The 115,119-nt window shown below is 38.0% G+C and overlaps 3 protein-coding genes across 3 annotated transcripts; all 3 read left to right on the top strand.

Annotated features, from left to right (window-relative positions):
- The first annotated feature begins 5,226 nt into the window (after nt 1-5,226).
- On the top strand, nt 5,227-35,783 carry LOC124262302. Its single transcript, XM_046696788.1, has 19 exons — nt 5,227-5,374; nt 12,428-12,447; nt 13,385-13,466; nt 14,175-14,266; nt 15,366-15,456; nt 17,583-17,719; nt 18,599-18,684; nt 20,727-20,809; nt 22,985-23,086; nt 24,033-24,158; nt 24,915-25,046; nt 27,577-27,674; nt 28,155-28,245; nt 28,636-28,772; nt 29,798-29,883; nt 31,437-31,510; nt 32,601-32,699; nt 33,168-33,287; nt 35,491-35,783. The coding sequence occupies exons 1-19, from the start codon at nt 5,314-5,316 to the stop codon at nt 35,658-35,660; spliced, it is 1,887 nt and encodes a 628-aa protein (XP_046552744.1). The 5' UTR covers nt 5,227-5,313; the 3' UTR covers nt 35,661-35,783.
- Nucleotides 35,784-39,706: 3,923 nt separating this feature from the next.
- Nucleotides 39,707-74,941, top strand: LOC124262307. The gene is made up of 6 exons (XM_046696795.1): nt 39,707-40,057; nt 61,813-61,962; nt 64,396-64,670; nt 68,898-69,068; nt 72,227-72,371; nt 73,562-74,941. The coding sequence occupies exons 1-6, from the start codon at nt 39,709-39,711 to the stop codon at nt 73,624-73,626; spliced, it is 1,155 nt and encodes a 384-aa protein (XP_046552751.1). The 5' UTR covers nt 39,707-39,708; the 3' UTR covers nt 73,627-74,941.
- Nucleotides 74,942-77,435: 2,494 nt separating this feature from the next.
- On the top strand, nt 77,436-103,300 carry LOC124262268. The gene is made up of 6 exons (XM_046696753.1): nt 77,436-77,816; nt 82,612-82,785; nt 88,092-88,357; nt 89,707-89,877; nt 101,390-101,534; nt 102,920-103,300. Exons 1-6 carry the CDS (start codon nt 77,510-77,512, stop codon nt 102,958-102,960), a joined length of 1,104 nt encoding a protein of 367 aa, XP_046552709.1. The 5' UTR covers nt 77,436-77,509; the 3' UTR covers nt 102,961-103,300.
- Nucleotides 103,301-115,119: the final 11,819 nt, after the last annotated feature.

Genomic DNA, 115,119 nt, shown 5'->3' with positions numbered 1-115,119 from the left:
CCCATAAGCTTGCTCTGGCTGGTTGATAGTTCTAAAGTATATTTTCCCTTTCGCTCAGCCCAGCATTGGTCTTCAGCTATCCATGCTTGTCGTTGAGACATGTCATCGTATCCCAGTTGCGTTGAACGATGCTCATGCTGTTGATCACTGGATTATGTTTGGTCAAGACTCGGTTATTTACGGCCGCCGTCATATAGCAGGAATGTTGCTGAGTGCGGCGTTTCACAACACACATACAAACAAACAAATAAACAAACAAAACAAGGGTGGTGGGGTAGTCTAGTGGTTAAAGCGTTGGCTCGTCACGCCGAAGACCCGGGTTCCAATCCCCACATGGGTACAATGAGTGAAGCCCATTTCTGGTGTCCCCCGCCGTGATATTGCTGGAATATTGCTAAAAGCGGCGTAAAACCAAACTCACTCAGTCAGTCAGTCAGACAAACAAAACAAACGGTATCGCATGGTTACAATCACTGTGTTGTCTGGCCCAGACTCGGCTGTTTACAAACAACATCGTACAGCTGTAATACTGCTGAAACAAATATATAATCATGACATAATCAGAATTGTACAATCGACTCTGCTTTTAGCAGAGATTTCTTATGGATGCGGAAAGGTTTAAGTTTTCTATTTACTGTTATCCAAAAGAAGAAAGTCTTGATTTTCCTCAGATTATGAATCACCCACGTCACTGTGGCACCTTTTGAATTTAAATTAATTTCCGCGTTTCTATCATTATTATGTATTTTCAGGGACAAAGCGTTGCTCTAACTTGCCTGGTGTTCGACTTACGGTTAAGTTGTATATTGCAGGCTAGGTGGGATGAGTTACCTCCCTTGATAGGAGGTACAATTACGTTTGCTTCAAACAATTGTGTTCCTTTATAGCGCCTCTCCTGGAATTTAGAAGTTGGACGAACATAAATATATGACACATTTTTAGGGATAACAGCTTCTCATTAGTATTCATACGACCTTTTAGGTGAAAGAAGGAAGAATTAGCTTTGAAGCGTCGTATAAAGAATAAAAACAAGTTGTTATCATAGCGTTTTCAGTCCTCTGTGAAACCGAACATATGTGTGTGAGAGTGTAACTTCGCCCGTGCATGTTGCAAAACACAATATTATTCTGTCTTTCAGTGGCATTTAGAAGTTGTACATTGATGTCCAGATATTTTATGGATTAAAGATAAAATTTAAATTTAAATTTAAATAAAAGTCGGTGAGAGAAATTAAAAAAAACAAGTTTAATCCATAAAAATATCTTGACAACAATATTATTCCTTTGAAATGTGTTACAGTTAATTTGATTATATTTTATGCAAAACACAAACGTCTATAACAAATCATTTCGACACACAAGACAAAAGGGCTCAATGAGTTATTTCGTTGTATTTAAGGTCAGCAAATCAGATCATAGACATCTGATATGATAATCATTTGTCAATATTACAAACTAATAAAATTCTCTTATGAGTGAGTGAGTGGGTTAAGTTTTACGCCGCACTCAGCAATATTCCAGCTATATGGCGGCGAGCGGTAAATAACAGACATGCAAGAATTATCAGCCAGAGTGTTGTTGACAGGGAACGCCTTACCGTCCATACACTTGACTCGGCTTAACCAACGTAAATCCACGCTTCGCCGAGAACCGGTTGCACAATACTTTTTCTGGCCTGGAAGAGTTAGCTCCCTTCAATAATTGTTCCTCTCAGTGTATTGTGGCATAGCTGGTTTACAAAACTCTGACCCTGGGAGTGATGACTGGGTTAGCAGGATAGTTAATGGGGAATCACTGGACCAGCAGTAACATGCTTTTGTATAAATGCAGCCGGAAAGTCAAATAGAAATCAAAGTTGTTAAAGTAGGCCCAGTGATATATTGTTGTTGCTACCGGCGAGCGTCCTCGCGGTGATTTCACATCAAGTACGTGAGATTAACGCCACCTTGAACCACTGGTATGTCTGTTAACACCCATAAGCTTGCTCTGGCTGGTTGATAGTTCTAAAGTATATTTTCCCTTTCGCTCAGCCCAGCATTGGTCTTCAGCTATCCATGCTTGTCGTTGAGACATGTCATCGTATCCCAGTTGCGTTGAACGATGCTCATACTGTTGATCACTGGATTATGTTTGGTCAAGACTCGATTATTTACGGCCGCCGTCATATAGCTGGAATGTTGCTGAGTGCGGCGTTTCACAACACACACACAAACAAACAAACAAACAAACAAATAAACAAACAAAACAAGGGTGGTGGGGTAGCCTAGTGGTTAAAGCGTTGGCTCGTCACGCCGAAGACCCGGGTTCCAATCCCCACATGGGTACAATGAGTGAAGCCCATTTCTGGTGTCCCCCGCCGTGATATTGCTGGAATATTGCTAAAAGCGGCGTAAAACCAAACTCACTCAGTCAGTCAGACAAACAAAACAAACAGTATCGCATGGTTACAATCACTGGGTTGTCTGGCCCAGACTCGGCTGTTTACAAACAACATCGTACAGCTGTAATACTGCTGAAACAAATATATAATCATGACATAATCATAATTGTACAATCGACTCTGCTTTTAGCAGAGATTTCTTATGGATGCGGAAAGGTTTAAGTTTTCTATTTACTGTTATCCAAAAGAAGAAAGTCTTGATTTTCCTCAGATTATGAATCACCCACGTCACTGTGGCACCTTTTGAATTTAAATTAATTTCCGCGTTTCTATCATTATTATGTATTTTCAGGGACTAAGCGTTGCTTTAACTTGCCTGGTGTTCGAGTTACGGTTAAGTTGTATATTGCAGGCTAGGCGGGATGAGTTACCTCCCTTGATAGGAGGTACAATTACGTTTGCTTCAAACAATTGTGTTCCTTTATAGCGCCTCTCCTGGAATTTAGAAGTTGGACGAACATAAATATATGACACATTTTTAGGGATAACAGCTTCTCATTAGTATTCATACGACGTTTTAGGTGAAAGAAGGAAGAATTAGCTTTGAAGCGTCGTATAAAGAATAAAAACAAGTTGTTATCATAGCGTTTTCAATCTGCTGTGAAACCGAACATATGTGTGACTTCTTGAGAGTGTACTCCGCCCGTGCATGTTGCAAACACAATATTATTCTGTCTCTTCAGTGGCATTTAGAAGTTGTACATTGATGTCCAAGATATTTTTATGGATTAAACATAAAATTTAAATTTAAATTTAAATAAAAGTCGGTGAGAGAAATTAAAAAGAAATTTAATCCATAAAAATATCTTGGACAACAATATTATTCCTTTGAAATGTGTTACAGTTAATTTGATTATATTTTATGCAAAACACAAACGTCTATAACAAATCATTTCGACACACAAGACAAAAGGGCTCAATGAGTTATTTCGTTGTATTTAAGGTCAGCAAATCAGATCATAGACATCTGATATGATAATCATTTGTCAATATTACAAACTAATAAAATTCTCTTATGAGTTAAGAGTGAGTGGGTAAAAGCGGTGTAAAACTAAACTCAGTCAGTTTTACGCCGCACTCAGCAATATTCCAGCTATATGGCCGCGGTCTGTAAATAATCGAGTCTGGACCAGACAATCCAGTGATCAATTCTCTTATGTATGTCAGTAGTAATAGTGTATTTTGCAGACGCTTCACGCTTCACAGTGGCATATTCGATTGTATTATTGTCAGATGCTAATGTTGATATGCATGTGTCTGTCTGTCTGTGCGTGCGTGAGTGTGTATATGTGTATGCAAGTATGTATGTCTGTACACGTGCGTGTGCGTGCGCATGTATGTGTAAGTGCATGTGCATGTGTGTGTTGTGATAAATATACATAGCATCCATTGCATTTGACAGTGTCCTTGAATAGTTTTAATAACCTGTTAAATACGGAATGATATATTTTACTAAAGAAAGATAAATTCAAGACACTCGCTTTGAACAGATCATTTATCCGGATGCAACACCGATAAGAATGAAGAACAGAGGGTGTAGCTATAGCAGCTTCCAGCAGGTGGTCTCACAGCGACCTTTGGCCATCCAGTCTATATGAATTACGCATGGTTTCTTGGTTAATCAGATATAAGCTTCTGAAGCGATTCGGCTTCGCTTCATTTCCTCCTCGATTTGAGACTCTCTGCGTTTGCAGATATATCCACTGCATGAATATACCATTGGTTGTCAAGCCATTAAGGAACTACACGTTGTGAGAATGTCACTATCCATGAATATATCATAATAGCACAGTTTTGGTGTTATCGATTCTGAATCAGTTATACTTTTACGAATAACTCGCTCACTTGCATTAGTCGGCCTCGAAGCACACACAGCGCTCACTCAGTGGTTTGAAGGAGTAAGCGAGTAAGGTGTATAGTAATATTCCAGTAACATCGCTGCAGGAATCGGCTTCACCCATTGCATCTATGTAGGGACTTAAACCCGGGTCTTCGCCTTTACCACCAGGCTACCCTGTCGCTCTGTCGGTTAAAGGAAACCTATACTAGAATATGTAGTATATAAACTCAAATGACTTAAAACACGTAATTCACTAGATACAATTCCCGGGCCGAAAATATCTATGTTTTAAAACTAGCAATTATCCACAGAGGAACACCCAGTTCCGGTTTTGTGTTATTTGTGCTATTCTGCTCCTTTGTTAATTTGCTGCAGGATATCTTCCCCACAACCCAAATATGCAATCTCCCAAACCTCAAATACACTGGAACGCATAAGCCTTTCATGAGAAAATGACTCACGCTGATTGCAACGGAAATATTTTTAGTCTTCTTAATTTTCGCTCAACCAGCCACCCAGTGTATTGTAATTATTTTTTAAAAATACAACCTTCAAAGAAAAGATATTTTTTTCGTGTAAGATACGCATTATTTAACGTGAGTACACGATTAATTGATAATTGTTAAGATCACCACGAAGGATTGCATTGTGTGTTTATTGTTTTAAATACAGAAAACACTGCCTATCCCTTTGATGTGTATGGCAGTTAACAATTACCTTGTTATATTTCATGTTTACATTTAACTGTTTCAAGCCATTTGAGGTAAGAGGTTAGATCGATTGACGTTTAATGTAGCTGCTAGTCAGTATATTTAAACTTGCCTTCCGCTGTTTGTTTTCACCGCGACTGATAAGAAAGGACGTGTGTGTACGTATGAGTAGCGAGATAGGGGGTCTGACTGTGAAGGCGGTGAGGTCTGTTATCTGAAATTTGTCAACTCCATAAACACTGCGCATGCCCGTATCAGTCCACGTTGCAAAAAACGCAGAGGAAGTACAAATGAGTTTGATTTGATTGCTGACATCCGTTCAAAATGATGCTTAGGCTCGTGTTGTTGTGGTTGTTAGTTGCCGGGCAGGGATGTAAAGCAAGTGGTAAGTATTTACTAAATCATTGTTTTATTTACTGTTATCAATTATTATCATTGTTGTTATGTATAGACAAATCTGTGTTATCTTGTCTTTGGAGAGCGACGTAAGCTTTGTAGCATTGATATTTTGTGTGTTTGTATGCACTTCTGGGTAAATATTTGAAACATCCTATTTCACAACACAGCTTTATAAACATAATGACTTCAAAAACATAAATAAATAATTTGTGCCTATTTTTATATAATGTTGGGAAAATTCTGATGTTTTTATGTAAAACCAGGGATAATCTACAACATTATATAGTCTCCCTGGTAAAACGCATGTAACTTCTTATTATATTTATGAATGTATTTTGGGCCAGTGGCCTACTGAATAAAATGTCTGTCTGTCTGTCTGTCAATATAATGTATTATGCATAATGGTCTTCAAGAACAATAGTGGAAGCCTCATATCGGTCTGATGAACTTTAATTGCCACTATCTCGGACCGTGCTGGTGATGGTTAAGACCACAATGATATAACATATATGGTGTGTATATGTTTGTCTGCCTAGACTCAGGGGCGGTGGGGTAGCCTTGTGGTTAAAGCGTTGACTCGTCACGCCCAAGACCTGGGTTCGAATCCCCACATGGGTACAATGTATGAAGCCCATTTTGGTGTCCCCTGCCGTGATGTTGCTGGAATATTGCAAAAAGCGGCGTAAAAAACCAACTCAGTCAGTCAGTCAGTGCTTTAGAGTCATGTAACATAAATACACAACGGCAGTTAGAAAGTAATGAAATGTAACACGTTAGATTTGGTATTGTGGAAGGCGCGGTTGCCGAGTTGGTTAGATAGATGGCCTTATGTGCTGGGGATTATGTGCCTGACTGACAGTGTCGGTTCATGGCATCTAACACAAATTTTTTGTCATATCCAGAAAGTGTTAAATATTTTACGTTCCTGGCTATCAAATTTCAGAAAATTAACATTTTTCTCAACATCTTTGACCACAAAGCATTCCTAACTTTAGCTTGCGGCTCCGAAATATGAGAATGTCATCCCTCACTGGATGCAGACAGAGTGTACAATAATTTCTTAAAGCAAATTCTTTTTCTTGGTAGAAATGCACCGAACTTCATGGATGTTTATCTTTCAAAACTAGACAATATATAACAATTGTAAAATATTGGACACGGTTATTATACCAAAATGATAATGGAATATTATACCACACATACCGGTCTCAATATAAATTAGCAGAAGTTGGTAGACAATGTTGAGCCCATAATGTAAAACAATTGTAAAATAAAATGGTTTTAGTTATGTGTGGCACAATCTGAATGTAAGTTGTATAAATAAGTTCTTATTTGATTTTAAACAAAGGTATATATCAACAGATCAACAGACATAGTTTGAGTTAATATGTTCGTTTCCAAAACGTATTGTATATCAGTCTCTAAAGAAGGAATAATGTTGTGAAGAATATTTGTCAGTTGTGAAATGTTACTTCATAAAGAATAGCCCTTATAAGAGTTAGGTGTTCAAATCACAGATTAATGATGGAAGAATATAGAAAACTTCATGTTGCTAAAGATCAACGATTTTGTCATCTATGCATTGTTCCCTGTATTGAAACAGAGTACCATGTCAGCTTAATATGTCCTTTTTGTCAGATTTGAGAAAATTGTTACCTGAATATTATAATCCAACATATCCAACATTTTATCAGCTACTATCATCCAAAAACCCAGATGTTATTAACTGTCTAGCAAAGCATGTATTTCTTGCCATGAAAAAAGAAATAATCAGTTGCAATTGTAAAGAAGAATATGCATGGCACCCTTGACACAAATATACCTTTAGAAGCGTCTCACTCTCTCTCTCTCCCCCTCTCTCTCTTTCTCTCTCGCTCTCTCTCTATCTCTCATTCTTTCTCTCTTGATATCGATTGATCTAGAAAGGTTTCATTGTTTAATATTTTATCAATAGATTAATAGGTGTTATCTAAGATATTTAGAGTGAGTTTATCATTAAAAAAAGTGTTTACCTTCCTCTCAGTCGCTGCCACTAGTTTGAAGTCCAGAGAACGCGAGAAGTTGCAATAAGTAGTACAACAAATGAGAATCAAGAGCACTATTCAGAAAATTTAGTCTTTATTAAGTTTTTTAGTTTTTAGTTTTTTTCCCCCGACCGACCGACCCATGTTAAGAATTTGGTGGCTACGTGAAACACATAAAAAAATTAAAATATGACGCCCTTACAGTAACTGTTGCTATTTAAATGCAATTGTTCTTGTACTTCATAACCATGATACTACTTTATGTGTATATAATTATGTAAAATGCTATAATCAAGTCAGATATGCACGTGTAAAACTTGTATATCGCATTTGCAGTGGCGTTATGACAATTATAAAATGTCCATGTTTGTAGATACACACAGTTTTGTGTGTCTAATGTGTATACATGTTTCGGCACTGTATAGAATGTGAGATACAATGTACTAGCAACAGCGTAACTTGAGATAAAACGCTCGGGTCCAAATTTGAAACAAAAAAAGCGAAATTTTACAATTTGACCCGCTATTTCATTTGAAGCTGACATTATGCGTCTGCCTTTACGTCAAAGAGGCGACACCATAAGAGGACAGGATATCACAGAAGTGGATATACGCCTTTCCGAAACGAAAGAAATCACCACACGCACGATCAATAGGCAGTGTTTTCTTCAACATGTCAATCCCATTTCTTATCTCTGATTCAATAATGGGCGAGGCCCATGTGGATTAAGATAGCGATTCATACGTGAACTGGCCGTTTTATATTAAATCCTCAAGGAAAACCCTTCAGTCTACACACTAACTGATAAGCTCGATATTACTTGGCTTTTCAGTGCATGTCAGATTTCTGATTTGAACGGGATATTAATCTGCATTTGATGAATTTATAATGACCAATGTTTAAAGTTCTTGAAAGGCATTTAGAAATTGGACGAACATGACTACATGACACGTTTTATGGATAATAGTAAAAAAACAAAAATGTTGTTGTCTAGAAAACGTGTCATGTATTCATGTCCAATATATATTTCATTTATATTCTTAAATTTGGCAATCAATCATAATCCTGATATGAATGATAATAATGATTTATTATTTTTGAATATACATCGTTGCTCAATGTTTAAATGCACTGAGTGAGTGATTGAATAAATATGGTTTTACGTCGCTTTTAGCAATATTCCAGCAACATCACGGCGGGGCACACAAGAAATGGGTCTCACACATTGTACCCATGTGGGGAATCGAACCCGGGTCTTCGGCGTGCCTAGCGAACGCTTTCACCATTATCCTACCCAACCACCCCTTAAATGCACCCAAAAGACGTTAAAATATGGTACTTGTTGGTCCGTGCCTGGCGCTCGGCATTAATGGGTACAACAAGGACTGGTCGGCTCGGAGTCGGTATAATGTGTCTGAGTGGGGTATTCATGCTTCACTGCGGCATGGTATCTCAGTGGGCTGGCACTATAAAACCAGCTTAAGTCTGGGCTAGTACAAGCAACCGCACATACACATACACACGCATGCACGTCGTCATATGAGCGAAATATTCTCAAGCACGACGTTAAACCCAATTTCACCTCACCTCACCTTAAATGCACAGAAAAAGACCGGGGCATGTAATGGCATTAACATAAACGTCAACGTCAGGGTATAACCAGTTTCGATTATATATTTTCCCCCGAATATCGTTTACGTAAAAGGCAAAATAGAGATGACAATCTTTGAACTGAAAACTAAAAATAGAGATGACCATGTTTTTGAGAAAAAGGTTAGCATTTCAGCTCTACCAGTAGATGTCAGCACTCTTATACTGTGCCAGAGAGGGTAATGTTTTAGCAAACCGTTTACAGAGACATTAAACAGAAATGTAAACGACAGTAAGTAATTAATGACCGTACCAATTCACGATGCTATATGGAAATAAATTAATGTACACAAGAAACGATACCAAGCGTTTAAAGACAAACAAAACGATACAGAAATGGTAGATTGGTAGATTTCATTTGAAAGTTGTTCAGTAACGCGCTTTATTCTGCTGGAAAATGATTCCGCGATGCTGTTGTTGGATGAATGGCCCCACATCTGGTTGTAAAATTTCGTTTCGATAACGCTCATGCGTATTCAGGTTTCCTTGAATAACGACGAGCCTCGTTTTGGGGTCACCGCAGATTTCACCCCAAACCATTAAACCTCCGCCCCCGAATGGCCGGACTTGATGAATGCAATTCTGTGTCAAACGTTCACCAACTCTTCGGTACACACACTGCAGACCATCGTTCCTGAATATGTGAAAATCTTCTCTCGTCGGAAAACATGACCCGTGTCTAGTCTCGCCGTTGCCAATGTCGACGTCGCCTGGCCCACTACAGTATGTTGGCTCGCTGTTGAGGTGTCAGGAACGCTCCGCGGTAGGGGCGACGTGCTCGAATAGCATGTGTATGCAAACTCGACTGATCACGTGTCCCAGTGTCGTCCTTGTCGTTAACGTCGCTGTGATGAAGCAGTTCCGGAGATGAAGTACCTGGATATGACGGTCTTCAGTAGGCGTGGTCACCCGTGGTCTCCTGCTTCTCGGCCTGTCTCTTGTCCAACCTATTTGACGCAACCGCTCCATTAACCTGATGACGGTTATGCGACGTCGGTTTGATATACTCCCTGTTGGACCATTCCATCGGCTCTCTCTCTCTCAATCGCTGTCAGGCGTGGCATTTCTTTTGTGTGCTTTTTGTTGCTGTGATCCCAACGTGTCGTGTCTGTTTTATACAGTTGAACTGCACGTGCAATCCGTGCTACGGGACGTAACATCATTTTGGCAAAGTGCGCGTTTTTTTCTCAATTGATCAAATGTTTCGGATACGATTCGAATACGTTTGGTTTGGAACATGGGAAACGCCCGAGTACGCTTTCCTACAGAAAGGAATACTTAGTTAACAAATATATTGAAAAAAAATATTTGGTATCGTTTCTTTTGGACATTAGTATATATAAAACAATGTAGAATGTAGTTTTGTTAGCATCTCCTTCAGAGATTAATCCAACTGACAATGTGTTTATAAAATAACCCAACATATCTAAGCGTTCGACCAAACACCCATGGTGGTGAAGCTGTGAGCGTATCAGAGATTTAGATCATAAAATCAAAAGAAAAACAGATTTGATTTGTCACGTTTGCCTCTAATTTATTTGAAATGTGTGCAGAGAAACATGAAAATACTTGATATAAATAATTTATTAAGTTAGTGTAGTTAAACGGCCCTGTATGATCTGTATACACAAGGTAGAGAGTGAGTGAGTTTAATTTTACGCCGATTTTCGCAATATTCCAGCAATATCACGGCGGTGGACACCAGAAATGGACTTCACACATTGTACCCATGTGGGTAATCAAAACCAGATCTACGACGTGACGAGCGAACGCTCTAATCACTAGGCTACCCCACCACCACCAAGGTAGAGAACGAGTGGGAAGCTTCTCCTTGACATTGTAGACAGTAGCTCTCGTACATCCGTTAACCCTAAACCAATCGACTGACCTGTTTCAGCGATACGTGTGAAGCTATCTTGACGTTATCGCCAGATATTGGAATGCAATTACGTCAGTTTACATAAGTATCATGAACGAAAATAAATTTAGGCGTGGTCTGTTTAGTCGGACACGAAATGTCGCATGAGTTATTATCTAGGCGCACGGTAGGCACGGTGATATCATCTCACACACGGATGTTTGGTATCGATGGTGGCTGATAGTTGATTTTTTATCTGTTCTATCAGTTAAGTGGTTTTCACTGTTTATGTCAGATGACATCATAGTTTTAGGTTATCAAGTTCGTCTGACAGCGTTTGGCTTCATTTTATCTTGCATGCTGCGCCACTAGAGTGAGAGTTGGGAGGGGATCCGGGCTGATGTGTTTGTTGTTTAACGCTGCACCAAAGTTAAATTGTATCTGTATTGTTGTTCCTACTTCTAAAAGGCCACTCAAAGAAATTTACCGCCGCACTCTGCAATACTCTAACTATATGCCGGTGTTCTGTAAATAATCGAGTCTGATCCAGACAATCCAGTGATCAGTGTCATGAACAACGTTCTACGCAAATTGGGTTACGTTGACATGTGTCAGCGAGCCTGTTCACCCAATCCAGTTAGTCGTCTTTTACAACAAGCATGGGTTGCTGATGATTAGGTCTAACCAGGATCTTCACGGGTGAAGCCGAGCTGAACGTCGCTTTCAAGGTTATGGAACATCTGTATTGACAGATGTCCTATGTTCTATGTCCATTAGTCCTATGTGGTACTGATGCTTGTTGTTTTGTATCAACAAACTGAGATACCATTTTAACATCTAGTCCGGACATCGCCAAAATACCCAACGCCGTATGGTTACTTTGATTTTAGGGAAACGGTAAAATGTATAGGATGTTATTTGTTACAAGAAATGTATCATACAACGCTTTCATCCACTTGTGACCCGTGCGCAGATGCATTGTCGAGAAGCAGCAGCACACATGAACGAAGCCTTGATAAATTCTTACAGGTGACAGACAAGTACCAACATGACCAAAGTGCTTACAACATCGTTTTCTTACAGTAGGCTATACAAACGAACAATACATCAATGCAACAAACGTTTACTGCAGTACTGATCATTGATTGCTGAATCCGTTAATCCTCACCTTGATCCTTTGGTTTAAGAGCATGATTTTGATTTGTTTTCTTTTACAGGGTACATTTGTATTTATGAGGGCTTTTGTAGACCCTAAAATGAGTTCGACACAACCGGGAGCTCGACATATCTAGTTCGAGACATCAGGATAGAATTATGATAAATAAATATAAGGAAATCGACAGGAACCGAGGGATGAGTTCGACACAACCGAGAATTCGTCTCAACCGAGTTCGAGACAATGGGGTTCGACTGTATATGTGCTGTTCACTTTTACCCATTGATGGTTTGACCTTATGAAATGGAACACACACAGACTAATGTTCTAATGTACTTCCTTCTTTTGCAGATCCTGACAGTACACCAGCTGTAAGTATTCTTGACAGATATGTTGTATTGGAATCGGGCGGTGGGGTAGCCTAGTGGTTAAAGCGTTGGCTCGTCACGCCGAAGACCCGGGTTCGATTCCTCACATGGGTACAATGTGTTAAGCCCATTTCTGGTGTCCCCCCGCCGTGATATTGCTTGAATATTGCTAAAGGCGGCGAAAAACTCAACTCAGTCAGTCAGTCAGTGCATTGGAATCAGTTTTTCAGAGACATTAAGTTTTATCAAGTTGAGTGCGACTCGCTGCTCACAGTAATTTTTGTATCAAAGGGAATAACTCTAATTGGGAATGTCATGAGCGGAAGTTGACGTTTGAAAGAAAGCCGCGCCGTCTGTGTCATGAAGTGATAATTCTGAAGGTTTGTTTTGCAGAAAAAGGCAGGTTAAAGTCTGTATTCGCCAGGAAGGTTTTACCTGAAGTTTCAAAACACTTTAATGTAGGACTCGCGAATGTTATGCTTGAGTTTCAACGCAGTTACATCTATTTCTCATGAATGTTTCATCAAGTCGCAACTGACTTTCATCTATGTGCTTGAACCGTGTTGCAACAGTGGAGTTCTGGATTAAACAATTGAGACTTCGAGTTGATCTTCCATGAATACGAAGAGGCTTAGCCATACACCCACATCGCTAAACAATACATATGTAGTTGTATGAATTTAGTTAGTTGGGATGAAACTCAAAGTGACAAAGGTCAATGATGTTTTGGACACTCCTGCAACCCAAAACATGATTTTTGTACTGGGAGACCAACGGTCCAATTCGAGGTGAATAGCTGACTCGAACTCGGTTAAAGGGCCTTAGAACAGGTAAAGTACCCAACTCTACAAAACAACCACCTACGCCAAAAGACCATTGACTGTTAGACAAAACTTGATAAGTCGGTCTTGTATTAAATTCACTTTGCTAATCGTTTCAGCTAACAGCATGTACTGAAAGACTGCAACATGTGCCCAATCACACGGCCTGTCTCAAGCCATCGCCTCTTGTCAAACAGTCGGGTATGTCGACGTTGCTGGCTGTTGTCTTATACGAGTATTCAGACACATTGTATTAATTATTATATGTTAATGGTCGCTTTGTTTGTTCTTATAAGCTGTTCATATAAGCTGGCTTATAACCATAACCTTCCCCTATGGTTCCTTTTGGTACGGCAGTACAATCTGACCTGCATGTTTGAACGCTGTTGTTATGGACGTTCCTTTGGACAAATTGCAGTTGTTGTATAAAATTGCCGTTTTTGTATATTGTATAAAAATATGTACACAGTGAACTGCAAGACTCACTCAACACAACAAATGTACGTAGATCTAGCTGTTCCAAATCCAACTGAAAAAACCCACATTTTCATTATTATCATATATCTAATGACGAAACCATGAAGTTCCTTGTTAGAATTGGTCTCCAGCAACCCTTGTTTGGCCTAAGAGGCGACTAACGGGATCGGCCGGTCAGGCTCGCTGACTTGGTTGACACAAGTCCTCGTATCCCTGTTGTGTTGATTGATGCTCATGCCGTTGGTCACTGGACAGTGTGGTCCAGACTCGATTATTTACAGACCGCCGCCATATAGCTGGGATACTGCTGGACGCGGCGTTAAACAACACACCAACCTAATGACGAGTATTATTTGCTCGTGTTAAATGAATAACATTGAAGCAAGCAATACGGGTTTATTTTATTTCTTGTTATCACTGAATTGATTTCAGGTGTGGGAGAAGATGAAAAGAAAGTTATTATCGACGAACACAACCGATACAGAAGCAAAGTGCAACCGCCAGCTACCAATATGCTCAAAGTGGTCTGTAAACCTCAATATACACAAATATACCTAAAAAACGTGTTTGAAGTAACTATTAAGCAGCCATACGTAGTGCATGTAATTGGAAAGTTGTTTAGGTCGTCTTAAATACCAGATTCAAAAGACCGCCTTCGTGGTGTAGTGGTTAGAGCGTCCGCCCGGAGAGCGGAAGGTCGCGGGTTCGATCCCCGACCGCGTCATACCAGATGACGTTACAATATGGTACTTGTTGGTCCCTGCCTGGCGCTCTGCATTAATGGGTACAACAAGGACTGGTCGGCTCGGAGTCGGTATAATGTGTCTGAGTGGGGTATTCATGCTTCACTGCGGCATGGTATCTCAGTGAGCTAGCACTATAAAACCAACTTCAGTCTGGGCTAGTACAAGCAGGCGCACATCCACATACACACGCATGCACGTCGTCATATGAGCGAAATATTCTCAAGCACGACGTTAAACCCAATTTCAGCTCACCTCACCAGATTCACAAATGAGCATCATCACTGTCGCAGTATAACCATGAAGGCGTATAGAAATACTAGATCAAAAACTTTTTCCTCATTCATAAGAAAAATCTGTTAAAAGCAACGTCGAAAGAACAATTCAGATTTTATTATAAGCATTTGTTTATGAATTCCTATCATTATACTCAACGGGACTTGTAGAGTAGGAACATGAAAATATCTAATCTTTTGGTCTGTGTATGTTATTAACAGCTGAAATTCACATTGTTCCATGAAATGGATACTGTTATGAAACTGGAACACACGGAACTACGAAAAGTGCAAGAATATAGGTAATGGGGAAAACTAACCTAACCTCACGCCCGAACGTAACAGTAACAGTAAATCTGTGGGCCTAAAATGGTCCATTCCTGGTGCAAACGAATTGTACACTTGGGTACGGTATGTTTTAATTTAGGATGACTACATGGAGCGTATGCAGTATATACTGAGTAACGAAAATAAGGGAACATATTTCATTTCTCATAGGCAACACATTTAGGGACATGCAAGAAACAGCGACACCTTTATTTTGATGGCCCAAATGGTAGTTTCTGCATTGTTCTTGCAAATGGAATCGTGGTGCTATGTTTCAGTACTGGAACGAGGAGCTGGCGCTTATTGCTCAGGCTTGGGCCAGCAACTGCAAGGTGGAGCACGACGCCATGAACCACAGAAACATCCCCGGTACGTCAAAACACTTTACAGGGAAATATAACGTAACATTTAATGCTGAAATACATAAGTCGAATAAAATAAATATATTAACATTTCAACATGTCAGTGTACAGAATAATGTGATGGAAAGTAACCGGCTTGTTTGTATTTTAAAAAATAAATATGTCTGTTTGAAGGGATATGAGCGTGTGAATGAATTAATATCACTTCTAAAACACATCAAATCATGTATGCCATTGTGTTCATACCGTGCTCTAGTAATGAAGAATTGAGCCCCCCTCCCCCCAAAAAAAACCAACCCCCAAACAAACCAAAAACCAAAAAAACAAAACAACATATCTATAAAACGTTTTGGAAAAAAAATCTAAATCTACCGTAAGGCAATTTTTGTCAATGTAATGTGACCAACAGGAGTGTACCAACGTACCTTCGCAGTGCAAGAGTCTCTGTTTCGTGGTTACGTTTTCTGTCTTCTTTGATTCGAATCCTGGTACGCCATGATGTTTTTTGGTTTGCCAGCACTACATTCATGCTCGTTAGTTTCACCAAAGTGATCAAAGTCTGAAGCCTGCGTCACTGTGGTCATTCCTGCCACATTCAGCTGACATGCCACCCGTGAAGATCCGGGTTAGAACTGATATTCAGCAACCCATGCTTGTCGTAAGAGGCGACTAACGGGATCGGGTGGTCAGGCTCGCTGACTGGGTTGATGCATGTCATTGTATCCCATAGTATAAACCGATGCTCATGATGTCAATCGCTGGATTGACTGGCGCAGATTCCATTATTTACAGACCGCCGTCACGCAGATGAAATATTGCTGAGTGCGGCGTTAAACAATAGACACACTCCAGACTGACATGTTGTGATGAGATCGTGATGTGTTGTTAAAAGTTGTGTTATACCCAGCTCACTCACTTAAGCTTACTCTTGTTTCTGCGGCACCATTCTTGTGCTCGATTGTTCCTGAAAGTTGATTACGTTATTTGACCATATTTCTCCACTGGCATATTGTTCACTGCGGCCCTCAACTGAAAATCACTCTCCAAAGTATTCAGTAAAACTGTCTGCATTCTTTGAGAATATATAATATAATCTGATGTTGTCTTCTTGCTGATCCCCAACTATGATCTGTGATCTATCAGCACAATACTTTCACCAAAAATAGTAACTCATGGCAACACATCACATGAGTTTTCCTTCACGCTGTAGTAAGCTAAACGTCATATTCTAGTAACTGGCGTTTTGGCGTTAGTAAACCCTACCACAGTTACTTCCTAGTAGCTCTGGCGCTCCACTCGCTTGGTCCGTTGTAGGATGCTAAGTCCAGGAGTGAGGGGTCGGACGACCTGACTCCTAACTAACCAGATTGCATTCATGTACTGGCACACATACATTCATAGATAAACGCAACAACAAGTTATACTCACATAGTTTTTACTCTGTCTCCGTCCATCTGTAATTACAACTTCATCAACAAGCACGGTAGGCTCGTACCACACGGGGCAACTGAGTGACCAGGACTGGCTTCCTAAATGTTGAGCTCGAACAACCCGCACACTGAGCTCATAGTGCCAAACATGTCTTTTTAAATGATTCGAACCTAGCCTGATTTTTGGTCACATGCTTCAACTCATCGTTTTAATTCGGTAATCCTGTATCCGACCTTGCACTCATGTATGTCGTGAATGGATGAATATTGTGTGTTGTCATTGGGTGAATATCGTGTGTCGTGATTGGATGAATATCGTGCAGCACCGTTCGGTGACTCACCTCTTTTAATTGATTTATTATTGCTTCCATGTAAGATATATATGTTATGTATTTCACGACGAATGTGTTCTGTCTCTCTTTCCATAGTCTACGGCTAAACGCCATTCTATGGTTTTAGGAATGCACTTTAACCGTATAACAATATACGGGCGGTGGGGTAGCCTAATGGTTAAAGCGTTGGCTCGTCACGCTGAAGACCCGGGTTTGAATCCCCACATGGACACAATGTGTGAAGCCCATTTCTGGTGTCCCCCGCCGTGATGTTTCTCTGTCAAGTCAGTATAACGATATACCGTTCGAAGCGGCGTTAAAATACTTGATTACTTATTAACGCACAACATGCATGTATCTGACGATTACAGGAGTGTACCAGATTGGCCAGAATTGGGCACTGGACTACCATAACTGGACGCAGTCTATAGCAGGATGGCACTCGGAGGTCCAGGCCTTTACGTACAACGGAGCTAACGTGCCGGACAAAGTGGGGCACTACACACAGGTAGGACAACGTCATGTACATAATAACACACAGCAATGTGGGTGAGGGTGAGTTGGGGTTTACGCCGCTTTTAGCAATACTATAGCAATATCACGGCGGGGGATACCGGAAATTAGCTTAATACATTGTACCCACGTTGGAAATCGCACCCGGGCCTTCATCTCGACAAGGGAAAGCTTTAACAACTAGTCTACCCCACCGCCCCACACAGCAAGGTAAAAGGAAAAACATTATATCTGCATGTATTTGCCACAGAAAGCGACGTGCGTGAAAGGGCTCAAGTGTGTGAGAGCATGTGTGTGGGCGTGAGTGCATGTGGGATATTCTTGTGCGTTTGCGAGTGTATGTTAGTGTTTGTATGTGAGTTTGTGTGTTAGTGAAAGAATGACACAGTAATATTTCCCTATCTGGGATAAGTGGTAATAAATCTAGCTTTCCATCCATTCTTTCGCTATTTGATTTTCGTTCGTCATTGACAAATTTTCATTACACGCCAAAGTACAGACGGGATAATCGATGTATTCCTTTTTTAACGATGGATTCGGTATATAGCCTCTTCCAATTCAACATAGTGTTTCTGCTGCATAACAAGTCGGATTCGGACTTTCTGGAGCAGCTATGTATACGTACGAAGAATCGGAGGACGCATAACAGGCAAACGTATTCGGAAACGGATGAAGTCTGCTAAAATACAGCAGTAAAATATCCACATAATCTTTCCGCTACACAGCCATACATCGTTGTGTCTACGTACTTCGAGTTATCCGTGTGGTGACATAACCCGAAACTGACGATCTAAGAAGGAATCCACTTCGAGTAAACCGTTAGTTCGGCACATCAATGTTCGATACAACCGTTTCTGACTATGTCTATTTACAGCTCGTATGGGCCGACACCACCAGAGTAGGATGTGGATTCGCCAAGTGCAACACTAGTCTGTTTTATGTCTGCAACTATGCCCCTGCGTAAGTATGTCATAACGGAACATTAGTCGTTAAGACTACACTGGCTCAAAAAAGAAACGCATAGGTGAAAATTCAGTGTTATCAGTGATGCTTTAATAACTTAAATTACACAAAAAGTAATGATAATAGAGCAATAAAAATTCACACAGGTATTTGGACATGTGTATCCAAAAGCATACAGTCATTCACAGTGGTATTGAGAGTCTCTACTTTTGATGGCACGGTCACAAAGTCAGTATCTGGTGTGACCACCACGAGCCTCAATCACTGCTCTGCATCGCCTGGGCATAGATTGTATAAGACGTGGGATCCGCCGTTGTGGGATTCTTCTCCACTCATCCTGCAACGCATCGACAAGCTGTTGACGTGTATGTGGTTGCGGCTGTCGGCGTCGTACACGTTGATCCAATTGGTCCAACAAATGTTCAATTGGATTAAGATCCGGAGATATTGAAGGCCATGGAAGTACTGTAATGTTGTTGATGGCAAGGAAATCTGTTGTAATGCGTGCTGTATGCGGTCTTGCGTTGTCATGCTGGAAAATGTCTCTTCTAGTGTCAATTACGGGAATAACATGACGTACCAGGATTTCATCACGATAGCGCGATGAACCAGATCCTCCTCCAGTTCAAGAGGGTCCATGGCCGAACGTTCCTGCTCCATTGAAGACGTGCACGACGATGGTGGTGTCGCAGAACAGGTCCTGTATGTGGTCGCATCGGTCGGATTCCATGCTCTCTTAGGCGATTCCTGATGGTTTGTGCAGAGACTCGACGCAGCCCAGGAACATTGTCGGCGGTGTACGCTGCAGTGACGGTCCGATTTCGCAGATGAAACACCCGGATGAAGCGGTCTTGCGCTGGAGTTGTCACCCTTGGTCTCCCACTCCTAGGACGATCTCTGGTCGAGTTGTGCTGCGTGTAGCGCTGCCAGAGACGGGGAATCGTACTCTGCCTCACGTTTAGATGTCTGGCAACTGATGACTGGCTTTCTCAAGCTTCCAAGTGTCCAATGGCTCTGTTTCTGCTTTCTTCGTTTAGTCTTGGCATCTTGAGGGTCGCGTATACAGAATTTCGGAGAATGAATAGCAACAGGACTGCTGGCTTTTTATACCCATCAGTATCAAGATTCAGATCCCGCATTTGCACGTGCATCATGCTTTCAGCTTTTTCTACATGCAGATTATACGGGGATTTTTTTCAAGGTGCTGTGTTTTTGCGAATAATCACCAAAGGTTGTTTTTGCGTGTGTTGGATAATTGTATGGGCTATATTCATACTTAAAATTAAAATTGACAGTCATTCCATACCATATTTTTCAAAACAATCTACTTTGAAGATCAGAATTCAGCTATGCGTTTCTTTTTTGGGCCAGTGTATGTTGCCAGTGCATTGCACTAGGGGTCCTAAAGATCATGTCACGGAGAGACAATACCTGTTCCATGTTGTCAGAATGCTTCTGATCTCTGAGGCCTCATAAACCACATTCTAGTAGGCTTTTGTAAACTATTTAAACATGTATTTTCATCGATCTAATCGGAGCAGTCAATAAATTTCATACTTACATTCTCACATTTCGCCGAATCATATATATTCGAATAACCTAAGTTACTTCACTTGATACAATGCAAAGTGTCCACAGGACTGTTACACTGACGATGAACGCCATCATTATGAGTGAGTGAGTTAAAATTTAACGTCACATCGGGAATATTTCAGCCATATCGTGACGAGAACATTTAATATTGAAAGGAAATATATGTATATTATAAAAAACCTGCCGACGAAGGACAGTAAAACAACTAGAATATCACAATTAGAATTAAAACTAGCGTGGAAATTTTAAAACTAATAGCACTACTGGGACAAACAATATAAAAAAACAGGCTAGAGATCGCCAACAACAGAAAGCCATCATTATGCAAAGAAGCTAAAAAGACATTCTACCTCCAACAAATGTCCGATAGTAAAGTAATTTTCATGTGAAAGTACACATGTATATGAAAGATAAACCACACAGTGTTTTATTCTAATTCGTTTCAGGGGGAACAGAGGTGGATACAAGACACCATACAAGAAAGGAACACCTGCAGCGGAATGCAAGCAAAAAGAGAACAACCTCTGTGGTAGGCATTGCTTTGGACAAGGAATCTCAAAAAAGTTATCTTTAGTGGTCCACTCCCACTTTTGACTTGTGATCATTGACTGATTGATTGATTGGTTGATTGGTTGATGCTTAACACTTCACAAGATTCCAGCTATATGGTCTCGGTCTGTAAATAATCAAGTCTGGACCAGACAATCCAGTGATCAACAGCATGAGCATCGATCTAAGCAATTGGGATACGATGACGTATCAACCAAGTCAGCGAACCTGACTGCCCGATCACGATAGTTGCCTCTTACGACAAGCATGGGTTATTGAAGATGAATTCAAACCCGGATCTTCACGGGAGATTTGTGTTCAGGATTGGTCTTTTCGTGCATTGGCATTGCATATTTAGTTTTCTGGAACTTTTATTTTTTAACTTTGCACATTAACAAGGTTGTATCATTAGTGTGAGGTTCAACTGAGTTTGGTAACAGTTTCTTAATAACGTCTTATTCTGTGACGGGAAAAATCGAAAACCGTTGTCATGGACCTGTTTCTGTTGCGAACATTATGTCCTCCGCATGATAGTTGTAGACAGCCGTTATGTTCATTATAACTCGCTCCAGCGTCTCTCATTAACGTACCGCCTCCGCGGTGTAGTGGTTAGAGCGTCCGCTCGGAGAGTCGAAGGTTGCGGGCTCGATCCCCGACCGCGTCATACCAAAAGACGTTAAAATATGGTACTTGTAAGTCCCTGCCTGGCGCTCGGCATTAATGGGTACAAGAAGGACTGGTCTGCTCGGGGTCAGTATAATGTGTCTGAGTGGGGTATTCATGCTTCACTGCGGCCTGGTATCTCAGTGGGCTAGCACTATAAAACCAGCTTAAGTCTGGGCTAATACAAGCAGCCGCACATACACCTACACACGCATGCACGTCGTCATATGAGCGAAATATTCTCAAGCACGACGTTAAACCCAATTTCACCTCACCTCACCTCATTAACGTTTTGTGTTAATTCCACATTGAAGCACTGAGGTAACCAACATATTTATACGCAAAGTAATGCTGTGAAAAACCGAAAAGAAGACACACAAAGAAATGTTATATAATTAACAAATGTATTTCAAAATCGGTCTGCAAATCGTTATGTCAACACCGACGTAACTACAATGACATTATGCAATAGCGTGGCAGTTGAAAACATCAGCTGCTTGGCGGAATATAACAGAGGTAATAACAATAGAGACAGTGATAATAACATCCACCTACATGAAAACCGACAACTGGGCAAGTGTATTAACAGATATACTCTTTGAGTTTGGCTTTAAACATGTCTGAGTTTTCACTGTTTGTGGCTAATGGTATTGGTTTTGTGAGAGAAGTTATACAAAGGGTTACTTACCCATAGAAATATCTCATTGTACATAATGGGTCAATGGCATATGTGGAAACATCATCTTCCTACCGTGAGACATGACTATATCTTTATACAAAGGAAACGCGAGAAATAATCAGCAAATAGATGTCACGAAATGTAATTTAGGCTTATTTCTGCCTCAGTTCACATATGTTTATGGTTGTAAGAGGAAGATTGTGTGTACCCAAAGAACCATTTAACAATACGTTTTGTTCCCTGAATCCATACTGACTGACTGACTGAGTTTAGTTTTACGCCGCTTTTAGCAATATTCCAGCAATATCACGGCGGGGGACACCAGAAAATGGGCTTAACACATTGTGCCCATGTGGGGAATCGAACCCGGGTCTTCGGCGTGACGAGCCAACGCTTTAACCACTAGGCTACCCCACCGCCCCCCAAGCCATACTGAAGACTAGTGTCATGTATTCTTCCTTTGCCCGCAGTGCCAAATCGTAAACGCTATATATCAATTCCTCAACACCAATATCATTATTAATATGTGAAAATGTGTAATTGTGGTGGATTATTCAATATCGCTAAGAGTATTTATTACACCATGAAAAACATTTGAAGATTTGATAGGATCTGATATCATATCATACCATATTTTATGGTATCATATGATATTATATTGTACAACTTCATTTCACGATATTCATTCAACCATGATGCACTGTTTGTTTGGAATTTTTTGGTTCAGGGTTTTGAATGTCCAGGATATTCATTGTACAACAATTGCATGCTAGCATAATTGAAATGATGATAATTACAATATTCTACTTTCAGATTGTGGAGGGAAAGCTTGTGAAAATGGCGGCACAATCAATAGAACATCTTGCGCCTGTAAATGTATCATAGAAAACTTCTATGTTGGTGACGTATGCAAACGTAAGTGTCTTGCAGTAGTTCCTTCATATCTAACACGATGCGTTGTTTGGTTGGTTGTTGTTAAACGCCGCACTCAGCATTGTTCCAGCTATACGGAGGCCATCTGTAAATAATCTGGATCGGTTTGGACCAGAAAGTCCAGTGGTCGACATATCATTGCAATTAGGAAGCAATGATATGCCCGACCACTCATTAGTTTTGTTAGTCGCTTCTTACATATACGACAACCCGGATCTACAGTTGAACCTTTCCCTTGGACCCGACGAGTTCGACACAACGGGGTATGACAGCCATATGCTAACTGTACAGTACAAAAACTGCTTAATGATGATGACACCAATCGGAGATAGGTTGGAGTATTGCGATGTAAATGACAACGTTCGAGACAAAAATCCAGCATATACAGATATGTGTTGAGAGAGCAATAAAGGACATAAACCTAATTTCAGCATATCCTAGCAAAACCAAGGGCCGCAACTGATTACAAACTGCGATTGTTCTGCCAGACAACAAGGCCCTGAAGGAACTCTTGCATAATTGTACAAATTATATAGACAACTTTCTGTAAAGTTTTGTTTTATAAAGTTAAAATTATGAATCATGTTCAGCATGTGTCGGTTGAAAATGTTGAATGTTTGGCTTCGTCCGAATTAGTTTGCCAAATCCAACACCATTGCTACCTGCAACTGTGTAGCTATTCCTGAAAAATTGCACTTGATATCGGCACTGCAAATAAAGATTCACTTTGCCTCACTGAACCGATGCATTATCACAAATTGTAAGAAAATATGTATCAATAAACAAAATGGAAAAAAAGCTAATCCTGGCTAACAAAATGTGATCTACTGTTATGTGACAAAGAAAGTGAAAAACAATCACAATTATGGTGAAAATTGAAATGATAACAAAGCCAGCACTAAATCATGTTGACCTCTCTATGTTTCAGTTGACTGCGAAAATCCTACTGTTAAAGAACCCTCCTATTGTAACCACACAGCTTACATAGAGAAAAACTGTCTCACAATTGCTGATGTACCTGACCGTTGTCCCAAGATGTGCCACAAGTGTCCATGTAAGTCAACCCTAACACATAAGATATCATTACAGTACCATGAACAGGGATACAGGCACTTGCGTATTGAATGAGTGAGTTGGATATCGGACACCTCTTTGAAAAGTGTTTCTCTTAAGGGAGGTTGGAGGTGAATACGTGTTCTCAATGGTGTTTGGGATGTTGCTGATGACGATTAAGAGATGATCTGGTTTATCAAAGAAACGAAACAATATCTGACGGCGGCTTGGTAATATTTGCCAAGTACTTCTACCGACGAATGACTCCTGATCCATATACATCAACTGAGATCGTACTACCGATATCATAAACCACCTGGTCTGTCTGTGTCATATTGTATCATGTCATATCTTTTAAAAATTGAGTAGTATTCGGCATACGCAAGCGCACAACTAATGCTTCCTTTAGCTTAAGCTTTAGTGAGTGAGTTTAGTTTTACGCCGCACTCAGCAATATTCTAGCTATATGGCGGCGGTCTGTAAATAATCGAGTCTGGACCAGACAGTCCAGTGATCAACAGCATGAACATCGATCTGCGTAATTGGGAACCGATGACATGTGTCAACCAAGTCAGTGAGCCTGACCACCTGAACCCGTTAGTCGCTTCTTACAACAAGCATGGGTTACTGGGGATCAATGCACGGGTCAGCTTTAGCTATAACAACAGGCTATTGGACCTTCTGAAAACAGGTATGCAATATGACATGATACGTAAGTAAATATTTGAACATATTTGTCTCCATTCCCAAAATTTAGATGGCGACTACAGATACGATTATATAGATACGAAGCCAGCAACTACCACACGAGTGTGTAAAGACAAGTTCAGGGTCCGACGTGGTCACACCGCCTGCCTCCAGCCTTCCAAACAACTTAACCAAACAGCAGGTAACTCCACATGTAGTACACGTCAGTGATAGAATCGAACTTGCAACGGTAACATTATGTGAACGTAAGGCTAAAAGTGAGTGAGTGAGTTTGGTTTACGCCGCTGTTAGCAATATTCCAGCAATATCACAGCGGGGAACACCAAAAATGGGTTTCACACATTGTACCCATGTGGGGAAACGAACCTAGGTCTTCAGCGTGAGGATCGGACCAAACCCATAGGCTACCCCACCGCCCCTAAGGCTAAATGAAATGTTGCTAAATCATGGGATTCATTAACTCAAATGATATCGATGACCTTTGTCCATATACGTACATGCCAAGATTTGAGCCAGTCCACCACTTGATTACACAAGCCATGTATGTACAAATCAATCACAACAAAGTGTAAACCTGAAGCACAACGGTAGACGGTTTGGATTACTGTTGGGAAACGGTCGTGAAACAATTACAGCGTCTGTACCGATACCACAACATAGGTGCTTTGAAGCATAGCTGTACAAATTCAGAACTAAAGTAAGGCAAACAGATGTGTCACTAATGGTTCCCTCGTTCACACAGTACAGTAGGGTTAATATTATTTTGTGTTATGTTACATCAATAATTAGTGGATCTGCGAGTGCTGTCAAATAACCACAAGTCCCCAAGACAATTTACCTCGGGTCCACAAGGGACGTGTTTGGACCTAATCTGTAGAACATGATAGGTCAATAAGTGACAAAATATTAAGTGAGTCCAAGGTACAATATATGCTAAAAAGGGTTATGAGCGGTTATGAGCGCATATGTTATCATTCAGCAATAACTAACATACAGACACAGCATTCGGAACGAAATGATGATAATTCTGTTAGGGTTTATTGTTAAATGTGTTTTTGTTTTATGTTTAATGAATGGCATCATGGGCGCAGTTTCAATCATTAGTTGCCAGGAATTTGGTTCGGTTCCAATTGTGTCGTAAACGGACTATAGTGAGAGAGTTTAGTTTTACCCAACTTTTAGCAATATCCCAGCAACATCACGGCGGAGGACACAGAAATGGGCTTCACACATTTTACCTATGTGGGAAATAGCGGATCTTCAGCGTGACAAGTGAACGTTTTAACCAAGTAAACCCCGCCGCCCCTCATTCACTAGTCACACATGATATGGTTTGTGTTGTAAGGTTTTAAGACTTTGTGCACTCCTTATGTTCTTCAACTGGCGTTATTGATTGTTGCTTATAGATGTAATTTGTGAAATGGCATTGAGGGAATAAGGGACTTTCAAGGCTATTCCATAAAGTATGTAGCTTGTATTGTTAAGATCCCTTGAGTTCCACAGTGAGGTCAATCGGGACGATCCAACGACATGGCCATTGTTTTCTTGGGACTGGTATGGCGTGGTAATAAAATGGCTCGTCTTTCACAAACACTTCACAGATTCTCATTGAAACTTAACATAAATGCTTTAGAGTATATTAGCCATTAGACATGCCGTGTCTTGTGAATACATCCTCCATATAGTGTACAGCAGACACTTCAAGTAACATTCGGCCTTGTCTTTATACCTCACACATCAATGTCGTTTTCTGATTGGATGAGCCAGTCAATGTACCCCACTTACAAGCGAGTAACATTTTCTATGTTACCCGCTGGGAGTTCCCATCTTTGGGAATTTGGTACTTCGTGTTCGTAGTGTTTTGGTTGTCGGTATTGGCTTATTGCCTAACTCTGGTACTCCTAATTGTGATCGGATACCCGTGCTTCAAACAGTTCAAAATTAACATTGAGGTGTTCGGTAATATATATACTTTGTTCACTGGTCCCTCGGGGCCCATGGGTTGATGTACCCTCGATGTTTGTTTATGTTCCCCTCGGCTTTCAAACAAACCTAGAGGATACATCAACCCATATCCCCCTCGTGACCAGTGAACCACTTATAATATACCGCCCATTTACTTGACAGCTATGGTTGTCCATATTATGACATCTTACTATACTCATGCCAATAATGGTTGTCACCCCCTTCAATATTTTTAATTGGAGAGGGTGTGTGGGGTGTGTGCGGGGTTGGGGTGGGGAGGGGGTGACAACCATTATTGGCATGAGTATATTTCACAGTCATTTTATTGATTCCATTATAATGGTTAGTATTTGTGGAAATGATGGAATATTTACATGCGAACGTAGAAAATGCCATTTTATTTGGTGATTCCTTAACGACACGAGTATTATTCTAAAGTATTTACTGTTTATGTGCGTCATGTAAGTGTTTCCTATAAAATGGTAATTAACACGCATCTGCAATATTAGAACTGTCGATAATCAGTACGATTGTTCAAATACGATGTAAATGTAACACAGAAACGCGCCTGCATTAATGGAAACGTATTTGTATCACAATGATCAGATGTGTGTTTGTCAAATATGAGTCGTTCTATAATTCCATGCCTTCGTGGCATCCACTTTACATTTATAACGTTCAATGAATACCATTGTTTGCGCATTTACGAGGAACTTTTAAGTAAATATGCAAATTGTCTCTTTCAGATTTTAATATTTCTACATCCGATATAGATTCGATACTTAAACAGCACAACCTGTACAGACAGAACGTGACACCGGCAGCTGACAACATGATGAAATTGGTAAATTTATAGGTCAAATCAAAATATATAATTAGTTTGCCCTGTGTCACATCGATGATGTTCATCAGATATTCATAAGGCTGTTTTATATTAGGACAGTCATTACAGACTTTGGTTGTTTGTACTGTACACACGTCCCAACTGTGCTGCGAATAATCTTTGGCGATCGTAAATGCAAGTGCAAAGGCCAAGGTAATTATAAGGCATGAATTAAACAACTGCAAATACGGTATATTGACGTTATTTTAACGAAGAATACAGAATTTAATGAGTGTGTGAATCGCTCTCTCTCTCTCTCTCTCTCTCTCTCTCTCTCTCTCTCTCTCTCTCTCTCTCTCTCTCTCTCTCTCTCTCTCTCTCTCTCTCTCTCTCTCTCTCTCTCTCTCTCTCAGCAATTGAATCCTTTAAGAATCAGAGAAAATGCAGTTATATGTGAAATGTATTTCGAAGAAATAGCATTTGGATTTTTGTTATTTTAAGTCTTGGGATGCTGAGGTTGCCATGGTTGCACAGGTGTGGGCGGAGGCCTGCGTGGACGGCTCGGATGAACCATCGCATAGAACAATTCCCGGTAGCTTTGAACTCATTCATTCAGAAACTTGTATGCAACCTTACCAAATGCAAGGATAATGAAACAGAAAATTAGATCATGAAAGTGTATGTGGATAATAAGGTTGTTATGGTCTGGCAATACCTCCTCTGGTGAAGAACGGAACTAACACAGGTGTATAGATTCAGTCGGATTAAATTGATAAAAAATGAAATTGGGTTTATTAAGTCAAAGATATCCATGTCAGGTTATACTTTTTACACATGGTTATTCATTATACAGGTTATATTTACGCCATTTCACATTACGACAATCGAAAAGTTATCTAAGCCTTTCTAGCTTAGGGATGCCTCCGAAATTTAAAGTTATTTTTGTTTTGCTTAAAAAACATTGCCATCATTTACATTTCAGGTCGGTTCCGTTTAGGTCAAAACATTGTGGTTGGTGTTGACAGTTGGGCAGACGCAATCAGCACTTGGAAGGACGCGGGAAAGGACTTCGTATATGGCAGCAATGCCAACGCTGATAAAACAGCGCCCTATACACAGGTTACCAAGATATACTCAACAGAAAAAATAATTATTTCTAACAACAAAATCACTACTTCAATCCCCAAATGCCCATGATATTCTCATGTTTAGTTGATATGTTTGTATCTATAAAGCAGTAACAAGATAATTGAACGTTGACTGAACCACGTTAAAGCAGTTCGAATTGTTTAATTGTTAAATGTGTATAAGTTTCAATATCATATGAGCGTATTAACCCAACCACCTGACCACCAGGATCTCTTGTATTCAATCAATGATATTTGTCATTTATCTTGTCTTGGGTTAAAACTTAGAGTAAGGGATGTTCCCTGATAATGGTGGTGAGCGATCTGGTGTATCGAGCTCAGGTTACAAATCAGTTGAAGTTTAGCAACTTTGGGCGCGGAGAGCTCTTTGATGGGTGATCGTGTTTGGATCCAGAGAGTTTCCAGGACTTCAATCCTGGGCCCCGTTCCTCAAAGCGATCGTAGCGCTAAGGTGATCGTAACTCCCATACTTTAACATAGACTTACGACTGTCGTAGCGCTACGATCGCTTTGAGGAACGGGGCCCTGCCCCACAACAAAAGACATGCGATATATGTGGTCTCACCTTAGGCAAGGGAGTTTGGTGAAACCTGCCTCCGTTCACCCAGCAGAAAATGGGTACCCGGTGGTATACAGTCATGTCACTATAACCTTTTAGCGCCTGACAGGTAATAATGTGTCAGTGCTTTGAGCCTGCACACGTGTGTGGAAACAGGTGCTTTATAAATGGCCATTATTATTATCATTATAACGACTCTTGGTCTCTCACCACCATGTTTTTCTTCGATCTTCACCGACATACCATAGATAACGTCAGCGCCATGAATAACATAACGTCAGCGCCATGAATAACCCTCTGGCGTTTTTCACACATTAGTCTGCCGAACTGTTATGATGTTCATAGTTACGTGAACGCAAGTCTTTCACTTCGACACCTTTCCCATGGGATTTAGTCAATCACTGACGTAATGAGTCCATTGTTTTCATTTTGTGCAGCTCGTGTGGGCGGCGACGACACGGATTGGATGTGGTTTCGCGCTCTGTGGCGGGAAATCGGTTTATGTTTGCAATTATGGACCAGGGTGAGAAATCAAATTTGTATGTTTTCCTTATCCAAATGTCATTTCCTAACATATACTATTGAAAGTTCCTGATGAGCGTATTCGAGTTTTCAAAATGAACATCGAAATGCACGAATAATGAAAGATTCAAACTTTCCCAGACTCTCAAAATAGATACATTTCCATGAAGTGTTTGAGGGGCATTCTGGAAATTTTGAGTAATAGGAATGACAAGTTATATATGGATGAAAGCATGAAAATGGTATATAGTCCAATCAATCGACGATTAGAAGGTGTAGCTGCACGACTGACTGTGACAAGAAACGTTGCAGCTGTCGAAAACAGGGCTTGCAGCGTTCTCCTGTGTGTGAGAACTTTCGGGATATCAGCTGCTCCAACTCACCAGCAGCTTCTCAAGGTGACCTTGACGAGGACCTCTAGATAAGAATTTTTAAAAGTATGAATGTAAATATGAAGCAGAAGAACTTTTAATTCGTCAAGTTAAATGTTTTCATTCAACAGGAAGTTTTAGATAAGTTATGTGTCTGTTTTGAGTCATATATACCTTAGCTCAGTAAATAGCCTGAAAACGTTAAGGATGACATTTTGAGAAAGCGTGGGTCATAAAAAGCTAAATTTTGGAAATGTTCCCCACCTATGTGAAAGTTAGACTTTTGAAATTGATCGAGGATACATGTCTCTAATTAAAACACTTGAAACCATTTCTTTTGCAATTTGTTTGAGGTTGGCATATTTTCAGCCTTTGATTGACCAGACTAATTAGTATCTATACCGAAAAGTCGCAATTGTACAATAAACAGTTAGTCATCCATATATAGCTTGTCATTCCTATACATTGCTATATTGAACATACCAGTATTCAAAATTTCAACTGTCTGATACACGTGTTTCTATTACAGTTTGAGTTAGAATCACTGACAATTATTCATTTTTACTATGACACTTAAAGAGTTATCAGACGTTTCTTAAGGAAACTGATAGATACAACTTCGACAACTGCTGTCACTGATTCATATGCACGAGTTCGTGTTTAGTGGTGTAGCAGGAACGAATCTGCTTTTAGTGAGTGAGTGAGTTGGTTTAGTTTTACGTCGCACTCAGCAATATTCCAGTTTTATGGCGTCAGTCTGTAAATAATCGAGTCTGGACCAGACACTCCAGTGATCAACAGCATGAGCATCGAACTGCGCAATTGGGCTACGATGACATGTGTCAACCAAGTCAGCAAGCTTGACCACCCGATCCCGTTAGTCGCCTCTTACGACAAGCATGGGCTACTAAAGATCAATTCTAACCTGGATCTTCACCGGTTGCTTGGTACTTGCAGGGAATGAAGAATACATGACACTCGTCCTCAATATGGGTTGATTCAGGGGACATAATTTATTGTCAAATGGTTCTTTGGGTACACACTATCTTCCTCTTTCAACCATAAACAACGGATAAGCCCAAATTACATTTCTTGACATCTATTTGCTAATTATTTCTCGGGTTTCCTTTGTATGAAGTAAAGTACTAATTGTTACAGAATATGTGTTGGTGTGTTTGTGCAGGGGCAACTCGCGCTTGGATAACAGTAAACCATACGCTAATGGTACAACTAGCAAATGTATCGGTGGACTCTGCGGTAAGTCGAAGATATTTTTTGTTCAACAAGCTCTGTGTTAAGTGAGTGAGTGAGTTAATATTTAACGTCACATCGGCTATAATTTAGCCACACCATGACGAGAACAATCTATGCATTATACCTCAACAAATCTACACCATAAAAACATGTCGTCAAAGGAGAGTAAAAGCACCAGAGTATCACAGATTTGGTTTAACACCTGCATGTTATACTACTTTAAAAATGTATCACTACAGAAAACAATACAATATAAAGGAGGGTTCCAGATCGCCAACAGCTGAAGGCAGATCACCATACTAGGGACCATGGAGCCCTACAGTCATTTTGCTGGCTGAATGGACACCAGCTGGATTTACACCATCTCTTTGGGTGTTGGGGATTATGGAGAACTGTAGCCGTACATTAAAAGAGCAAATATCATATCATTAAAACTGTGGTAGATATAAAACTACTTCAAATGAAATGGGGCTTCCGTGCCCTCCCAGGGGCTATGGGTTAAGAATTTTAACACTATGCTCTCTAATGTTTAATTGCAAACATTGTAACGCGACTATGTTAGCATTCCCGAATCGCTATCAGAAATGTAGAAACGAGAAGCCTTGATGAATGTTTTAATCAGTCCTGTGCCCACACATTATACACCAGAACTGAATGCATACTTGGAGCAGTGCAGAGTATGGCGTTAGTTGTACCTGTATATGGAGTAGAGAAACACCGTTTACTGAAGTCCCATCACCACGATAGCCCGTGAATGAGTGGGGGCGGAATAGTTAGTAATATTTAATTATAATCACGGCGTGGGACACCAGAAATTGGTTTCACACTTTGTACCTACATGGGGAATCGAACCCAGGTCTTCGGCTTGACGATTGAACGCTTTAACCACTAGGCTACCCCAACGCCCTCGATTCCATCAGAACATAAGCCACAATGGTAAATGAAGCTGAAGCTATTATTCAATATGGTATGAACTTCTTAATATATGTTAATACAACTGCTGATAAATAAATTCAAGCATTCGCCCTGTTTTCTATTTTTGCATCCCATGTTAACAATTTCTTAAAAACAACAACAATTATCTGCATTCCAGATTGTGGCGACAAGTATTGTCGAAATGATGGGATTTTGAATCCATCTGCATGCACATGTTCCTGTAAGACGGACTTCTATCAACAACCAGGCTGCTCTTGTAGGTATTATAACGGTTACCGCTGATATTACGTCTAAAAAGAATAAAATTGATTGAATACAAATATCATGCATAAATAACCTAACAATATGAAATATCTTAAGTGAATTCTACATTAAAGACTCTTTATCCCCCATTAAACAGTGTGTTATATCTTATTGTGTGTGTTCAGCATAATGATTACGACATCTCGAGATCCAATTGTTTAAAGTATATGGCAATAATGAACATAATGTCCCCATTAGTAACCATTAATATCAATCTAATTTGACGCGAGGAGATGTACTAAGTATCATCTATTAGAGTTAATATCCTGCAAGAAGCAGATAAGACCTATCTAAAGTGCACGATGAACTATCAGAGCTTCGTTAATATTTTATAAAGATACTTTACATGTTCAGCGTTACGGATACCTTAGGAATCTACCTACATTACAGTTGATGCACACATTGTTTGATTTATTCCCAGTGTCCTGTGATGACGTCAAAGAGCCAGTTTTCTGTAACAAAGAGATCTTTCCGGAAGCTGCATGCGATAGTAATCCCCTGGCCCAAGTCTTCTGTCCCAACCTATGTAAAGTATGCCCATGTAAGTGTTTAGTACTCACGTTCGTTAGTGAAACGAATGCATACATTCTTAATATTTGCTGGGACATACCACACTTGTATCCGCATATTTAAAGCTGTTTCAGAAAAATATTGTTCAAATTTCGTTGTTTCCTAATATACGAATCTGTGTGTCTAAAAAATGCAATTGTGTCAGAAAAATAAGGTATTTACATTCCATTGTTTTCGAAATACTTGTATCTGCATGCCTATAGATACAGCTTTTTCTGAAAAATAAGGTATTCAGATGTCATTGTTTTCGTAATTCACCAATCTACATTTCTATAAATACAACTTTTTCTGAAACATAAGGTATTCAAATATCATTGATTTTATAAAACACATTTCTGCAATCTAGAAATACAACTGTTTCAGGAAAACAAAGTATACAAATTTGATCATTTTCGTTGTACACTTTTTTCTAAAAAAAATAAGCCATTCAAATTTCATTGTTTTCGTAATGCACCAATCAGTATGTCTATAAATACATTTTTCTGAAAAAAAGCTATTCAAATTTCAATGTTTTTGTCAAACACGTATCTGCCTTTCTATAAACACAACTTTTTCTGAAAAATAAGGTATCCAAATGTCATTGTTTTCGTAATACATATGTCTGAATTCTACAGACTGTTTAAAAAAAACCCTAAGGTATTCAAATTTCATTGATTTTGTAATACACATATCTGTATTCTAGAAATACAACTGTTTATCATTTTCGTTATACATATTTTTCTAAAAATCATAAGCTATTAAAATTACATTGTTTTTGTAATACACGTTTCTGCATTTGTATAAATACAACTTTTTCTGTAAAACAATGTATTCAGATTTCATCAGTTTCGTAATGCACGTATCTGCATTTCTATAAATGCAGCTGTTTCATAACAAAACAAACACATTCACATTTCATTGTTTTCGTGCTGCTGTATACGTAATCGCCGCATTGCCTATTTCGAATTTGAGTGAGTGAGTTAAGATTTACAGTCACATCGGCAATATTTCAGCCATATCGTGACTAAAGCAAGTTTTAAATTCACCATAAATACATGTAAATATGAAAATGGCTGTCAACGAATGACAGTAAAAACAACCAGAATACCACAGTTATGAATATAAAACGAGTATGTAAATCTAAAACATTTTAACTACAGTAGACATATATAAAACCTTGATATAGATTGCCAACAGCTGAAGGTAGATCACCATACTTGATACCATGGGGACTTACAGTACATTTGCTTTCTGCATTGACCCCGGCTTGATTTACACCATCCCTTCAGCTGTTAGCAAGTTTTAGACAATCTAACCATAAATAAAAATAACACAAATTCTACGATTACATTGACTGCTATGGTCTTAAGTACCTTCTCCGGAAGACCAATTGTGTCAGAAAAATAAATTCCATTGCTTTCGTAATACACCAATCTGCATTTCTATAGACACAACTTTTTGTGAAAAATACGCTTTTCAAATTTCATCATTTTCGTAAAGCATGTATCTGCATGTCTATAAATACAACTGTTTCATACAAAAAACATTCAAATTTCATTGTTTTTGTAGTGCTATATACATATTCACCGCATTGCCTTTTTCGAATTTGATATGTTTATCCTTGAGCACAATACACATACATGACAGGTCGAAAAAGATTAATGTGGACATATTGCATGTGATACATGCCAATTCCTTGTGTGGACTTGTGTGTGTTCAGGGTTAATTAAATCGACCAGAATAGGACACCGTCTCAGTACATTGCATTTGTCACTGCATATACAAATCACTTGAGAACAGTGTTTATACATTGTATTTGTTGCTCAGATACAAAACATCACAGCAGTCCCAATGCATTAGGTTTGTTATTTCAATTACGAAACAGCGTTCACAGTGCCAATTCCTTGTATAAGTTTTTTGAGATACAAAGCAGTGTGAACAGTCTAAATATTTGTTATTTCATATACGGAACAGTGAGAACGGTGTCAAGATATTGTATTTGTTGTTCAGACACAGGGCATGACAGCAGTCCCAATACATTATATTTGTTATTTGAGATGCAAAAAAAAAAATAGAATACATTGTATTTGTCATTTGAGATACAAAACAGTGAAAAGAGTGTTTATACATTATATTTGTTATTTCAGATACAAACTAGTGAAAACAGTCTGAATACATCGTGTTGGTTATTTCAGATGCAGACCCAAATTACTCTGATGTTGGTGTGACCCCACCCCCTCCGACACATCCCCAAGTCGAGCCCTCTTTCCCGTGCGGGCCGATCCAAGGAGCTACACATCTGGATGTCCAGATAAAAATTGTAATTGTCAGTTTTGTAATTGCGATCACAACGTCATTGTTTTGAGAACATAAACAATATGGGGCGCCACTGGTATCTGTATTCGTTACAGAAATGAATCACCGTGAACTGACCAAACACTTATGTTACATGATTATATAATTATTCAATAAAATTTGTAAAATGGAAGGATGATGAATGGTTTTGTTTCCACCGAGGGTTTCAAGCTTTCCTTATTTGTAAAATTATTCTGTATCCAAAAGTGATATGTCAGTGAGTCGATACATTTGATTGGCCGGCATGTGGAGGTCATGCAGGGGTTTTAATAGGGTGGTTATAATATAATATAAGGAGAGACTGGAGTCAGTGGGATTTCAATGGTCTGTGATACGGTGGTGGAGGAACTGGGGAGGTTTGTCGATATGAACATTCGTGAGTAAGTCAGTTCAAATCCAACGACACAATCCCTCCATGAACTGAAATGAAGGACACCTCATCCCATCGGCCTACCCTGGACTCACAGGCACTCCAGCTCACTAATTAATCTTAACTGCATTTCACCTTGTACTCCATCATGTAGAAATAGCGTTCTTCAGTTGTTACTGCATTGATTTGTGAATCCTTATTAGACGGACGTCTGAACTGAAGCACACAGTCGCATTCGCTGTGCATGGAATAATATTTCATTCGAAAGGCTAATTACCCTGTAACTCTGTCATATACACGTGTAGTTAAAAGTTCCAGAAAAATGCTGATTACTATCATAAACCTTGCATGTCGACCATTCGATAATTCGATAACCAGCGCACTGATGCATATGTATGTAACAATGACTATGAATAACCGATTATAAGAACAACAGCTATAAAACCCACGTAGGAGCACAAACACAAACACAACAAAAAGTAGCTGCTCAGACCTCTTCAGTCTTCTCTTTGATGGTATTCATCCTTACTTGAAAGTTGTTTCTTGGATGGGTGACCGTGTTTGGCAGCTTGACTCCTGAGGGTTTCTAGGACCACAACGAACCACACATGACAAATGTTGTCTCACCTTACTCAAGAGAGTTTTAAGCGTACCTACCCTCTGCACTATTGCATTGATTTAATCTAAATAAAACCCTGTATAGTTGAGTTACATATCATTGATTACAGAGGTTTTCATACTCTTTATGAAAGAAAATGTGAATGTTGATTGTTTTTTATCATGAAACATTCAGTGCAAACACAATAGTTTTGATTGAACGATGTTAGTCGCATGTTCGTTAACTAGTGCATTTCATAAACCCTTTTAATTTAAATTTACATTGAAACGAATAGGAAAAAAAGGTATTTGCAGAACATGCAGTTCCAACTGTTAGGTTGACAGACTATAACTTGATGAATAGACAAGTCTGCGTTCTCTCCAAGTATTAATCGAGTTGAAAGAGATATGCACATTTAATTGAACACATTTAACAGCATTTCTTTTAAAACGTTAACCAATCAGCCTTGATTTTGAGGGAGTGTATATCAGACTTAATACGTGCCACTTTATCTTGGGTATGTACATTATATTTCTGAGCCCAAATATATTTTAAAGACTGATTAATGCTAGTGGTACGCTAGGGGCATTCTTTACATGTTTCTGTCATGATTTAGTACGAAATACATAACATCAATTGTGTTTAAACAAAAGTGTTGTTAGGCAGAATAAACGTTTTGTTTGCTGGCCTGTTGCCTTGATTGTAACTCATTTCATCTTTATTAATGATGCAGATACTCACTGTCAACACAATAGAAAAGATCCCTTCAGCTGTTAGCAAGCTTAGACAATCTAACCATAAATTAAGATAACACAAATTCTACGATGAAAACTCTGGCAATGATATATCTACATTGACTGCTATGGTCTTAAGTACCCTCTCCGGAAAACCAATTGTGTCAGAAAAATAAATTCCTTTGTTTCGAAATACACCAATCTGCATTTCTATAAACACAACTTTTTAATGAAAAAGTGGTACGCTAGGGGCATTCTTTACATGTTTCTGTCATGATTTAGTACGAAATACATAACATCAATTGTGTTTAAACAAAAGTGTTGTTAGGCAGAATAAACGTTTTGTTTGCTGGCCTGTTGCCTTGATTGTAACTCATTTCATCTTTATTAATGATGCAGATACTCACTGACAACACAATAGAAAAGAAACCCATCCAGATAATCACATGTACTGATGTGCATGACTGAGAGCCTATAACCAAAACCTGGTTTTCATGTTAGAGCTGTTTCAACCTATTGTTGAGTGTGTTCGCTACTGGTGTTTGTGGCAAGGGATCTGGAATCAATATGCAACTTCGGAATACTTGTTTATTCATAAACAGGGACAAACAAGTCATGATGAAGAATCTCACTTTTGTTTGAGAAATGAAAGCGTGGTAACAAAGGAGAACCAGATTCCCCTTTGAGGTATCGAACTCACCATACCGACTAGATACATGTACTATTGTCTGTTTGATTGACATGTTAGACGTTGGCAGTAACTGTAGCGGCAAGATAGTTTTATAGATATCTCTATTCTATTATGACGATACATTTTGGTAAAGAGTGAGTGAGTTGTAGTTTACGCGGCGGGGGACACCAGAAATGAGCTTCACAGATTGTACCCATGTGGGGAATCGAACCTGGACCTTAGTCTTGGCGAGCCAACGCTTTAACCACTAGGCTACCCAACCGCCCCTTTCGGTAAAGATCCTTATGTTGACAGTCTTGTTTGACGACGTTATAAGGATCTGTTTTGTTGTGTGTTTGGTGTTTGACGTCACACTTAGCAATATTCCAGCTATGTGGCAGCGGTCTGTAACATCATCTGGACCAGAACATCAACAGGATGAGCATCGATCTACCTCACTGAGATACGATGTCATGTGGCAACCAAGTAATGGAGCCTGGCCACCCGATCTTACCTTACGCCAGCCTCTTACGACAACCATGTGTTGCTGAAGACCAATTCTGACCCGGATCTTCATAGGTTACAAGAATCTGTACCGAAACGTCGCACCATAATACAATGTTCATGAAAAGATATCTTGCCTTTACTGCTTTAGATACCACTATCGTTGTCAACCATGTCAAAATGTGTGCATAGCCCTTTGGGTAAACATATGAAGACGGACATGTATCCAAATACAGTCGATAGTAGTGGTGCATACAAAGCGAAGAATTTGCTATTTACCTATCGTATTTATTGTACTGAGACGTAAAACGTGTCAAAGTACGCATGTCTAGAGGTATTTCAGTATCGTTTCTTTTCATCGATACATTACTTGCTCATTTCTTTAACATTTCCTGTGGGTATTTAACTCCAACTCAAGTCACTTCTTCATAGCTACATAGGACCATTGATATCGATATTCTTAAACAATAATTCCTTGTTATAATTAATCGCTGTCAAAACGCAATATAAAGACATATGAATCCCTTTGTTTTGATACACATCGTATCAAGTCGTTCTGGTCTGAATAAGTTCCGCAATTTAATTTCTTTTTTTCGTTTTTAGGCAATAAAACTACTAAAATTTAGTCCAATTATGGTCAGTCAGTTTAAAGAAGTCTGTGGTTATAACGGATGGAGAGATGTGGATGGTACCGGATAACGCCGATACTATTGATTGCCGTGAGCCGGACAAAAAGCAAACATGGACTATCATAAGTGCCTGGTTTCTGTATTTATATAGTTATTACATGCCTTCGTTAGAATTAGAATTTTGCTGGTCTGGAAATGGATGGTATGTGATTGAATACAAATTTTACATTTTTCGTTTTCATGCATATTGTTTGAGTTGGCGTAATGCTAATGTGAACGGAAGTGCTTCGATGATAATGATAGGCGGTACACTTTTGCAAACTTGAAAGGAAACACCAAATGACTCGAGCTTTTATGCATAGTCCTGACTTGCAACATATCTGTAGGGAACACAAGAGATCAATACACGCTCGGCAGTGCCTTTGTGTCTTATTGTAGAGTAAGGGACCATCAGATATTAATGCAAAGGGTATTCAAAAGCTAGAATCGATTGTGACACTGTTGTTGCGGAAGAAAATTGGTCCTTGAAGTCACATCATCAATCGCTCTTGGAATGACAAGTGCTAATCGTTTACGGAATACCAGTGTTTGGTCAACAATGATCTGGTATATTCACCGTTTGATCGTAGTAATCACATTCGCCAGTGTCCGCTGCGAAGGTAACGTTAGTACGTTATCCTTTACTGAACTTGTAGAAGTCAGAGAGAAAATACAAACGGCCCCTGCATCTCAGACGGTGGGACAAGTTTCGAGAACACGGTGTTCATCATTGTGCATTACTAGCAACACGTGCGCGTCGTTTTTCTACGTTGGCGAAACCAAAACATGTTATTTGCATGATGTTGTATTTGCAACGGCCGCGGTATCTACCTCAAGTCCGTCGACAAGATATTACATACCAAGTAAGTATATTTGTCACAAACTCTAAAAAGGTATGAATATCAGATATCTGTTTTCATTAATATTTCTAAATTGTCTCATGATCATGAACATGATGTCTGATCACCTGGATCTCGGTTGAGCATTGCACAACGTGCTATATCTCCTGAAATTCCTCTAGATCATATAACCTTATTTAAATTTGTAAGTGAACAGAACAGAATATACCTAAGGTCATATATAAGCAAATATACACATAACAGACTGCATGTTCTGATGTTCTGATGTTGTGGTATTCATAAGCACATAAATCACACATCAGAAAACCATAATCACATATCAGAAGTATGTAAATCACACATCAGAAAAACATAATCACATATCAGAAGTATGTAAATCACACATCAGAAAAACATACATGTCACATCAGAAAAACATAAATCACACATCAGAAAAACATAATCACAGATAACAAAAAACATAAATCACACATCAGAAAAACATCAATCACACATCAGAAAAACATAAATCACACATCAGAAGTATATAAATCACACATCAGAAAAACATAAATCACATATCAGAAGTATATAAATCATAGATCAAAAGTACATAAATCACACATCAGAAGTATATAAATCACACATTAGAAGCATATAAATCACACATCAGAAAAACATACATCTCACATCAGAAAAACATAAATCACACATCAGAAAAACATAAATCACACATCAGAAGTATATAAATCACACATCAGAAAAACATACATCTCATATCAGAAGTATATAAATCACTCATCAGAAAAACATACATCTCATATCAGAAGTATATAAATCACACATCAACATAGAAAAACATAAATCACATATCAGAAGTATATAAATCACACATCAGAAAAACATACATCTCACATCAGAAAAACATCAATCTCACATCAGAAAACATAAATCACACATCAGAAAAACATAAATCACACATCAGAAAAACATAAATCACACATCAGAAGTATATAAATAACACATTAGAAGTACATAAATCACACATCAGAAAAACATACATCTCACATCAGAAAAACATAAATCACACGTCAGAAAAACATAAATCACACATCAGGAAAACATAAATCACACATCAAAAAAACATAAATCACACATCAGAAAACATAAATCACACATCAGAAAAACATAAATCACACATCAGAAAACATAAATCACACATCAGGAAAACATAAATCACACATCAAAAAAACATAAATCACACATCAGAAAACATAAATCACACATCAGAAAAACATAAATCACACATCAGAAGTATATAAATCACACATCAGAAAAACGTACATCTCACATCAGAAAAACATAAATCACACATCAGAAAAACATAAATCACACATCAGAAGTATATAAATCACACATCAGAAGTATATAAATCACACATCAGAAAACATAAATCACACATCAGAAGTATATAAATCACACATCAGAAAAACATAAATCACACATGAGAAAACATAAATCACACATCAGAAGTATATAAATCACACATCAGAAAAACATAAATCACACATCAGAAAACATAAATCACACATCAGAAAAACATAAATCACACATCAGAAGTATATAAATCACACATCAGAAAAACATAAATCACACATCAGAAAAACATAAATCACACATCAGAAGTATATAAATCACACATCAGAAAACATAAATCACACATCAGAAAAACATAAATCACACATCAGAAGTATATAAATCTAACATCAGAAAAACGTACATCTCACATCGGAAAAACATAAATCACACATCAGAAGTATATAAATCACACATCAGGAAACATAAATCACACATCAGAAGTATATAAATCACACATCAGAAAAACATAAATCACACATCAGAAAAACATAAATCACACATCAGAAAAACATAAATCACAAATAAAAAAAACATAAATCACACATCAGAAAACATAAATCACTCATCAGAAAAACACAAATCACACATCAGAAAAACATTAATCACACATCAGAAAACATAAATCACACATCAGAAAACATAAATCACACATCAGAAGTATATAAATCACACATCAGAAAAACATAAATCACACATCAGAAAACATAAATCACACATCAGAAGTATATAAATCACACATCAGAAAAACATAAATCACACATCAGAAAAACATAAATCACACATCAGAAAAACATACATCACACATCAGAAAAACATCAATCACACATCAGAAAACATAAATCACACATCAGAAAAACATCAATCACACATCAGAAAAACATAAATCACACATCAGAAAAACATAAATTACACATCAGAAGTATATAAATCACACATCAGAAGTATATAAATCACACATCAGAAAAACATAAATCACACATCAGAAAACATACATCACACATCAGAAAAACATAAATCACACATAAAAAAAACATAAATCACACATCAGAAAACATAAATCACACATCAGAAAAACATAAATCACACATCAGAAGTATATAAATCACACATCAGAAAAACATAAATCACACATCACAAAAACATAAATCACACATCAGAAGTATATAAATCACACATCAGAAAACATAAATCACACATCAGAAAAACATAAATCACACATCAGAAGTATATAAATCACACATCAGAAAAACGTACATCTCACATCGGAAAAACATAAATCACACATCAGAAGTATATAAATCACACATCAGGAAACATAAATCACACATCAGAAGTATATAAATCACACATCAGAAAAACATAAATCACACAACAGAAAAACATAAATCACACATCAGAAAAACATAAATCACAAATAAAAAAAACAGAAATCACACATCAGAAAACATAAATCACTCATCAGAAAAACACAAATCACACATCAGAAAAACATTAATCACACATCAGAAAACATAAATCACACATCAGAAAAACATAAATGACACATCAAAAAACATAAATCACACATCAGAAGTATATAAATCACACATCAGAAAAACATAAATCACACATCAGAAAAACGTACATCTCACATCAGAAAAACATAAATCACACATCAGAAGTATATAAATCACACATCAGAGAAAACATAAATCACACATCAGAAGTATATAAATCACACATCAGAAGTATATAAAAACATCAGAAAACATAAATCACACATCAGAAAACATAAATACAAATATAAATCACACATCAGAAAAACATAAATCACACATCAGAAAACATAAATCACACATCAGAAAAATATAAATCACATCATCAGAAAAACATAAATCACACATCAGAAAACATAAATCACACATCAGAAAAACATAAATCACACATCAGAAAACATAAATCACACATCATAAAAACATAAATAAATCACACATCAGAAAAACATAAATCACACATCAGAAAGTATATAAATCACACATCAAAAAACATAAATCACACATCAGAAAAACATAAATCACACATCAGAAAAACATAAATCACACATCAGAAACATAAATCACACATCAGAGAAAACATAAATCACACATCAGATAAAACACATCAGAAAACATAAATCACACATCAGAAGTATATAAATCACACATCAGAAAACATAAATCACACATCAGAAAAACATAAATCACACATCAGAAAAACATAAATCACACATCAGAAGAACATCAAATCAGAAAAACATAAATCACATCAAAAACATAAATCATCAGAAGAAGAACATCAGAAAACATAAATCACACATCAGAAAAACATAAATCACACATCAGAAAAACATAAATCACACATCAGAAAAACATAAATCACACATCCAAAAAACACAAATCACACATAAAAAAACATTAATCACACATCAGAAGTATATAAATCATAGATCAGAAGTACATAAATCACACATCAGAAAAACATAAATCACACATAAAAAAAACATTAATCACACATGAGAAGTATATCAATCATAGATCAGAAGTACATAAATCACACATCAGAAAAACATAAATCATACATCAGAAAAACATAAATCACACATCAGGAAAACATAAATCACATATCAGAAAAACGTAAATCACACATCAAAAAAACATTAATCACACATCAGAGGTATATAAATCACACATCAGAAAACCATAAATCACACATCAGAAAAACATAAATCACACATCAGAAGTATATAATTCACACATCAGAAGTATATAAATCACACATCAGAAAAACATAAATCACACATCAGAAAAACATAAATCACACATCAGAAAAACATAAATCACACATCAGAAAAACATCAATCACATATCAGAAGTATATAAATCACACATTATCGGGATATAAATCACACATCAGAAAACATCAATCACACATCAGAAAACATAAATCACACATCAGAAAAACATAAATCACACATCAAAAAAACATAAATCACACATCAGAAAAACATGAATCACACATCAGAAAAACATAAATCACACATCAGAAGTATATAAATCACACATCAGAAAAAGATAAATCACACATCAGAAAAACATCAATCACACATCAGAAAACATAAATCACACATCAGAAAAACATCAATCACACATCAGAAGTATATAAATCACACATCAGAAAAACATAAATCACACATCAGAAGTATATAAATCACACATCAGAAAAACATAAATCACACATCAGAAAAACAAAAATCACACATCAGAAGAACATAAATCACACATCCAAAAAACATAAATCACACATCAGAAAACATAAATCACACATCAGAAAAACATAAATCACACATCAGAAAAACATAAATCACACATCCAAAAAACATAAATCACACATAGAAAAACATTAATCACACATCAGAAGTATATAAATCATAGATCAGAAGTACATAAATCACACATCAGAAAAACATAAATCATACATCAGAAAAACATAAATCACACATCAGAAAACATAAATCACATATCAGAAAAACATAAATCACACATCAAAAAACCATAAATCACACATCAGAGGTATATAAATCACACATCAGAAAAACATAAATCACACATCAGAAAAACATAAATCACACATCAGAAGTATATAAATCACACATCAGAAAAACATAAATCACACATCACAAAAACATAAATCACACATCAGAAGTATATAAATCACACATCAGAAAACATAAATCACACATCAGAAAAACATAAATCACACATCAGAAGTATATAAATCACACATCAGAAAAACGTACATCTCACATCGGAAAAACATAAATCACACATCAGAAGTATATAAATCACACATCAGGAAACATAAATCACACATCAGAAGTATATAAATCACACATCAGAAAAACATAAATCACACAACAGAAAAACATAAATCACACATCAGAAAAACATAAATCACAAATAAAAAAAACATAAATCACACATCAGAAAACATAAATCACTCATCAGAAAAACACAAATCACACATCAGAAAAACATTAATCACACATCAGAAAACATAAATCACACATCAGAAAAACATAAATCACACATCAAAAAACATAAATCACACATGAGAAGTATATAAATCACACATCAGAAAAACATAAATCACACATCAGAAAAACGTACATCTCACATCAGAAAAACATAAATCACACATCAGAAGTATATAAATCACACATCAGAAAAACATAAATCACACATCAGAAGTATATAAATCACACATCAGAAGTATATAAATCACACATCAGAAAACATAAATCACACATCAGAAGTATATAAATCACACATCAGAAAAACATAAATCACACATCAGAAAACATAAATCACACATCAGAAGTATATAAATCACACATCAGAAAAACATAAATCACACATCAGAAAACATAAATCACACATCAGAAAAACATAAATCACACATCAGAAGTATATAAATCACACATCAGAAAAACATAAATCACACATCAGAAGTAAATAAATCACACATCAGAAAACATAAATCACACATCAGAAAAACATCAATCACACATCAGAAGTATATAAATCTAACATCAGAAAAACGTACATCTCACATCAGAAAAACATAAATCACACATCAGAAAAACATAAATCACACATCAGAAAAACATAAATCACACATCAGAAAACATAAATCACACATCAGAAGTATATAAATCACACATCAGAAAAACATAAATCACACATCAGAAAAACATAAATCACACATCAGAAAAACATAAATCACACATCAGAAGTATATAAATCACACATCAGAAAAACATAAATCACACATCAGAAAAACATAAATCACACATCAGAAGAACATAAATCACACATCCAAAAAACATAAATCACACATCAGAAAACATAAATCACACATCAGAAAAACATAAATCGTACATCAGAAAAACATAAATCACACATCCAAAAAACATAAATCACACATAAAAAAACATTAATCACACATCAGAAGTATATAAATCTTAGATCAGAAGTACATAAATCACACATCAGAAAAACATAAATCACACATAAAAAAAACATTAATCACACATGAGAAGTATATCAATCATAGATCAGAAGTACATAAATCACACATCAGAAAAACATAAATCATACATCAGAAAAACATAAATCACACATCAGGAAAACATAAATCACATATCAGAAAAACATAAATCACACATCATCAGAAAACAACATAAATCACACATCAGAGGTATATAATCACACATCTCATCATAAAAACATAAATCACACATCACAGAAAAGATAAAACATAAATCACACATCAGAAAAACATAAATTCACATCAGAATAAATATAAATCACACATCAGAAAAAACATAAATCACACATCAGAAAACATAAATCACACATCAGAAAAACATAAATCGTACATCAGAAAAACATAAATCACACATCCAAAAAACATAAATCACACATAAAAAAACATTAATCACACATCAGAAGTATATAAATCTTAGATCAGAAGTACATAAATCACACATCAGAAAAACATAAATCACACATACAAAAAACATTAATCACACATGAGAAGTATATCAATCATAGATCAGAAGTACATAAATCACACATCAGAAAAACATAAATCATACATCAGAAAAACATAAATCACACATCAGGAAAACATAAATCACATATCAGAAAAACATAAATCACACATCAAAAAAACATTAATCACACATCAGAGGTATATAAATCACACATCAGAAAACCATAAATCACACATCAGAAAAACATAAATCACATCAGAAGTAAATCACATAAATCACACATCAGAAGTATATAAATCACACATCAGGAAAAACATAAATCACACATCAGAAAAACATAAATCACACATCAGAAAAACATAAATCACACATCAGAAAACATAAAAACATCAGAAAAAATCACACATCAGAAGTACATAAATCACACATCATAAAAACATAAATCACACATCAGAAGTATATAAATCACACATCAGAAAACATAAATCACACATCAGAAGTATATAAATCACACATCAGAAAAACATAAATCACACAAAACATAGAAAACATAAATCATAAATCACATCAGAAAGTATATAAATCACACATCAGAAAAACATAAATCACACATCAGAAAACATAAATCACACATCAGAAAACATAAATCACACATCAGAAAAATATAAATCACACATCAGAAAAACATAAATCACACATCAGAAAAACATAAATCACACATCAGAAAACATAAATCACACATCAGAAAAACATAAATCACACATCATCACAAGTATATAAATCACACATCAGAAAACATAAATCACACATCAGAAAACATAAATCACACATCAGAAAAACATAAATCACACATCAGAAAAACATAAATCACACATCAGAAAACATAAATCACACATCAGTATATAAATCACACATCAGAAAAACATAAATCACACATCAGAAAAACATAAATCACACATCAGAAAAACATAAATCACACATCAGAAAACATAAATCACACATCAGAAAAACATAAATCACACATCAGAAAAACATAAATCACACATCAGAAAACATAAATCACACATCAGAAAAACATAAATCACACATCAGAAAACATAAATCACACATCAGAAAAACATAAATCACACATCATCAAAAACATAAATCACACATCAGAAAAACATAAATCACACATCAGACATAAATCACACATCAGAAAACATAAATCACACATCAGAAAAACATAAATCACACATCAGAAAAACATAAATCACACATAAAAAAACATTAATCACACATCAGAAGTATATAAATCATAGATCAGAAGTACATAAATCACACATCAGAAAAACATAAATCACACATCAGAAAAACATAAATCACACATCAGGAAAACATAAATCACATATCAGAAAAACATAAATCACACATCAAAAAAACATTAATCACACATCAGAGGTACATAAATCACACATCAGAAAAACATAAATCACACATCAAAAAACCATTAATCACACATCAGAAGTATATAAATCACAGATCATGAGGATATAAATCACACATCAGAAAAACATCAATCACACTTCAGAAAACATAAATCACACATCAGAAAAACACAAATCACACATCAAAAAAACATAAATCGAACACATAAAAAACATCAATCACACATCATCAGAAAACATAAATCACACATCAGAAGTATATAAATCACACATCAGAAAAACATAAATCACACATCAGAAAAACATAAATCACACATCAGAAAACATAAATCACACATCAGAAAAACATCAATCACACATCAGAAGTATATAAATCACACATCAGAGAAGTATATAAATCACACATCAGAAAAACATAAATCACACATCAGAAAAACATAAAAAACACATAAATCATAAATCACACATCAGAAAAACATAAATCACACATCAGAAAACATAAATCACACATCAGAAAAACATAAATCACACATCAGAAAAATATAAATCACACATTATCAGAAGGATATAAATCACACATCAGAAAACATAAATCACACATCAGAAAACATAAATCACACATCAGAAAACATAAATCACATCATCAAAAACATAAATCACACATCAGAAAAACATAAATCACACATCAGAAAACATAAATCACACATCAGAAGTATATAAATCACACATCAGAAAAAGATAAATCACACATCAGAAAAACATAAATCACACATCAGAAAAACATAAATCACACATCAGAAAAACATAAATCACACATCAGAAAAACATAAATCACACATCAGAAAAACATAAATCACACATCAGAAAAAACATAAATCACACATCACATAAATCACACATCAAAAAACATAAATCACACATCAGAAAAATATAAATCACACATCAGAAAAACATAAATCACACATCAGAAAAACATAAATCACACATCAGAAAACATAAATCACACATCAGAAGTATATAAATCACACATCAAAATACATAAATCACATCATCAGAAAACATAAATCACACATCAAAAAACATAAATCACACATCAGAAGTATATATAAATCACACATCAGAAAGTACATAAATCACACATCAAAAACATAAATCATACATCAGAAAAACATAAATCACACATCAGGAAAACATAAATCACACATCAGAAAAACATAAATCACACATCAAAAAACATTAATCACACATCAGAAAACATAAATCACACATCAGAAAAACATAAATCACACATCAGAAAAACATAAATCACACATCAGAAAAACATAAATCACACATCAGAAGTACATAAATCACACATCAGAAGTACATAAATCACACATCAGAAAAACATAAATCACACATACAAAAAACATTAATCACACATCAGAAGTATATCAATCATAGATCAGAAGTACATAAATCACACATCAGAAAAACATTAATCATACATCAGAAAAACATAAATCACACATCAGGAAAACATAAATCACACATCAGAAAAACATAAATCACACATCAGAAAAACATAAATCACACATCAAAAAAACATCAATCACACATCAGAAGTATATAAATCACAGATCATGAGGATATAAATCACACATCAGAAAAACATCAATCACACTTCAGAAAACATAAATCACACATCAGAAAAACATAAATCACACATCAGAAAAACATAAATCACACATCAGAAAAAACATAAATCACACATCAGAAAACATAAATCACACATCAGAAGTATATAAATCACACATCAGAAAAACATAAATCACACATCAGAAAAACATAAATCACACATCAGAAAAACATAAATCACACATCAGAAAAACATAAATCACACATCAGAAGTATATAAATCACACATCAGAAGTATATAAATCACACATCAGAAAAACATAAATCACACATCAGAAAACATAAATCACACATCAGAAAAACATAAATCACACATCAGAAAAACATAAATCACACATCAGAAAAACATAAATCACATATCAGAAGTATATAAATCACACATTATCAGGATATAAATCACACATCAGAAAAACATCAATCACACATCAGAAAACATAAATCACACATCAGAAAAACATAAATCACACATCAAAAAAACATAAATCACACATCAGAAAAACATAAATCACACATCAGAAAACATAAATCACACATCAGAAGTATATAAATCACACATCAGAAAAACATAAATCACACATCAGAAAAACATTAATCACACATCAGAAAAACATAAATCACACATCAGAAAAACATAAATCACACATCAGAAAATATAAATCACACATCAATCACATACATCAGAAAAACATAAATCACACATCAAAAGTATATAAATCACACATCAGAAAAGCATAAATCACACATCAGAAAAACATAAATCACAAATCAGAAGTATATAAATCACACATAAGAAAAACATACATCACACATCAGAAAAACATAAATCACACATCAGAAAAACATAAATCACACATCAGAAGTATATAAATCACACATCAGAAAAACATAAATCACACATCAGAAAACATAAATCACAAAAAACATAAATCACACATCCAAAAAACATAAATCACACATCAGAAAACATAAATCACACATAAAAAAAACATTAATCACACATCAGAAGTATATAAATCATACATCAGAAGTACATAAATCACACATCAGAAAAACATAAATCACACATAAAAAAAACATTAATCACACATCAGAAGTATATCAATCATAGATCAGAAAAACATACATCTCACAACAGAAGTATATAAATCACACATGAGAAAAACATTAATCACACATCAAAAAAACATAAATCGAACACATAAAAAACATCAATCACATATCAGAAAACATAAATCACACATCAGAAGTATATAAATCACACATCAGAAAAACATAAATCACACATCAGAAAAACATTAATCACACATCAGAAAACATAAATCACACATCAGAAAAACATCAATCACACATCAGAAGTATATAATTCACACATCAGAAGAATATAAATCACACATCAGAAAAACATAAATCACACATCAGAAAAACATAAATCACACATCAGAAAAACATAAATCACACATCAGAAAAACATAAATCACACATCAGAAAAACATCAATCACATATCAGAAGTATATAAATCACACATTATCAGGATATAAATCACACATCAGAAAAAGATAAATCACACATCAGAACAACATTAATCACACATCAGAAAAACATAAATCACACATCAGAAAAACATAAATCACACATCAGAAAATATAAATCACACATCAGAAAAACATAAATCACACATCAAAAGTATATAAATCACACATCAGAAAAGCATAAATCACACATCAGAAAAACATAAATCACAAATCAGAAGTATATAAATCACACATCCAAAAACATACATCACACATCAGAAAAACATAAATCACACATCAGAAAAACATAAATCACACATCAGAAGTATATAAATCACACATCAGAAAAACATAAATCACACATCAGAAAAACATAAATCACAAAAAACATAAATCACACATCCAAAAAACATAAATCACACATCAGAAAACATAAATCACACATAAAAAAAACATTAATCACACATCAGAAGTATATAAATCATACATCAGAAGTACATAAATCACACATCAGAAAAACATAAATCACACATAAAAAAACATTAATCACACATCAGAAGTATATCAATCATAGATCAGAAAAACATACATCTCACAACAGAAGTATATAAATCACACATGAGAAAAACATTAATCACACATCAGAAAAACATAAATCACACATAAGAGAAACAGTAATCACACATCAGAAAAACATAAATCACACATCAGAAAATCATGCATCTCACAACAGAAGTATATAAATCACACTTCAGAAGTACATAATCACACATCCGAAAAACATAAATCACACATAAGGGAAACATTAATCAAACATCCGAAGTACACAAATCGCACATCAGAAAACATAAATCACACAACAGAAGAATATTAATCACACATCAGAAGTATATAAATCACACATCAGAAGAATATTAATGACATATCAGAAGAACACAAATCACACATTTTATCTGGGCAATTGTACATTATATTCAGCATTATCCACCACTCACAGATATCATATTTCAAGCATGGACTTACATCAAAATCATCTAATTATCAATTGCTTTAAAATCCATACCAATGAGTGAGTGAGTTAGTTAAAATGTATAGTCACTTTGGCAATATTTCAGCCATATAGTAACTAAAAAGGGTCATATTTCTAGAAAGTTATTATGTTATATATTAAAAAGCAAAAGAACAGCAAAAGAACTAGAATATCACAGTTACAGATTTAAAACTAGCATGTGACGTAAAAGTATACACTATTTAGGACATTGCAACATAAAAATGGGTTATAGATCGCCAGCAACTGAAAGTTCCATACCAACGGTGGAGATGACAAGCATCTAAGGGGAATGTACCAAATTGAAGTGAACCCACAACTGATTACAGATACATATCTTGTGCAAAGACATACAGACAAACATCTTTGCGATTTTGTAAGCGTCTGAAATTTGGTAATTGGCTCTTATGGTAATAGCAAATCCATAAAATAATTTGATAGGGAAATATTTCCGTAGGAAGCCAACATTAAAGTTTTTATGTGAAGCAATACAAAAGACAACTAATACTCTTGGCAATGTGAGAAATGTAAAGCCATAAAAAGAGGGTCAATATGGTCAACGTGTTCACTTGTCATTGTTGGAAAGTGTACGAATCGTCTCTCTTATTATTGCGGCGTAAACCTTACATTGCCACCTACACAATGGCAAAGTTCTTGCAGTAAACTGACGAAGTCCAATGCTTCCGTTATAACTAAACAATGTACTGTGTACGGCTGAGAACCATAGGTCAATTGGACACTGATGATCTAATTGGCGGTGCTTGGTCAGATGTGAGACATACTCACTCGAAACATGTGTGTCACATATAGCGCATATTTTATACCAGTCACAAGATGACAGAGGCTTAGGTTGGGTATAGATTCAACTGCGAAAGTACTCATTTAGTTATTAGAAGATGGAATGATACCTACATCAATATAGACGGACATGGCAGTCGGTTTTTAATTCCGGAGCAATAACTATGTCAGTAGGTATCATCCATGATTCTGATGGTATGTTGGATACATGGGATAATAAATTAGTTAAATTTAGTAACGTCGGTATTATTTCATCCATTTTGTGACTTGATCAAGTTATACAGTAACATGATATTTTAAACAAAACATTTCAAATTAAAACCAGTCAACAAAGGACAGTAAAATGATTAGACGATCACAGGTAGAGTTTTCAAACTAGCACGTAGCCATAAAATATATAATATTATGTAACAATACAATATAAAAAAGGGGCTATTGATCGCCAGCAACTGAACGTAGATTATCATGCCTGGGACCATGGTGACGTACAGTACTTTTGCATCCTGCATGGACACTAGCTGGATTTACACCATCTCTTCAGCCCTTGGAGATTGTATTCCAAATAGCCAAACATTAAAAGAACATGTATTCTGCGATTAAAACACGGAGGATGACAAATAATTTAAATGAAATGGGATTTTCTACCCTCTCAGGGGGACAATCGTTATGTTCTAATTCTCTTTGATCAAACGAACATAAATTAATGATGTACAACAAAACGCTTCACTGGGGTAATGCCTAACGATGTTCACAGTACCGCTGTTGCACAGTACGTATTCAGTCATTCCTGAAAACAAGTTCCAACAGCAGAAAAACTCCTTACACACACCATAAGTATACTACAGATGTGTATGCAATACTTGGGTTTTTTAATATACAGAAATAACTTTATTAAGCAAACCCTGTATTTTTGTAATTTCTTTTCTTACAAAACATACAAAACCGTTTCCACAAAAAGCCTGTAAAATTAGAATTCGTGTATGTATCCACAAAAAGCCTGTAAAAACTAGAATTCCTGTATGTTCTCGTGGCTCTGTATACTACAATACTGCTCAGTTCCTCTCTAAACTACTTTCACCTTTAGGTAAAGAAGGCAAGTCCTTCGTCAGTGACTGTGCTACATTTGTCAAAAAAATTGGACTCAAACGTATCTATGTTCAGCTATGATATTGTGGACTTGTTCACAAATATTCCACTAGACGATGCCCTTGACGTCGTCCGTGCCAGATTAGTATCCTGCATCAATACCCTGGACACTACACTGACTATAGACAGTATTGTGAATTTGGTCTCAAGCTGCTTTCACACCTCCTATTTCACTTGGCAAGACAGCGTTTACCAGCAGATCCATGGTCTCCCCATGGGTTCCCCTCTTTCACCACTGATAACCGAGATCTTTATGACCAGCTTCGAAGAGTCTGCCCTATCCACATCTCCTTTCAAACCACTCTGTTGGTTCAGAAAGGTGGATGATACCTTCACCATCTTAGATCCTGACCATGACCCCACCACTCTCCTCAACCATCTCAACCAACAACACCCCCGGATCCAATACACCATGGAGATGAAGATCAGCACAAACTACCGTTCCTTGATGTGTCCCTTAAGAACTCTCCCGACAAGATCACCCCTACAGTCTACCGGAAACCACCCATACAGATCAATACATCCATTACCTCTCCAACCATCATCCTCAGATCAAACGAGCCATAGTAGCAACCCTGACTAGACGAGCCAAATCCATCTGGTTTAAACATATTTATTTCATGAAAAAGCAACGTCAGAATTTTCATGAACTGGATTGGTCAACAAGCTCAAAAGAACTTATATGAAGACCAAATCCATCTGTGACCCTGTCCATCTCCCAGCTGAAATACACCTCCTCAGAGCAACATTTGTCAACCTCAACGGCTACCCCAAACATCTAGTTGAAAGAACCATAGCCTCAACTCTCCAGCAGCAACAAGATGAACGCCCTCCCAAACCTGAACATTCTCCTACCAGAATCAACATATCCTACCATGGCCAGATCAGTCACCACATCAGCCGTCTCATAAAGAATCTACCAGCATCGACGTGACATTCCACTCTTATAAGACCCTGAGAACCACCCTGAAAGCCAATGGCCGAGCTTCCTCTACTAAGACCCCAAATAGACTTAGGGAATGCATATACAAACTGCACTGTGATTGTGGTTCCACGTACATACGTGAAACATCCTGCCCATTTGACATACGACTGAAGGAGCACAAAACATTTGTACAAAAATGGACCAAAAATCAGCTCTCTCAGAGCACATCGTCAAAAACCCTACTCACTCCATTGACTGGCAACAATCAACCATATTAACCACTAATGTCCATGATTGGCGCAAGCGCAAACTATTAGAGTCTTTAACGATAAGACAATTACAACCGCAGCTGAACAGAGATCAAGGAGTGTACCTCCCCAGTGCCTGGGAAGTCAATTAGCTAATTATTGGCTTCTACCCACATCTGCTAATCACTTGTATGAACTCTTCTCGTATAAACAATGCTAATCATCTGTACATCTCCCGTTTCTTATCCAATTTATTGTATATACATGCAACACTAGCTTCTTGTACATTTAGCATATATACTCATTGATGCATCTTGTTTGTTACAATTCACCTGGCGAAGGGGCAAGGAATAGCCCACAAACGTTGTGATATACAATACAGAAGAAGTTGTCATCCATAATATTTGCGTTTTACATGTCTGTAAAAGTATGGCCCTGGAATGTTTGATGCTGAATTTATTGGTGAATGTGAGCATTCAAAATGTCATTTAGCGGGTCTTGCACGATTCAAAGTCAATACCGAGTGTAACCTCAATGTGACTGTATGACAACCAGTACTTTCCTCCTCATACCCACTACCAGCCTCCTAGTCCTCTGAAGGGGCAGCCTAGCCCCGATCGCTGTGTAAAGCAGCTTCCAGTTGGGCCAGGTTCTGTACAGGAGGATCCCTTTTTGTTGCACACGACGACCAATCATGTCCCAGACATGCCCCAAAGAGTTAAGACCGGGGCTCATTCAATCGTGAGATATGTCAGTGGGTGCTTAACTAAGTTCTTTGTGTATATATATACATATAAACTACACACATAATTATGGTTATATGAGAAAAGCCCAAACAAATTCTCATCCCCTATTCCTTGCATCTCGACATAAGTCTCGGCTTCTGGTCAGGTCACATCTCCTGGTCACATCTCCTGGTCATGTCACTCCAGGTCAGGTCACTCCTCATCTTACGTCACAACCTTAGTACCTCACTGCTAATAGTGACTGCAATGTTGCACACATGAATCATTCGGCTTGTAATCTGCCATACAGATTCAAATACTGAAAACTTTCCATCATAACGTCCAATAAATTTAATTGAAGAAAGTTGCTCGCTGTGCTGTCCGAATACCTCGAATGGCATAACATGTATTCAATCTTAAGACATCACCTTCGGCACATGGCTTCTGCACAACTCGCACGTGCAAAGCACGCTCCTTGCACTCGGCAAAATCTTCCGTATTTTACCCCAAGTATATGTTCTAATTCTCTTCGATCAAACGAACATAAATTATTTATTTAAGTGACACTCAACAACTCTCCTATGTCATCTTTATCCGTTATTTGCCGTGTCGGAAACCCAGCGGTCATGTCTCTTAAACAACCGATCAGATACACCTGCACTCGCAGCGGCTGTTGTTCCCTCATAACGGAAACTATGCAACCCCAAACTCTTCACATCTTGTAACGGAAATTTGGATGTTATTATTCGTTTTTGTTAGCGGCAAGCGTTGACTCTTTTGTGTGATTATGTCCCTTGCATTGCTGCCGGCCTGTCTGTGCGTCTCGTAAGGGCATGTGAGTGAGAAAGCCGGCATGTGAATTGTGTCGTAAGACAATATTGCCTGGATGACAACATCGTTTTGCGTATCAAACGAAGTTTGAAGATGCAATAAACAAAGAACACCATCGAGAAATCAACTTGTTGTGAGTACACTAAGTACTAACACATCTATTCTTATTTAGTTAATGTTCTCTTGTTCTCGTGTAGGAGATTGGCGTATTACCCCGAGTGCATACTTCCTTGATATTTGCTGATGACATATAACGGCGAAGCATGACACTGGACAGAGTTCGGAACCAGATGCAGCAATCATAATCTACCTTCTCTATACACGTCTGTCTTACTCTTTTCTATGAAAATACGAACATTGTGACATCTCCTGGCTGCTTCTTTAATGTTCTTAATTAGGTCATGTACACATGGATCTGGTTTGAATACACAATGCCATTTAGAAAGTGGTCAAATGTAACATATATTATATTTACTATAATATTATTAAGAAAGTGTTATCCCAAATATAACATATGTTACATGGATCTTGTAGAGCTGCTACTCTGTGAACCCATCTTATGCCATAAACATCATCAATAATAACAGCAGACCTTTTAGTTGACTGGATCAATGACGTAAGGTACAAGCCTACATGAAAAGAATTTGCACATAAAACGCTTATTATCCCCCGCCGCGCGTTTAGCGCGAAGCGGGGGATATAGTATTAGGCTCCGTCCGTCCGTCCGTACGTACGTACGAATTGGAATATCTTAAGAACCGTTCACTAGATTCTTTTCATAATTGGCACCTAGGTTCATCACATTATAAGAAAGGTCCAAGTCAGGTTTGGTGACCTTGACCTTAATTTCAAGGTCACAAGGGGACTTTAACGTTTTACCTGCATGTTAAGCTATCTCAAGAACCGTTCACTGGATTTTCTTCATATTTGAAACCAAGCTTTATCTAGGGAAGGCGCAGGGCCCAGTCGATGTTGGTGACCTTCACTTAATTTTCAAGGTCACAGAGACACTTTGAAGATTTGAGCATGTTAACCTGAATTGTCAGCAAGATATTTCAAAAACAGTTCACTGGATCTTCTTCAAAGACTTTCAAGACTCCCCTTAAATGTTTTTCAAAAAGCAATTTCTTTAGTACTATTTTTGCATATTTCATACACTATGACATTCATGTCAAAGTCAGTCTTGAAAATATGTGTGTGTTTGAACACCTAAAGAGCAAGACATCAAGAGAGGTTGACTGGTCATGTTTTGGTTGACATTTAACTTAAACTTTCATTACTTTATAAGTTTGATTTGATCATTTGCGGCGGGGGATTATGTCACCTTAGTGACAATGCTTGTTTCTTTAATCATTGAGGCCCATTTTTGCCAACATGAAAAAGCTCTTCTATATTTTAAAACTGTAGTATCTGCTTTATATTTCAAAACAATTCCAGGCATTTTTTAAGATAAATCAACTAACTATTGGTGCGCCAGAGCATATTTCTCTCTCTCCATATACCAACGCAAAATATACCTAGAAAGATATATAATCAGTTGTCAAATCTGTGCAAACATGAACCCAGTGAAGCGATTGAATACAGTCTGCTTGCTCCCACCTGAGACGGAGTTGCTGCCTATCAACTGAATCATATCCGCACATAAATTTCTGGGTTGACCTTCCAGGAACAAAAATGCCATTGTGGAGCAGATAGCCACATAGGCACCATTAAGGTAGTCGGAACATTACATGCTGTCTACACACCAAATGTACAGGAGGAACCGCCCAGTGGTTCTCCCCATGCCACTGCTGAGTAAATGCATCAACTGCCTCCGTATCCGGCACCCACGATTGGGAATTAAACCTTTCTACCTTGGTATGCAAATGGTTAGCGAAACGATCACAGAATGTGGCCCCCATCTTCCATCCAAGAATTTGAAAAAATTATCAGTAACTCTCTCCAATTATCTGAATCTTCAAATTGACTCAGCATCTGCCTTTTCTTCTTCTGTTCTGGGAATGCAGCTGGACCTTTTTTACTGGTTGTCTGTCAAAAAGATGGAGGTGGCGAGTGATTGTACATCCAAGCCACTCCAACTCTGTAACAGGATGCCATACTGACTTTTCAACATGAACAACAAAACCGGATTGTTCTAGAGTATCTCTAACAATGTCTGACTGACGAGAACACAAGTACTTCGATTGGGCATAATCGTAGACATCGTCAAAGTAGACTACAGTATCAAGATATTGCCATCTCCAACATGTAACTAGAGGATGAATGCACTTGGTAAAGATGTAAGGTACAGATGTTAACCTAAGCGGTAAAACTGAAACAGTAGTCGTTTAAAATTCCCGCCTGCCCGACCGCCCGGAACGGTCTGTTTTCATCGCGGACGGTCAAATTTCAAAAGTAGCGTGTCCGGTGGTCTTGCAGATATTTTTACCTCAAAGAGTAAATATTTCATAATATCAGACAGGTTCTCTTGTCCGCAGTTTGAGGTGTTTAAGGTATTATGAAAATTATGTAAAACAACTTACGATTGGACAGTTCATGCTACGATATCCAATCACAACACATGTACTTTCAGTTTACCTAAACTCGGTGCATTGCCTGTTAGTGTTATGTAGTTCATTGCAATGCCAACAAACAGTGAATTGAGCTTGCGCGAGTTGGAAACCGCAGTTTTTTATTGTTGAAAACCGGACAGACAAGTTTGCATCCGGACTGGTAATTTTTTTAAGTTACCAGTCCGGCTGCCTGGCTTGGAATTTTGAGATTTTTAAATAATACCATCAACTTTTGGGGTGTGAGTCAAATCCGTGAATCAAACCCACACAGTCACTCTACGTTTTACGATTTGATGCAGAAAAATATCTGAAGCGTAGAAGTTTTACGAAAAAGGTAAACAATATATTTCGGAATGGAAATTCAGTGCGGGTGCTTCTAAATAACGCGATTTCAACAAAATCATAGAATAGTAAAAAATCTTATCAGAAATTGATATTTGTGACACGCTACTCGACGAGACGCGCTTGAATTTGCATTTTTTTCAACAAGGAAGAACGGGCATTATTTATCCGGGGACTTGGGATAGGAAAATAAAAACACGGAATAACAGGAATGGCGAAGTATGTCCCTTTTCATCAAACAAAATCAACATGAGACAGGGCATGGAGATTTCACTCTATTCTGAAGCTCAAAACATTGTTATCGTCGCCATCGGTATCGAAGCGTCCCATAAATCCGTACCTGCAATTGAGTGTGTACCCTGTCTTACAGGGAGACAAAATAATTATATATCACTACGACCAATGACTAAATGGACAGCACCACATTCTCGAGAAATACGTGTAATAGTTCCTCAACGATTACCGAGTGACGACTAGCTGTAGTAAGTTTCACACACTTCTTTGAGTATTATCTGGAGATGTCAATAGACAATTACTATACTTACTATACTATACATCATTAAAATCATGGCTGCCCAAACTGGAGATTTTACGATCTCAGAACGTTTCATTCACTAACGAGTCTACAATAAAATATAAACTTTGAAGTGCAGGGTATAATTTTCAAAGAATGACATCAATGTGGTATTTTTTCGCTTTTAAGTCATAGGAGTGGAATTCATTGGAGTGCACGGTGGTTTTTACGTTGACATTTCCTTATACACATTCTTTGTAAATAAGTAACTGAGCAAAACCTTCACAAACTGGTATTCAAAGACAAACACAAGACGGGATAGGCAATACGGAATTAATGACAGGGTTCAGTGTAATGATGCAACGTAAACCAAGCTATATCTGTCATTAGCCAATCAGAGTGAGTGGGTGAGTTAATATTTAAATATATCAGCAATATTTCAGCCATATCGCGACAACAGTTATATACTAAGTATATATATATATTCATACTTATTTAAAAACCTGTCAACGAAGGACAGTATAACGACTAGATTATCACAAATTGATTACAACTAGTTTGAGTTCAGTGTAAAACGTTAAATCATTATAAAAAAACACGATATAAAATCGGGTTATAGATCGCCAGCAACTAAAGGTAGATCACCATACTAGGGACCATGGTTAGTCAATCAGAAACGATACTCCGATGGTGAGTGTGACCTATATGTTATGTCAAAGGAACATCAATAAAATCAAATGAAATGACTTGCACTTTAGTTTTAGATATAATGATACATACATCTCGATTACAATTCGTATACAAATGAAACACGTCTGCAAAACGATTTCGAATCAAGCTACTGTTCTATAATTAATGATATCCTCTGCTCAATGTTAACATGTCTTCAATTTCTCATGTGTTCATGTTTGTGATATATTGTAATGATGAAATCCAAGGTCGTATATCTTTCTGTATACGCATTTTTCGAACATGATGACCAATGTACACGGATGATGAAACTGACTTTTTAATATTATTATTATTATTTTATTGTGCTTCAGGTTGTGATGAAAGTACGCCGCCGTTTTCGAATATCACCCAGCTGTCTCTGAATGGCGCGCAAAACATAAGAGACTTTTGTGGTCAACCAGGTGACTTGACTGAATTAGCCTGTGCTTCAAATGGACATGTTATAATCTACGCCTGTCGGAGTAAGTGTCGATTTTTAAATGGCTATTTTCTGGCAAGAAATGTGTTGCAGAACGCGTACTTTTAAATATGTGTGATTTAAAATATAAAATTACTCCTGATGTGTTAAATGTCTAGTATTACTGGCAGCTTATTCGAGCATTTTGTAAAGCGTACGTAAAATAACAAGTGACCTCTCTCCTTTTCACCTGAATATTTGCTTTTACTTTCTACATGGTCATCATACAATGCCCGTCAGTTTGTTCTTTTACCAGTCAGGCTCCGTATTCTTAATCAATGTACTATTCGAATTTACCCTTTAAAGGGTATTAAGTTTCATGTCGTGTAGATATTTCTTTCTACCTCTGTCGACTGTTTGTTGAGTACAACGTATTTATGACTGCACACCTGTTATATATTCTGTTATCTGTTTATGTACATGTTTTAGTGATGTTACACGCTTGACGTATGTACCTCTTTCCATCTGAAACAGAACCAGTCATCAATAACCCATGCTTGTCGTAAGAGGCAACTAACGGGATCGGATGGTCAGGCTCGGTGACTTGGTTGACACACAACATCGTTATCCAGTTAGTTGATCGATGCGCATGCTGTTGATCACTCGACTGTCTGGTCCATACGATTATTTACAGACCGCCGATTGTTTACAGATCGTTAACCAACCAACAAACAAACAAAACAAAACCAGGGCGTGTCGGCTTATGATACTCAGATCTTAAAAGATATTCAGTTCGTTACCGCGCGAACAAAATGCGTTTCGATCAATTGTTAAAATCACAGAGAATCTTGAAATTGGACATTTCATCAATAACCCTGACGGACAATGCGGACACATATTCACCCAAACTTTTTGGTTGGAAAAAGAACATTATCATATGTTACTTACTACCTTAAACAGCAACTTAATGAAACTCCGCCATACAGCTCGAATATTGCTGAGTGCGGTGTAAAACTGAACTCACTCACTTAATGAAACTGAATCCTGGATGTTGTTAAATGCGTTCTTTTAGCTGTTAGAAAACTGCTGTTAAATTTTCCTCGTTGAGGTGGTTATTATTTGGAAATATACGTGTGTTTTCGAAAAGAAGTTTTATTCTAGTTATTGTAGTATTGGTCAAGAGGTACAGTTTATCAACAAGAATCAGTAACACCTCCCTATAAGTTGCCTTGTTACACACTTATTCATTATTCAATCAATAGTAAGGAGTAAAATATGTACATATAATTAGAAATCCTTGGTAAATGACAGTTAGTATAGTCTATTCCCACCACTTTTGCATCTAGTTCTACACGGGGCCACGCGTTTTCTGGCTGTAACAGGACCAGGAGGTTCTGTTGCAAGATGTGTCGTACAATGTACTTCATGGGGGAGGTCATCCAATTATGGTTACATCTGCAAAAGACCAAATCAATTCGTAGTTAGTTATAGATTCAGGGGCGGTGGGATAACCCAGTGGTTAAAGCGTTTGCTCGTCACGCCGAAGACCCGGGTTCGAATCCCCACATGAGTACAGTTTGTGAAGCCCATTTCTGGTGTCTCCCGCCGTGATGTTGCTGGAATATTGCTAAAAGCGGCGTAAAACCAAATTCAGTCAGTCAGTCAGTCATAGATGCTACTCCAAATGACACCCCTCCTAAACGGTTCGTCTTCTTAAATACAACTTTCTACCAGACTGACGTTGATACGAAGTCTTTATCTGCTCTGAAAACTGCTCTCGTATGTGACTCATGGACTGTTTCTGGCCTACTATCATTGCAGTGTTCGAGTTCATCGGTTTCAGTAGTACGTGTAGTATAGTGGTCTGGAAGCTGTCATATTGTACCTATGCCGCCACACCGACTGTCAGAATTCCTAATACGCTTTGCATTATTTGTTTTTAACGATAAAGAAAATTTCTAGCCTATTTCTTATGGAAGGTTTGTAAAATATGCTCAAGGAGATAATGTCCTAACGCATGTTCGATGATTTCAGTGATATCTCGTGACATTGTTAATGGTCCAATGATCATTTTGTGGCACGATGCACTTCAGTTAAAGTGTATTTATTATATCTATTAGTAACATGTTTCGTGTTCAAGTGAATAACCAGCCTACTACCATCCATTTTGAAATACTGTGAGAACACAATAACCTATTTATGTTCAACACCAACAATCCTTCCCCTTATTATGATACTAGCAGTACAATTGTTATAGGAAGGTCGAGACCGCGAGTAAGTGAGTGATTTTACTTTTAGGCCGCTTTTAGCAATATTCCAGCAAAATCACGGCGGGGGACACCAGAAATGGGCTTCACACATTGTGCCCATGTGGGAATCGAACCCGAGTCTTCAGCTTGACGAGCGAACGCCTTAACCACTAGACTATCCATGAGACCGCGAGAATACCCTTTACATTATTCGAAAGTTAAAGCTTTTTTTCAATCTAATGATACAGAGCCAGCATCGTGTGCGGATATAAGGAACTTTATAAACCAGCCTGTGGACGGGGAGTACTGGTTATACCCCCCGGGACTTGTGGGGCAGGACAAAGCCCGCATCTACTGCCACAACATGAGAAACACCCCTGACGAATTCATCAGTCTACCTGTCCCAAATAGTGGCGTTTACCCGGAGGAAGAGTTGATACCATGTTCTGGCCCTAAGAAGTACAGAGTTATTGGTAACGGGTGGGGATCATGGACGTACAACAAGATCAAGGTCAACTTAACGGTAGCGTCTCAATGTGTAATGTTTATATTGATGTACATAACGCTTGTAGTAGTATGTCTGTGTTTAGACCATGTTTATGACGACCATGGTTATGACTGGAGGTTCACTGGTCGAGTTCTTCATAACAATGCATGTCCAAAAGACATAAAAGGAAGTTGTCTTTAACGAGATGAGATCTATAGTTGTTCGGTCTTTACCTTAAAGCCCTTAAAGGATCGTAACTTCCATACTTACACATTAGTGAGTGAGTGCGTTAATATTTACGTCACATCGGCAATATTGCAGACATAGCGTTACGCGAACATTTTAATGTATATCAATAAATTTAGAACGTAAAAACCTGTCATCGAAGAACAGCTAAAATACTAGATAATCACAGACTTACACATTAACCTACTGTAGTAGTAGTGCAATTTCTCTGACTTGCTCTTTGTTTGTTCTTAAGCGCTACAGGCAACGGTAATTTAGGAGTATAGCAGCGACAAATTCATGATTTAGCGACTTCGTACCGTTGCCTGTAACTGCCGTTGTGTAGGTCTGGGGACATTTATACCCAGGAATCATCATGGGGACTAGCTATGTAATTAAGGTTGTTAAATTATACCATCCATAATCTCGATGACTGCCATTATCAGGTGAAATGTCACTATCCTTGTCAACAATTTCGGTATCTATCAAACAAGTTAATTAAATCGGGATTTGTCGTTATTCAGATCAGTTAATTTTGAGTCTTTGAATGTCACTTACATACGGCCTTTTCAATATCAGATCAATAATGTCGGTGCATATATTTGTGTAAACATGATTGTGTCATCATCAGATAGATGATCTCTGCTTGCATCAAGATATTTAGGGTCGGGATTATTCTCGGCCGGAATAAACCGGACCAGAATGGAGATACTAATGTGGTTATACAAGGTGATCATTTAGACAAAAACACGTATATTAAAATTTGCGTTAAAAATTTCAAACATTTCACGTGGACGGCGTACACACATCTGGTGCATGTGTTTGAAGCATCCTTCCTGACGACCTCTCGCAGACGCGATCAAGCGAACTATATGGTCGGTGAGGATGTATCTGAGATAGCAACTAGCACAGACCTATTGTGACAGGAACTATCGCTGAGCTATAATGTATATAAAGACCTATCTGAGATGGGAACTAGCAACCAATTATAATGTATGTGAAGACCTATCAGAGATAGGAACTAGCAACCAGCTATACCGTCTGTGAAGTCCTATCTGAGATGGGAACTAGCAACCACCAACAACGTCTGTGAAGACCTATCTGAGATAGGAACCAGCAACCAGTTACAATGTACTTGAAGAACTATCTGAGATAGGAACTAGCAACCAGCATACCATCTGTGAAGACCTATCAGAGATAGGAACAAGCAACCAGCTATACCGTCTGTGAAGACCTATCTGAGATAGGAACTAGCAACCAACTATACCGTCTGTGAACACCTATCTGGGATAGAAACTAGCAACCAGCTATACTGTCTGTGAAGAACTATCTGAGATAGGAACCAGCAACCAGTTACAATGTACTTGAAGAACTATCTGAGATAGGAACTAGCAACCAGTTACAATGTACTTGAAGAACTATCTGAGATAGGAACTAGCAACCAGCATACCATCTGTGAAGACCTATCAGAGATAGGAACAAGCAACCAGCTATACTGTCTGTGAAGACCTATCTGAGATAGGAACTAGCAACAAGCTATACCGTCTGTGAAGACCTATCTGAGATAGAAACTAGCAACCATCTATACTGTTTGTGAAGACCTATCTGAGATAGAAACTAACAACCAGCTATACCGTCTGTGAAGACCTATCTGAGATAGGAACTAGTAACCAGCTATAACGTCTGTGAAGACCTATCTGAGATAGGAACTAGCAACCAGCTATACCGTCTTTGAAGACCTATCTGAGATAGGAACTAGTAACCACCTATAATGTCTGTGAAGACCTATCTGAGATAGGAACTAGTAACCAGCTATAACGTCGCTGAAGTTCTATCTGAGATAGAAACTAACAATCAGCTATGCCGTCTGTGAAGACCTATCTGAGATAGGAACTAGCAACCAGCTATACTTTTGTGAAGTCCTATCTGAGATAGAAACTAGCAACCAGCTATACCGTCTGTGAAGACCTATCTGAGATAGAAACTGGCAGCCAGCTATAACGTCCGTGAAGACCTATCTGAGAAGGAAACTAGCAACCAGCTATACCGTCTGTGAAGTTTTATCTGAGATAGGAACTTGCAACCAGCTATACCGTCTGTGAAGACCTATCTGAGATAGGAACCAGCAACCAGTTATAATGTATGTGAAGACCTATCTGAGATAGTAACTAGCAACCAACTATAATGTATGTGATGGTGAGGTGAAATTGGGTTTAACGTCGTGCTTGAGAAGATTTTGCTCACATCACGACGTGCATGCGGGTGTATGTGCATGTGCGGCTGCTTATACTAGCCCAGACTGAAGCTGGTTTTATAGTGCTAGGCCACTGAGATACCATGCCGCAGTGAAGCATGAATACACCACTCAGACACATTATACTGACACCGAGCCGACCAGTCCTTGAATGCCGAGCGGCAGGCAGGGACCAACAAGTACCATATTTTAACGTCTTTGGTATGACGCGGTCGGGGATGGAACCCGCGACCTTCCGCTCTCCGGGCGGACGCTCTAACCACTACACCACGGAGGCGGTCCAATGTATGTGAAGACCTATCGGAGATAGGAACAAGCAACCAGCTATAACGTCTTTGAGGACTTATATTGTGTCAGTATAACGTTTGTACAGACCTACTTCAGTCACCGAAGAATGGTCAGTACAACGTTTGTATAGACCCGCTTCATACCCTGAAGGAAGGTCAGTATAACATGTGTATAGACCTGTTTCAGACCCTCAAGCAAGGTCAGTATAAGGTCTGTTAATACCTGCTTCAGTCCCTGAAGGAAGGTTAGTATAACGTTTGTATAGACCTGCTTCAGTCCCCGAAGGATGATAAGTACAGTGTTTGTATAGACCTGCTTTAGTCCCCAAGGAAAGGTCAGTATAACGTTTGTATAGACCTGCCTCAGACCCTGAAGGAATACCAGTATACAGTTTGTATAGACCTGCTTCAGACCCTAAATGGAGGTCAGTATAATGTTTGTATAGACCTGTTTCAGTCTTCGAACGATGGTCAGTATAACGTTTGTATAGACCTGTTTAGTCCCCGAAGGATGGTCATTAAAACGTTTGTATAGATCTACTTCAGTCCCGAAAGGATGGTAAGTATAGTGTTTGTGCAGACTTGCTTCAGTCACCGGAAGAAGGTCAGTATACTGTTTGTATAGACCTGCTTCAGACCCCGAAAGATGGTCAGTGTAGCGTTTGTATAGACCTGCTTTAGTCCCCGAAGGATGGTCATTAAAACGTTTGTATAGATCTACTTCAAAACTTCATATATACCACAGATTACCATATTCCAATGGCAAAATCATATTCTGTATGCATTTGCTGACGAAACACATTTGTCTTGTTTACAAGGTGATCTCATCATGCAGATAATGGTTGATCATTTCGTAAGCGTGACTAGTGGGAAGAATGCTCAGACGTCTTGTTGATTGTCATCGTATCCCAATGTGTTCATCGATACTAATGGCATGGCATCCTTAACTGTGTTGTGCTGTCCAAAATAGATTATTCAAGGACTACTTATATACATAGAATATTGCAGAGTGTAGTGTTCTAAAGCAAACAATCACATAACAACACTGACATATATAGGTAGACACTTCTTATGTTATAACGAGTTTAGTACCTGTTCCAAGGCAATACTTGTTCTACGTTCTCTGCTTCTGTACACACTACGATTACCCGTGAAGATCAGGTGCTCATAACCAGATATCTATTTTAGGCCTGTTTTCACATGTCAGCATCGTTTAATGGAGGTTGATGATGTTAATCGCTGGACTGACTCTTCAAGACTCGACAGAATACGTACCGATACTTTATAGCTGACGCGCTTAAGAAGGGAGAGTTGATCAACTCATAAATAGATTTGTAATATATGCTTTTTGACCAGTATTACATGACATGGGGTCATTGTCATGAGTTTCAAAATATATACTGAATTATCTATCATATGCGAACATAAGAGATCGTGTGCAAAGGTGTGCTATGAAATTAGCAAATTCAAGGCATATAAACATATGCTATATTACAGACATTGGCAGTCGATCAAGCTGATCGCACCTTTGCAACGTGGAATGGGACAGCACAAGACTACGGCGTCTCACAGGACTGCTACCACAACCATGGGTCAACGCGTGGATGCGGTCCAGTAGGAACCTTCACAATCGACACCACTGGAACTGGCTTCCGTGTCAACCCTTCTGTATGTAGAGTCACTGGGGTCCATGAGAAGTATTTCGCATAATCTCTATCCGTCAATATCCGGCTGACAGTAAATCTTCAGCAACCCATTCTTGTCGTAATTGGCGACGAACTGGGTGACGTAGCTGATGCATGTCCGTGTGTCCCAGTTGCGTAGATCAATGTTCATAGTGCGAATCACTTCATTACTTGATCTAGAGTTGATTATCGTGGAAGTATGTAGCATGTGGCTAGAATGTTGCTGTGTGCGACTGTATACAACAAACATAGGCAACAAAAAACTACGACTGAAGTGTTAAATGATATTGTACGATTACACTGTGCGCTCCGTAATGTCAGAGCTTACCACCATTTTTGAGTTTGGTTTGTCCGTTGGGTCAGCACCTTTCACAATGATATACATTCATGCGAGTGGACTATATATAGAGGACGTCAGCAAGGAGACGTCATGTCTCCATACATATTTATTCGTTGTGCTGAAATACTTGTAAGTTTATACAAAATGATCACAGGAATCAAAAATGTTTCTCTGACACCACCTGTGTTCATCGGTGGTGCGAGAACTGCCTTTAGGCAGTAATTGTGATAACTGAAGAAAACGGAAACACGTTGCTTTGTACTTTACAAAAGGTTTTAATGGATTTCATTTGAACAGTAGTATGTGGTTCACGACCGCTGCCATTTAATAACAGTGATGCTGATATAATTGCGATATGGTACACATTGTGTTAGGCTTATGATTCCTGACAGTCATCTCTGTTCAGGGCTAGGTGATCAAGTATATTGCAGACCTTGTGTTCGACCTACTTCTGGTTGTACAAAATGTATTTATTACTCTTTTTTGTGAGGAAATTAAACTCAAAATAGAATTGGACAAAAAGCTCTACATTCGTAAAAATCCAACATTTCCAACTTATTAACTCCTTATGTTTCACTCTATGTTTTTATTTTAAAACTTTACGGTGTATAATATAATTAACGAGTAAAGTAATTTATCTAGTAACTAATTACTAAGGAGATTCTTGAGAGGCATTTAGAAGTTGATGAATATATAGGAGTTTTTATAACTGCATTTCATCGGCCCTTTCATTCATTGTGTATACATGTACTTCTCTGGCTTCCTGTAATTCTGGTAAATATAGTATGTTTTGAACGTCGTGTTATACAATAAAGAAGAAAGAAGTTGTCATCCATATACTCGTCTAATTACTTATGGTACTACAATGTAATTACACATGTCGTACTATACCTTTTTATGCTTTAGACATTATAAACTTGCCTCATAAAATATTAATGCATATGATAAGATGGTCTATTGTTTGGCTCTTAAGTAATGATTTCAAATTTTGTATACTCTATCTACTAAACATAGCGAAATCATGCCTTGGGGATGTTTAATAGACGGTCTCGACATGAGCGATTAAACATTATGAATAAAATTATTTCTAGGAGCTCAACTTTCAAGATGATGAATATGTTACCGTTAGTGACTAAGGAATCTGTTATTTATGTGTTGTCAATAAGAGGATGCAATGTACGTTTTGGAAACTAAGGCTATGTTTTAAGTAAGGAAATACACTCGAATCTGTATTCTTGTAAATATAAAAAAATCATCTTGCCCCAATAGAGTTCAACGGTTCCTGTTCACGAACCGACAGATACGAATATGTTCTCCAGCACGTGTCACCAACTTGTTAATGTCACTCTCGTTCTAAGATTTGCCACGACTGACTGCATGGATTAGGATGAGACGTCACACAATGCTCGCTCATCGACTAGTGCTTTATGAAAGAATTTTACATTTATTTACAAATATGAAAGCGAACGTGTTCATATACTGTAAGTTGTTTATGAGCGCAATTTAGTCATTTAATGAACACATACATGAACATACATTTAGCAAGACCTGAATCCAAGGACGATTTCTATCATTTTTTGTAAACAATCGTTCAAGCGCTAGCATACTGGAATGTTTTACACATGCTTCACTTATTATCTCTAAAGATATGGGTCGCATGTTAACGTGCTTGAAGACCTCTTGCACATTGGGGTGTACATATTCATAATTATATGTGATATCCGTGACGATCCGGGTTAGAAGTGGTCTTCAGCAACCCATGCTTGTCCTTAAACAACCTACCAAATAACCAACCATAATTGTATGTACACCATATCTTCCCGAACTGATTCAGAGGACAGCAGTACTAGAAATAGAGGTAATGTCTCAGTGATGTTGTGGGGTTGCGGTTCTTTAGACTGCAAGTTGGATCTCATCAATTCACTTTGGAAACGGTCACAGTTATCAACAGAAAGTAACGGATACTGCCGTCGTACCACATTTTGATAACCATCTCATTGCCGGTGGTCTTATTTCCACGGATGACGAATTTCCTATACAACGCCATATACACATTACCATGGCCCACAAGCAGCCCCGATAAGAACCCCATCGAACATGTTTGTTTGAAAACCTAAATAGCAGGAAAATTGTTACCAAATTAAGGAAATATCCCCGAAACACACTAGCGAATTATATACTAGTATATGTTAATGATTTCAAGTCAGAAGTATCTTGAACTATGTTAAAATTAAATGTACAAACTGTACCCCAGCTAAAATATTGAAACCAGTCATTATAGCTTTAATTGTGCATTTTCTTGTCATACGATGCCATAAAATCGTTTTTATCAAGCAAAAGAAAACAAACCCAACAAAAACACACATCAATTGTTACACTAGTTGTTTGAGTCTGTTACATTTACTGACTAAACATATTAATATACTCTTACTTTATTCTTTTCCAGAATTTCACCAACAGTGCAATGCAAAGCTTGTGAAAAGAAAATAGGAACACCTGTACTTCCAGGTGTCCCCTTAGTCATTTCCATGAGTAAATTAATATGTTTAGTCGGATCGTAATGGGTTTGTCTGAAAAAAGGGGGGAAAATATGTCCATCGTTAATCAAGTACGGTATACAGCAAACATGGTTATCACCGATGTTTGTATGATTTACACTTTTGTACAGATCCTGAGATTATTATTGTCAATGAACAAATGAATAGCAAACACATATTTTTTTGTTAGAGGGATAAACAATTTTCTTATATCTGATCATAAGGTGCCTTCTCATATCAACCCTTAATCTTCTACATTTTCAGCTCTCTTGGAAGTCAACCGGCTGGATGCCGTGGACTATCTTCGCCCGCGAGAACAATGGTTTGGTTGTGAACTTGAATTGTGGAGGATACTGCGGAGGATGCGTTCCTGATGGGGTGCTCACGCTTCAGTCATATAAACCAGATGGTAGGGGAAGGACTATTTGGGATTACACTCTAAGAGTCAGGCACCTAATCGCCAGCACACAAGGCGGCTGAGTGGGTTAGATTGCTGACTTTGTGTGCTGGCGACTAAGTGCCTCACTCTAAGGGTGTGGGTTCTAATCTCGTGTGGGACTCAACCTAACCAAAGTACTAGTACTACTAATTCCAAATATAATATGTGCTACATTTGATCACTTTCTAAATGGCATTGTGTATTCCAGATGGTAGAACACGGACTTCATCTTATACACTGTATACTAAAAGTAGTGTTAAACACTCACCTCTCAGACACTGTTTGTATCATGATAGTGAGTGAGTATGTTTTTACGCCGCTTTGAGCAAACATCCAGTTTCTTCAAACAATGTCGCATTCTGACTTTGTTGTTTGTTTGTTGTTTAACGCCGCACTAATCAATATTCAAGCTGTATGGTGGCGGTATGTAAATAATCGAGTCTAGACCAAACGATCCGGTGATCAACAACATGAGCATCGATCTACGAAATGGGGATACGATGACATGTGTCAACCAAGTCAGCGAGCCTGACCACACGATCCCATCAGTTGCCTCCTACGACAAGCATTGGTTGCTGAAGACCAATCCTAACTCGGATCTACACGGGTGTCACACATTGTACCATTGTGCCGAACTCTTTGACCACTCGGTATTCCATCATGGTACCTAAATGATAATGATATGTTCAGACTTAACGCTGTTGTAAAACAACAAACATAGATAGGTTGTGGAAGCATCAGAGGAATGTAGAAAGTCTATAGCATATAGCAATAACTTATAAAGTGGCCATTATAGCATCACTGTGTTACATCACTGCAGTAGCAGGGGGCAGTTTTCGTTTATTATTCATCGCAGTAGTCAGTGTATTTCATTATAATTTAGTAAGAATATTTGGGTGCCGTTTGCCATGTCTGCAATCCCTTTCGCGCTTCACGCTGAAACCTCGCGTTCGGTTCCCGACATGGGTGCTAAGCTCATTTTGGTGTCCCTTCATATTGCTGGAATATTGCTAAAAGCGTCGCAAAACTAAACTCACTCACTCACTCTTCAATCACTGGCTTGACACAACTGGATTATGTACATGTTAATCGATATTATTGTATTCATGCTGAAAGGGGTCTGTGACAGGATGTATGTTTTGTTTCTCTGTTTCGTCTAGAACCTAGTGTATCCACGGCAACTCTACTTCCAATAGTCTACGAGGTGGTCCGAAAGTTACCGTAGTACTGAGATCAAAGCTACTCACAGGAAACACGAGGAAACAGACTTTGTGGTTTCAATACAAAACAAACTTTTTCATGATGAAGAGAAGGAGCAGAATAAATCTTTCACGGCTTACTAGTGACATAGCCTATAATGCTAGATTTGTTGTGAATTACATATTGTTACAACTCAAACGTTTATGGATATGTCAGAATACTCAGTTACATGTAAGCATCATCGAGGGTTGTATGTGTAAACGGTAAACTGATGATATATTCATGAACGAACGGCTAAGGGCAATGGTGGCATACATTGAGAGCATACCCCAAAGAAAATAAAGCTTTTCCAGAACTGTCAAGTAATGTTGGCAAAAATAGAAGGAAGAATATAACAAAAAATGATGTCAGCTGTTGTGTAAAATGATTTTGACTATCGATGACTCGTATTGGTTCAAGTCTTGGGGGGGGTTGGGGTGGGTGGTGGTTTTGTGGTGTGTGAAGCCTATTTCTTGTGTCCCCCTCCGTGATATTGCTGGAATATTGCTAAAAGCGGCGTAAAACCAAACTCAGTCAGTCAGTCAAGTCTTGGGAACGGGAAGACAAGTCCATCACATAAACATTATGTTAACTGCGTGTAAGAACTGCAGTATGGGGGCGCTGTGATGATATGGCGAAATAGTAGTTAGTAGTTGCATATGTATTCGTGGGACTGGAGTCTAAACTTACTGTATTGCAGTAAGATCCTCCTGGGCGACAATTAGTTGTGGACCCTTGGCACAAAATGCCTCCCCTGCGCCACACGCGTACAATCCCACCGGCAAAGCGCAGTGTGAAGCTTGACTCGTCACTGAAGCCAATCCTGTTCAGCTGCCTTCTGTTTGAATATCTGCGGACCCATCGTAAACGTTGAGCACGATACATTTGCGTCAGGGTAGGCTCTGTGTATGGTCGCCTAGCTCTGACATTTGCAGTGTGCAGTCGATTTCTGTTGCCTAGATAACGTAACCTGATCTGTACGTCATATATGTGTAACGTCACACCTTGGGACATCTTCAACGATTCCTAATGGGTCGTGCTGACACTCCACCTCTGAACAATTGTTGTCACAAATCTGTTGCCGACATAACGTAACCTGATCTGTTCGTCATATCTGTGTAACGTCACTCCTTGGGCCATCTGCAACGGTTGTACAGTCTGACGCCTTCAGCCGAGGACTCATGAAACTGTAGCAACGGATTGTCTTTTATCACGCCTACCAATGGCACACAAATTGTGCTGATCTGTGAGTCGTGGCATACTCGCTTGATAAACTTGAATAAACGTGATATTTTGATGAATTTTTGTTCAGCAATGTCTTTGTAATTGTGTCAGCATTGCAGTGCACCTGCGATCGCTTTGTTGTATTTTATGTGTTTTCATTCTTCCAAAATCCTACACGGCATTGTCTTGTGTAGGGCATAAACTAAAAGTAATTACACCCCTGCCCTTCAACTTCATTACCAACGATGTGGTTGTCAAGTTTCAAACTTTCTTGTTTCCCAGAATGAAACTAAACAGTACCTAACAAGCCACTATAGGTGGAACATTGCTGATTACAGCGTTAGACAAGGAACACGCAAAATCCATATCAATAAAGTGTATAAAGTATTTATGTGAAGTGTTTATAAATAGCTCTCGAAAGTATATAACTGCCTCGGGATTGCTGAAGGAACATACATTGAGATAAATGATTCCAATTTGGCCCCGGCTATGCAATCAAAACGAATGACACGAAGTGAAACTAGAACGACACGCTTATGATTCTGCATTACAACACCAGAACGTTCATCCCTTGGGTAACAATATACGAAGAATAGATTTCCAGGTAGCAATAATGACAGACAAATCAAAGCCTAGTTACTGGCATTTGTAGTCATTAATAGTAATGAAACGTATTTTTTACACGCAATTACTAATTGTGATCATCTTGTTTGCAGATGTGCTACACGCAAGGAACTTAATTAACTACTGTTTAGTTTTTGCCATGGACAATGTGTGAGGGAGCTGTAATTGCTAAACGTTGACTGTAAACATTGATGTACGCAAGCACAGGGACACAAATATCAATAAGTAGGTGAGAGAAGGGACTACTGTCATAGCATTTAAGCCACATCGTGAGCATGCCTCTTTTTATCAGGATTCCAAAGAGCGTCATGCCACTCTTGCTCAGAAGATGTTTGATCAAGGTTACAAGCTTTCGAAAGGTTTTATGGTAGACATGTGGAGGAAATTTCCACATTTGATGCATCAGTGACAAAAATGATGTCCGATGCAATTCCCTATTTTGACTTATACCACATGTTCCCGAACTATTTCAGGTGAATAAATGGTAGACATGTGGAGGAAATTTCCACATTTGATGCATCAGTGACAAAAATGATGTCCGATGCAATTCCCTATTTTGACTTATACCATACGTTCCCGAACTATTCCAGGTGAATAAATGGTAGACATATAAATTTGAGGAAAGTTCCACATTTGATGCATCAGTGACAAAAATGATGTCCGATGCAATTCCCTATTTTGACATGCCATACGTTCTAGAATTATTTGAGGAAAACAAATGACTAGACTTAGCATATGTTTATGACGGGTGCCACCGGTGGGGCAGGATACACTCACCGGAGGATACGCGAACACCTGGTATCATCACTATTTCATAGTGATTCATATACACATGCTCTGTTATCGTATCGCATGGTAACAATCATTGGATTGTCTGGTTCAGATCCGATTTGTTTACAAACAACACCATACAGCTGTGTAATACTGCTGCAACAAATATCAGCTCATGATATAGTCACAACTGTACAATCCACTGTGTCTTTGGCAGAGATTTCTTATGAATGTGGAAAGGGTTTATTCTACTTATAACACCCGAAGACAGTTCACCACACAAGAGACCACTGGGACCCACGGCCACCTTTTGCATGGACCCCAGGTCGACTCACCATCCCTTCAGATGTTAGAGAATTTGACACATTTATACATGGAATGAAGGAACAGATATTCTACGATTAAAACATGGTACGAGTGAGTGAGTGAGTATGTTTTACGCCGCTGTTAGCAATATTCCAACAAAATCACGGCGGGGGACACCAGAAGTGGACATCACACATTGAACGCATGTGGGAAGTCAAACCCGGGTCTTCAGCGGGACGAGCGAATGCTTTAACCACTAGGCTACAAACAAACAAACAAAAACAAAAAAACCCACCAAAACATGGTACGAATAAATATACATTTAACGACGTGATCTTACGCACCCTCTCAAGGGGAATGGCCATTTGATAGTACTTCAACGCCCTTTGAGCACACAGCCACAAACAATCTCAGCTGCTGATATAAACTGCCTATCATAAAATAACTCTATCTACAAAACATATTGATCCAATATTTTCAAACAATTCTATTTCTTTCAAAATATCAAGATCTGAAGGAAACTAATATTATCAAAAATACCATTCATGGACGGCGTTTTGAAATAGTTATCCCTTGTGATGGAAAATTCAATGCAGTCAAGTAGGACATGCCTGACAAGTAACACATGATCTGTCCTGTTTAGACAATAAATTACTGTAAACACATGCAGGATAACAATGCCAGCAATAGTCTACTGGATGAGCTGACACTGAACAAAGACAAACTAGTACGTATAGCTAATTGAGTGACATCTCAACTGTTATAATTCCTTAAGGACGTAATGCCAGGCGAACAAACGTACATGTCAATATTCCCTATAGTAGTCATGTCGTCATGGTTCGCGACCATGTTTCTTAGTGACAAGTCGAAGGACATTCAGTGAGTGCTGTCTCTATGCACGATAACGTCTTCGCTGCTTTCCTGGGCAGTACCATTGTCCGACTATGATTCTGACGATCGCTATAACATTGGTTCTAAAGTTGTATGTTTCGCTGGCAACACTATGTTCAGAAAGTAATTTCTCGTGGATATACATGGCAACCTACGATGGAATCATTAACTATGAGAACATCCTCAAAGAATTTAGCGGGGTTCCGCGTGCAGAGTGCGCTGCCAACTGCGGATCGCACCCAGCCTGCTGGTCTTTCTACTACAACCAAGGAAGTTCGTTTTGTCAGATTCATTCTACGATATTTCTGGAACCGACTGGGAATGTCAGTGACGGAACAACCTACTTTAGGAAACCCACAGGTAACTTTTGTGATAGGGATTAAATGTCATCCTTAATTGAATTAAGAATACGATATGGACTTGTCATATGTTTGTGGGCAATTAACTGATCTTAAATAACTATATCTTCGTCTCTTATGTTGTGTCATTGTGAACGTGCTGATTGAGTGAGTGAATGAGTAAATGTTGCTTAAAGCCGCATCAGCAATTCTGCAGCTATTTGCGGCTAGAAAGACAAATATGTTCCTCTGCAAAAGAATAGGCAATAAAAGTGATGACGAAGATAACTAAAACGTCAGTCCATATCTCAGTCAATAGTAAAAACTGACGGTCAGAATTTAAAATGTACGTCTTATCATAAAGTTTAATTGCTTTCAAAAAAACAGAAATAGTTGGAGCAGTATACAATCGTTGGCGTATGAGCGAAAAATCCACACCTTCCCAAATAGGTGCTTGACAGGCACAGTACTGTGACACGGAATACATTGAGGGGGATCCTCTCCCTTCAGAAAAAAACAACATGAGTGACTATAATAAGAGTGTTCATTTCAACACCTTCTGAACACCTCTTCATCTTGTCGATTTAGACCACTTAGGGCATGGTACCCTATCAGAGGTTGTATGGCTGTAAACGTGTTGAAGGAGGAAAAGAAAGAACACCATTTTAACTTCTTTGAGTAGCATATTTAGAAGTTAGATAAGGAAATTAATTATGGATGAACAACCAACTTCTTTATTCAGGTGATGCGACGTTTCGATACAGAATCTTGTTGTCTTACTTTACAATAATCTGTATCGAAACGTCGCATCACCTGAGCAAAGAAGTTGTTCATCTATACATTTGCCCTTTTCTGACAACATTTTAGGTGCCAAGAGGTTTTTGGGTGACACTGACCGTGCCTTAGATAATGTATCGAAGGGAATCCAGCATAGGAGTGTCTGGATAGTACCTCAGTAGAACGGTATAAAATTAGCTTTGTTCACAGTTCTGGTATGTTATGTTGACTTATGGATGTGAGAACCTTCACAGCGTTATTAATACTGAAAAAGAAGCTTCACATTTGGAGTAATGAATTATAATGAGAATGGCTGACTGACTGAGATTGGTTTTACGCCGCTTTTAGCAATATTCCAGCAACATCACGGCGGGGGACCACAGAAATGGGTTTCACATATTGCACCCATGTGGGAATTCGAACCCGGGTCTTCGGCGTGACGAGCCAACGCTTTAACCATTAGGCTACCCAACCGCCCCATATTGAGAATGGGTTATACATGGTAGTAGTCAAGGGAGAATAACATTATGGCTAGGTCTGACCTGGCACATCCTCCCATTTCAAGAGTGCTGAACCACGTAGGTGCATGCTGCATGCTCTTTTGTACAAACGCGACTCTGCACGTGTTCGGGTCACGTGACCATAATTTCATATGCCTAACCAACATGTGTGCAGCATTTGCTGGTGGTTAGTATACACGCGCTAACAATCCTTGAGAGAAGGATTCTCATGTACACTTTACAAATGTTGAACGTGAACGTTCAGTTGGCATGCTCGAGGCTGGCCAGTTTTGTGTGGCTGCTGCACGGGTCATGAGACAATTCACAATCAGAGGACACGCATCAAACAGGAACGACATCTGATCGCCCCGTGTGACATCACGTGCTGAGGACAATCTAATTCGGCTACGTTTTACGACCGGAACGTCAACCAGTAACACGCTGTTGAGGGGTCGCGTAACTGTCCAAACCATACAAACCGTTTGTGCGCTTCCCATCTTCGTGCCTGGCGTCCTGATGTTGGGCCGATTCTGACACAGGTGATCGTCAATGAACGTCTGCGATGGGCATAATAGCACCTGCGCTGGAGACGATCGTGTTTAGCGACGAATCGCGTTATACGATGACATTTGCCAATGGAAGAGTGCGAGCGTAGCGTCGGAGTGGTGGGCACCATGCGCAGTGCGCAGGAAGTTGATAGATGTTGTGGCGAAAGCGTAATGGTTTGGTGAGCCTTCTGCTGGAACGTGCGCTCATGTCTTCTCGTAATTCGTGTGAACCTCGCGGGATATCGTGACTAGGTCCTTGTCCAGGAGCTGGTGACGTTCATGGAGTTAGAGTTATCCACTAGCAACATACTTTGTTCTTTATGGGTACGTTTGGGACATTAACACATGTGAAGCTTCTTTTTGTATATTGATCCGGTATAGAATTCGTCTTCGCTTGGTCAGGGGAGACTGACTTGATGCATTTCATCTTGTCTGAATTGCGTCAATCGAAGCGCATGATATTTATCACTGGATTTTATGGCCCAACCTCGATTATTTTGAAACAACCACCATGACAGAAATATTGATGAATGTGTCATTAAACAACCAACAAAGATTTCTCATCAAGAACTCAGCTTCATGTGTAGAAACACAAATATACCCTTTAACATTTCCTATTTATCCAGCGAAAATTCAAAAGTAGGTTTCCAAGCCTTCCAGCGGTGCCGTGCAATTTATCCTTGTAATAGGGGTAGTTAAATTTGTATATTACGAAGTGTAATCCAATATCTGAGTAGAAGTAAGTATTATCAAGTACTGAAGTTATATTTGTATTATGTAAAAGTACGGAGTAACAGAAAGTGTCACTAAATATAGTGTTTGATTCGGGATGTAGAGAATGATGATGTGGAAAGTCGATAACACTGCACGTTTAACCCTGCATCGTTTGTACCTAAAAAGCATTTGGCGTTTGCATATTGCATTCAGCTCCAGTTGACTGCTTGGCTTACAAAGCAGACGCTCCCAGTTTGCAAAGTGATTGTCAGTTGTGGGTGAAAAGACTGTAAAACCACTGAAAGACTAAAACCATGTCTCCATGTAAAGTCTGAGAATTCTCAGAATCAATAAAGATGTCCTACCAACCAACACTTGTCATTTTCTTAAACGTCTGTAGGCAAAGTGGGAAGACACCATAGAATTAACCAGCTAACTAGTCAAGTTCATTTTAGCAGGGGTAGATCGGTGTATTCACTTCCTGATCACTGGGCCGTATCATGTTGTTTTAACCTGTAGGCAGTTTGGAACTTTAGGCAGTATGGGAATACGCCGGTTCGACACCTGCACTCAGAAAGAGCCGGCAAGGGAGACTTTTCATGATTATCTAATTCATGGTACATTCTTGGAAAATTATCTGTCACCATTGTTTTGAGAACGATACGAGCATTACGAGGGGCTATCAAAACGTTTTGAATCTAAAATACTTCTGAAATGTGCATGCTAAAAATAATTGCATAATATCGAAGAGTGGTTTATATCATTCACATAAACATAATATTGACATACACTTGTCGCTAATTTCCGGTCACGTGACATCTAATCACGTGCAACTCCACTGAAACGGCAGAAATGGATACGCTTGAGTACAGAGCAGTCATAAAGTATTTGGTCCTCCAGGTCCACCCGGCGAAGCACATTGAAGAGTGATTGACAGCAGTACCCCTATGTAACTTAGGTGAATTAGCGTACGAAATACGTTTGTTGCAAATGAATGTGGTATGTGCTCATGATTACTGGCTGCTTATATATACTGAGAGAAACAAATAAAGGATCACAGAAAATTCAAGCGTTCCTTTAATATTTTCCAGTTTTCATCACCAGCTTTGAATAGCACTGTGGTGATGAAAAGCGGAAAAATAATAAAGGAACGTTCGAATTTCTCTGTGATCCTTTATTTGTTTCTCTCAGTATATTTATTAGTGGTCATTATTGCAAATTTTGAATTGACATCAATCTGTTAGTGTAACCACTCTGGGTACTTCTATTCGCATAAAGGGAACAATGCCGTGTGGTCTGACAAAGCATAGATGATACAAATTTGCTATACGTTTTAGTTTCTCAACAGGATTAGATTTTCAAAATATAACCCTCATAACCGCGACATCTATGAGTACAGAACATAATTAGCAAAGTACTGAACACACAAGACACAAGATAAATGTAAAAGGGAAATCGCCAAATTTTAACACAGTTTTCGCTTTCACAATCTCATTGACAGTACAATTTTCGATATGGGCAGCATCAGCAGCAATAAGCAACAGATCCTAGAATCAATAAAATGCTCTCATGAAAGTTAAGATCTTTGTCACTGTTGAAACGAAGTTAAATTGAAATCATGCATTATGCATTCAGTCTTCAAGGAAAATGTTGAGTTAAACAACTTATCTCACAGGCTAAAATGCCATCATAGTTTTCTTTCATTCCCAAGGGGGTTCCCGAATGCGAATTGAAGAGGCGAATATATTTACCGGAAGATCAAGGTTATTTCATCTCCTCGGCCTATCACCACCTAATCAAACACCACCGCCAGTAATCCTTACATACCTCCTTTGTCCATCTGGCTTCCACGCTCCCCTTTGTGCTTGTAATCACAGCTAGTGTACTTCAAATTACTTACTTATTATCATCTCATTGTACGTCAACTCATCAATTGTATAAACTCAACTTTAATCACAATCAATCACTCTGTACATCAACCTCCTCTGCTGAAATCACTAATCAAATATCCAATGTACATCAACCTCGTTAATTGTATATACTCACTATGCAGCAATGTATATATTCTCCTTGTTTCAAATTGTTGTATCACCTGCTTGATAATGGTGTTAGTACCTACACCGAAACGTCGCACACGTTGCAATAAAGCAAGTGGCTATCCATAGAACTTAGTTTTCCTTCATCATTAAGATCAGCAAGAGTTTCAGGAACAAGCAACGCAAACTTTGCATCAGAGTTATACATGATATGTTTGCACCATACGTTTTCGTCTTTTCAGAATGCTCTGTTGGTCCTACTATTGAACACAGCGTCAAGTTGTTCGACGCTACGAAGGAACCTTATAGTGTCGGCGAGGTTGTTACCTATGACTGCAACACAGGACGGATACCAGACACAGAGAATGATGTCAGCTGTCTCATCAGTGGAAACTGGTCAACAATGACTTGCAAACGTGAGTGCATAATTAGAAAACGGAAAACATTTAAAGTCCTGATTAATCTAAACCACTGGGTGTCATGTAATTTAACAATCAAATTCTCTTGTCAAGGATATTTAGTATTAGTTGTAGACTTTTCATTTTCTGTCATCTGTTATTGTATCATGAGAACGTTTTGTTTGTTTGCTGCTATTTCTAAGCTATAGGATAATGGCCAGTAAATGCTCGAGTTTGTTCCAGTGATTGGCATCATGAGCACCGAGGTTTGAGGGATTTTCATATTTAGCGGCATGTCTAATGTCTAAAAGCTAACCATTTCAAAAATTAAAATAATCTATTTAACACAAACATTACATATAACATTTAATACAATTAAAATACTGGCTGTAGATCGCCAGCAAACTGACGGTAGATAACTATACTAGGGACCAACAGTACCTCTGCTACCTACTTGGACCCTAGCTAGATTTACACCATCTCTTCAGCCGCTGGCGATAGTACGGGGATGTAGCCATAGCTTACAACAAAAAATATACTGCAATTAAAAGCTTAGTAGAGCTAAATTTTACTTTGAAAGGTTTTGGACTTACGTGCCCTCTCAGGAGGACAATTTTTTTACAATATTTTAAGCCCTTTGAGGACACAACCACTAACTATATCGGTTGCTAATTCAATCTACCGATCATAAATGATCATTTATCTATTTACAGAACATATTGTTTAAAAAGTATGTATTAATTAATTTTCTTTGAAACCTCCAATGATTAAAATCTAACTTACATTAAACAATATGTATCCTTTGTGATGTAGTCGAGCAGGACATGCTTGACCATTCTGTCATCGCAAGGGATACAAAATGGAGGATCCAAATCTGGCAAAAATGAGTATATCTGGAATGGTCAATACGGCATCCTTTTAAATGACCTAATCAAATCCGCACTGACAGCTCAAGTACGTGTAACAGATACTTGGCTTTATTGCATCTGATTTATTTATACCTACTTGGTTGTCTCCTTTTGCATTAGATCCCTTATGTAACTTCTTATTATAGTCACTGTAAGGTATCACAAGTGTTGTCACAGAATTGTTGAGAGCTGCCTTGACGGCAGAATCGGCTTGTGTGTTACCCAAAATTACAGCATGGCTGGCTAACCAACAGAAGACGATGTCGTTTTGGGGGCGTGGTTGGCGAGCTGTCTGAGGCGCCAGGCAAGTCATCCAGTGAGCTTGAGGTGCCGGGATCGAGCCCACCTGTGACCGGGTGTAAAACCTTTGGAGTCAAGTTTGTGTGCAGGCTCTTTCAGTGTTGTCACAACCCCTAGTGTACAGTACCCAACCCTATGCACTTAAAACGAACTCTTTGGTAAATGACCAGATGGTGGCCACATGACTATGTCCAAACACCTAGTTGCCGGTACAGCAACGTGCTGTAAACTTGGACAAAGTACGGTGACTGTGTGCCCCACTCCACCCAGCTGTGAATGGGTAATTCGTAAGGATGGGAAAGTCACATTGACTTGATGCGCCTAGTGGCTCCACGAGTTGTATGTTCCCCAGGGAGTTGAGATTGAAAGTAGGATGTGCCATTGAGATTGACATCCAATGACCTAGGGAAAAAGAAAGCGCCTTTGATCAGTTGAGCTGGATATTGGTGCTATAGAAATATTAGTATGATGATTATGATGGCCAGATCATTGTGTAATTCAAGAATTTCGATTAAAAGTGGATGTTTCGATGACATGTTTTTATGGACTTGCAGGCAAGAAACAGAATATGAACATATTATGTATTGTTTACATTTAGACTGCTTTATTGATATATTTAAGAGCAGATAAAATGGCGTTTGCTTTAGCTAGATAAATGGAACTGTTCTTGAAGAAATTATTCTGGATACAACGATAGTGCCATAAGCACTATCCTTGAATCCATCCGTGAAGATAGATTTGTGGGTACAAACGTGTGTTTTAATTGATTGTATTCTTGTTTGTAGATAAGTTGGTTAGTTTCAGATGTTTTAAGTTTTGTAAGTGTGAGATCCACCTGTGGTCTCACAAAATGCGAGTGAGGAGATACGTTTTCAAGTTTGAAACAATGTTCAATATATCTGGTGCCTTCAGGCATTTTTAAAAAATATTTTATACGTGACCGAAGGTCAAATGTTGATCGAAAATCATTCCCAGGAACTTGGCCCCTTTTACAATTTTCATGCGTGTACCGTCTAACATTATTTCCGGATCCTGGTCGGGTTAATATGTTCTACAAAATGGAAACAATTACTTTTTCATTTTGAAAATTTGAATCCGTTTTCTAAACACATTATGCATTTATCAATTTTATTTAAACACAACTGCAGTTTAAATAGTATATATGTTTTTGCCATGACAGAAAATAGTAAAATCATCCACAAATAACGACCCATCAATTGGATCGTTTAAAACTTTGGATAAACTATTAATCTTTATACTAAATAATGTGACAGACAAAATACTGCCTTGTGGGACACCCTGATCCTGAATGTAATGATCAGACAGGGTAGAACTCACGCAGACTTGAAATTGCCCGTCATTTAAAAACCTGGCTATAAATTATGGCAAACGGCCTCGCAATCCAAAGTCATGTAAATCTTTCAAAACTGCCCTATTTCCATGTAGTGTCGTATGCTTTTCGAAATCGAAAGTGAGAGACGCTGCATGTTGTTCATTAATTATAGCGTTTTTAACAAATGATCCTAAACGCACTAAGTGATCAATGGTACTTCTATTGTTATGGAAACCACAGAGAATTGTTATTAAGTTATGGGTTACTTAGTGCCAAACTAGTCGATTGTTGATCGTGCGTTCCATAACTTCTTTAAGTGGCATTGAGCAGCTGGTATGATGAGAAGGAACACATTTTATGGACACTGTTATCAAGCAAATGATGGTGCTTGATAACAGTGTTAGGATGTACACCAACACGTCGCATTTTTGCAATAAAGAAGTTGTCGATCCACAAACGTGTTCTTCCTTATGCATTCCATAGTTTTGCAAACGCAGCTAGTTAGTGCAATTGGTCGATAATTTATTATCACAACCAGGTTGAGGTTTTGGGACTACTATAGCGTCACGCCACTATGAAGGAAATTTCCATGACGTCCAAATATCATCGGAAATATTTAACAGAGTATCGAAGCAGAATTCTGGTATGTGTATCAGGAGTTGATAATGTATGTTATCAGCTCCCCTGGCAGCATCGTTAGCATGTTCAAGAGCAGTAAGGAGCTCATGAATAGAAAATTTTTCATTATAATCTTCCCCTTATCTGAATTGATATTAATAGTTTTCTGTTCTTGATGTTTTTTATATTTTTGAAAGAAGAGTGTTTAGCAAGAGTTTCACCCAATATCTGATATATCGGTAATTAATTGATCTCTGTGTTGAAGATGGTGGACGCTAGATGTAGTACACTTACTGTTAATAATCTGTACCATGTTCCATACCTTGCACATGGGCGTTCGAAAATTACCTTGGATACATAATTTTGACAAGATTGGCGTTTACATTGTTTGAAGGTACGCCGCGATTTCGAATTTCAACTTTTGAATTTGTTTAAATCATGGACCATATGATGGCGACGGAAATGATGTTCTATTCCTTTGCCTCCCTAGGTTGTTTGCACACATTGTTAAACCATGTTTTTTAATATGTGAAATTGCAAAGGACACCCATCAGGTATGGTATTCAGATCATCAGAACACCCCCACCCCCACCCCCACCCCCAAAAAAAATAAAATAAATAAATAAATAAAAAGCAAAAAGCATCAGGAACATCAATAAACAGTTTGTCAGCACACATAGTTTCATATAAAGGACAGTTAGCCTTTTCAAAATTCCATCGTGATGGAGGTTACAGGTTTTAGTATTGTAAGAAAATTACCGAGAGGTCATTTTTTGAGTTGGAGTCAAGTGCTGAATATGTCCCTATTCCAGTGTGTAGATATGTTTTTGTACCATGAATATAGTACATTAATTATTATTCGACATAAAACCCAAAATATTTGAATATTTTACGTTTGCGGTCGTTCAAACTATGTACCCAACAAAGATCTTTAACAAAGAAGTTATGACATTTAAAGAAAATATGTACAACTGAAGAAATGTATGTGCATCTGATTGTAGTTTACCTGCATTTAGAGTTACAAGTTTTAGTACAGGTTAGTTCTATGTTACATTTTTGGGAGATTTTTGTTTTATTGGATAATGTTTCTCATAAAGGTCATTGACTTAGAACTAGAGTATGAACTGTGAGATGTGAAGTAGTGATATTTATGTTTATCATCCAAAACTGTGTTCCACAGGAGATATCGCTTGTATGAGATCAAACGATATCTCCTAGAAGATATCGTTTTGACAGTAGATTTTGTACAATACCCTGACAATGCTATGACGTCATGGGTATGATGACATCACAATGCTATGACATCGCTGCACTGCAAGTCTAATGGCAGAACGGTGGTCAGAGATGTACTTTTTTCAATGAAAACTAATGAAGAGTGATTTTTGATGATAAATAGAATCTCACCCTCGTGTCTTCTGATATCAAATATATTAACCAAGGTATATTTGTAACTTTATCAATTCGTGGTGATATATTTGATATCAAAAGACACTCGGGTGAGATTCTCTATATAAATTTGAAATTGTGAAAAGCTAGTTCATATACATTGACAGATGGTACCAGCGGGTTTTTCTACGTTACATTCTCGAGAGAATGAGCATCTTTATGAAAAACCTTTAGTTATTGATTAAAGGTTTGTCAAAGAGTTCATTCAAATAGAATTCTGCAATTTGCATGGTACAGTAACGTATTAACTGCAAGGACTGCTTAAAGCTGTCTCAGTTCAGTGAATATATTTTTTACTAAACAGGTAGAATCTGAAGAAGAAATTATTGTATTGTTAACTACAAATAGGACATTATTGAAAGTGCACTTAGAATATTTTTCTTTTGTAAATTTGTTATACCGTACATCCAATGTCACTAGATTTGGTGAATGTGGATGATGGATACTTGGCTGGATACTTCCTTTCTACAGTAATTTCTACCCAACTATTTTGGGACTGGTGAGCTATGGTGTCAACTTGCCATCCAGGTAATGGGTTCTTGTTATGTCGGAAATGTTGTATCGCTATACGTATCATACCGTGACCATAGTATCAAGATACGTATCGCGAGGCACTAATACACTGAAGGAAACAATTATGGGAACACCACTTCATGGCAGTGTTCCTTATTTATTCTCCTTTCTCTCAGTATATTTACAACATGTACATATGTTCCTAGGTCCCTCGTCGTGTGCCGAGGTGAAACGCTGTGAGAGTGGTCACGGAGATGGGGAGTACTGGCTTTACCCTCCAACATTTAATGGCCAAAAGGCCAGGATTTACTGCCATGGGATGTCTAGTCCCTCCCCGTCAGAGTACGTGACACTCGTGATTCCCAACAGTGGACACTATCCGAACCTTAAGAGAGATAACTGTGGATCAACAGGGACGTGGCCACAACACGGCGGTGATACAACGTTTACCAAAATAAAGGTCAACACTGACGTAAGTAAACATACATCAGTACGTGTGGTGAATCGTTTGTTTGTTTGTTATTTAGCGCTGCACTCAGCAATATGCAAGATACATGTCAGCAGTCTGTAAATAATCGAGTTTGGACCAGACAATCCAGTGATCAACAACATGAACATCGATCAACGCAAGCGGGATACGATGACATGTGTCAAAGAAGTCACATGATCCCACCTGATCCCGTTAGTCTCCTCTTACAACAAGCATGAAGATCCATTCTAACCCGGATCTTCACGGGCTCAGTACATTTGGAGTGAGAAGGCTTTGTCAGTATGAACTAAATACCCGAGTCTACTGATTAAACCAAAGACAGAAGATATTAGAATGATTGAATTTGCTCTCCCAGGTTATAAAGTAACCGGTTTTTAATATTTTGATCAACTATTTGATTTTCAGTCCGGTTTCGTGGATAGAAAGTTAATTATAATGTCAGTGACAAACTTTGCTGTTCCAATTGGTGGCATGATGAAATACTAGTAAACGGTGCGCGACTCTTAAATCCTATGGACCCGCGAGCATCCGGGTTAGAATTGGCCTTCAGCAACCCACGATTGTCCTAAGAGGCGACTAACGGGATTGGGTGGTCAGGCTCGCTGACTTGGTTAACACATGTCATCGAAAAAAAAGGTTCTACTGGCAGTTGTTGAAGACACACGCCTATTCTGATCATATCCACGAATAAGAAACCTAACCACAGCTATTTCACACAGAGCCGCATCACACTATTAGCTATTTGTGTCTATTCTCAGCTTTACGAAGTACATATTGCTGGCAGCACCACAGGAACGCTTTTTCTTCTGATACTGCTTGTGGTACATAATTAAACAACAGAAAGAATATACAGCAATTGGACATTACAACTACCAATTCACCAATAATACGCTGCCAAAGTCAAAGTCAAGTCAAAAGAGTTTATTGTATTTAAGGCCTCCGGCCCACATACAAATATACATTTGCAAATAATATACAGTATATAATATATAATAGTGGAGAGAACAAGATGACAAGCTATTGTGAAATTTCGTTCTTGCGTTTTAAACTGTTTAACAGTACATTTCTTAGTCTCATACTATGTTTGATAAATAATGACAGATTAAGAATAACATTATCATTTTGAGAAGACATCAAGGATGAGAAAGCTAGAGCAGGCGATTTTGACAAAAACGGGTGTGGAATATATTTGCTTCTGAGAATGGAGTAGGATGGACAGACTAGCATACAGTGGATTTCATTCTCAACTGCGGATTTACATAGCGGACAAATTCTTCTGTTCTTATCCATTCTTATCCAAAGAGTGTTTATTATTTTTAATGTTCCTACAGACAATGGAGATTTTGTCTGGTGATCATCAGTTCGCAACGTCAACGAAGAACCTGTACCCGTATGGGGAAGGACACGATTGTTACACTAACCACGGGTCCACCAACAATTGTGGACCTCTTGGGACCTTCATTATCGATACCACAGGCACGGGAATGAGAATTGATCAGGAGGTGAGTACTGTGGGAGCTCCTTTAAATTATTAATATTGGAAACAATTGCTGTTGTTTATGTCATATTATCCATGTTGTTTATCAAACCTTCTGGGAGCTATTGGGGATTTTTACAAAATATGCGACACACGTGTTGACGTCTGTTGACTCTTTAGGGACGATAGTGCAGCTTCTATCTGCATGTTACTGGGCATGTCACATTGCCACACGGACTGTGGATAAGCATTACTGATGTCGTTATTCGTTGTGAATTTTATTCGATACACGGAAATCTATATTTTTTCGTAAGACCGATATTTTAATGTTCAGTAAATCACTGTGCAACGTCTGCATCGAATCGGATTCGGAATCGCATTCGGAGTGCTTTACGACTTATACAAGAACATAGTATGGGTAGACAGCATTAATAAGGCGATGCAAAGACTCAAATCCACTGTACTACGATCATATACTGTCGAAGTTGATGGGACCTCCACACAACCGCAAAAAGAGGATTTAAGAAAGAAAGCTGATACTTTGAGGCAACCTTTAAGTCGATATACATAGGACGTTGTTTGACTTCATATCATAAGAACGTGCGTATGAATTACTATCACATTGTGAGTGAGTTTAGTTTTACGCCGCACTCAGCAATATTCCTGACATATGGCAGCAGTCTGTAAATAATCGAGTCTGGACCAGACAATGCAGTGATCAACAGCATGAGCATCGATCTTCGCAATTGGGATACGATGACATGTGTTAACCAAGTCAGCCAGTGTGACCACCTGATCCCGTAAGTCGCCTCTTACGACAAGCATGGGTTACTGAAGACCAATTCTCTTCACGGGTTACTATCACATAGTGTATATTAATATTCTTCTTGTGTTTATACATTTTCTTCGCGAGGTGTTTTTCGTTTCGAAAGTATTTGTGTCAACCATTGTGAAGAAGACAAACACATTACATGTGTATAGCCTGCACCACTATTGGCACCCGCCACAATCCATGAAAAGGAACAAGTAATTTAATACAGAACAAGTCCAAACAGGTATATTACATCAGACATCTTCTCAGATTCGACTACCACCTTTTAGAGTGAGTGAGTAAGTTTGATTTTTCGCCCCTTTAATATTCCTGCAATATGACGGCTGGCGACACCAGAAATGGGATTCACACAATGTTCCCATGTGGGGAATCGAATCCAGGTCTTCGTCGTGACGAGCGAACGCTTTAACCACAAGGCTACCAGACTGTCCCCACCTTTTGGAGACCTTCTATGAGGTATGGTGCAAGGAGCCACGTAGAATCCTTGGTTAGAAATGAGCCAATTAATATACTCGCATTCTTAATTAAATAACAAGACAAGAAATTCCAATTTTGCTTATGAAAACAGTAAATATTGGTCTGTAGAGTCTATCATTAAATTGTATGACGTCATCCTGATCAAAAGAATAATGAAGACTGTTGCATATGTGAAGCTCCTAACATTTACTTATATTATATATATATATACACACACCGATTTTGTCTCTAACATATGTGTAGCAGGACTGCGTCAGTCACACACAGACAACAGACGCTACTTTTGTTCTTCAATGGCAGATGTTTTATTGGAGATATGTATAGGTGAACACAACAACCCTGAAACAATCAGGTGTAAAATATAATAAATGCAGCAATATACACATATCCTAAACACAGATATACACAAATAATTCGTACATATGCTATAACTTTACAAAACAGTTACTTCAGTAAACAATTACTGTGTACAAAATGTATTTCATTTGATTTATATGACATATAAACAATATATAAACCTACCAGGTGTGTGGGCCTAGGTTTATTTCACACCTGGGGACGCTGCTGTATCTGTATGAAATGTTCGTCTGTAGAGAAAATAATTATAATAATATGTACAGACAGGCTAATAATGTACATATACAAAAGCATTCTCAGCAATAATGCAGTAATCAAACAAAAATGTGGCTGTAGCTGAGCAAGATATAAAACAATGAAAATAAGACCTCATTCATTCATTCATTCGTTCGTGCCGCCATATAGCTGGAATATTGCTGAGTGCGGCGTAAAACTAAGCTCACTCGTGCTTATTTTCATATACCCATTTATGATTACCAAGTTATACTTGTGCTCATCCATTCATTGCATGCTCACATGGTTAACCTTGCCTTTTATTAATCATGTTACTAATATAACATTATAATGAATGTAGAGTATTTATCACCAAATTCACAGTACTATGCACTTAAGACTAACACACACTGATACAACTACAAGTTATATCTACAAATGATATACATAAACAATAAATAGATAAAATATCCAAATTACCTTAGAATGTGATCCAAAGATATGATCCAAAGGTATGTCCAGAAAATCAACAAGACATCTTATCCCACTGACGATTGAATGTGGAGTGACCACAAACCTTGTAATGTGTAAAAGTGTAAAGCTTAACTGATTGCCCAAGCTGGCTATAAAGACAAAAGAACGTAGGTGGGGAAGGGCTTATGTTATTGTGCTGTGTGGTGAACATGCGGTAAGCATGCTCAGTGAACTGGCTGTGAGTGATAGTTAGTTAAGGCAGGCTAAGTATCATGATAAAATAAAATGACTAAAGCTGTGCAATGAAATTTAAAGCATTTATTTACATGAATTCTAATCAATATACAACATGTTAAAATATACAAAACCTGTTACTGCCACAAATGGAAATATTTTCGTGGAAAACTTTTGTCGTCTGTGCGTCAAATAGTTCAAAACTATTAATGACACATTTGCACGTGAGTATGTGGAATAACGCTAATGATTACAGACAGTGAGTGAGTGATTGAGTGATTGAGTGAGTAAAAAGTTTAAGTCACATCGGCAGTATTTCAGCCATATCGTGACAAAATCAAGTTAAATATTTATAATAAGTATAGGTATATCATAAAGACCTGTCAACGAAGGACAGTAAAACAACTAGTTTATCACAGAATAAATTAAATTTAAAACATTTTAACTATACATGACAAGACAATATAAAAACAGACTATAGATCGCCAACAACTGAAGTTAGATCACCATACTAGGGACCATGGGTACAGACACACAGACTGACCGACTTTTTTACGCAAACTTTATGGTCATACTTGGAAATACGTATATTTGTCAGTTATCAGGTGGAGGGCATTGACATCTACATAATTCTTTAAACGTTATTTCTCGGCTGGAATAAGTCATGTATATCTTTGCTTGGAAGCCTTTATATTGTAGTACCTTTGGTTTAAATCAACTGTTCTATACTATATACCGATTTGCGTTTAAGACAATATGGCTTTATATATCTTAAATGGAAAAATGCCGGCAATTAGTGACAAAACTGAATCCATTTTCTAAATATCTTTCATTACTCTTTGTACATGTGAGTGCTTCCCGTGCGATTCTATCACTCCACCATTTTCAATAAATGTTGACATGGATGACTTTCTTTATTTATTCACAGCAGAGCTAAGTTTATAATTAGTTGCAATATTACAAATTCATCAGCATGATTTAATTTACATTGCTTATGCAAACATAGTTAGCGGATTTTTCTTAATTCCTGATTCCAGTGTGTGATATATTGATCGTTAATCGTTGATTTAACAAAGAAATGAATTCTGTTACATTGACGTCAAGAGACGGCAACCATGCATACTAAATACCACGCACTGTTAAAATGTCCAATATTCTACGATAACAACCACAAGTGTCATTTGGTGTACAATACATTTCCTTTACCATACAATTTTCTGACTTAACTAGTTTAAACCAGTATTTGACCATGAGTAGTTCACGTGCATAGTGAGTGCGAATCTACCAAGATCGCCATCAGCAAATAAATAACTAGTGCTACCTTTTTTACACCTAATGTATTTTCACAGACCCTTCGGTGAACTCTCTCAAAACAATCACACCGTTTTCACCCCACACCTCACATCCATATTGCAAACTTTGTACCTCTTTGTTTGAGTGTTACACCCAAATAACTAAGCTGTGTGATACATTCAAGTAGGAAAAGATCTGATGGTGGAATATTCCGAAGTCTACAAACAATACATTATTTTAATAAACAGTCTATCTGGGTTTGCAAGCCAGTATGTGATTTACTCACAAGGACCATGTCGTCCCGTAAATAAGTAAGACTTAAAGTCCGTTTGACTTAATTTGAGAACGATGAATTACTCACTAACACAAAACCTAATAAATGCAAAAAAACCCAACAAATTTTGCACAGTCACATGAAACCAAAATACCAGCTCTGATGATTTGTCTCATAATTTTGGACACCCGAAAAAACATTTGTTAACACACGATCATTACTTTTTGTCACTTTTCGCTATTTCTTACGAGAGAGGACCACTTGCTGGTAGAACAGCCAGGTGTGCGAGTTGTAAGTGTGAAATTGAAATTTCACTGCACACGCTTGTTGATTACCTGACTGTTCTAGGGTGGTCCGGCTCGCTGACTTGGTTGACACATGTCATCGGTTCCCAATTGTGCAGATTGATGCTCATGCTGTTGATGACTGGATTGCCTGGTCCAGACTCGATTATTTACAGACCGCAGCCATATAGCTGGAATATTGATGAGTGCGGCATAAAACTAAACTCATTCACTCACTCACAAGGCGGTTATATAATTTTTGATTTTAAGCAATACCTATCTGATAAAATATTCAATACTCGTATTACAACTGCTGCTAGGTTGTCAAGGTAGTATGACGAGAATCCCACATCTTGAATTTCAAATACGTGTGATTCATTTCGTCCTTAAACACTGCGTCGATCTTTTATTGTTAAGCATCATGGCACATTTAACGTTCGCGTCAATGCATGTCATAGTGTCATATAGTGTCATATAGTGTCTTCCCATTGGTTAGCAACAGCTTTCAGATGGTTGTCAGTTTGTTGACACAATTCGTGAGAGATGTTCCCTGTTTGGAGTGGAATTATTAGTAAGGTCTTACGCCGCTTTTAGCCGTATTCCAGATATATCACGGAGGGGGACGCCAGAAATGGGCTTCACACATTGTACCCATGTCGAGACAATGGTCTGTGCTGCACATATGTTACCATGGGAATCAAACAAGGAGCCCGATCCACAAAGCGTTAGTAGAACTACATCTTTCGTAATGCTACGATAAACTATACAGTTACGACAGATCTTAACGCTACGAACGCTTGAACTCCCAGGAAACCCTTTGATCCCTAACAGTACAGGCCCTACATCGCAAAGTGACTAAAACGATCACGAAACATAAGTTCGCATTTACGGAACCTGAACATAAGTGTTTGTCAGTATGGTGAATTACATATTCATGTGTGATCAATGGCAGGTACTAATGTTATAAGTACCGTCCATTCCTTAGAGATATGTTAACTGATATGGTATTCACACGTACATCATTCATCGGGTGTCACGGAGTAGGGCTCCTTGGACCATAGTGTCATCAAGCAAACATGGAAGGTATTATATGGGGACGTGTTAAAAGTTCACAGTTCTATTATTGATTATAATCAGCTAATTGTATCAACAGATAATCTAAAGGATCAAATATCCACCACACTGACAATGATCATTAAATAATTAAATCAGAGTAACTATCCACGCTCACTGGCTAACCAACTGTGTAGCAGCAATAATGGAAGCAGCTAAATGGACACTTTGATAAGATACCGAAAAGATGCACGGACTGTCTATTATGACGATTCCGTATAAACAACAGCTGAGAGCTAAAGGTCACATGCAACCAAAAAATCAAACATAATTAAAACACAATTATCACTTATTCATGACATATAATATACATTGCTCATTTGTAAAAACATATAAACAAAATTATAAGCGTACAATCGCTAATCAAAAGTGCAATATTTTGTACTTGGGTTTACTTCCCTCGAAACGAAGCACCCGGGATACCGAAACCAGTCAAGTGTAGCGAAGTCTTTCATTGGCTGGTTCATTTGCCGATGCCCGCACAGCTCATTTTGTGTGTATATATAGAGATGTTGGGTTTTGTAAATACATGATCATTTTTTTGTGTGTATAACATTTTGCAATCAACAGACATCATAACGTGTCATGTGTACAAGAATCACACCTGCCTGTCTGTGTAATTACATAATGTGACAGAGATCGAACTCGGGTGCACGAGCCATGAATCAATGCGTTTTGTTAAAGGTAGCCTGATAGAACCTAATAGGTGTTGAGTTAAATTGCATGTGGTCAGTGATCGAAATTGTGCATTGCATATTGTCATTAGCAGACAGGCAGGCAGACACATAGGTGTCAATAAAACAGACATTGAGTTTTGTCTGTGACAAAGGCATATCTATATCACAGTTAGAAATTATGTCAATGCTAAATTATACTTTGCTTTAAAGTACCGAACTAAGAAAGTGACTCGGTAAGAAGAACACGTGGGAAAATAGACAAATGAAATTATATAAACAGTTAAATCGGTAATCTACTGTCATAACTTATAAAAAGCTCGCGCCTGTGAAATATCAACAAAACATTAGAAAAGTAGCTCACATCAAAGCCTTCATCGAGTACTCACCACCAGCGAAGGTTTTCCGCCTTGAAATGTCGAACGCATCACTGGTTGACACATAGCTGAGTAGATCTAGATCCTGACAAGATTCTTTTTATGTAACGAGTAGATTATTTACTATTTATTTTGATTAGACCACTCCTGCTCACGACCTTATAATCCGGACATCCCGCTCCCAAGCTGCGCGAACCTATTCACTGCGCATGCGCTATGAGCGCAACCCAACCCAGCGCAGCGCAGCACAGCTGTTGAAACCACTTTTTCACCCAAGCTGGGGTGAATTTAGTGAATTGAACTTCGATTTCGCGGGTTTTTTTCATCGCGTTATTTTTTTCAACTTTATAAGTTGAATTTGCATTTTTGATGATTTGTATCTGTAAGTCCATACCGAAAGGTATCAGAATTTGCAAAGTTGTGTTTTACATTGCATGTGACCTTTAATTAGCTCTAGTGAGCGCATAAGCCGGAAACAAACAATGAAGGCATATCCCTGAAATAAGCCTCTTTGGCAATAACATAGAAAACGCCTACTGGTCTTATGGGGTAAAAACACAGTCACTTTGACAAATCAAATGAAGTTTAGGGTTCCCAACGATACAAGTTACTTTGCCTGTGGAGTATATATATATATCTGTCATGTACCTGGTCATTATGTAGTTTAGAGTTAAACTGTCTGGATCAATAACACCTCAGTAAGTCAGTACTCGAGAAGAATTGACAATGCGCTGTAACCTGAGTTTCGAATGACGAACTAGTAGGGTGTCGAACGTACAGAGGGTACATCGATACAGAAGGTTAAGACATAAAATTGAGACAAGGGCCGTTACATCCGCACCGGTCGACCTCGAATGGGACGACCTGTTTTGCTCAGCTAAGGAAATACAAACGCCTGGTGAAGTGTATTTTTAACACAGCTTCTTTATTCGAGGAATACGACATTTTGGAGCATATTCTTACTCCTTCATCAGGTGAATAAGAGATTACGGATATACATAACTATATGTTCCCTAGCCTTTCATTTACCTGACAAAAGAATCAGTATATATTCCGAAACGTCGTATTCCTCAAATAAAAAGTTGACATCCATAAATTCACGAAAAATTACCATGAATACATGAGAAATATCTACAAGTACTAGATAATACCGTTAATGCAGTTACGACATCAATTACAAAAACAATGTCAATGCATAGAAAATATGTAAAAATTTAGTGAATCGAAACTTCGATTTCGCGGGTTTTTTTCATCGCGTTATTTTTTTCAACTTTATAAGTTGAATTTGCATTTTTGATGATTTGTATCTGTAAGTCCATACCGAAAGGTATCAGAATCTGCATTGCATGTGACCTTTAATTAGCTCTAGTGAGCGCATAAGCCGGAAACAAACAATGAAGGCATATCCCTGAAATAAGCCTCTTTGGCAATAACATAGAAAACGCCTACTGGTCTTATGGGGTAAAAACCCAGTCACTTTGACAAATCAAAGGAAGTTTAGGGTTCCCAACGATACTAGTTACTTTGCCTGTGGAGTATATATATATATCTGTCATGTACCTGGTCATTATGTAGTTTAGAGCTAAACTGTCTGTATCAATAACACCTCAGTAAGTCATTACTCGAGAAGAATTGACAATGCGCTGTAACCTGAGTTTCGAATGACGAACCGGTAGGGTGTCGAACGTACAGAAGGTACATCGATACAGAAGGTTAAGACATAAAATTGAGACAAGGGCCGTTACATCCGCACCGGTCGACCTCGAATGGGACGACCTGTTTTGCTCAGCTAAGGAAATACAAACGCCTGGTGAAGTGTATTTTTAACACAGCTTCTTTATTCGAGGAATACGACATTTTGGAGCATATTCTTACTCCTTCATCAGGTGAATAAGAGATTACGGATATACATAACTATATGTTCCCTAGCCTTTCATTTACCTGACAAAAGAATCAGTATATATTCCGAAACGTCGTATTCCTCAAATAAAAAGTTGACATCCATAAATTCACGAAAAATTACCATAAATACATGAGAAATATCTACAAGTACTAGATAATACCGTTAATGCAGTTACGACATCAATTACAAAAACAATGTCAATGCATAGAAAATATGTAAAACATATGGCATATCAATTGCACAGACGAAACAAGTACGTGTTTATAGAGCTACAGAATTGAATGTCCTGGTTACCAATGTTCTAGCAATGAATGACCACTGGACCACGACGATCGTCGGACAACCTTGGTTTTACGACCAGGGAACATCGGAAAATGCAACAGTCTTAAGTTTACTCCAGTTCAGCGAGGAATGATAGGCATAAGTATCGTTTGGATCAAAATGAAATGACGTAGGCAGCCACTTGTTTCCCCAAGCTGAAACAGCAGTGAATGTGTTTAGGTTAGCGAGAACACTTCTGCATTTATGATTTCGTGTCATGATGGCTAAAAGGCATATTGTAATTATTCAATGTATTTTCTTTTCATCAATTACTGCTTTTCCGCTGGGGTTTTACCAGCTGTTTATATTAGAAGCAGTCGCCCGATTCTCTTATCAGCACTAGGACCAGAGCATTTTAACATTAAAATTCATGGCCATCAGGACTAAGTTACAGAAACGTGATCCTTTAAGATGATAATGTTTATCCTATTGCTCCACATCAACTCAATCAATGCATGTCAAACTTTGCAAAACGTAGAAATGAATGTCAAACCTTGCAAGTTTTAGCAACATCAAGTACCAGTCACTTGTGTTCTTTCACTTATGCAATAAGTCATGTATTTTGACTGACATATTGGATTCAATGTTTTCTTATTCATTTTGAGCTCTGTTAAGGCAAATGAAAATTCCCAAATCTGCAATTCATCTATAAACACCATCAATCAATATTTTCGAAATATGGCCCTTTTAGGCGATATTGAATTCGAAGAAAATGACCAAGAAATGACACACCATTGAGCAGATGGCGGAGAGGTATTTCTCAACAGAGAGGACTGTTTTCAGACAAAACGGCCTTGGCCATTGTCACACTAACGATTCTGATATGTCCCCTCAAAGGACACTTTTTAAAAGCTTTTTAACTACTTTGACTTTGATTGTTGTACCACTGATCACAAACAAACCTGTAGAAATCGACAGATTTTATTCTCTGATATCTTAGAAGAAACGTATTAGAAATTGGTATCATGGTGGTGTGCGGGTATTTCTAATACCGTAGTTATGAGGTTATATGGAATTACGAGTGTTTTGCTGTAGACGGAACAGTTCCCGATAACCCAGTTTCTGCCAAATCAAAGCAATTTATTGTACAAAAGGCCTCATGCCCTTATCCAAAAGAAGGATTTTATCTTACCGAACACCTTAATGTTAATTTTGAATTGTTTGAAGCACGGGTACAAATTTTTGTAGCCATCGATAGATTTTGCTGACAAGAAAAACAGATTTAGAGTTATCTCCCTGCCATTGATTTGCATTCGCAAAACATCGATAATTTCCGTACACCATACGTGATTCAATGTTACTCAAGATAAATAATTACTATCACGAAGTACCAAATGAGTTGCCATTGACAGCGGGTACGTTGAAAAAGCGGGTACATTGAAAATGTTAGAAGAGAGCTCACCCAATCAGAAAGCGACATTTATGTGTGAGGTATGATAAATATATATCATATTGTTATTGGTATCATCAGAACTGTTCCACCCTCGGATATACACATTGTTTGAATAGTTCATTCTTCGGCTAATGCATGTTAATGTACAGTTACAGATTTAATATTTTAATTTCGTTCTTTGTCGTTGAAATATACACATCGGTGGCATTGATATCAAATAGATGTTTGTATATTTCTTTCGATAGTCACTATCAAATGGACAGACAAACCCAAAGTGAATTTCCTTTTCTATTTCTATATTGCATAACTGACGTTTAGACTTTTAATACACAATTTTCTTTCGTTATTTACAGATAGGTCCAATATTTAATGAAATGTTTCCTAGTCTTTTCCGTAGTGAGTACTGATAAGCACATTTCTGGTTGGTGTAAGGTCTTAAACGTTTCGTAATATCATATAGTGAACTATTTTGAAGTATAATTTCATTATCGTTAGCAAATATTTACAGACTGATTTCTAAAAGAATCCTAAAGAAACATATCTAAAATTCAACCTAACTGGCATAGCCATACATGTATTGAACTCAAACTGTGTAAAAATAACAAAAATCTTTAATACGATACCCGTATTTTCTTTTCCATGTTATCTAAATGTATAAGCTCGTTACATGTATACGCGCATTTAGGGAAACGTTGGGCATGTATATCAAGGACTTTGAACTAATATATAAACTAATGTGAGTATTAAAGTACGATCCGCTTATATGTATGGTCGGATTCAAACATCACCTTAAACTCCACTTCTGTTGTACGAGCCAACCGGACCTTGTTGACAATCGTCACCCGACGGCGTTGGTCTTTCTGCTGCACGTACAATGGGACTCTGTTCTTTAAGTGCCGACATTGAGTTGAGTTAAATTTAAAGTCACATCCGCAGTATTTCAGAGAGTACGACGCACAGTAAAATAACTAGACTATCACGGTTGTAAACTTAAAACTAGCATGTAAATAAAACAATATTTCTATCGAAAAACACAATAGAAAATAATGGGCTATATATTGCCACCAACTGAAGATCACCATACTAGGGACCATGGGAACTACAGTACTTTTGCTACCTGCATGGGCCCAAGCTGGATTAGCATTTCGTCATTCGCTGGCGATCTTTAGGAATGGTTGCTAAAATTTAAATGACAAATATTCTACGTTTAAAACCAGTGGTAGATAAGGACGTGTGGTACCCAATCAGAATGGAGTCTGAAGACTCAGTCGAGTATTTGAAACAACCTTCAATCACTTGACACATCCTGTATCTTCAGGTTAACTGGACTGGTAGTGGATGGATGCCATGGACGATCTTCAGTCGCTCCAACGATGGACTTATCATAAACCTGAACTGTGGCGGTTTCTGCGGCGGGTGTAAACCCGACAGGCCATTGGTTCTACAGCCATATCCATCCCAAGGTATGTACACTGAATACTACCAATAAGTACTTAAAGATAATTTGTACAGCTTTATCCGGCATCTGATAATAGGATCAGTCTTGTATTCTTCAGTCCCAGATTCAATGCTACATATTCTGGTATCTTTCATGACATAGAACGTCAAGTCTTGATTATCATCAGAAACAAATTCCGTTTGATGTAAAGGGACAAACTGTGGTGAAATTTATATGAATGGAAAATCTGTGATGACCCCAAGTGTTCTCAAGGGTAAACATAGATCGTACCGAATATAACTATACTAACATTGCGTAATTAATCTCTGCAAGACACATCATAAGTCGTACTGATGTCATTGTCCACAACTAATGTCTTCTATGAGTTTTTATGAGGAAAATAGTTGATAATTATGCGTTATCAAGCAGCGGCCAGTCACTTCATTACAATGCAGGACAATAACAGTGACACATCGGAGTAGATACCTTGCGTTCGAACAAAGACCTACACTTAGCAAATACATTATTCTTGATAACGAAGATGACCACCTATAGTGCGCTGTCACCAGCATTACCTGTTTTACTATTTTGTTTGCCTTTCGCCAATGGATGAACATAATGCACTGTATGCGCTAAAATGGCGAACAATATGGCAGCGAAATACGTAACAAAAGACAGTAGTTATTCATAGCAATGTAAGCGTTCGGAAGATACGTCCTTCATCTGAAGATACAGAATAGATATGTATAGAACGTCATACTAGTGCATTTGGACCGTATATACTGAACGAGGAGATGTCATGGTAGAAGAGAAACAAGGAATATAAAGAACATGACATCTTCGGTTTCAAGGCATCTCCTTAAAATGGAAATGCCTATTACTAATGTCTGAATGTAGATGTTTACGGAAGTATCCTAGCACTGCCGAACACTCGATAAAGCAAATCCGGCAGCCGTGCAATACTGTAGTGTAATAGGAAATTCTCAAGACTAAAGATTAATCTCTGAATATATGATATTGATGTGACAAACAATCCTATTTAAACCGAAGCACCTGTTATATGGACAATCAGAACCTGAGGAAACAGACTTGCTTCATTTAGGGCTTTAGCATTGCAGGAAAGGGCAAGGTATTAGAGAAAATGATGTGGTTCAGGGACTGTGAGACTGACGAGGAATTCGCCTACGTTAGCCGTATTGTATGGCTCTATAGCTATTGTAAGATCGCATGGGTATACAATAAACAGAGAAGAGTACTAATTACACACAACCGTGTTTGTTGCTGCGCACAATTACTGTATGCTTCCGGAAGTCTTTACATTACTTTAGCTTAAGTTTTCTATCAATACTTCATTGTTTGTTTTTTGAGTATTGATGTTGTAATGTACGGAGTGTTTTGTTTTATTTGCAGAGCCTAACATCGCCATGGCCACCAGTTTGACTTGTACTTAAACTAGGATTTTGCTGTTTCCAATACGCCATGACAACGGATGCTTACAATAACACAACATGGCTTTAGTACAGTGGCTGAGAAAAGGTATCGATTTCTCGCCTTAAAAACGCGGTCGCATTAGCACGTGTAACGTTACGTAGGAATTACTCTGGGTCCTCATGATCCCCAAGTTTAGAAATGAAGTATACACAGTGTGTATAGTGACGCAAAATGCATGTTGTATTTGTAACAGCCACACAAACACTAACCATGCATAATTATTTGTTTACGTGTACATGTATTGCAAGGAGGAATATGTACAATAGTGTTTTGCATAAATCAATGAAACGAAGTCATCAATTATTTAGTTGCTTTGCTTGAAACTGATTTCAATAAAAATTGACAAATCTCGCTGCCAACAAACATTAATGAGCAGGGTGGGGTTGCTTCGTCGAACAGGCTTCACAATAAATACGGATAAAAAAAGGACATCGATCCTTTCAATTGAACTCACAGCAGAGCGTTCGTCAAACATTCAGCGAAACTTGAACGGTGCGGTATTTAAATATGTTTATTGTCAGTGAAAACGTTGATCTTGAGTCTGTAACAGTTTGATGGTTGCAATGAGACAGATGAAATGCACCAATACACCGTTATGTATAGGGACCCGTGAAGATCCGGGTTACAATTGATCTTCAGTGACCCATGCTTGTCGTAAGAGGCGGCAAACGGGCTGGTCAGGCTCGCTGACTTGGTAGACACATGACATCGCATCCCAATTGTGTAGATCGTTGCTCGTGATGTTGATCACTGGATTGTCTGGTCCAGACTCGATTATTTACAGACCGCCGCCATACAGCTGGAATATTGTTCAATGCAGCGTAAAACTAAACTCACTCACTCACACACCGTTATGTATAGGCCTTTAAGGGTGACAACTCTAGGTGAATTCGTGGCCTTATCCTATACGACTACCTCTCTCCCCTATACTTCTAGACTTCCTCTCTCTTCTTAGACAGGACTACATTATTATTGTTCTGTGTGTTTGTTTGTTTTTGTTGAAAGCCGTATTCAGCAAAATCCACCTGTATGACGGCTACATCTGGACTGACATCATGAGCATCGATATATGAGTCAACATGCATCAACCTAGTCGCCGAGCCTTACCAACGTGCATCAAACACACAATCACGCTAGTCAGTTTAATTTCACGCCACTTTCAGCTATATTCTGGGGACACCAGAAATGGGATTCATACATTGCACCCTGTGAGGAATCGAACCTGGGTCTTCGGCGTGACGAGCTGACGCTTTAACCACTAGGCTAACCCACCGCCCGCAATCACGTTAGCCGAATTTTACAACAATCATCTTCTCATAGAGATCTTCACGGGTACCATCTGGTACAAAGCGTGGTGACGAGCTGTTCACAGCGAAATGTTTTGCGAAATAAGCAAAGTTAGAGTTTTTGGAAAAGTACAGTTAGGACAGATATATGAAAATAAGCATGCGTAGATTAACTGTTCAAACATGAAAGTATGTACGTATTGAAAACATACCCCGAAATCAACCAAAAAAACAACAATAGATATAAGATGGTTGTGGATACGTCATTTCTATATCCAACACTACATTGTACTTCCATTAATAGGGCGTTGGGGTAGCCATGTGGTTAAACCGTTGGCTCGTCACGTCGTAGACCTTGGTTCTTATCCAAACATCGGTGCAATGTGTAAAACCCATTTCTGGTGTCCCTCGCAGTGATATTGCTGGAATATTGCTAAAAGTGGCGTAAAACTAAACTCACTCACTTTCATTAATTTGCTGCAATTACTTCGAACTCGTACTTCTACTGATATTTCGACCCGTGAAGATTCGGGTTAGAATTGGTGTTCAGCAAAACCATGCTTGTCGTGAGAGGTGACCAACGCGATCAGGTGGTCATCGTAAACCAATTGTGTAGATCAATGCTCATACTGTTGACAACTGGCTTGTCTAGTCCAGACTCGATTATTTACAGACCGCCGCCATATAGCTGGAATATTGCTGAGTGCGGCGTTAAACAACAACCCAAACAAAACCAAACTGAAATGAAATCCTTACGTTACTTGTAACATGTCCGGTACATTACTATCCAGTTCATTTGTGGAAATTATGTTTACTTGGTTTATTCATAATATCGTATGTATATGCTAAGCTTTGTTTGCATTCTCATGGTATTTGCAAAGAGATAAAAAAGTAGATTTGTTCGAACCTCAAAAACTCCCTATGGGTAATCTAATCTCGTCGATGAAATATTGATAACCAGGTGAAACAGGACATTCTCACGTGAATAACCTTCCTTCACAAACAGAAGAAATCTTCTGACCAAAAGACGGCATCGAGTTCTTAGACTCACAAAGACACTTTGTACCTTTATTCAGTGAAATAAACAATGTATTGATATCTCCAAACACATACAGTATATGTCCAATTTACTGCCAGCTGATAATAGAACTACATTGTCGTAATAAAGACGTTTCCGTTAAAATCAATAGCAAGTTGACTTGATGACATTGTTTTTGCAGCTTACAGTGATTCTGTAGAGGGTTACAATATGTATTTTTATGACTGTTAGCATTATGATCAAGTACAAAAGAGGTGTACCAAGAAACCCGTCTATCCATTTGTAATATATTATGAAAACAATCATTCTAAACATATAAATGTCATTTTTCGCGTTGATCGATTGTGTGTTTGTTCATGTCACCATTAAACAAAGTGAGTTGAGGCAGTGATAAAATACTCTGTCTCGAGTAATATTTGTTCGAAGACATTGTACGAGGATGTTAACCTGTAGGAGAAAAAACAGTTTCTATCAAGAGTGAATGAGATTTATAGTCATATCGACAATATTTTAGCCATATTGTGACTAACACAAGACATGCATTATTTTCTCTCTTCAGACCATCACCAAGTCGTGTTCTATTCCAGTGTTGATGAAAATGCAGATTCCACAGTGACGTATTGTGTATTTGCTGTAATCGATATGGCGTGCATATTATCAAAAGTGTTCCTTACATCTTTTTATTCACTCAATTATAATATGTTTTCTTCTGAATAGATTAAATTGCCGAGAACAGTTTGAGTACTTTAAACATTCTTAGACATTTTCCTTAGCAATTGATTCACGACGTGTGGCCAATAGTAACATTTGATATTCCTTTAAGTTGTTTGGCTGACTTGCCTGTGCATGAGGGACAAGGCGCCGATCACCAATAGCATGCATCATATATGACATGTGTCTACAGGGAAAAATAAAGTGAGACCTGTAGATTGTAGTCTCCTATCCACTGTATGGCAACATGCATGTGTATTGAATTCCGAACACAATTCCTCTGGTAAAATCTATACTTGTTCCTGTTTATGAACAAAACAAAATACAGTGCTTGTCTTTTTCCCGACCAGAATGCCAAAGAACTGAGAACACGTTTTTCCTTCGGGACGCGCTTTGTGTTACATATCACACGGGAGAATAAACTAGTTTTAGTCAGTACCTGGACAAAAATGATATTTGTGACGGCTGTCTGTTAATAGTCGAGCTACCAGTCAATTCAGTGATTGGCATCATGGGCCTAACCAATTGGGATACGATGACATTTTCCACTAAAGTCAGCTGTCTTGTTCAACCAGCCGCCTCTTGCGATAAGCATGACCAATTCTGCACCGGATCGCCATATCATAAGTGTAGTACACACGCACGCACACATATATATTATTGACACAGTAGGTGGTTTTCAATGGGACGATCTCTCAAGTGTTGGTATCATATATCTTTAATGACATTATCAATTAACGGTGTATCAGGGACGTGAGATCACGACAGAATTGTGTTGGAAGATTTGCCAGTCCAAGAACTATTGTTCTGTCTGACGTTAAAGGGCATGAACACGCTTATTCCTTCTTTGTCACATCCTGTGGTGCCTGTCACGTTAGTCCAAAGTCCAAAACAAAAACAAAACATTTGCCCAACGACGATTGGTCCAGCCCTGCCGCTTCGTGACACAAACGACGTCTTGCAGTGATGTGACGGTCCATCAATCGTGGGAATGCCAATCAAAGAAGACGCTCGTATTTTGTTTGCCTGCTAATTACTGACTGTGAAACGTTAAGCGCTCCTGTGAAATGTTATATCTTGTTCCACCTTCTTATATGCATTAAACCGTTTCTGACGTGAGAGACGTAACGACAAATGTTAAACAACGTTTTTAAATTGAAATTAAGCAATATCAAAACAACTTTCAGGTGGGCTTCACAACCGACATTTGCAACAACACACGGGCACGTTTCGCGGTAAATGTCGATCGACCATTTTGACATCCACATCATGAAAAACGCGTTCTTCTAGTGTTTGCACGAAATTCATAACACGTTGTAAATTGAATAATGACTAGATTAATTACAAACCGCCGCCATATAGCTGAAATATTGCTGAATGTGGCGTTACAAAAACAATCAAACTATCAGACTCGCTGCCGTCGAGCACCTGAAGACAACAATACATATTTTATCAACGTTTCGATAACATTCTCGATTCGACCTTTGCAAACTCTCTTGAGCAACCCATGCTTGTCGTAAGAGTGAGTGAGTTAAAATTTAACGTCACATCGGCAATATTTCAGCCATATCGTGACGAGAACAATTAATTTTATACATAGTAAGTAATGGTAAACTGTAAAAACCTGTCGACGAAGGACAGTAAAACAACTAGAATATCACAATTACAACTAAAACTAGTATGGAGAGTTAAAATTGATAGCACTATTTGGACAATACAATATAAAAACAAGCTATAGATCGCCAACACCAGAAGGTAGATCACCATACCAGGGACCATGGGGACTTACAGTACCTTGGCTACCTGCATGAACCCTAGTTTGCTTGTCGTAAGAGGCGAACTTGGTCGGGTGGTCAGGCTTGCTGACTTGGTTGACACATGGCATCGCATCCCAGTTGTGTAGATCGATGCTCATGATATTGATCACTGGGGTGTCTGGTCCAGGATTCGATTATTTACAGACCGCTGCCATATGGTTACCATTACTGAGTGCGGCGGTAAACAACAAACAAACAAACTCGCTGCCGTTTATACCTGACGACAGTGGTGTATATTTTACCAACGCTTCAATAACTTCCTGACCACAACCTTTCGAAACGAGCCAAAACTTCGTGAATGCAAAATCGCAGGAAATGTCAACTATAGTATTCCATACATTAACCGTGTTCATGTCTTCCGTTTTTCCCCTGTAACGTGCCTTGCACTGGAGTGTTCCACTCTTAACAATTATATTGGTCAACAAGGTTCATAAACAAGGTTTGACAAGTGTCTTACGAAGGAGAATCATGTAAACGCTGTTTCGAGGTCTTGCTATCGCCAGATCAGAAACATCGGTGCCGTTAGACAGTAGATCACGGAGGAATGATGTAAGACTCTGGTTCACTCGTTGGTCACATCCAGACTGAATTATGCAAATTCCTCCTCAATGAAGACCCCCAATCAGAGTCAAATCCACAGAGTCCAAAACTACGCAAAACTGCGCCGCCCAATTGATAACTAGAAAACGGGATCACATAACACCGAAATCCTTGCACTGGTTGCCGGTGCATCTCAGATGCCAATATAAGATCCGAATTTACACATTCAAGGCAATACAGCAAACAGCACAGTCATATTTCAAGGAACTTGTACTCCCATACAATCCAGCACGGCCTCTCCGATCTGAATCAACCTCACTGCTCACCGTACCCAAATCAAGGACTGAAATGTATGGGAACAAGCGCTTCGACAAGGCAGTCGCAGCACTTTTGAAAAAGCTTTCACCAAGTCTGAGAGAGGCTGCAACAATCAACACCTTCGGAAAAGGCTCAAAGCACATGTCTTTGACATTGCCTATGCTCTATGATGTATGTATCTTTTGAAGCGCCTTAGAGTGATGTTGAAGTAGTTCAAATAGGGCGCTATAGAAATATGGCATATTCTTATATTTATTATTATTATAATTCATGTGACCACCACTGTAGCCAGGCAGATGCATCCTCTGTTGAAGGTTGGGGGCTCGATAAACGATACAAATCAAGGATTGGTCAACCTGTAGTCCGAGAACGGAATTTGGTAACTGCTGTGAAACTGTGGTATGATATCTCAGTGGGCAGGTAATTAGTTCAGACTACTACAAGCAGACTCATGCGCGCGTAAATTTCAAATATTGATTATACCAACATATATTTTCGTTGTGACTTCTACCCGATCCCGTTAGCTTCTTACGACAACCCTTACGCCGAAGACCCGGGTTCGAATCCCCACATGAGTACAATGTGTGAAGCCCATTTCTGGTGTGCCCCGCCGTGATGTTGCTGGAATATTGCTAAAAGCGGCGTAAAACCAAACTCAGTCAGTCAGTCTTACGACAAGCATTGGTTTCTGAAGATCAGTTCTAATCCGGATCTGCACGAGCGTGGCTGTAGATGAAATATTTATGTATGAATAAACCAGTAAATACCGAGAGTGTGTCTTTTGACTTTCTGAATGGTATGAGTTGATTTAAAGTCGGATTTACAAGGACTAAAAATGTGCCTAGACTTTCGTAGCTCTCTTAGCGCTGAGATAGTCGTAGGTTAATGTTAATGTATGGCACTTACGACTATCTTAGCTCTAAGAGAGCTTCGAAAATCTAGGCCCTGGTCTTGTTACTTTTGGCACGAGTGTTCATCATCAGGGTTGGCGGTGGGTAGTCTAGTGGTGAAAGCGTACACCCGGCTTGATTCCCCACACCGAATATGGTTTTACGCCGCTTCTAGCAATATTCCAGCAATATTACGACATGGCGAAAATTTGGCTTCACACATTGTACCCGTTGGAATCGTTGGCTGACAGGTGTCGAACCATTTGCTATGTGACGTTGTTCCACATACGGCTGGATTTTCACAACAAAATATTATATGGAAACCTGGTACTTTTATATCAATACTCGTACGTTACATTGACTGCTTTAGATAGGACAACAGTATCTGCCAAGGTTTACATGTGGATTATTATTCAAGAGTGTCAGTCTCTGATAAAACGATAAGCGATAATCGCAACGTCTGGCAAACACACAGGTCTCGCAAAACACAGCGTTATTCATAGACCGGATGTGACTGTAAAATCCATTTTACCTCACCTCACAATCTACGCAGAGTGCTCAGTTTTAGACAGATAGGGTTACTTTTCCTGTGATATGTTTCAAATCCGATGTCGGTAAATTATGCACAGCAACTGTTGAGAAACTGTCTCACTGAAGCAAAAGCTAAGCTCGGTGATAACCTCCGTTGCAAATACAAAACCAACCGCTGCCAGTTGTAGCAATGTACGTGACCATTCTCCATCTCCGGAGGCTTGAACGATATCCGTGTCTGTCAAGAAACGATTGGGTTGTCAGTGTTTTGCTGTAAGTATATTATGCACATTTTATGTAAATGCATTGATTGTGGATAATAGTTAACCTTTTTGTTCTGTAAAAAATATAATGGTTTGTTTGTTTGTTTGATTGTTTTTTAACGCCGCACTCAGCAATATTCCAGCTATATGGCGGCGGTCTGTAAATACTCGAATCTGGACCAGACAATCCAGTGATCAACAGCATAAACATCGATCTACACAATTAGGATACGATGACATCTGTCAACGAAGTGACCACCCGATTTCGTTAGTCGCCATTTACGACAAGACTTGGTTGCTGAATGCTTATTCTAACCCAGATTCACAGGTTCATACTTACATAAATTCCCGGCCATGGTAGCATGCAGCCAGTTTTTAACCCCCTCATCCAGAGGGTTCCAGAGAATACCGGACACCCATCGAGAGAAGGCATTTCAACATCAAACGTCTTCTGGATCAAAGCTTTGAATCGAAATGCTTGAAGGCCGAACCCTGAAGTTTCATCTTTAATATGTACAACGCTTTCATTCGAGTCACAGCTTTTATCAGTTACAAGCAAGTACCAGATGTCATCGACTTGCACCTTTCCTATGGGGACTTGAAACCTTATCCTCATCCTGTGTTCAAGAGAGGTCAAGCGTTGTTCTTTATCAACTGGATACATGATAACCATGCTGCCATCTATGTTGTTGTTGGGAAGCTCATAGTAACCCCAGTCATTGATTAGAACTGTCACTAAGATTTTGCTTTCAGAGACAACCGTATACAACTTTTGTGGATGAAGTTTAAATATTTTGGCGTGGCCTCTGGACAAAGAGTAAGTGATGTTGTTGATGTGAACGGTATTGTTGGAGTCTATGCTGAGTATTTTAGCTTGGTATGTTGGTGGTAAATCGGGAAAGACTGGAAGGACGTAAAAGTTGCCAAGAGATTCAGTTGGAGGCATTTGCTCAATTATGTTATCTTCTCCTATTCTATTTGTGAAATAATCAATCGTTGTCACATCAGAGCCGGCAAACACAGCAACACGTTTATTGGATCGTATCAACGTCCCGGAAAGGTCTCTTGTACACTGAAGCTGCAGAGTTTCGTGCTTTTCCAGAGATATATTTAACGATGATCCTGAAGTGTATTCAACGTTTTGGAACTTCACAACACAAAGGATTTCCGAATGAAAGGATACTGTCACGTCAGTTTCCTCTTCAGTAGCGACAATCATGATCAGGCACACATTGGTCTGACAGAGAGTGACTACCATGTACTCTGTACCGAGCTGGGTGACGGGAAGGACTAGATAACCGCCTACTGATAACCTGGCAGTGTTGAACCCCTGAACATAGATGTCCCGTTGACTAGTTACCACTATCGCAAGTTTGCGTTTTGATGTGTAGGTTTGTATGAGGCTTTGAGGAAGGCTTATGGTTCGGGTGGTTTTCACGACTGTCCTGAAGTCTGATATGCCATGTCCCGTTGGTGGCAAATATACCATAACTTGTGTTGGAACACTGCCCTTGTTAATGATAGTCAGCATAGGTTTTGATCTGCCCGTTTTATGTTCACAAAATGCCAAGATGAACTCTGTCCCCGAGAAATCCAAGGAGTTTGCATCTACAATGGTAAGGAATTGATTAGCAGGAACGGTATGACATCATTTCCGGGCGAGTGAGTTATATTTACTCCGTTTTAAACCACTGAGTTAAACCACCATTTGTCAGTTCGAAGAAATCGAAATCGATACCGACACAAGACGGCTACCAACTTGGTGGAATTAGAGAGCAAGGGTGAAAAATGGCGTTAAATGCGATGCTTACACTGTTCCTATCCAAATTCCCGTGGCCAATTATGACACATCATTATGAGATGTAATGTCAACTGAAGCATTTAAAGGTGCTAAAGATCGATAATGTTGATTGCTTTTGTAGTGGATATTTTTCCGTTGTGTGTTTAGCATATTACAGCTTATGCCTACCGTGAGGAACACAAATTCGAGAAAGGGTAAGTGCTTGACTACATGATTCCTCAACTGCTCCATGTAACCAATTGCTTGTCACAGTTTGGGATATCTAGATTTGTTGACGATGGAACATGTCACATTTATTGTGATGGAATTCACAATACATATTGCTCAGTTTAATGTCAATAATCTGATTCCAAACACGATCAACGTTCGACACAAAATACATTCAGCGTGTAAAGAATGTAACAGAAACAAAATTTGTCAAGTCTTGCTCATGGTCACGCTTTACATCACTACACATGAGAAGATATTGAAACATTTTGATGGCAAAAACCGATTATTATAGGATATTTATATAGCGCACATATCCACACACTAGTGCATGCCCAAGGCGCTGTTTTTTTACCCTCGATCATTGGATGTCAATCTCAACAGCACATCGTATTATCAATCTCAACTCCCTGTGGAGTATACAACTTTTGCAGCCACTAGGCGGATCGACTTATTGTGGCTTTCACATCCTAACGAGGTATTAAACCGATGGTACTTACAGAGTAGGTAACACAGCTGTGTCCAGAAAGTCGCTCCTAATATTCGATTCTTCATCTTCAAGAGGTTAAAGTTTCTGTAAAAACGAATCTGAGGCACTAAAAGCATTTCCCCAAACTAATTGTAATTTGCAATGAACGTTACTGATATTTGTCAATAATGAGTGTACCTGAAATAAAGTATCATTTGTCAGTATGTATAAAAACCTCTACTGCGTTGAGGCAATACTTTGTTTCGGCGTGAGGAAGCAATATTTCCAGGGTCCAATAAATAATAACAAATTACATTGTTGCATGTTACAAAATATATGTTAAGTGATTACACACACATTACCGTTATATGTCCAACGAAGAAATTGGAAGGATGTGAGCTTGAGGACACAAGTACTGGTGTTGTCCATTTAGTGAATGAGCTTGCGGTATTGTCTTTGTGGACCAACAACTCCTGACATTAATATTTTAACAGGTATCCTCTGATAGACTATGTGATACGGACTCCACAAATGCTGCCATTCTTTACTACGATAAGAAATAATACATTGATACCCACAGGGATGTGGGAATATGATGAACAAAAGATAACAATGACATTTAGAAAGTTTAAGCCAATCCCGTGTGTATGTACACCGAAGTATCCAACATGAAATATTTACCGAATTTTTAATATACTTGATAGCATAGTCCCAGGAGGGCTGTTAAGCCCACTACAATTTCCTCGCGATACAAATCACATTTTCCAAACTGAATTTGTAATTAGCCTTGCGAAAATATATCATCAAAACTTTATAGCGATCAATTCGTATGATTCTAACCTTTTAGAGTTTATGTTTCGGCAGATTTTAAACAATGATCATTCCATGACGTTGATTTTTTAATCGCATAATGCGAGCTCCGCAAGTGGTTTCAACCTGATAAGACAACATGTCATGGACTCGAGGTGAAGACTCAAATGGAAGCGATAAATCGCTTTCCACACCCATAAGAAATCCCTGGAAAAAAAGCAGTACGATTGTATTGTCGATTGTACATTTCTCAGGATATTATGAACATGTGTGTGTTTGTTTGTGCTTTTTAACTTCACACCCGAGTCTGGACCAGATTATAAGTCAATAATTATGCCAGTTCTGCAAGAACTGGTCTCTCAAGATTTCTCCAACTTTTTAATCTAGAGACGATGAATATTTAACCGATTCCAGAGTTGTTTCTTATTTTCTTAACAAAAGTGTCCAAGGCAGTTTTTCAGAGTTACCAGCCAAATTATTGATGATAAGTATATAAATGATATTTGTTAGTTTCGAAATTTCATTATGATTTGCCATATTGTGTCAGAATAGAATAACACATTTGTATATGTTCCTTTCCACGTTCTCCGTAAATCGCATAGCTTGGTGCTGAATTTTGAAGACCTGCTGCAATTTATGAAATTGAAAATGAAGTTATTCAATTAGTTTAATGTTTTAACATGCTCAGATTTCAGAACAGTACATTATGATCGGAGCAACCAAAGTGCCAACTACCGATATTCAATAGTCAAACGGTAGATTGATATTTCGTGCTTTTTTAATCATAAGAACAAAGCTTTTGTTGCATTTTCTGCCTAGATTTTAATGGCTTCTACAAATCTCCCGTTTCTGTGTAACTTTATTCGAAGGTAGGTATAAGTATAACAATTTACATTGTATATAGTTTGATTGCCGAACGTGAATTTCAGTTTACTGTTTTTAGCTTAAAAAACTATAATATTGGTTTTGGACAGGTTTTCCTTTAATTCCATCATGAACAATATACACGGAAATTGTCAAGTGATTGCTGTAGATCTTCAGGGTCTTCACTGAATACGACAGCATCATCTGCATATAACAAGACAATAAACTGCAGGCAAAGTATCAATTAAAATTTCGATTTGGCAATCTAGATTATCGCCGTTACTTCCTCGTTTCAGTACAAAGGGCCTAATGCCATTTATATAAAGTGAAAACAGAAGTGGTGATAGATTTTCCCCTTGTCTTCCTCCAGTGTTGCATGGGAAGGTTGAGGATATTTGATTATACATCATGACAGTGGATTTTATATTCTGATACACGTTCTATATTAAGTTAAGCCATTTACCACATAGCAATTCATGCCACAGACCAGCCCTCCATAGAGTGCCGAACGCCTGTGTGAAATCAATAAAGACGCAGTAGAATCCTGCTTCAGCTGGAGTTATATAGGTTATG

The sequence above is a fragment of the Haliotis rubra genome, unplaced genomic scaffold (assembly GCF_003918875.1).
Source record: "Haliotis rubra isolate DU_JTF1 unplaced genomic scaffold, ASM391887v1 Scf83, whole genome shotgun sequence".
NCBI lineage: Eukaryota > Metazoa > Mollusca > Gastropoda > Lepetellida > Haliotidae > Haliotis > Haliotis rubra.
Note: the sequence above shows the minus strand (reverse complement) of the source record. Positions and strands in the feature narration are given on the sequence as shown.

What these genes read in the sequence shown, in the direction of transcription:
- LOC124262302 (XM_046696788.1), top strand. Translation starts at nt 5,314, where the DNA reads ATGATGCTTAGGCTCGTGTTGTTGTGGTTGTTAGTTGCCGGGCAGGGA. An exon ending in ATCCTGACAGTACACCAGCT is followed by an intron (nt 12,448 to 13,384) that starts GTAAGTATTCTT and finishes TAATCGTTTCAG; the next exon opens with CTAACAGCATGTACTGAAAG. An exon ending in TCAACAACCAGGCTGCTCTT is followed by an intron (nt 32,700 to 33,167) that starts GTAGGTATTATA and finishes ATTTATTCCCAG; the next exon opens with TGTCCTGTGATGACGTCAAA.
- LOC124262307 (XM_046696795.1), top strand. Translation starts at nt 39,709, where the DNA reads ATGACAAGTGCTAATCGTTTACGGAATACCAGTGTTTGGTCAACAATG. An exon ending in GACAAGATATTACATACCAA is followed by an intron (nt 40,058 to 61,812) that starts GTAAGTATATTT and finishes ATTGTGCTTCAG; the next exon opens with GTTGTGATGAAAGTACGCCG. An exon ending in TATAATCTACGCCTGTCGGA is followed by an intron (nt 61,963 to 64,395) that starts GTAAGTGTCGAT and finishes CTAATGATACAG; the next exon opens with AGCCAGCATCGTGTGCGGAT.
- LOC124262268 (XM_046696753.1), top strand. Translation starts at nt 77,510, where the DNA reads ATGATTCTGACGATCGCTATAACATTGGTTCTAAAGTTGTATGTTTCG. An exon ending in GTCAACAATGACTTGCAAAC is followed by an intron (nt 82,786 to 88,091) that starts GTGAGTGCATAA and finishes ATATGTTCCTAG; the next exon opens with GTCCCTCGTCGTGTGCCGAG. An exon ending in ACAGCCATATCCATCCCAAG is followed by an intron (nt 101,535 to 102,919) that starts GTATGTACACTG and finishes TTTTATTTGCAG; the next exon opens with AGCCTAACATCGCCATGGCC.